This window comes from Sciurus vulgaris, assembly GCF_902686455.1.
Source record: "Sciurus vulgaris genome assembly, chromosome: 1".
NCBI classification, from domain to species: domain Eukaryota; kingdom Metazoa; phylum Chordata; class Mammalia; order Rodentia; family Sciuridae; genus Sciurus; species Sciurus vulgaris.
This window is the reverse complement of record NC_136461.1, coordinates 111,028,690-111,150,585: the sequence shown is the minus strand read 5'-3', so window position 1 is coordinate 111,150,585 and position 121,896 is coordinate 111,028,690. Positions and strand designations below refer to the sequence as shown.

General features: G+C 39.7%; 2 protein-coding genes and 1 long non-coding RNA gene across 10 annotated transcripts; 1 reads left to right on the top strand and 2 right to left on the bottom strand.

Moving 5' to 3' along the window:
* Positions 1-8,053: 8,053 nt before the first annotated feature.
* LOC306642130 (myomegalin-like) lies at positions 8,054-34,472 on the top strand. 5 transcript variants are annotated; one of them, XM_079107605.1, is made up of 9 exons: positions 8,054-8,436; positions 9,080-9,189; positions 20,255-20,462; positions 24,904-25,136; positions 26,672-26,723; positions 27,576-27,763; positions 31,174-31,377; positions 32,732-32,863; positions 34,316-34,472. In XM_079107605.1, exons 3-9 carry the CDS (start codon positions 20,341-20,343, stop codon positions 34,399-34,401), a joined length of 1,017 nt encoding a protein of 338 aa, XP_078963731.1. In that variant the 5' UTR covers positions 8,054-8,436; positions 9,080-9,189; positions 20,255-20,340; the 3' UTR covers positions 34,402-34,472. The 5 variants fall into 5 exon arrangements, with proteins under 5 accessions (XP_078963731.1, XP_078963733.1, XP_078963730.1 ...); XM_079107607.1 differs by lacking the exon at positions 9,080-9,189 and having other exon boundaries at positions 8,054-8,230; XM_079107604.1 differs by lacking the exon at positions 9,080-9,189.
* Positions 34,473-43,459: 8,987 nt separating this feature from the next.
* LOC306642427 lies at positions 43,460-64,368 on the bottom strand. Of its 4 annotated transcripts, none has more exons than XR_013758497.1 (4): positions 62,993-64,368; positions 62,564-62,672; positions 60,945-61,059; positions 43,460-43,855 (listed from the first exon to the last, which is right to left on the bottom strand). It is a non-coding gene; the product is annotated as an uncharacterized lncRNA (long non-coding RNA). The 4 variants fall into 4 exon arrangements; XR_013758498.1 differs by having other exon boundaries at positions 62,564-62,637; XR_013758500.1 differs by lacking the exon at positions 43,460-43,855 and adding an exon at positions 43,865-44,482 and having other exon boundaries at positions 62,564-62,637.
* Positions 46,897-49,041, bottom strand: LOC306642046 (HMG box-containing protein 1-like). Its single transcript, XM_079107451.1, is given in 3 exon segments — positions 46,897-48,263; positions 48,266-48,785; positions 48,789-49,041. Coding segments are annotated over 3 exon segments (1,569 nt in total). The 5' UTR covers positions 49,029-49,041; the 3' UTR covers positions 46,897-47,454.
* Positions 64,369-121,896: the final 57,528 nt, after the last annotated feature.

Below are 121,896 nucleotides of genomic sequence, written 5' to 3'. Positions count from 1 at the left end.
TCTTTTTATTCTAAATTACAGACTTTGCAGCCACCGGATATCCTCGCTGCATAACTGGCAGTAGCCATGTGGCTGCACTCGCATTTCCTGACAACCACTGCGACCATTTATTTTTATAAGTTTATTTATCTTAGGTGTTTGTTATAGTAGTGGAAAGCTAACTAACACACTTGACTACCATATTGGTAGATGTGTTTTGGGGCTACAGGTATAGCCAGATTTGCACTGTGGAAGGGTCACTCAGGATATAATGTGGCAAATGGTTTAGAGTAGACAAGACTGGCTATAGGGAAGTCAGTTTTTTAGAAATCTATTTGTATTAATGGATATAAAAAGTGGCATGGAAGAATGTAATTATGAAGAGGCAATGAGAGCAAAATGAATTTAAATACTAATAATTATACTGGAAATAAACTTGTATTGAGAAGTTGAAAGCATTCATCTAAAGAAGATAGCAAGATCTGATTTGGACAACAGGATGGATGGATAGTGGTGAGGGTAAATGTACTAGGCAGGAGTAGGAACAGATTTTAGTGAAACATTGAGGACAATGCACTGTTCTTTGGGAGATGCTGTGCTTGGGTCTGATTACAGAATGTTGAGATGGAGGGTGGTGTGATAAGCCAATAGGGAACTCACTAGCCTGTTGAGTTTTAGCATTTGTGACTCTGAGATGCATACGAGGCTTTTTTTTCTTTTTTCCGAACACTAAAAAAAAGCACTTTAATGTCCCTCATCCATAATGACTTTAAAAAAAGTTCCGGAATAGTCAGAAACTAGCATTATTCATTTGTTTTATATCTTAAATTAAACACAGTATAGTAATCCTTTAAGGGCTTGTGTTGTCTTATTGGATAACATGGAAATGAGTTTTCCATTTCAGATATTACATATACATACCATGGACATGAAATAATGATTTGATCTATAAAACAAGGATAATACATAATGTTAATTTGTTGCCAATTTCTCAAAGCTCAGAGGACCTTTGTTTACATTTTGCTTCTTCTCTTAAAAGAAACTTAAGTCATATGTCACATGGAAGTCAGGCAGAGCATTCTGGAAAACTCACATGTTAACCAACAGTTAACTCTTACTTACAACCAGGTGGTCAATTATTATTGACTAATTCCAGAAGCATCATGGCTACCAGTTATGGTGGTCCTATGAATAATACTTATTACTAGTCTAGCAAATTAGAGGTTACTTTTCCTTCAATGGGCAGGTTACTTTTCCTTCCTTCCTTTAAGGGCTTCTAATGGGCAGGACTAACATGTCATAAAGATTTTGTTAAAATTCTAAGGGTAGTTTAGGACCTAAGAGAAGCACAAAGAACATCTTGGGAAATATGCTACTTATATACTATGCAGAGAATGAATAGCCAAGGTCAAGGATAAACACAATCACTATGCCTATGTCATGATCTTTGGAATAATCAAAGCTAATTTTAAAATATTATTTTGGTAGTGGTAAATAAAAATGAAAACAACCCATGTTGTTTTTCTTGGTTTGGCCTATACCTTGTTTGGTTCCCCTGGATTATATGAAGAAAACAGGAATTTTTCGAATCTCTTCCTCTGACAAACGATTTCTCTGGATCTCATCTTCTGGGACAAATTCTATTGGCTGCGTCAGCTTCTTAGGCCCAGTCCAACACTGCTCAGGTGAAAAATCAATAACTTTTGTCACACAGAGACTGGGACCTTTACCCTGGGCTGCCTGTTTTCCCTTGTCCTGGAGTAATGATGGGTTCTCAGCTGTGTCACTATCACCCACTGATGTGGCTGAGACCAGTGAGTGGGAAGCAAAGAGTTCACCTCTCATAAGTTGGAACTCTTCAAGACGTTTTTTTCATTATAATCTCTTGGTAAAAACATTCCAGGTTGTTCACGGGATCACCTTTGTTCTTCTTTTGGGGTTCATCTTGGTAATAAAGAGCCTTATAGGAAGCATTTTGTAACTTTAGGAGTTAAGAGTAGGAAGTGCAGGTTTATAGTTTAGGGAATAAATAGAGGTCTGGTTGATGAATATGGTATTTAAAGTTGTGCTGACCAGTTGGTGTGCATCTTAGGTGCGTGTGTATCTTATCTATATACAAAGGACATATATAGACAAAGTTCTGCGAGGTCAGTGTACATGAAGAGTGATGTCTTTGTTCAACTCAAGCTGGTGACTCAGTTCGACCTAGCTTGATGTCTCCAAAAGAGAAGCATGATTACATCTTATGGTTCCTATCTTTCAAAAAGATAAGATTTCATAATGATTTCAAAGCCCTACTTATGGGGTTGTTCTCTAGGTTCTTCTCCTCAGTTTAATTTCTCCCAGGGAAAATTAGTGAAAGAATGTCTCTGCCACTTGAACTTAATTAAAATATCAATATATTAATATTTTAACCATCAATGTTTCTTGAAATAGCCTATTCCTTATGTTGATAATAAATGCAAAACATAAACTTGGGAAATTAAATTCTCCCAAGCAAACATTGATTGCAAGCATTATTAATTTTTTTATATCACATATCTCTTCCAATGCTTTATATGTGTTAAAAACACATAGTAGTATTACAGTGATTACAAGACTGGTCATTCACTCAGCAAACGTACCATAACAGCTACAAAGGACTAACTGCATGAACCAGAATTTGTTGCTTCATTATATCTATCTTGATTCTGTCCTTTTATTTCCTTTCTTCTAATTTTAATTCTGCTTCTCCTTATTTCTTTCTTGAATTAGAATTTTACCTAACCTACAAGTTTTGTGACCTTCTCAGACCAGTAAGGCAATAGTTTGAGGGTGAAACTTGAAGATTTGGAATCAGAAACAATGGACATGAGTGATATTTTTTTATAAGGATCTGTTATACAATTGGAACAAGACTTAGTTTCTGAGTTAGGTGTTTGGCTAAATTAATCAAATATTTTGATATTTATAGTTTTGTCTAGTATAGCCAACACTACAAAACAAAACCAAAACCTTTTTTTTTGGAATCTAAATCTTTCTTTCTGGATACTATCTTTCAATTGTTCTACCTACAAACTGCCAGAAGAGGGCATTGGTGGTTCAGTGGTAGAATTCTCGCCTCCCACACCGGAGACCCGGGTTCGATTTCTGGCCAATGCACTGGTGGGCTGCTTTTTCTGCCCTACCGAGCAATGTCTTCCTTAAAGACTCAGGAATCCATTTAATCCAGGACCCTGCAATTACTGGACTAAATAACCACCCAGTGTCTTTGAAAGTGTTTCTGGTGGGTTGCTTTTGAACATCGCATAAAACCATTATTGCTTTCTGCTCACGGATCCCTGGATCCATCGGGTCCCTAATTTGAGTGCTGGGTCAACTCTCACTGAGGAACGAAAGTGGAAAAGGGAGAAAGACCAAGTAGACACTCCAGGTGTCCAGGGGGCATCAGGGTCCCAAGGAAAGGGGAGGTGGGTGAGGAGGAGCAACAGAGGGCAGCCTTGAGTAGAGGTGGCAAGAGTACTCCCAGGTCTTGTACCCCAAACACACTGAACCAAATTTGTTCACAGGTCAGCCACCGTGGCCAGCTCGTGTTCCGTGGGCCCATCGGTGTCCAGGGAAGGATTCCGTATCCCTGGCGATGTGTGTCTTCAGGTGTTGGCTTAAAAATTATATTTTTAATAATAGAAAGCAAACTCCAGACTTGGGGAACTATCTGCTTTTGTTTTATATCTCTTGGCAATTAGAAAATTCCCGCCCGAGGGGTGATTAATCTTCCAAATTTTTTTCTTGTTCAAGAATAGCTTAAATGAAGATTAAATTAAAAAAAAATATTTTCAAACCAACAACACTTATTTCTCTTTTTAAAGATAAATATATTAATAAATGCATTTAAAAGTTTCCTTCTTCTAACACGGCTACCTTTTGTTTATAAATTATTGGTGATTTTTTTTTTAAGTTGTAGATGGACACAATATCCTTATTTATTTTTTTTTTTATGTGGTGATGAGAATTGAACCCAGTGTCTCACACGTGCTAGGCAAGCACTCTACCATGAGTCACAACCCCACTCCATGTGATTTGTTTTTAATAGTTCTAAACTGGAAATAATGTGTTGAAACCATCAGTTTAGTTTGATTTCTTTTCTCCTCTCCCCGACCCCCAACAGGGGATTGAATCCAGGGGTGCTCTGCCATTGAGCTACATTCCCAGTTCTTTTAATTTTTTATTTTGAGACAGGATCTCAATAATTCACCATAGTTGGCCTCAAGTGTGATCCTCTTGCTCAGAATAATCAAGATTACAGGTGTGCACCACCCCGCCTGGCATAAGAGCTGTTTTCTGTTTTGTTTTAACTTGTTTGGAAATCTCTGTTGAATAAAAATTATCATGTGTTATATAATTTTTAGTTTTTAAACTTTTTCTCTGAATAGTAACCAGATTTTAGGGAGAACAATCTAGGAGACAATTTATAAAAAAGAAAAAAAATGATAGATTTTACTTTTGTGATGGGGCATATTGAAAGGATCCATCAGGTATCAGGAAAGATTAAACCAAGAGCAGGGCCTGGTACTGCATCCCTGTAATCCCAGCAACTGGGGAGGCTGAGGTAGGAGGATCACAAGTTCCAGGCTAGCCTCAACAATTTAGCGAAGCCCTGAGTACCTTACCAAGACTCTGTCTCAAATAACAAAAACAAAAACAGGTTGTGGATGTGGCTCAATGGGTAAGCGCCCCCGAGTTCAGTCCCTGGTAAGTTCCCCCCACCCCTCCAAAAAAAATTTACCCAAGAAGATCAATATCATAGTAAAATTATTAAAAATTATAGAAAACATCCTCAGGTTCTTCTCTAAGCAACTCTGTGAAATAAGTTATATGAGTAACAATTAGATGCACACTAACATACAAGGCAAGGCAACAGTGGAGCCGCATTTTCAAGAAACTTAAGAAAGTACAAACCAAGGATATTATATCCAATCTAGCTCTGCAAAGTCCATATATAAGGTCATTGCTCTGGTTACCTTATACTTCTCCATATAAACTACATAGACAAGGTTCACCCATAGTCTGACCCAAACCTTAGCCAAAAGTCCTGCTGAACCACGGGAAGATAGGGCAATTTTGTTAGCAGTTGCCAGAAAGTTGTTTCTTACTGATCTTTTGTGGGAGCCTCCCTGGTTCTAAGAGCCATGGAAATTTCCATCTTGTCCTCATTCCCATAGGATACAACTACAGACTATAACTACTTAGCTGCAGTATTATAACGTTGGCTCCTTCATGACACGGCAACCCATTACTCGTTTTGTCTTGTCCACTTTGGTGTCATGCTATAGGATTATGGTGTGAGAGCAGATAATAGCGCTAATCTTGCTTACTCTGTGTATATAATTATAAACAACTTGGATTTTTTGGAGCTCATTATCTCATGACAAGAGGATTCTATGGAAGTGTGACAAGACCACCTGCCATTATACTGTTGCTTGGGATTACCTGACCACTTGACAAGTTCCTGCCCAAAGGGGTCACAATGCAAGACATTAGGCTTCCCAGAGTGGTACCATATGTTCTTCCCGGATTGTTGGGTGACCTCCAATTACCCTATATATTAATGACTGCTTGGAGGCTGAGCATCAACAAGGGAGGATTGAAACCAGGCATTCAAATGGTGCTTAAGTTGTTGCTAAAATTTGTTAAAACTGAGTGGATGGCCTCTTAAAACTAAAAGCAGTTGCAGAGCTATGCTGTGGTGGATTTGCTCCCTTTGCACATCCAATCCTTCTCTTCTCCTCATCCTGACTCAAGTACTTCAGGTGGAAATAAAACCCTCCCCACTGCTCCAACTGACCTCCAAAGTTGGTCATACCTCCCTATACTCCCACTACTTTCACTCAAGGAGATGACATGGTCACCTGGCAGCTACTGTTGTAACTTGCCAAGTTCATGCATTCACTCCTTGGTCTGTGTTTCTCTAAGAGAAAGTATGAATTCAACTAATGGAATTTAGGTAAAACTTGCAGTAAAGGGGGAAAAAATCTTGAGTAAGGATTCTGAGCCAATTCAATGTATAGAGAAATGTATAATTGAAATGGATGAGTTACAGCCCTATGCTGTGAATGCTCTTAAATTGTCAGAGGAGATTCTTCAGTTCAGGGTACTGTTGCAAGTAAATAAATGTTAATGGGCAAATTCCTTTAACATTTGTCACCAATAGATGGGTCATAATTTAGCATGAGTGCTTATAGCCTCTGATGTCTGAAGTTTCAGTATATAAATAGTAATGTCAGTAATGTTCTGTGTCGGTTTGAACTCATAAAACTCGCAGGCAGGGAGGGCCTGGTAGGGCAAGGGTTGCTGCCCTCTTGGGCCCTGTCCACTAGGGTTCGAAAAAGGCCCTGAAGCAACAGAGAGGTTGAATAGACAAACAGGAAGGGCAGAAATCCCATGAGATTTTTCTGATCTCAAGGCACCCAAAAGGTGAAGTTGACCTCCTCTGAAACTAGCTACTCCTGTGGCTGTCCTGTTTGGTTGGCAAAACAAAATTTTCAATCCCAATAGCTCTAACTGCAGTGTTATCAGATCTCTGCTAGGGAGCAGAAGGCTCAACAAAATGCAGTAGCTTGCTTGCCAGGCAGTTTCTTGGAACTGTGCCAAAGAATTAACAATGCTCAATCCCTCTGCCAGCCAAAAGGAAAAGCAAAACAAACCAAAAAAAGTACTGTCTCTCACAAAGTAAAGGACTCTATATTTCTGATACAGAAGCCACCATGCATGCCAACTTATGACTCCTACCAAAGTTCGGCCCATTTATTTTGTAGTAGGTCAATGTGAATGATGTAAGATGTGACATATTATTTTTATTATAATTATTATGAAATTCATTATTATTAAATTTAAAAGAGAAAAGTTATAGAGAAGTTAATGATGCAATAAAGAAGTTTCCCTTCACTAATGTCCTTGTCAAAATAAATTGCTCATAAAAATGAAAATTAGGACTGGGGATATAGTTCAGTTGGTAGAGTGCTTGCCTCGCATGCACAAGGCCCTGGGTTCAATCCCCAGCACCACACACACACACAAAAATAATAATTAAAATAAGAAAACAATCCCCCTCTAAGAAACACAGGATGTAGAACAGTGGTAGAACACTTGCTTCATATACTGAGACCCTGGTGTAGGAGTGGGGAGACAATTTGTTTTTTAAAAATCTGTTCTGATTTCAATCAGTCTTAGTTCTTCAGATGCTGTTGCCTTTATCACTGTTGCTGATTTACTTCCATCAACACCTCCAAAGTGGAAGATGGATTTTGGGTTGGACCGTTTTGTGCACCACCTTTCAGAAGTTCCTAAAGTCTTAAGAATATCCACAAGACTAGACAAGGAACAGCACCACATCCACAAAATTTAGGAACTGAAAAAAGCCAAGCTTACATTATTATTTTTTAAAATTCTGACCAATCTTACCTGGAAGAAAGGGTAAACACCAAAACAGAAAAGATCAGAGTCTTGAATTCGAGTTTGCTGGAACACTAAGTAGTTTAAAAATCTATCTAAAAGACTGATCATTTTTAGTGTTGCTTTAAATGTGGGATAAAAAAATGCAATCTCATAAAATTTGGGGCATGTACTTGGTACTTGTACTTTGGGGCAAAATGCATACGACTCTTACATTCACTTTATATTTCACCTAGCAATTCCACTATCTGCAAATATCCTAGTTAAAAAAAAAAATATTACGGAGTAGCTTCAATTTTAGAATCCATATTATCTCCATTTCTCCAGCACAGTCCTGAAGAAATTGAGGCACAGCAGTAGGTAGAGTAGACACAGGGAGCAGAGATCCCATACTCTAACAGAAATCAAGTACCGGCTACAGCAGTGAGGGCTCAGAATTCAAATCACTAGACCACCTGAAAACCTCAGGCTGTGCACCTTCTTTAAAATCCTTTCTGTAGGGACCATCTTGCACTGACCTCCGGAAAACTCCTATCCTCCTGGTGCCTCCCTCCCCTTCAGGGAATTGTCAAGTCGGCTCCCTGCTTTATCCAAATTGCAATTCAATACACCGCGCACTGAGCGAAGCCCAACTTCCGCTCCTCCAGTGGAGCTCCCGAGAGGCAAGCCCACAAGTACCAGATCAAGTTACCTCGCCACGGTAACTTCACTTACCTGGAGATGTACTTTCGCAAGGAGGCAGCGTGGGCAGAGATTGTCAACCGATTGGAGTCGGAGGACTAATATGCCAGGAAGACGCAGGAAAGGGGAAGTGAGCAAGGTGAGAAGGGGCGGAACACCTCAGAATCAGGAATACTAAAGTAACCAAAGATATGCAGAAACCTAGATCGCCCGAATGGAAAACTTTTTCAAGAAAGACCTCAGGGCCCTGAGCGGCTGTTCTCACAACAACCTGCTGCACTAGCCTTTTCACGTGTTCATTGATGGCAACTCCCATCCTTCCACACGCTCACGCCCCAAACTCGCGTGAGTCCCTCTCTCACAGCCCACACCCGATTACTTAGAAAATTGTATTTTCTCTTTGATTAATTGCAGACTTTAGCCACACAATTTTACTCTTCTTGGTCTCTGAATTTGGGCAAACAAGAAGGCACGAAGATCGATTTAACTTGCCACCCATGGCTCGCCCAGACTTTAGGGTCTGAAATCCTTAATCTGGGGATCCGAGTTTGGGCTACTGTTGAGAGTTTTCTTTGGCCCTGCCTGTCAAAATCAATCTCTCGAGGCCGTCTTCGAGGGCCAGGGGCAGGGTTAGGTCCTATCAGCACAGCTCCTCTTGCTGGCTCTTCCCTTCCCAGTCACCTGCAGAGAATTTTCAGACGGCGTTTATTCACTTTGCCCGGAGCCTGGGAGGTTCAGGGTGGGTTGCTGGTGGCGAGTTCAAGGTTCCTCTGGGCACCCGTTGCCGCCCCCTTTCCTGGCGTTCTCACCCGCCGTCAGTAAGGTCAGTAATGTTCTGTGTCGGTTTGAACTCATAAAACTCGCAGGCAAGGGCTGCTGCCCTCTTGGACCCTGTCCACTAGGGTTCGAAAAAGGTCCTGAAGCAGCAGAGAGGTTGAATAGACAAACAGGAAGGGCAGAAATCCCATGAGATTTTTCTGATCTCAAGGCACCAAAAAGGTGAAGTTGGCCTCCTCTGAAACTTGCTACTCCTGTCGCTGTCGAAGGGACTTCCAGTCTCCCATTGGAGCCAAAGCAGACAGCCTTGGCCCATTACTGGTGAGTGTACAATGTCTCCTTCTCTCCAGCTGGATTGCATTTGAACTTGAATGGCTGGATGCTCTCTCCCCAAGTTTTCTGTGAATTCTAAGGATACAACTAACTTATTTAAAATCGTTCTCTGAAAAAAGAATACTGTAAAATCTTTTAACAAAGGAAATTATTTCTGACAGGTTTTGTACTGAGGACTATCAGGTGTGAGGGAAAATCAAGATCACTATCCATTCCAAAGAAAGCAAATCCTGCTGAGAAGTTCTCACACACGAACTACAGATTTATACCCTAATGTTGGGCCCACTTAAGTGCATTCTTGATGGAACTTAAGATGAGTCTAGGATGTTCACAATGAATACTTTAATCATTTGAAATTTAAATGCAGATTCCAAAAATTATACCAGCATTTAAAGCCCACTTTATGCTGTTTTTACAAAAATGAGAAAGATGATAAATGAAAAAACCTCATATTGGCCTCTAAATATTAGTTGTATCTACTAAAGCTTTTCTTCCTGCGAAGCACAGAATATTGCAATGGAACATTTTGTTTCATACTCATAAGTAATAGAAAAATTCCTGTGGCCAAAGAAACTGAAAAATGAGTTTCATTTTTCAAGAAAATTCTAAATTCATTGCTGAATATTGCAGACATTTTATGTCTAGTTCAGCTCTGAAGGTATTAGATTTATTTTCTCCAGAAGGTTTAATAGGGGATCTTTAGCAAAGGAGTCAGTCATAATATGTAAAATCATTTGTCTACAATGAAATGAGGAGTAAGTGGCAGCATATCTTGGTTTGAATGGTGGATACTTTGGTCTGTACTCATTTCAGATTTATTGAGTCATATGAAAAAGTCAAACCTGAAGGGTTTTAAGACTTAATATCATAAACTGTTTATTGCTATATAAACAAAACTGCATGAGAATGGTCAAAGGATACATGTATAGATAAATGAAAATGAGATGCCTATAACAGACACATGTTATGTAGTCAGTTGATTTTCATAAACAGTACTAAAGCAATTCAATGGTGAAAAGAATGTCTTTTTGACAAATAATGCTGGACTAACTGAATATCTAATAGTGAAAACCCAACTGCAATAATTTGGATATGTAATGTCCCCCAAAGGCCCTTGTGTTATAGGCTTGGTCCTCAACTTGGTGCTATTGGGAGGTGATGGAAACATTAAGAGGCGAGACCCTAGTGGGTAGGTTTTAGGTCATTGGTGGTGTGCCCTGAAAGGGGATTATAAGATTCCCAAACTCTTCCTCTTTCCCTCTATGTATTCTTATTTTAAAAGATTTTTAGTCTTAGCCATGAGCTGAACAGCTTTGCTCCATTAGTGCTACCAGCTGTGATGCACTGTCTTGCCACAGGTTCCAAAAGTAGGGCCAATGAATCATGAAGTGAAACCTTCAAAACACTGAGCCAAAATAGATCTTTTCCTCTTTTTGTATCTCAGGTATTTGTTACAGTAATGGAAAGCTGACCATCATATCCACAATCTCTACCTCACAATTTACACAAAAAGGCTAATTTGAGTCAGATCACAGACCAAACCATATAAACTACAAAGTTTTAGATGATAATGTCCTTTTGACCAAGAAATATTTCCTGAATATCAGAAAGAAATAAGTAAAAAGGAAATATTATAAATTATCAATATTAAAAATGTCTTCTCATAAAAGACACCAGTAAGAATGAAAAGGCAAGCCACAGACTAGGAGAAAATATTCATAAAATATGTCAGACCAAGAACTAGTATCCAGGAAATATAATGAATTCTTACACATTTTTTAGGATAGGCAAAGTTTAAACAGATTCTCCAAAGAGAATATATACTAATGATCAATAAGCCTATAAAAGAGTGCTCAGTATCATTAGTTGTTAGGGAAATAGACATTAAAATCACATTGAGATACTTCTTAACTCAGGAACATGACTAAAATGATAAAATATAAAAAGAACAAATCTTGGTGATGTAGAACAACCACAAATCAGAGATTTTTAGTGGAAATGTAAAATGTTATAACCATTCTGGTTTGACAGTCTCTTTCAAATTTAAACATAAACATTCCTTTGTTCCTAACAATTGTTCACCTAGATATTTTCCCCAAAGGACTGAAAAAAAAAATATATATATATTTATATATACATATATAAATATATTACTTATATATGCATATTTAAATATATAATATATATTATAAATATAATAAATATTTATATATGTACATACATAAATATATAATATATATTTATGTATATATACACACAAAGATTATAACAAGAATTTTCATAGTAGCTTTGTTCACAATAACCAGAATTACAAACAACCCAAATGTCCATTATCTGTAAAGACAGAGAACAGTTAAGTTCTGACAAGAACATGGAGAGACCCAGGTTAAGTAGTTGCTGATGTAAAACAGAGCACAACAATTCTGGAAAATTATTTGGCAAATTTCTAATAAAGTTACATTTATAACTACCCTATAACCTGGCAATTCTATTACAAAGCATATACTCAAGACAAATGAATGCACATATTTACAAAAAGAATTGTACAAGAACTACTAACAGCTTTGTTCACAACAGACAAAATTGAAATAACCCAGTAGTCCATCAACAGTGGTAAGTTTACACATAGGAATAATACCAATACACCAAAATAATACACTCAACATCATGGATGCATCTCAAAAACATGTTGCATGAATAAAAGTCCAAGACAAAAAATTATTTTCATTTATGTGAATTCCAAATCCAGTCAACACTAATCTAGAATCAGAAAACAAATGGGTTTCTTTAAATGACCAAAGGTGGATGGAGATTAACTGAAAGAGTTCTATGGACCTTTCAGAGGTCTTGAAAGTATTTCTATCAGTTGATGTAGGTTGAAAAATTTGTGAAAATTCATCAGGCCATGCACATAAGATTTGTGCACTTTATGTGAATTATACTTCAATAATGTATTTGTTGCATAAATTGGGGTAGGAAGAGATGGGATGATGGGATTAAGTTTAGTTTTTACTGCATTTATTAGGTTTGTAGTATTAGATGCTATTGTAAAAAAGCTCATCATCATTGCATCTCAAATAGCCTTGCTGTGATTTGAAACATCTCGATTAGAGAGACTATTGTGACCACACGTTTACAATAGCCCAAAACTGCAGATAAAGGATCCTCCACAGTAGGATTCCACAGTTGGGGCTTTACCTCTTTTTTTTTTTTTTTTTTTTTTTGGTTAGTAGTACATGGATACAATACCTTTATTTTGTTTATTTATTTTCATGTGGTGTATGAGGATGAACCCAGTGCTTCACATATGCAAGGCAAGCACACTACCACTGAACCATAACCTCAGGCCTCAGGCTTCACCTTTAGGTACAGTTTCCTCCTCCAGGTTCAGTGCTACTGTCCAGTGCTACGTAGAAACTCTGCTCTTAGATTAGTGCTTGGGAGTTTCTTCCTTTCCGACTTAGTCATGGAGAACCTAGTAAACCCTGCTCTCTGGCCACACATACCAGGTGCAAGCAGGTTCAGGATTTAAAAGAGACACTAAACATAACAAATCTTGGCCAAGCAAGAAACTAGAAAAAGTCTTTAACGCCACGAATACGACCAAGACGCCTGGTAAGACTACTGACAACAACGTGCTGCCCTCCAATATTTTTTACGTGAAAACTTCACAATATTTCCTGCTTTATTTTGGATATGTACAGTTTCTTGCGTTTTTAAATTTTTTTTCAATGTACTCTTCCATTTCTCCCCCATTCAATTACACAATAAAAATGCAATTCCTACTATCAGGATCTGGCCTGTGCCTCTGTATATTTCCTAGGAGGTCTTGGTTGTCCTTTTCTCCACACTTGTCTCCTCTTTCCCTCTCCTTCACAGGTCCTTTTTGGCCCGGGTCCTGCCCCCTGGACCCCAAGGACCTCTCAAGATCTCTGTCCTATTGAGTGCGTGGGACCTCCAGCAGCATAGATGGTACGCTGTAACACCTCTGCTGCCCACCTCATGGGACATTGCACTTCTGGAAGCAAACAGAGGCCGCAGTAAGTCTGTTAAAAAAAATACAAATAAATTCCTCCTTTGAAAACCCTTTCCTCTGCAGAGCATTTTTGGCTGCTCAGAATTTTTCAAAGGACTAACAGCTTCAAGATGACGATGTGTTGGAAATAAATGAGGACCGAGCACATATTCAGGGGCTAGCCACAGCAAGGGAGTCAACCAAGTCACTTCCATTTTGACAGATTCTAAAGCAGGAGAGAGAAGTGGGGAAGATTTATAAAACAAAAAAGTGTAGGTTTTAGGTTGGCCCTGGTTGGAGACTGCCTGGCATGAGGAAGATGCAGGTGAGCTAATTAGAAGTGGGTCATCCTGGTGACTGGTTAGGAGGTGTATATTTGGCTTCTCTCTGATTGGGCCTAAGTTGCTATGGTAACAAAATTAGGGAAGCGGTTTAGATACTGATCAAGTTCCGGGCATTTTGAACCAATTATTAACTGAAGTTGTTCGGCTTTCTGAATGATTACTAGAGAAACGGACTGACTGTCCTACACAGTCCGATTTGCAGCAGATCGGCTTCTCGGGTTTGTTTATTTAGATAAGGGACCTGGTTTCCCGGGTAAGTGGCTGCAGATTGTGGATCTGAGGGGTCTGTTTTTCATATACGGTCGGGGCCTATTTCCTTTTATACGGGTTAGTGTCCAAAATGTATTATGCAAATCCTAATTGAGTGCCTTGCTGGATATCTTCCAAACTTGCTCGACCCGGGTCCAGATATCTCCAGGAGCGCTGGCTTTCTGAGGTAGGCGAGGACCATTTCCGCTGCCCTCTGGTTTCTCTGGCATACCAACGGCAAAAGTACGGGTTTCAAACGAAACTGCCAGCTTCTATTCCTCACTCCAGCTTTTCAGGTTTGGAGCTTACCCAAATTGCAAAAGGAAGATAGATGGTACTGCTGACACTTAGTGAGAGCTCATCCTCTGTACAGAAGAGGCTGCGGCCTGTCCCGTCTCTGTGGCGCAATCGGTTAGCGCGTTCGGCTGTTAACCGAAAGGTTGGTGGTTCAAGCCCACCCAAGGGACGCTGCGGGTGTTTATAACATCCAACCCCCAACTATGTTATAACATTCAAGTGGGATTTGACCCCTCAAAAACAAACAATTTACTAACTCCTGTGATCCTCATGGTTTCTCATCTTCTCTTAAAATTTGTTGAGAAATATATAGTGGGAAGCCTTGGAAATTCCCTTGGAACAGGAATGGCGAATCACCTGGTGTAATTTAAAGCCTGGCTTCAGGGATGAAGTCTTGTTTTTCTTGCATGACCTTAGGTTAGTTAAAAAAAACTTGATGTACCTCAATCTTTTTTTAACTGTAATATGAAGATGGTAATACATAGCACATTACTTGAAGGATGTGCCTGATTGAGTAATTGCTCCATCCACAATGTTATCAGTAGAATCAAGATCATCATTATTCTCTGTGTTATTTTTGGTGAAGGCATTTCTTTTGTTGTTTGTACTAAGCCATTTAAAACTGTTGAAAATCAAAGGAGAAGATATAGAAGTAACCAAAGGTAAAAAAACAAAAACAAAAATGTGTTTCAAAAGATTGAGAGTGAACAAACACAATAGAAAAGGAAGACAAAGAACCATTATTAAAGAGCCATAATACAATTTCTGACCTACAAGTGATCCGCTGGAAAATGTGCTTTCAGCCAGAAGGTGAAATTAAAGTCTTTCCAGATAAACAGCAGATCTTCACTAAAGAAATGTAAAATGTAGTTTCTCCATTTAGGAGTTAAATGGTCCCAAGGGAAACATAGAAATGAAGGAAGAAATGAAGAGCCATGGATAAGTTAAATATGTGAGCTAATCAAATAAATATCACTGTCTCAACAATAAAATAGTCTATCTTACAATGTACTTTTGAAAATAAATGGATTACAATAACTCAAAAGGCAGGAAAAGGACTGGAGTTGTAGCTCAGTGGTAGAGTGCTTGCCTAGCATGTGTGAGGCACTGGGTTCAGTCCTCAGCATGGCATAAAAATAAATAAATAAATAAATAAATAAATAAATAAATAATAAATAAATAAGGGCATTGTGTCCATCTACAACTAAAAACATATATTTTTAAAAGGCAGGAAGAGGGTAAAATAGAGTTAATATTAGTAATAAAGTCCTGGCACTCTCCAGGGAATATAAAATTCTATTAGAATTTATGTTTTAATTTATGTGAAAATTCTATGATTTCACAGAACACATAAAGTAAAACATGCATCATGAAGAAATCAAAAACTAAAAACAACTACTTTTCTGTAATTTCATGTTTTTATGCTAACGGTAGTTTTATTTGGATATAATTATAAACCAGTACGCATATAAAGCATATAGTTTGGTGAATTTGACAAATGTACACACACTTATAATCATCAAGCCAAACCAAGTCTTGAGAACAATTCCATCAACACAGGAAGTTTTCCTCATGTAAGTTTTCAGTCAAAATACCTCAAAGAAGCAATCACTCTTCTGATTTCTGTGGTTATAACCTAAGTTTGCTGTCTGGAAACTTAACATAACTGGGATCATACGTGAGTAGGCAAGAAAAAAATATGTTTTAGATATCAAAAACATCCTCTTACAGAGGCAATCTCTGGGTTAAAGCATATTCACTTACAATTAAATAAATTATATCAAAAATACAAGTAGATCTTTTGTCTCAACCCTAACTTGCCATCCAGATAGAGGAAGACACAAAAAGTTTGAGGGTCACATGAGTCACAACCACAGCTACATTGGCAAGCCATAGGAAGTACCAGAAACCTGGGGTAATCATGGTGACATGCATCACCCCCATAGGATCAACTTTGACAAATGTCACCCAGGTTTGGGAAAGTTGGTATAAGGCATTACCACTTAAAGAAGAATCAGAGCTTCTGTCCAACAGTCAACCTTGATAAATTGTAGATATTGATCACACACGAGTAAGTGCTGCCAAAAGCAAGACAGGAGCCACTCCCTCATTGATATGATGTAATTGGGCTACTACAAAGTTCTGGGGAAGGGAAGCTCCCAAAGTAGGGCTGTCATCATGAAGGCCAAATTCTGAGAATACTAAATGTGTTGGGGACACCTGTTTTCCTGAAAGCTGAAGCTATAGAGGGTTGGGGGGAGGTTCATTAAATGCTAACAACTGCATTTCCTTTGTGGTCTGAGTGTAGATTCTTTAGTGGCATCTCTCCATCCCTAAGTGTATATTGAGAACCCACTTAACAGGTCCTAAGAGGACCAGAAACATGGGCTCTTCTGCTGACTCCCCTCAAATTGATGGTAGAGATAGCACCCAACATTTAGCATTGGCTAATTAACCTTTTCATTCAGAAAGTAAAAGTGATACTTGTCGATGATTGAAATACATGTTAAAAGGCCAACATATGCTGACACATAAAGGAAATAAGAACTAAAAACCTATTGCTTTTTAATTATTTCAAGACATCTTTTTGTTTTGATGGTGTTGGGGATTAGAACCCAGGGCCTTGTGCTTATGAGGCAAGCACTCTACCAACTGAGTTATATTCCCAACCCTAATCTTGTGCCATTTTACTATTATCTATGTTCTTGAAATTATTTGTGCCTAGTGTATTTTATAATTGTCATAAAATATGCATAGCATCAAATCTAACACCTTAATCATTTTTAAGTATACAATTCAATGGCATCGAATTCACATTATTGTGCTACCATTACCACCAGCCATCACAAAACTCTTTTCCTCTGGCAACACTGCAATCTATACCCATTGAACAATATGATTCATTCTCCATTTCTCCCAACCCCTGGAAAACATTCTACTTTCTGTCTCTATGAATTTGACAATATTAAGTACATTATATGAGCAGAATCATACTGTATTTGTCTTCTTTGACTGGCTTATTTCATACAGCATGTCTTTAAGCTTCTCCTTTTTTAAATATATGTCATTATACATAAACAACACCGCAATTTGTTTAACCATTCAACAATTGATGGCCACTTAAGTTACTTCTATATTTTGGCCACAGCAAATAATGCTGCTGTGAACATGGATATATAAATATTTTTGTACTGCTTTCAATTCTTTGGAATATATACCCAGTAAAATTGCTGGATCATATTTTAATTCTATTTTTAATTTTTTCATGAACTGCCATAATGTTTTCCATATTCCCATCAACAAAGCATAAAGTCTGATGGCGTACTCCTATAATCCCAACAACCCAAGAGACTACTGACAGGAGGATTGCAAGTTCAAGACCAGTCTCAGCAATTTAGCAAGGCCCTAAGCAACTTAGTAAGATCCTATTTCAAAATAACTAAAAGGGCTAGGGATGTGGCTCAATGGTAAAACACCCCTGGGTTCAATCTCCAGTACCAAAAAAAAAAAAAAAAAAAAAGAGTTCCAATTTCTACCCATCCTCATGGACACTTGTTCTTTTCTATTTATTTTTGTTTTGTTTTGTTTTGTTTGTGTTTTTTAATAGTAGTCATCCTAATGGGTGTAAGTGGTACATTTGTTGAATTTATATGGTGGAAATATTATATCATGATGTGCTACTTAGCCTCTCTTCCCAACTCTGTATTCAGTGATATTTCAGTGGCCGATTAAAATTGGCCAGTGTGAGTGTATTTACCTGATGGCAATAGGCAAATGGTACAAATCAGGACTTTCTCCTCAGGAGTGCTGTTGTTAAACACCCAGGCACCAATAAAATGGAGGCCTAGGAAGTGGAAGCAAAGTCAGAGGATGTTGGGGGCTATGCCATGTTGGCGGCGCCAGGATGGCGCCTGATCACATCGGCAGCGAGGAGGTTAATTGACATAAGCACACTCAGGTGATTTTCTCGTCCATGCACACAATGTATGCGCATGTGTTCTTGAGCATTAATTGCCTGATCGACCACTCACCTGATCTTTGTGTAAGAGGCGTGGCCCTGCTCTCCGCGTCCTGGAGGTGATATAAGCGTAGGCTGAGTGAGACATACACACAGCAGCCATTAGCAGAGAAGCAGTAGCAGAAGACACGCGGCGCAGCAGTAGCCAGAGAAGAAAAAAAAAAAAGCAGCCATTAGCAGAAAAGCAGGAGAAGAAAGAACACAGCAGCGAGTAGGGGCAGGGGCGGAAGGCAGATTGCCAAACGGAGAACTGAGACGCATCACTAGGGCACCTTAGGTCACAGGATGCAGGACTTTAAGGCATGGCAGGCCTCTCTCCTTCTAAGCTCTAAGAAAGCCTGTCTTTCTTTCAAAGTTTCTTAAGCAAAGTTTCTTTCTCTCTGAGAAGCGGGGGTCTCTCTCTCCTCTCAAAGCAAGTAAACCTCATTTCCTCTATCCTCTATAAACAAGCAAGAAAGCAGTGCACTAAAGAGAAAGATAGAAGTACCTCAGTTTCCACTCCACCACCCATAAGACCCGTGCAACTTGTTGCTGCAGGCAGTGACAAATATCCATGGAGTTTGGAACCATAAAGAGCCAGCGACAAGAGGATCGCTCCCATTCTAGTTGTATCTGAAACTCTCTTCACAGTCTCAACTGTTCTGTCACTAAAAACTATTTCTTGCTCTTGCCATCCTCTCCACCCATTCTGTGGCCTAGATTTTACTGTGATCTGTCATAAAATCATTTCATATTTTCAGCTAAGGCAACTCTGCCAATACCTGATTAAAAGAATAAAGAAATCCATTAGACTTATGAGTCAACACAATCTGAAGTACCTATTACTCACATTCAAGTAAATTAATAAAATATTTTAATGACTTTGACAAATGGGAAAGGAACTTACAAAGCCAGAATAAAATTTAAAACACAGTGTATCAAAGTGCAATGTTCATAGACATTAAAAGAGAAAAAAGCAATGCAAAAACACCTAGAAGTAACAAAGTTGGATGGAGATGAGCATTTGGAAGGTTAAAACTGACCCTGTGTTAAAAGAAACACCTACATGTTGCTATTGCAAGAGAAAGAAAGCCAATATTGCATTGGATTATACTATAAATTTATGAGATGAAAAGATAAGACATTGTTGTGCTAAACTTAGAACGTTATAGTCTAGTTTTGGTCACTTTGTCCTTGAAAAACTGTAGAGGATGAAAACCCAGAGTTCCTAGAGAGAAACAGTAAGAACCTCTAGATGTTTTTAAGAACTCGTTTACAAAAAGCTCCCAAAATTGTTTTCATTGAAACTGTCTTCAGGAAAATAAAAAGATGTGCATGCATGAATATGTCACAATGACTCCCACTAGTATGTGCAATTATTATGTACCAATAAAATATATGTTAAATATTAAAAAATGCTAAGAACATGTTGTTTTGCTGTTTTCTATGCAAAAGCAAGACCGAAAAAGAAATATGCTTAGATTTTTTTTAAAAAATGGTTGTTTTTCAATATGAGCAAAAAGGTACACAGATATTAAAACTGGCTGATAGGAGGGGTGACCTATATTGGTAAGACAGCCAGAGAAAGACAGCCTGTGTTGAGTATGGCAGATACCAGAAGGCAGGGCTTCTTTAGCTACCTCCACATTCTAATTCTGTGATTGTAATTCAAGACCTGGCACCCTGAATCTTTCCCGTAGCACTATTGTTAATGTCACAGTGATTTGGGATTTGAGTTCTGACATCTCAAATTGTGTTTCTACCTTCATGACTCTCAGAATTTCTGGGTAATAAAAATACTTCTTGATGTCCAAAGGGACATTCACTAGGAACTTTATCTCAAATATAATAATCAAAAATACCTATCCCTTAGACCAGTCGATATCCCATTTCTTTTCATTCATTTGGTTAATCATTTTCTTGCTTTTTCTTCTAACACATTTGTGGACCCTCCTTGTCCCCATCATGTCAGCATCTCTTCTTACTTGCTATATCATTCTTTAACCCAACGGGTTGCTGGGGTCCTCTTCAAAGGGGCACTTTGTGGGCTTTACTCTTTACTTTCCTTTAGGTTCTACTCCTGTGCTTCTGTGCGCCTGTGGGATCTCCTTTAGTAATCCAACATCTTTAATTTTGTTTTAATTCCTTTAGGTAGCATTGGAGAAAATCCTGGCCATCACAGAGACCTAGACACATTTCTTCTCCATCCAGGCTATAAGAGCGTTCTTCCTAAGAAAATGTTCCATCTGAAGACTAGGGTGGATCATCCCTTAGAGAAGAAGGGACCTGCTGAAAGGGGAGTGAATGAGCAGAATCCTTGGCCTGAGGAAACAGGAGTCTCTTCTGAGTCTTACGGCAGGTAAGAGACCATTGTAAGACACTTCCATGGTCAGAATTAAGTCATTGCTGCTGTCGTAATGGCTTTTAGGGTCTGAAACGCTTCGTAGATTAATTGTAGGGCTTTCTCTTAAGACCTTCCTGGATTTTCTTTAGAAAAAAGTCTGTAAAATGTTTACTACTAACTAGTTTAAATTATACCAGGCAATTTCGTTTTATTCTAACAACCACATATGTACTCAACAAATACAAAATCTCCATGGGTTCTTGAGTTGATGCCTTCATCATGTGAGTTGTATCTCTTTCCTGGATTGATGGGAATCTCCTGTTGCCTCACGTGTTTCTCAGCTGAATATTGAGCCATCCCAGTGCCCAAGAAGGTGGATTTATATAGATCCCCCATTTACGCTCTGTATATCTTGAATCATGGCAAAATTTCTTATTTCATGCTTTTAATAATAATCTTGGTTTCATATAAGCTTGGTAAAGGCATCTTAGGCAAGAATAAGGTAGCTCCTTGGTCTCACATTCAAAGTGAGTGAAGATACCATGTGAAGATACTGTGAACCATATGAAGATACTACAGTGAGTCTCAGAGTTGTTTAAACCTTGCAAACCACTAAAGATAGAGAATATAGACTCTACCTCATGCCTAGCACCACTTGTCAGGGATATTTTATTGAGATTTACTTTAGGTATACTGTATTAAGAAAATGTTAGGATTTTTTCTAAACATAAACTTATAATGTTGATTGTGTTTTTTTGAAACTATATATGAGCCCTTTTTTCCTCCTGCTCCCACACAATTTTGGCAAACCTCCATAATTTGTCCATTGACAAGCTCTATCTGAATAATATATCCCATCTGTAATTCCAAAGTGATTCCTTCCTTGATCTTACACTAGATCCTCAACTCTTTATTCCAAGACTACAGGATCCTGAGAAATCTAATCTAGAGCACAATAACATTGACTTTCACTAGGTCTGTACTTGCATGTAAATTAACAGGTTATTTATGTAAAATGCATATTCCTGGGAACTTCCTCAGAGTTTATCAATGTTCCACATGACTATGATGCGGTGATCCCTTGGTCAGTAGCTGGCCCACCCAGAAATAGGGATGGGACACTCATATTTATTGAGTAATATATTTTCATCAAACTCTTAGAAAGTAAGTCATACATGCCACAAAATTCTATCAATTTAGTACCATAAATGCCATTTTACTAATAAAGATGATGTCATAAAGAACTAAATTACCCAATATATTACATAGTTAATGGAGAGTCTAGCATTCAAATCCAGGACTGTCTTTTCCAAGGGCTGTGTCTTATTTCTTCAACACATCTCCAGGAAAGAGTTTGGTAGGAAAAATATGTTAAAATTAGTTGTTTGCAGCAAACTCAGTACATTTACTTTTCAACAAATATGTTTACATGGCAAACACGTGGGCACTATGGATATGGAGCAAACAAGGCAGGGCGAGCCACTGTTCTCATGAAGACCGCCTCCCAGCACAATTGCCAAATACTATACCAACAAATTAACTAAATATGACTTAATTTTCATTGTGACGTGTCATTTATTACTTGAAAACTGAGAATAAATAAAAGACCTATAGTATACAGAATAATAGATAGGTTCCAGGAAAGTGGAATAAGTTTTATTTATCTTAGAGATCCCTGAAAGTCAGAACAAGATGTATGGTATTGATAAAGAACATTAGGTTAGAAGGATTTTTGTTGTTGTTATTGTTTTAGGTACCAGGGATTGAACTCAGGGACACTCGACCACTGAGCCACATCCCCACCCCTATTATTTTATTTAGAGACAGAGTCTCAGTGAGTTGCTTAGTGCCTTGCCATTGCTGAGGCTGACTTGAACTTGAGATCCTCTTGCCTCAGCCTCCTAAGTCACTGGGACTACATGTATGAGCCACCTTGTCCAGCCTAGGTTGGGAGTTTTGAGCCAAAATTTTTATTTATGACTCTTCTACCTACCAATTATGGGAGATCAGGTATATTTCTTATTCTTACTGAGACTTACTGTCCTTACCTGTGAAATTAGATGAGGTCCCTTCCTGCCCTTCTGCATCTTTGATGGACTGGTATACTATTACCTTAGTATTTACATCCAGCATCAGATCTTGGCTCTTAATATGTCTGTGCATATACATTTGTATACTCCTGTGATTGCACGTGTAGGTGTGTATATATGTGTTTGTGGTTTTTCTTCAAGGAACACTATACTTATATCCTAAGATTTTAGACTGAAAGAGCAGATGGGAGAAGGAGCACATTCTGGGTTGGAAGTGATAAGGAGGCCTGAGTAGCTGAAGTGAGCATAGGTGTCAAAGTGAGGCCAGGGTCTAAAAGTGAGGGAACTAAGAAATGCTCACATCACCAGAATCTTAATAGTAGCTTGTACCAAGCAGCAAGGACTTGAACATCTACAGGATAGACACAGAGCTAGTTTATGCTACTAGGAAAAGGAATATCAAATCCAAGAGGAAGGAAATTTGAGTATAAGGTCCTGGTCCATACCCCAGGATGTTGACCTTGGGGCTGCTCTCCCAACAAAAGATCACCAAGAAGTGTGAGCTTAGATGAAAAGATGAAAGATGTTTAGAAAGGAATTAGAGATGTTAGTTCTTACCTTAAATAGTTCTATCCTAAGGGTCAGAAAGAGATATTTGTATCTGAAACCCCAGGAATAAACTTTTCTATACCTAATATTACTTATATTTTAGAAAGGCTTTTAAAAAACACAATATGGCATAAATATTTATTGAATATTTAATTTTCTAGACACTATATTAAGCACCAATAAGATGTGGTCTCTTCCATGGAAGAGCCCAAACTGAGTGGGGAAGGAAAATATATAAAAAGGTAGTCTCAACAGAACATTCTAACTGTTCTAGCCGCTTTTCAGCCCAGCTGAAGAACACAAGGTGAGCCCAACTCCTTAAGAAGTTGTCACCTGTTGGGATGAATTCCAAAGGACGTTCCCATGTTGTAGAGTGTTCCACAGGTAGGAACAGGATCCATCTTAGAGGGAAGAGTTTTGTGCTTCAATGGAGAATTCATAGGATTCCTGAGAGAACACATAGAGCAGAAATGCAATGAGGGATGAGTTGAGGTTTGCAAGCACTTCTCTTTTTCATTATGGAACATTTTTAATGAGAGTCTCTTCTGTGTTTGGTTTTGTGGATGTAAGATGAATAAAACACTCCCAGCTTATTCTAATTAGTTGCATAATGACATGAGAAACTTTGGATGGAAATGTGAATAAAGTATAATGTTTAAAAGATTCAAAAGTGATTCTGTGCTATCTGGGGTAAGAGCTGCTCTAATCCCCACTTTGAGTTTTTCCAGTACCTGGATAACCTATTCTAAACTAGCAACTCTGGGATCTCTGGCAAATTTCAGCTTTTCACAAAATAGCCAGTACCCATGGTCCCTGCTGGAACAATACAGATAACACTGACAAGTCTCCAAGAAAGAAGGTTTTGGTTTTACTCTGGCCAACCAGCTGTAGAAACACAGTAGATGTCAAGGTGGTCATATAGGTTTACCATTACCAAAGTAACGAGGGATAATTTGTCTTCTTTTAAATGCTTTACAGATTTTGCTGTACTTGTTCCAACATTAAATTCTAGTACTTATCATATTTTCAGAAAAGCAAAGTAGGTATTTTAAATTTTCTTTATAGATGGAGAAACTGAGATACAAAGTAGTAGACTGACTTCCCAAGTTTTCAGTGGAAGGATAGGGTGAATTGGGACTAAAGTCCAGCCCTGCCAATTCCTACTACTGATACTTAACTAGTTTGCCTCTCTCAAGAGCAAGAAGAACTAATATTCTCTTTTACTCTCTCTATAACAAAGTTACATTAGACAGTATATCATGATACTCTAACTCAGTTCAAATTATTTTAAACTCTTTTGAACACCTGTGAGTAAAGCACTGAACTAGTTATAGTGGAAGAAACATAAGTGATAGCATTCAGTGGTTAAATTATAGGAGCTGGAAGATGTCTTGCCAACTGGTTATCTATAGAAAAGACACAAGAGTTCATCCTAGTGAAAGAAAAATTTTGCTATCTGGAACCTGATGTGGTCTCTTCTCTCACATGACTGATTTTTTTCTCTCAACTTTCCAATAAACACCTGGTTTTGTTTGCCAAACTGAAATGTATTATAAGCTCAAGAAAGGTACTGAATGGCAGATTTGAAAGATGAAAAGAGAAGAAAATCTGGTTGCATTTTCAGAAATATGACAAAGGAGGAATGACTATTTTCGAAAGAATTTTCACCTATAGGACATTTTAATTTTCCTTCTTTCATTTCCTTTTCCATGCTCAGGTTGATAAACATTGGGCCTTTTTTGGTGATACTCTCAAGTACCTTCTGCTGAAGCACCATAACCTTTTCTACCCTTGTTGCTGCTGCTTTCCCACTTTAGGAAATATTCCTTGATCCAGGATCAGGCTCTAGAGTTAACTCGTCTGCAGCAGAAGATGAAGATTGGGAGAGCAGTCTCTTCCCTTCTCATCCAGCATGTCAGGAACACAGTAAAGACCTTTGAGGAGCTACTCAGCAACAACAGCATGGACCACTACATGGAGCAGCACTTCCGAGAGCAGCTGGCCAAAGGAAGTCAGTTGGCAGAGAGCCTTGCCAGCAAACTTAGCACTGGTAAGTTGATCGCAGAACTTGGGAAGATCTTCAATTCCTCCTGAGATCCTAGACTTTTCAGCCTGATGTGCTGCTTTGTGATTACCATATTGGGGCATGACAGAGTCAGGACAAGCAGGTAAGGAGTTCCAAGGAGAAATACATGGGGTCAAAGGTGTCATGATGATCACCGCTACCTCCATTCTGCATAGAAAGTAGCTTTCAGGGTAGGAGGTATTGTGGGGGTCTCTCAGCCATGTCCCACATGAATGAGAAAAGGGTTAACTGCTGGAGGATGATGTTGGCTATAAATCAGTCGATTACCTATATTAGCTAATCAATAAACACTCAAGAGCCAATATTCTTTTTAAATGAGAGGGGGCATGAGGGATCTGGTCACACCAGCTTTGGCCTCTTATAACAACAACCTGGAGCAGCCCAATTCTCTTTTATTTATAGACACACAGGTAAAGGAGCCAGGAATGGGAGGAGCCTCTTCTGTGATGAACAGGATAGAGTGGAGTTAGGAGAGTCATCTTCTTAGGGGGACTATCGCAGAAGCAGACAGGGAACCACTCCCACAGCGCCATACCCCGCCCCCAACACCCACCCTGGCAATCTGGGACAGACTTCCCTGTCTGCCAGTTCCTGGAAGTCAGGTCTCTGTGTCAAGAGGCTCAACCTAGTCTGCTTTTGCTAAATAAGGATGGATACCCACAGGGTATCTCTAGGGGCGAAGCGATTTATCTGAAACTAAGTGGCAGAAAGAAAGAAAGAACAGGGGCAGCTGGATGTTGTAAAGGGCCTTGACTAGGAGATCAGAGGCCCTCATTCAAGCTTGTGTGTGTCCATTACTAGTTCTGGACAGGTTAATATTTCTTTTTGTTTCCTCACCTAAAAAATTGGTCAAATGCCATCAGTCCCTGAAGACTGCTTGATTGTTCAAAGAAATAAGTAGAATTAATCAGTGCACTTCAAAAAATGGTAAATAATCCTGCTGATTTTGGCATGGGTTAGGCACTGTATGTACTAGGACTGGGTGGTGAGAACATAAGTTATTTTGGGAACCTTTTCCCTAGAGCATCTAAGGACATATATAACAGTAAGTTTGAGGCCACTGTGCTGAGACACAGAGGTAGAACAGTGATGTCATCTCCTCAGAGAAAGGAGTAAGTTCTGCATGAAAGCTGTGATGGGACACATAGGCACAGAACTGGGGGAACCAGTTGTGTGGCAGGACTTGGAGGCTCTTGGAGTGGTCCAGAGGCTGGCTGAACAAGTGTCCTGTGGTCTATGTGGAGGGGCGGGATTTTTACCCTTGTACTATGACTCAGAGCAGAGCAAGTAGAGATAAAAATCTTTGTGGTAAGCTCAGGAAACCTGTGGGAAAAGCTTTCTAAAGACTCAATCCAAGATATCCTGGGGAAAGTCAGAAAATCCTGGACTTGAATGTCAAGTCAGTCACATGTCTGATCCCAGATGGAACCCAGTGTTTGTAACCTGGGAAATGAAACCAGTTTAAATTTTGACTGGGCCTTGTTGAATTTATTTTTCAGATGACCGTACAAGTCAGAAGACTCAAGCAGGACAGGTATCTCAGACTCTCAGGTAACTCCAAATTTTCAGGATGAAAGATGTAATTTGGTGAAGAATTCTAAAGCAAGGACCAGAAGATCAAAGGAACAGGGGGCTCTCATACCAGTGAAAAAGAAATAGCTTATTATGTAGCTTTTATTTACTTGTCAAACCATTGTATATGTATGCTTACACAATGAATGAGATGGTCTCATTTGTTTTTTTAAAAAGTTATTCTTCATTTGGGTTCCTATTATATAAATTCACCAGTTTAATAACTTAGATCTGCTAGTTCTTAGGAGTTTCCTGGGCTCCTAGGCATGACCTCTGTTTTCCCCTGGCTTTTTAAAGATCAGAGTAAAATTATATTTGGTTTCTTCAAGTGTGACCCAAAGAGAGCTGACAGATGTCAAATAACTACAAATTTTCCTTGCAAACAAAAGTTTATACTTTAATCTCAATATTTAGAGAAAGAGGTTTAGAAACCACAAGATACCTGAGAGATTACATTGCCTCTGAAACCAATTTTAAATGGGCCACTGTAAATACTATTTAACAGATTCAATTCACAGAGTGAATTGAACTCTTGGGCTTTTGGGTGTCTTATCATGGAAGCATGAGTATTTTTTAAAGGGCCCAATGACCCTTTTTTCATCCTTTGGATGTTTGTGCTCAATGTTCTGGATAACAGTTGCTCTCCCTGCCCCTCGATCCCCACTCCCCCACCACCCACCCCACTCTAACCCTAGGCGGAAATGAATCATTTGGTTTTTTCTATGGAGGAATAATATTCCCACTTCTCTTGGCTTCTCCTATGAATCTCCAAATCAATACAGCTGTGGTGTTCAGATGACTTTCATTTTTCCTTCTTTCTTTCCCCTGCAGTATCTTACGGGAGATACAGAAGAAGCGTAGAATGATGGAAGTCCTAGCAACTAAGGAGGGTGTCCGTTCCCAGACTCAGTCCCAGATCCAGGCTAGAGGCCTTACCCAGCCTGCTGCCCATCATTCCCTCAGCAACATCTCCTCCCGGCTTAATGAGCAGGAAGTACATCCTGCAGTGAATGTAGCCAGTGAGTACATAAGTAGCCTCCAATTTAGGGACACACACACAAGGTCTAGGCCATGAAAAGGCATCTTTGCTCTCAGGCCCTGTAACCCAGGGCACAGCTCTGGGATTCAGTGCCAAGCACAGGCCCCAGGCAGTTTTTCTTCATTCCTAGTCTCATATGCCATCACTCACTGGACCCACTCTGGCATACACATGGTGTTGGACTTGGCGGGTAGAGGGGTACAAATTGGGAGGTTGATGGAGAGGGCAAATGACACAACCATGTCATCTTAATGGCCAGGCTAATATTATGTCTGTGATTCTGGAATTCTTAGGGTAAAGAGCCATGGTTCCTATTTTCTGTTCACCCCTAAATATTTTTTTATCATTCATTTGTGGGTTTTTATCCCATCCATCATCCTAATAATTCTGCTAATCCATCAATAATTGGACATGCTGTAAGGTTCAAGATGAGTCTCTTACCAACCCAACCATACCAGCATGCCCTTCTCCAGATTCTTCCAGGAAGACCATTGGGGTAGCCTTGGTAGGAATGGGAGGAAAATATTAACTAGTTTTAAATCAAACCTGCATTTCTTCCCAGTTTTCTCTTTAATTTCTCTAAGGGGAAAAATATTTGAATCTTCAGGCAACTCTATGAGTCAAATCATGGTGTGGTCAACATAAGAAGCCATCCTTAGTATCTGGATATATCTGATTTATTTTTCTAAGTTGACTATTTTAGGCAACAAATTAACTATAATGGTTTTAACCTGGTACTATTTCTGCTTTTTCATTTCATCTTGCAAAGCAAAGCAGTAAATATTTCCCCTGTGATTATAGCAGTCAAAGAAAGACAGGAAATTCACATTTATCAAGCATCTATTATGCTCACATTTTTTTGCCACTCTCCATAAGTCATTCATTTCATTGGCAGAGATCCCTTCAAGTAGGTGGTAGTATACCAGTCTTATAACTGAGGACACTAAGGTTCAGCAACATCGAGGAACTTACTGAAGACAACCCAGCTTAAGGTAACATTCACTTCAAGTCTGCCTGACTCTGAAGCGCAGGGTCTATCTACTGCACTCTGTAGTGTGAGCAACCAGGGACAAAATAGAGAGGGTACTCACCCTTTCTCAGCACCTCTTTTGCTAGGCTTCTGGAACCAGTGTTTTCTCTGTTCCAGTCATTCTGCTCAACACAAAGATATGGTCTCTACAAAAGGGACAAGAGTCTACATATTGTACTTCTTGCCCTTGGTATGTACCTGACCTATTCCAAGGGACCAATAGGAGTTTTATTTTCATCCTTGAACTTAGTTACCCAAAGGCACATTGTTCAAATTCAGCACTGCCCTGAGAGATGGCAGAAGGTCAAGGACACCTTTCCCTTACTTGCAATTCCTTCCACTATTTTCAGTGAGTGAGATGTCACCTCTGGAGAGATTCTCCCAAAGAGCATCAACTTTATTTTCCACCGTCTCTACCTTTCCTGAGGGATACTGAAGGTCTTTCCCTTCCATTTGAAGTTATCCTATCAGAGAAACAATTGTCACTGTTCCTTTTTTGCTTTTTTAGCCAAATTTATAGAACAGTCAATGAATAATCCTGTTGGCATGGCAGCTACACTGTAAGTTTAATTACCCTCACAAAAGTCTGGTAGCATGTGTTCCCTGAGTTGAGTAGTCAAGGGAGACTAGAACATGAAAACACTGATCACTGTTTACTGACAGACTTGGAAACTCCTATGATCTTGGTTGAGAGTCAGCTGATTTTCTGAGGTGGGAATAAAAGTTTAAAAGGGATGGGGAATCACATTTTGATTGAGTTCCTATTTTCCTTGAGGCATTATATTAAAGGTATAACAGAGTTTCCCAAACACTTTATATCACAGTGGTTCCAATTAGTATCTGAAATGTTATAAACTAGGGAATGGGATATTTATTTAAATATATAATTCCCTAAAAGAACTTGGCTTGGTTGAAGGTAAACAGGAACCTCATTCCTTTGTACTCAAGGGGGAAACCTCTCTATTCTGTGACCTTTGGTACTGACCCTTGAAAGGAAGAAGGTTCTTTTTCTCTGAATTATGGCCCTGCCACCCCAGCTGCTTTTCTTTTCCTCAGAGGGAAACAGTAGTTAAGGATCCAGATGACGTGGTCATGTTCTCAAAGCATCATTGAACTATAAGTTGTCAGTTATTTTCTGATTCTACAACCCTCCACACAAAAGTATTCTAGTCATTCTTTGGCCAGGAGCCATATTTAAGAATTATAAATTCTTAAATATGAGCTATATTTAAGAATTATTTTTACAGTGTTGTGACCATTTTGGATAGGATCCAAATCAGCACTTGCTTTACACAAAGACTCCCTCAGCTTCAATAGAGGTCCAGAGTCAGCTGAGGCAGGAGTGGTGGGAGCCATAGGACTAGAAGCAATGCTTTTCAGGTTCTCTGCACACTGGTTCTGACTGCTCCTTCATTCTCCAACTCCATTACAGAACAGTCCCATGAAGAATCAGCAGATGTGTTGCTGGTGAGGATATAGACTATTGGGTGAACAGTTACTTGTTCATGGACTAGCAAAATGCTTCATTCCTTCACTTTCTTGACTCCTAAGGTTGGCAATGAGTTGTACTGTTAGAAGAGACACTTATGAAGTACCTCCCTGGAATGGTTGCAGCATTGAGAATCATAGAGGGAGCTAAGAAAGGGGCCACTGGATATTTCCTGTGTGTGTACTTTTACCCTCAGATACTACATCCAATCTTTACTTTTTGATGTTGTAGGCTAGGAAGTGCCAATAACCTCAGGATGAAATCTATAGTCCTTGGGAAATGTGTCTTCATCTAACAGATATTTAACAGTTGGCTTGGAATCACTGATGTCTGTCTTCATCTTCATTCCCTGGATTACTCTATTAGTTTTCTAGGGCTTCCACAACAAAGTACCATAAACTGGGCATCTTAAAACAGCAGAAATTTATTCTCTTGCAGTTTTAGAAGTTAGAAGTCTGAAATCAAGATGCCAGCAGGGGTATTCTCCCTTTGAAGGCTTTAAAAAAGAATTCTTCCTTGCCTTTTCCTAACTTTTGTCAGTTTCTGTAAGTGCTACTTTGCTTGTAGTCACATTGCTCCAATCTCTGACTCTCTCTCTTATGATCTTCTTCTCTGTGTTTCTCTTTATCTCTGTCTCCTCTTCTTTTATAAGGACATAAGTCAAGTTGGATTTAAGGCCCACACTAATATAATATCATCTCATTTTAACCAATTATATCTTCAAAGACCCTATTTATAAATAAACTCACATTCTGAGGTTCCAGGTAGGCAAGAATTTTTGGAGGATGATATTCTGCTCACTTAATTACTTTTAAAACACTTCATTTATGACTTCCCTGTTTGTTTCTCACTCACTTTCCATTCTGAACAGATGTCAGCCCTGCCACTTCTGCTGGTTCAGCTGCATTGCCCAACAACCATTCAGGAGCCAGATCAGCTCAGCTGAATAAGACACCAGAACCTGGACAACATGGCAGCAGTGGCCCATGGGAAGAGATGAGGCCTCAGAAAATGAATGCATCTGGGGACCTAGCCTCCTTCTCCTCATTGTACCGACCAGGTTCCAAATCCTCTGGTAAGACCAAAGGAGTCTTTGTGGTAAAATAGAGCCCATTGACAGGGACAACATACTCCTTTTCTTGCCAGGGGAATTTTATTCTTCTGTTACAACCTGACTCACAGAAGTAAGTGGGAAGATGAAAGGGGAATATCCTAGGGATCAGCCAGAACATTAGATTCCGGATCAGGGCTGATTCTCCTATCCTTCCCATCTAAGACTCACTCTGGGACAGAAGAATAAAGGAATTCAGGGACATTTTGAGGTGCTCTTCAGGGAAGATGAGTTGCTTTAAATTCCTTCTCCATGCCTAAATTAGTCTGTTCTAGAATGCCAACCTCAGCCTTCCCTGGGGGAAGGTCTTCCTTGGATAAAGAGCACATATAGGAAGGAAAACTATTTCTACTGAATCACCCATCTGTCTCTCTCTCTCTCTCTCTCTCTCTCTCTCTCTCTCTCTCTCTCTCTCTCTCTTTCTCTCTCTTTCTCTGTCTCCATCTCATACACACATAAACTGTGCATACAATCACAAACCAATCCTACCCTCTTAAACTTTACTTTTGAATTTGGACCCAAGCTTCTTAGCACCCAGTAGCCATGAGTACAATTATGTAGTGAAGTGGATTGAAACAGCCCATTTTTGGGGTCCCATATAGTGTAACAAAAAGACATTTTGAATTTTGGAAGAGAAATCTGGCCCTAAGCAAAATGTCCCAGTGGATGAAGCCTATTTGCCTCCTCTCCTTCGTGCATATTTCCACCACTCCTTTTTTGGAAATTTCCATCTCTCCTCTTCCATTGTCAGGTCCACCTACCCAGACTCTTCCATGTTCCTCTTTGCCAAATTTGGTGAAAGGAAAGCATTCAGTATCATTCATTATTCTCATAGATTGAATTTCATATACACTTACTCTTTCTCTTTATGAATGGTTGAACATCAAAGCTAGTTCAGATGGATTATCATGTAGGAGAGGTATGAGGTAGAGAGGGAGGCTTTCTGGATTGTTACATCATACCTAGGAGGTAACAAACCTTCCCATTGTCAGGCCAGATCTATCTAAAGATCTTCAGCAGGTTTAAAAAAAAAAAAAAAGAACTGTTTTTATCTCCCTTATATATACTCATCCTCTGTCTGGGAGGAAGCCTTAGGGAGTTTCTTTATAGGGGGCTATCTTGTGATTGAAAGCCCAAGAGCTATTTAAGAGAAGTCGTCTAGTGCTTCCTAGCTGCCCAGGTGAGAAGAGGAAGTGGACAGAAGTTTAGAGGTGGGTAGAGATCTTGCATAGTAACCTTAGGCAGGTCCTATACCTGCCCAAAAGTGATCAGGCTTCTCCACCTCCTCCCTCTCACATGTCTTAATGGTATGCAACAGGGGCTGACCTGCTGGAAAAGAATCTTATTGAGATCCAGAACCTACGCCTGCGACTGGAGGAATCTGTCTATATCAATGACCGCCTGAGGGAGAGGCTGGAACATGTGCTCAGCAATACTGACCAGGGGAAAAGTAGGAAAAGCTGAAATCTGTTTCTGTCTGTATCAGAAGGGCACATAGGTTTTTGGGGCAGAGTTTCATAGTTTTAAAGCATAATAGTATACATTATTTCACATTACTTACAAATTGGGAGGCAGGGAAGGTATATTGTCCCTACTTTATATATGAAATTTCCTAGCACAGGGAGGTCTAAATCTCATTCTCAGGAACGTCTGATGTGCTACCCATTCTTGTAATTCCTTATACCATCTGGTGCTATTCTTAATTGACTGGTAAATAGTGGAACCAAGGTTTCCATGGTACCCAATTCAGTACAGGAAGGACCACATTCCACCTTCATGTCCTTCCACATGCGCTGGATACCACCTGCCACTTACCTATGTGAATGGCCTTCATTTTCATACTCTTCACTCTGGATGCTTTCATTTGAAGGCCCATTCTTCCATACACCTTCTCCCTTGTCAAGCCCAGAAAGATGACAACGAAGGCATTTACAACATTACAACCACAGCCAAATAGTTGCTTCACAACTGTAGCAATTGCATGCAAGAATGTATGAACATGTAAATGTGTGGCCAACTGTGGTGTACTAGACAAAAACTAAGTCTCAGCCATTTTACATTTTTGTCTCAAAACATGAAGCTGCCAGGTTTTCTGTTTGACTGGGACAGAAACCTTAGTGGGAGCAAGAAAGTGTATGTATGAAAATGCCTGTTACCCAAATGTTTGTCTTGTCCCTATGATACCTCTATCAACCTCTATAGTCCATGGGTAGGATAGGGTGTCCATACCTAAACTCTGTAACAAGAGGGGCCTCAGGGGAGCAAAGTAGAGTTTTCAGGCTGATAGAGGGCTAAAACCAAGCTGAGGCACTCATATTCTATATTCCCTTCTTTCCACATAACCAGTGTAGAAGCAAAGAGAAGAGGTAAAAAGTATAAAAATTGTCCAGGACCACACAATCCAAAGGTGTCATATTTATTCTCAATCTAGACCAATCTACTTCTTGTAAGATCCCATGTACACATTCCCAATTCCTGGACCCAAGAGTAAATTGTAGGTGCAAGCCTATAATCCTAGCTACTCAGGAAGCTGAGGAAGGAGGGTTGCAAGTTCAATATCAGTCTGGGCAATTTAGAGAGATCCTGTCTCAAATTTAAAAAAATATATATAAAGAAATGAGAATGTAGCTCAATGATAAAGTGCCCCTGGGTTCATTTCCCAGTATGCAAAAAAGAAAAAAATAAATTGTCTTGAAAATCCACGTCATGTCATCTTTCTAGATAATCAGTCACTGACTGTCAATTAGCTAGCATCTTAGTGTCACTCTGCCTGCCCTCCTACTTCTAGATGAGTGTAAAAGCAGGAGGGGAAAGAATATAAATTTTTGGTTTGGAGCAGTCAGTGAAGAGAATCCCTTAAGTCCCTCCAGACTCCATTGCAGCTCTGTCTTTCCCTTCCTAGGTACTGTGGTCTCAGATGGCTCCCTTCCAAACCCTGGTTCACATACTCAGACTTACTCTTCTGGCTCTGACCAGTACATCCTGTGACATGATGTCTGGAGGAACTAGAAGAATCCTCTTCAGAATTTTTCCTGCCCTATCCAACTTGGGTGTGGACTCGGAGGTATCAAACATTACCTTTTAATGAATTGATCAAATTAATAAATTATTATTTAAAATTATTGTTTGCATATATTTATTGAATACTACAAAGAGTGAAATATTTGTAGAAGAGAATAAAAGCCAGAATGACCTAAAATTCATAGAAAATTTTAAAGGAAAAATGAGTTTTCTTCTTCACTATCCCTACTTTAGAAAAAAGAAAGTCCACTGATGGGGAAAGGTAAGAAATAGTTTTAGAACTCCTTTACTCCCATTACAGGCTCAGAAAGAACAGAAAAACCATCATGTGTGGGAAAATAGCAGGATGAAATCTGACTATTTTAGGTGAGAAACCAATCAAGCATAGAGTTTCCTCAAGCCTGGAAAACAGCAACTGTCAAAATTTCAAAATGATAAAAATAATATATTTTAGGGACGGGGTTGTGGCTCAGTGGTAGAGCACTTGCCTGCATGTGTGAGGCACTGGGCCCAATTCTCAGCACCACATATAAATAAATGAATAAAAATAAAGGTCTATCAACATCTAAATTTTTTAAAATAATATATTTTAATATTTGTAGAGAGAGCAAATTTTATTTTGATATTTTTCAAACTAAGAAGAGATTTATATTAATTAGATGATATATAAATACCTAATAAGATGGGCACTGGTAACCAGAATTTCATTAAGAGCAAGTTAAGCCATGTCACACTGAATTAGAAGGTCAAAGACTGGCCAGAAAGCTAAGTCAAGGGTAAAAGTTAGGCCCATATGTTCTATACTGTTCATGGTATAACTTGGTTTTAAGAATACTTCTGGGGCTAGGGCTGTAGCTTAGTAGCAGAGCACTCACCTAGCATGTGTAAGGCATGGGGTTCAATCCTTAGCACCACATAAAAAATAAACAAAATAAAGGCATTTTGTCCATCTACAACTACAAAAAAAAAAAAAAAAGAAACTTCTGAATGCCAACTTTTTAACTAGAGTTTTCAAAAGATGATAAAGGAATATTTTATGAAAAGAAGTTACCTGAGAAAAAAGGACTATATTGTTACAGTATCTTCAAATGTTTGAACAACTATCATGTGAAATTGAAATTAGACTTTGTCTATGGAGTTGGAAGTCAGAACAAACACCAGTGGGTGAAAGTAATGTGGAGACCTAAATGGACTTGTTGAAGAGAGTAATTTCAACAAATTAGAACTGTCCAATCACAGACATACCATGACTCATTACGCAAAGAGCTCTGTTTGGAAGTGTTCAAGGCCAGAGCAGAAGATGTCTCCTCATGAGGAATGCCTTAGAGGGAGTTCATGAAAGGAGAACTTGCTGGCCCTGAGGAACAACTCAAGTGCAGGATTTCTATGATTCCTTAATCAAAATTCATGCATTGGCCTTTTAAACAAATAGATGTATTGCATAGTTTTTATATGCTTGTTTTCATTGGATTACCTTTTTGATGTTCTCAGTCCTTATACTGTTTCAACAGCTCCTAGACCTCTCTTCAACCTCCCACAAATATACTTGGTACATCCCCTGAGACCTGGTCACTAAACTCAATTTCCTGAAATTCAAACATTAGTCTTATTTCCCTGCACTCAGAGAAGTGCAGGTCATCCCAGGGGTATTACTTGGCTATGTTGACTAGCTCTGCCTCAGATACCAGTAGCGGTTCTTCCCTTTACTTTTGCCTTTGATCTTAGTGCCCGCCTGGGTATGACGGGGTTCACCTTCCAGGTGACAGACAGTTCTGCAGTATTGAGAAAGTGCCCCCCTCCTTTATCTGCCTTCACAGTCAGGACTCGTTAGAGCACTTCAAGAAGACAAAGTTCCTAGGGAAGCTCTGTAGTCTTCTCAACCCCACCTTCAAGATCTCACACTGAAAATCAAGCAAAAAAAAGATGGAGTGACAGAAGCTTTCAAAGAACTGGAAAGAGAAGCAAGAGGAAAATTTATATTTCCAGGAGAAATGTCTGTCCTTCCAGAAACACTTTGAATAAAGCACACTGCCCCAAATGAACTGAAATTGACTAGAGCAAAATAGTAGTTGCCTATAGACTCTAATATATTCAGTTATGGGATACAGACCTAGGCTTTATTGGAGGGGTTATATAGTAAAAAACTGTGTTTTATAATATTTTCCTAAAACAAATTTGAACACCTTAAAAACATCTGGACCCAAAGAGTCAAGGCAGGTACCATGTTGGCCTCTATTAAATTACTCACAGCTATTTATCCCTGCAATAGCACTAGGTAGTTGGTTTGCCACTACTCACAGTATTTTTTGCTTTGGGTTTGGGTTTTGGCAAACAATGTAGACTGTCAATTATTTAAAACAGTCTTGAATTCCTCATTGGTATAACTATAATAAAATCCACCTCATATGGTTGTTGGGAGCATTAAATTAAAAGCTTAGAGAGTGCTAAGCAATGCATATTCAATATATTTAACACCTATATCTTGTGGTTTGGGGTGCTCTAAAAATGCACAAACCATATTATTTCACCTGATAATATATAACCTTTTTGCATTTTCCAATCCTTCTGGACTTAATCATTCTTGTTTTCTCAGGAGAGCGTGCTTAGCCCTCTGCTTCCTCTCTCAGTATTCCTTTTCAATCTAATCTCTCTTGACTTCAAAAAGAATGTAGAGGGACTGGGGATGTAGCTCGGTTGGTAGAGTGCTTGCCTTGCTAGCACAAGGCCCTGGGTTTAATCCCTGACACTAGAAAAAAAAAAAAAAAAAAAAAAAGAATGTAGATACTGCCTTCAGCAACCCAATTTCCTTACATATATAAACTCTAATTTTTAAAAAATATTGTAGTGTTTGATTATGCCTTCGCTTCCCTCTATCTAGCATTCCTGGTCTCCTGAGCTTCCACAATATGAGCCAGCCTTTCTGTCTTAGTCACTGTCAGCATGCTCACCTACCATGCATCCTTGAGCAAGAAACCAAGCTTTATTTATCAGAAAAAAGGATAGTATTCAATCAAGATAGTGTTAACAAGATGGTTTCTCTCATGAGATCAGCATACAACTGTCCTTGCTTTATAGCCCAAGGAAGTAATTATATCTATAATACTTGATGCATTTATTCCTTATCACAACTTAGGGCTCACTACCATTGTTCTTTCCCTCCCCCGCCCCTATACTTGTTAATAGCTAACACTTTTGTGTAGTCTGACATCTATTCTTGGTTTGGTTACCATGATAGTCATGATAATTTGTCTTGCAGACCTTCACAAAATGACATGGAGCTTAAAGACCAAGGGCCCCAGCTGCAATGCTTTATAATCCATCTTTTTCCCCCAGTACTGGAGATTAAACTTAGGGGCATTCTATTACTGAACTACAACCTCCACTCTTTATTTTTTATTTTGAAGCAGGGTCTTACTCAGTTGCTGAGTCATGAATTTGTGATCCTCCTGCCTCAGCCTCCCAAGTCTCTGGGATTACAGATGTGCTCCATCACTCCTGGCTTTAAAATCCATCTCTAAGATCATACTTTCCATGGGCTGCTCATTGAGTGTGGTGGAGATACTAAGGTATACCTGCAACTGGAAGACATGGGACTCTTTATTGGTTGACTTTGACCTAAATGACTCCATGATGGCTCTTCTACAGCCAGCAGTCTTGGTTGCTTCCACTCAAACTTCTGTCCCTTTCTTCCTCACTCAGGGTCAGATTTGCTTTGTGGCCTGAAGGCTCTGCTATCTTTCCTAAGCATCTTCCTATATCCTTTCAGACAGGCATTTTCAGACAAGTCTTTGCCTATTTAAGCCTGCTCAGTATTGTCTTCATGGAGGATCCAAAATAATAACTGCTATCCTGTCAGTCCCTTCCATCTCTATCTGCTATACCCTTTGGACTATGGTTGGTTCCAAAATAGCTGCCTGATATTTCTCCCCTCCTCTCTCCATGCCTCACCTTGTCTCACAACCACAAAGGAATCTGTGCTGATATCATTACTAACATGCTTATTAAGCCCATAAATATACATAGTACTGTTCTGGTGATCCTTTATTAGTTTGTAGTCACCTGGCACATACCCATGATCACAGGATGTTCAGAGAGCAGAACAAAACCATTAAATCAGAAAGAAATCAATCCAGCTGGGAGGGGCTTCCAATGGAAAAATCATCTCTTCTTCAGGTGACATTTACTAGAATAGTCCTAGTGGCACTATCTGTTAAGGTCAAATAGTGAGAGACATCAAACTAGGAAGGATAAACTGTGGTATATTCCAACAGTGGATATTATATAGCAGTGATGAATGAATAATGTTTGAATCACTATGACCAAATTTAAATTTACTTTTAGATTAAATACCACTTGGTGATCAGTGTGAGAAACCCTTAAAAAGAAAGTAAGTCAGCATTGAACAAAACCTTAGGGAAGATGGAGAAAAGAAGTTCAGAGGAAGAAATGAGGAAAATCTTGAGTTACTCTGTGCTCAAGTTCTGACTACATCTGAGCTTCTCTGGGCACAGGGTTCCAGAGGAGGAATTTCAGAGAATGATCTCTCCATTGCATAATTCCAGCATTGGACAAGGTAAGAATAATAGGAATGGACTAATCTCAAAGAAGAGAATAATTTATCATTGTAAATCCAAGATCAATGCAGGGATAATTTCATCACTCAGTGGTAGGAAATAGGGGAGTCATTTATGGCTCCAGTTTATAGCTAATAAAGTTGAGGTTACATAGACAGTAGCATTAGGGATGAGAATAACTCTGATCTTCTGAACTCAAGAAATTAGATGACTCATGATCCCTCACAATCAGCTCCATGAGTACAGTGATGAGACCACCAGCTTAAAACCTGAGACTCAGTCTGCCAAATAGTAAGATCATGTCTTTCCATTTCCAGGGAAGTTCTGTTTTTCCAGTTTGTAGAATGAGGGAGCAAGGGGAAATGCAGAAAAGCAAGAGTTGGGCAGCAAATGGATTTTATGTGCAGGTGCTGCCTGAAAAGCATCTTGAAAGGAGTTATTTCACTCCTCAGCACTTACTTCCATTGCTAAGCAACTCTGAGAGGATCTGTGTGCTAACATAAAAGGATATTTCTCAGTGAATTCTTTGGTGTTAAAGGGGACTTTCTTAGGGGAATCTAACCAAATACTGACCTAAGCCCAGGATGTAACGCTTGTTAACCTGCAGGTGAAGCACTAAGAGTATGGCCTTGCCTAATCTCAGAATTTGTCAAATCTCACAAGTCAAAATGGAATATGCTTTCACTTACCACCAAAGCAGGATCCACAATTTGGTTTGTCCTTCTACCTTTGGACAAATGCCATGGCCCTGGGAGCTCAGGTGAGTACCATAGTTCTCATTGGACGACCCAGCCCAGAATGGGAACAGGGATGTCTTTACTTGCCTAGTGTTATTTAACAAATCACATAGAACTAACTTGTTGAAAAATGGGTTCTCCTGCAGAAAATAGCTCAATTCCCCCTCTTCACACAGTCATAGCTATCTTAGAAAATCATAGAGTGGATGAGGTTTCCTGTAAGTCTCTTGCTTTCTTATATAAGAACAATAGGAGACAACTAAAAAATCTAATAGAAAAAAAAATATCATCATGCTTTTTACCCAAGCTTTGGCTATTAAGTAAATAAGTAATTGACTGGAAAATAGAAAACAGAATAAGTCTTTGTCTAATCTCAGAATTTGTCAAATCTCAGAAGTCTCTAAAGTCAAATCCCACTTAACATGTGGAATTGATTAAACAGTTATTGGAGGCTCAAAAAACAAAAAGCAAACAGCAAATGAACACAGGTAAAAAGGGCAGGAAGTGATTATCACACCTATGGCTGGAAAATCAAAAGGAATATGCCAGAATTGTTAGTCTGGAAACTTGGATGAACTGAGACCGAGGGCTCTGAGGTGAGAATATTGTCTAACTATTGCTGTAAACTTAGGTTATCAGAGGGGATGCTCCAGAACTAGACTCAAACCCTAAAGTGTTTGGGGATTAGTGCCAAGTTAGTGCTTGTTTTTCAGGAATTAGGAGGTACCCTGAAAGGCTGGCACAAGGCCTCTGAGGAATGGGTAAATTTCACTTCTGCCAGTACCTCCAGAGCTAACATGGAATCTAATAGAGCTAGAATCAAGACCTCCAAGGAAGGGGCAAGGCCAAACTGATGCTCTTTCCTTAGGAGATCTGTAAGGGGCATCCTTGCTCCTGGGACTCAGCAGGAGGCACTGGGCAGTTGGTGCTGGCGTCTAGGAGAGAACATAGACTAGTTCTGGAGTGTGGGGGACAACCTAGAATCTGGGACCAACTGTAACTACTGGAAACAACTGCCAAGGTAAAGAACTGTTACCCATGTGAGGTTGAAAATCAACAGTGAGCAAATAAATAGTAAGTAGCAAATCTCTATTTTCTTACCTTCCAGTTGCTTTCTATTGCTAATTTTCATTTACCACTTAATTCCTGTTGCTTCCTGTCACTAATCTCCTATTAGCAGATCTAACAGGCAGTCAGATGTTTTTGTAGGTACCAGGAAATGTGTTTAAAGCTGAAATATAGTAGCTTAAACAACACACCCTTACATCCTCAACACAGTCTCTTTATCCACAAATCTTTTCTCTTGCTAAGAACCACCGCTGGTGCTTGCGCCTCCATTAAATCCTTGCATGAACATTTCATGAGTTTGAAAAGCTTCTTCTGAGTCTTCCTAACTGAACTTCATTGCCTTCACTGGGCTTTTTTTCTCCCTATCTAAACAGATCTCTCTGGTCTTTTTCCTCTTACTTCAGTGGTAATGGAGTGAGAGAGAAGGACCTGAAGGATGATGTCTTTTTTAAACAGTCATTTGGAGATGAGGCCTGATCACTAATGTCTATTGCTACTACTAGATATGAGTAATTCCAGTACAAATGAACAAAAGACAGAGAACCAGGTTCCGAGCATTTCAAGTCTAAATACCCGGGTAGCATGAACTCCTCCTCTCATGGGCTGTCAGTAGTAGACAAACTAGTACATCATCAAGGAAATCAACCAAGTTAATAGCCCTCCTTCATTTAATCATTTTTAATAGAGAAAATAATCAAGAATCTTAATTCAAAAGGAAGAGAAAAGAGTTCAGAAAAACTTTTTATTTTTTTGGTACCAGGGATTGAACCCAGGGCCACTTAACTTCTGAACCACATCACCAACCTTTTTTAAATATTTTATTTAGAGACAGGGTGTTGCCGAGTTACTTAGGGCCTCACCAAGTTGCTGATCTTGAATGCACGATTATAGGCAGGCACCACTGTGCCTGGTGAAAGCTAATTTTTGATGGCATGAAGGGTGTGCACAGGAAAAACAAAATGAAAGAAGAGTTTGTAAGACCAATCTGTCTGATAACTGACATATGAAAGTTCTGTTGACACAGGGGAAAATTGTGCTCAGACAAGAAAAAACAGCTTCTTAGCAGCCTCTCGAAGTGCATGGGAATCCTACACACAAAGTCAATTTATGCAGAGCATGAAAGAAACTAGAATGAATGAGTTAGGGAAGATAACCTAGAAGGAGTTGCAATTATCTAATGGGTACGCCACTACCATCACTCATTCAGAGTCCAGGAATTTAATTTTGGGGGAAAAATATAAATTTTAGGGGAAAAAATATAAATTTTATGCTTTGTGGACAAGAAGGAATAACTAATAATAGAGAGTTAGAATTTTCAATTTGCAAATGAACATCCCTGTAATTTCTATTAACATAAAATATGATACACATTTACTTTATCTTCTGTGTTTAAGTTACAAATATGATCTAAAATGAATCTCCACTTTTTAAGTAATATAGAAAGTTGACAGTATTATTTGTGATACAAGCATAAAGACAAATATTAAACTGCTGTAGATGCTTGCTGTTCATGTTATTTTTATAATTGAAGGAAGTATTTCAAATATATTAACAAAAAAAGGTTACTTAACCACTTTTTAAAAAAATTTAGTTGTAGATGGACACAACACCTTTATTTTGCTTATTTATTTATTTATTTTTACATGGTGCTGAGGATGGAACCCAGTGCCTCACACATACTAGGCAAGAGCTCTACCACTGAGTTATAGCCCCAGCCCCTATTTACCACATTTAAAAACATGTTGCACCTATAGTTTTTCATTTTAAAATGGGAGAGTTTCAGAATCTGGACTTTATGTCCTTCAAGTTTTAATATTCTTTGGGACTAAATATAAATAATTTTAAAAATCTAGTTTTACTTTAAGTTGATAGAATCCAATGGCATTTATGCAGTGTACACTAAAAATGGGCAGTAATTATTAAAAATGCTCAAGAGTGATGATCCGGATGCAGATTCCATTTCTATCCTCATAACCTGAGCAACTGAGCAAATAAATTATTTGGCCTCCCTAATCCTCAGTTTCTTTTCTGGTACACTATAAACATTCACATTTCCATTAAAGTTAATAGGCAATTTAAATGAGCTTATGGGTGTACAGTGCTTAACATAATAACTGGTGTATAATTGTTCAATAAATGGCATCTATTGTTTTGTTTACTATTATCATTGTGAACTCATCAGTGGGTAATATCATGCAAGCACTTGGTTTTAAACAGCTCTTGATAAGCTCTTCAAAATAAAGTACTTAGACTGAATATCTTTTTCTGACACAATGTCAAGTCCAGTAATTACTGCAGAAGAGAGCTCAGAAAAGTGTTTTGAGACATTTCACAAAGCAATAGTACCATGTAGTTAGATGTGGAGCAGAGAAGAGTGAAATAACAACTTTCATTTGTGCTTGTGCATACATACATGTGTGTGTGTGTGAGAGATACTAGGGATTAAACCCAGGGCAGCTCTATCACTGAGCTACATCACCAGCCCTTTTTATTTTTTATTTTAGGACAGGTCTCACTAAATTACCCAGACTGGCCGGGAACTTGTTATCTTCCTCAGCTTCCCAAGCCTCTGGGATTACAAGTGTGCACCACCACACCCAGCAGGATAACCACTTTCAAAAAAAAAAAAAAAAAAAAGTCCCCATATTTCTTCCTTCAACTTTTTATAAATGTTTGCTACATAAATGGAAGTGTCTGGGATCACACATGTGATACCACCAGTATAGCCTCACCCAGCAACCGAGTCATAGATAGAGGTATTCCAAGGATCTTCCGGGTCTTAGAATTCAGTCTAAGTTAGAATGAATGCTCAGGAGAAAGGCGTTGAATCAGATGATCACTCTCCCCTTCCATTCTTCAGCATCTCTTCACAATCTCAGTTGCAACACCACTAAATGCCACTACCCAGTCAGGTTACGGATCACCAAACACCCAAGAGCCAGTTTTTATCATAGTCTATAGAAAGATTGCATTCAAGGGCCATATTCAGTTGCTTTTTGGATACCTTCATCAAATTATTCAAGATTCCTCTCAAATTCTGTCCTGAAAAAAAAAGAATAAAGAAAATTATCAGATACACATGTTATCATAAAATGGATGTCCATTATTTATATTCAAGCATGGTAATTATAAAATGATCAAGTGCAGATGACATCTAAAATTGATAATAAGAATATTTATAGAGAGCTGGAGTTGTAGCTCAGTGGTAGAGCAATTGCCTAGCACATGTGAGGCACTGGGTTTCATCCTTGGCACCACACAAAAATAACTAAATAAATAAATAAAATAAAAGTATGTCCATCTGTGATTAAAAGTATATTTTTAAAAAAGAATATAGAAGTAAAAAAAAGCAAAAGCAAAAACAAGCTACAGGTATGTAGCTTGGTGGTAGATAAAGTACTCACAGAGCATGCCTGAAGCCATGGATGCAATCCCTGGCACTGCATAATAAAAAATTTTAAAAAATCTGTGTTAGTCAGCTTTTTATTCCTATGACCAAAATACCCAACAAGAACAACTTAGAGGAGTAAACATTTATTTTAGCTCACAGTTTCATAGGTTTCAGTCCACGGTCAGCTGTCTCTGTAGTTGGCTGCTCTGAGCCAGAGGTAAAGCCAGAAAATCATGATGGAAAGGCAAAGCAGAGGGAAACTGTCCACCTCATGGCAGCTGGGAAGCAGAGAGCGAGGAAGGGGTGGAGAGAAGACAAACCTTTCCAGGGCATGCCCCCAGGCACCTACTTCCTCCAACTAGGTCTCACTTTCCAGTAATCTATTCAGCTATCAATGTATTAATCCACCAATGAGATCAGAACCCTCATGATCAAGTTATGTCCTACAAGCCCACCTCTGAACACATGAGCCTTTGGCAGATATTTCAGATCCAAACCATAAGAGCACTCTACAAGGAGACATGGTAGTGAAGGGTGACATTAGGAGCTCAAAATTGACAGTAATTTACACGAAACTCCAAGAATATGTGGGGAAAAGGAAATCACTATAATTTATGGGTATATTAAAATTAGTGAAGTTGGTGAGGGAGGAGGATTACAAGTTCAAGACCAGCCTGGGCAATTTAGCAAGACTATTTCAAAATTTAAAAAAATAAAAATAAAAAACAACTGAAGATGTAGGTCAGTAATAAAGCACCCCTGGGTTCAATCCCCAGTAGCAAAATTTAATTGACTAATTAATTAATTGAAAAAGCTCAGTTGTAGAACACTTGGCTTTGCTTTTTGCAAGTCCCCATGTTCAATCCCCAGTACGGAAAAAAACAAACACAAAAACAAAACAAACAGAAACACTGATTTATTTCCTTAACTTCCAGATGCCAGAATCCGCTGAAGTAGGTCTCACTGGGTCAAACCAAGCTGCTCAATGCTGCATGTGCTCCTCCCAGGAACTCTGGAGCCATCCTGTTCCCCTGCCTTCCCAGCTTCAAAAGGCTGCCAGCACTGCTTGGCTTCTTCTGCCCCTTCCTCCATGTCAGCACTAGCAAAGGCACGTCCTTGACTTGTCCTTATATCACCTCCCTCTCACCTGTTTTTGTCATCACATCTTTATCTTACTCTGGCCCCTTCATCTAACTTTAGAAGCATTTGTGCTTCCACTGGGCCCACCAGGATAAAATTCTGGATGGTCTCTCTATTTTTAGATGACCTGGTTAGCAACTTACCTTCATCTTCAAACTTAACTCCCTTACCAAATGACATAACATGTTCCTAAGTTCATGAACTAGGATGTGGACATTTTAAGAGACAGTCCTGCTACCCTAGGCCTCTCCATTAACTCTCTTTAATGAGGAAAAGGCACCAGGTCCCCCCAAAATCTGGTCTTCTTTCTTTGTTAATCATTTTTTAAAAAATTTGGACTCCCTCAAGTTATATATTTTATAGTAGGAATAATTAATTTCTTTTTTGTTTTATTTATTTATTTATTTTGGTACTAGGGATTGAACCCAGGGGTACTTAACCACTGAGCCACATCACCAGCCCTTTTTTTATTTTTTATTTTAAGGCCGGGTCTTGCTTAGTCACTTAGAGATTCACTAAGTTGCTGAGGCTGGATTTGAACGTGCCATCCTCCTGCCTCAGCCTCCTGAGCCACTGGGATTACAGGCCTGTGCCACCATGCCCAGCAGAATAATAAATTTCTACTGCAAAAAAGTTTGAGGATCCTAAAAAGCTCATAAAGAATGTCAGAGTTACCCACAATTATACAGACTTGCTGTAATATTTTAGTGTATTTCTAAACCTCTGTTACCTCTTTACGCATGTATGAATTTTTGCTTCTGAAGCATTGAATCCTGCTAATTTATCACATAAATGACAGACACCACAAACCACAGACTGTGAAAGGAATCCTACACAGCCGTGGGTCACTGTATACCTGTGGGCATGTGGTGGCAGCAGGCGGGTCGGGGGGATGGCAATGATCATTGTCTTCTTGTGAAGTCACTCACACATTACACCTTATAGGATTGGAGGAATACCATGTGAAACTAATCCCATGGTAAAATATCAAAAAATACAACCTTTCAGAATTAGATTTTCTTTTTTTTTGAACTTTTTTTTCATTTTATTTGAAATAATATACAAGAATATAGTGTGCAAAATTGAGAGGCAACATCATGAAGAAGTGTAAATGAACTGAAATCAATTTTACAGTTGTGATTCCTAACCAGAAACACCACTTGGTAAGTAACATGAAAAGCCATGATTGTAGCTCAGAGCAAAAGCAGCTGTATTGCCAATGTATTTGCTCTAATTTTAGACAGTTGGAGGAAAAGTAAAGTGCAAATGTTGCACTGCAATAAGTGCAAAGTCTGCCCCCACCATAAAGATATGATGACAAAATATATTTAAGATATGTGGCTGAGGAGATATAGAACACAAAGTTAAAAAATACAATGGTATCGAACTGTTAATAGCACCATTACAGTGACTATATCCCAATGCTATTAACTAACTTTTCCTTGGCCAGGCTAGGTCTCCACTGGAATAGTGGATGAGTGCTGCCACCTGCTGCATGAACTCAGCATACCTGTGGTACTCACAGCAGGTGGCATTTTTTTGCTGGGACAGCTACACCATCCACCTTCCACATGTTACACAGTCTCTTGGCACTGGCCAGACTAAGAGCGCCTGTTTGGCACAGATACTGGGCCACATGGTGGGTGCTCACAGAAAGGCCAACCCCAGCTTCTGCTTCATTTCATCTTGTTTACAATACAGATTAATAAGCAGTAAGGAGCCAATGTATAAACAGCAGTTACATGGTTTTAAAATTCCTCTTTCATACAATTTAAAATAAAACAAGTATACACTTCTCCTCTCTTTCTACTGTACTTTAGCACCACAGGATATCAATTTTCAAGCCTATATTACCTGATAGACATATATGAAGTTTGGAAGGAAAATAAGGCAATTTGGTTTACAATGTTGATAGTTTTAGCATACTTAATGCTCTAATGGAGAAAGCAAATCCTCACTCATATTATTAAATCATTTCAAGATTCAATGCTATCAGTATCTTATGGTCACACGAATTCAGGACAAATGGTGAGACCTGGATCTTCTTAAGTCTTTCCATCAAGAGTCAATGTTTATGCAACTATAGACTTAAGAACATAAGCATCCTGGTTTAATGTTGTTGTGAGCCTGAATTGGTTCTTTTCCTTTTCCAACAGTCAGGATTTAAACGTTTTTGTTCTTCAGCCAAAGCCTTTGCTTCTAATGTATACATCCTTCTCTCTTCATTCTTCATTTTCTTCCACCTGTCACCAAGGATCACACTTATGGCTCTGTTATCTTTCCCTGGATACATCTGAGTATATTCAACTCTGTATTTTTTGGCAAAAAGCATGAAGGCATTCATTGGTCTTTTGCACTTATTAGGAGAAGTGGCACTCACAGTCCCTGAGCTGTGGTTTTTGACAGCTTTAGCATACAAAGAATTGGAAGAGAGCTGTGATGATCCAGGTGAGCCACAGTTTTTACTGAATCCAGATCCTGCAAAGTCTTGACCACCAGGTCCTCCACAAGACAAAGATGCACGACGCTGATGAGCCATACTACTTAACACATAAACTGCAGAAGAATCCATAGGTGTGAAGTCATAGCTTTTAAATGTATCAAAAACACCTGAATCATCAAAATTAATGGCATCAGGGTGTCCAGGAGGTAGACATACATCGCCAATATGAATTTCACAACATGGAATGCCATGCTGTACCACAGTCAAGCTTGGATAAAATGATGACCAACCTTTATTTTTAACATAGAAAGGGTGGTCCAGTTTACACTCTACGGTAAGTAAGCCATCTTCTACTGTACCAGGATCAAAAGTCAACTTCAGTACAGACTCACCAAATGATACACTTTCTTCATGTGATAACAATTTTAGACCATCAGAACCATAACCCTTGTGAGTGCCCATTTGGAGTTCTTCTCATTATCACAGCCTTCAGCTCTAGCAAAATCTTCAACATCTTGCCATTCCTTATTGCTTCCCTTATGAAAGCACAGTCGTGTGCCTTTCAAAAAACAGTGCCAAACAGTTGAAGGCCAGGAATTGCACCAGCCCAAATCGTCATCATCGGACAGGGAGGACATACAGAAAATGCCAGATTCTGACTCACTATTTGCCCTTTCATGTCTTACTGGTGTTTCCTCCTTCCAGTGGTGGTGAGAGAAGGCTGGCTCACTCTTTGCAGAAGAGGACACTGGTGGAGGGCGTGCATAGGAATGTAAACTTTTGCTTGTAGCTATGATGTGTACAGGAGATGATCTGTTATAAAACGAGCACTGCATAAGTGGACTTTGTGGACTCGTGGCAATATTTGCTAATTCTGTTAGCCAATCCACCTCATTTTCACGGTAAGTATTTTCTGATATGTCTGAGGTATTCTGGTTCCAAGATGGTCTTGGATATTCTTGATGAGAAACATCGGAATTTAGCTGGTATATGGCAGACTAGGTAGAATCACTTTGAACAGCCTGAAGTTCAGGAAGGTCATCAAGCTCCATGTGCTCATCACAGGAGTTATAGCCAGGTGAAGATGGCAAGTTCTCATTATACTGTAGCAACTCCAATGAGTCATTCATTCCTGAAGCTCTCTTGTCCATCACCAGCAGGAGTTTCTGTACTGCATTAGGCATCTGATTTGTCTTCACTTTCCACACCATGTTACGGTGCTCAGACAAACCTGTCGCCATTACCAAGTCTTTCAAGCTTTGTCTCCAGAATTAGATTTTCTTGTTTGTTTCACAAAACATGACAATCATCACTGAGGTCTGGTGCCCTAAATACATACACTGTATACAAGTATTAAATTCAAGATATATGGGGGTTTCAAGATGGCGGCCTAGAGGGTGGCTGCATTTCATGTTGCTCCAGGACTCAGGATTCAAAAGAGGAGATATTGGGATGCTTGGGACCAACTCAAAGCAGCCGGGTGACTCTCACCCCCTGGGGAGGCATCCCGGATGGGACAGTGGTCCCGGAACGCAGGAAACTTTGTGAAGTAGAGCTGCCGGCGAGACGCCCCTCCCCCCGCTGGAGCAGTGAACTCCGACAGCTGGGAGCGCCATAAAGGAGGCCGCTCGGCACAGCGCTGGGACTCGGAGCCACCACTGGGGCTCCGGCGGCTGTCCAGGGGAGGAGGGGCGAGGAGAGCTGTGTGGACTCAGAACACCGGGGCCTGCCCTGAGGAGGAGGAGGAGGAACGTGGCCACTTGGATTCGGAGTGACTGCACCAGAGCTGCAGGTGGTTGCCAGAGGAGAAGCTGCGCGGCGAGCTGTTTGGACTCAGAACGACGCTTCTGAACCCCGGGGCCTGCCCTGAGGACAAGGAGGAGGAAGAGGAGCGCGGCTGCTTGGATTCGGGTGACTACACCAGAGCTACAGGCGGTTGCCAGAGAAGGGGTGGCATGGCGAGCTGTTTGGACTCAGACCACTTCTGAACCCTGGGGCCTGCCCGGAGGAGGAGGAGGAGGAGGAGGAGGAGCGCGGCGGGGCGTGTGGACTCGCAGTGACTGCATTAGCGCTCCAGGCGGCTGCTCAGAGGAGAAGGCGAGTGGTGAGTTGTTTGGACTTAAAGTGACAGCTCCTGAACACAGGAGGGCTGCCTGGAGGAGAAGCGTGGTGGGACGCTTGGTCTTGAGTGGCCACACCAGAGCTCCGGGCAGTTGCCCAGAGGACCCGTGCAGCGGGTCACGTGGATTCAGAGCCACTCAGAGGGACTGCTCCTGAACACCCGGGGGGTTATCTGGAGAAGGAGGAGGAACGAGGAGGGTCACTTTGACTCGGAGTGATTGATTCCCCAGGGCTACGGGTGGTTGGTGGGAGGAGGAGGCACGAAGTGAGTTTCTTGGACTCCTAGTGACCGCACCAGAATACTGGGCGGCTGTCTGGAGGAAGAGGCCTGTGGCGGGTCTCTGGGACTCAGAGGGATTGTTCAGGGCCCCAGGTGGCGGCTCAGAGGAGGGGCCACACAGCCAGGAGATTAGGTGCAGAGCAGGGTCCCAGGATCTAGGAGGCTTCTGGGTGGAAGAGCCACACAGAGACAGGCTTAGGGCGGAGCGAAGGTTCCAGGCCTGCGGGCAAATTCTCTGAGGAGGGGCAGCCTAAGGAGATTCATCTGCGAAGGGTGAGGCTCCCAGGCCCAGGAGGTAGGGCCGGGCCCCGGGAACTTTGCAGAGGAAGGCAGCCCAGCCCAGGCGGTAGCTGTAAATTGAGGGGAACCTCTAGGAGGGAACTGACCAGCGAGACCTCCCCACCAGGTGAGTCTTCCCTGCTGGGTGAGGTTTCCCCACAAGGACGGTAAAACCAGAGACTCAGGCCCAAACAGGCCTTGCCTCAGCCGGCAGCCTAGGTCCCCTTTGGATGACCATTGGTTAACAAGTGGAGGCACCTCTGCCCACTAGCAGGGATTATACCCCACCTGAAGGCCACCACTCCTAGAGAGGCAGCTTCCTTGTGGAGCACCGCATTATCAACTTCCTCCATGACTTCAGCCTACTGAAGGCTAAGGGGGGATATATATAGAAATCTTCAGGGACATTGTAAGTCAATAGAGGAAATCTGCAATATCTCAGCGGTCCACTGATACCTGAACAATATGAGAAAACAAGGAAAGAAAATGCTGCAAACAAATCTAGATGTTACATCAATAAAACCTAATGACAGCATGGCAGAAGAAATGACAGAAAAGGAGTTCAGAATGTACATAATTAAAATGATCAGAGAAGCAAACGATGAGATGAAAGAGCAAATGCAAGCATTGAATGATCGCACCAATCGACAGTTAAAAGAGCAAATACAGGAAGCAAAAGATCATTTCAATAAAGAGTTAGAGATATTGAAAAAAACCCAAACAGAAATCCTTGACATGAAGGAAACAATAAACCAAATTAAGAACTCCATAGAAAGCATATCCAATAGGATAGAACACCTGGAAGACAGAACCTCAGACATTGAAGACAAAATATTTACCCTTGAAAACAAAGTTGAACAAACAGAGAAGATGGTAAGAAATCATGAACAGAATCTACAAGAACTATGGGATATCATGAAAAGGCCAAATTTAAGAATTATTGGGATTGAGGAAGGCCTAGAGAAACAAGCCAAAGGAATGAACAATTTATTCAATGAAATAATATCAGAAAATTTCCCAAATCTGAAGAATGAAATGGAAAATCAAGTTCAAGAGGCTTATAGGACTCCAAATACACAAAATTACAACAGACCCACACCAAGGCACATTATAATGAAAATACCGAACATACAAAATAAAGACAGAATTTTAAAGGCTGTGAGAGAAAAGAACCAAATTACATTCAGAGGGAAACCAATACACATATCAGCAGATTTTTCAATCCAGACCCTAAAAGCTAGAAGGGCCTGGAACAACATTTTTCAAGCCCTGAAAGAAAATGGATGCCAACCAAGAATCTTATACCCAGCAAAACTTACCTTCAAATTTGACGATGAAATAAAATCCTTCCATGATAAACAAAAGCTAAAAGAATTTACAAAAAGAAAGCCAGCATTACAGAACATTCTCAACAAAATATTCCATGAGGAAGAGATGAAAAACAAAGAAGCAAATCAGCAAAGGGAGGAATTATCCTAAAGGAATTGTCAAATAAAGGAGGAACCAAGTTGTGTCAAACAAATAAATAAACAAAATTTTAAAAATGAACCAAATGACTGGGAAACCAAATCATTTCTCTATAATAACCCTGAATGTTAATGGCCTGAATTCATCAATCAAAAGACATAGACTGGCAGACTGGATTAAAAAGAAAGATCCAACAATATGTTGCCTACAAGAGACTCACCTCATAGAAAAAGATACCCATAGACTAAAGGTGAAAGGATGGGAAAAAACATACCATGCACATGGACTCAGCAAAAAAGCTGGAGTATCCATCCTCATTTCCGATAATGTGGACTTCAAGCCAAAGTTAGTCAGAAGGGATAAAGAAGGTCATTTCATACTGCTTAAGGGAAGCATAAATCAGCAAGATATAACAATCATAAACATCTATGCCCCAAACAGTGGCTCATCTATGTATGTCAAACAAATCCTTCTCAATTTCAGAAACCAAATAGACCACAACACAATAATACTAGGTGATTTTAACACGCCTCTCTCACCACTGGACAGATCTTCCAGACAAAAATTGAACAAAGAAACCATAGATCTCAATAACACAATCAATAATTTAGACTTAACAGACATTTATAGAATATACCATCCAACCAAGAGTGAATACACTTTCTTCTCAGCAGCACATGGATCCTTCTCTAAAATAGACCATATATTATGCCACAAAGCTAATGTTAGCAAATACAAGAAGATAGAGACACTAGCATGTATTCTATCAGATCATAATGGATTGAAGTTAGAAATAAATGAAAGAGTAAAACACAGAAACTATTCCAACATCTGGAGATTAAACAATATGCTATTATATGATGAATGGATAACAGAAGATATTAGGAAGGAAATTAAAAAATTCTTAGAGGTAAATGAGAACAAAGAAACATCATATCAAAATCTCTGGGACACTATGAAAGCAGTACTTAGAGGGAAATTTATTTCATGGAGCGCATTTAATAAAAGAAGTAAAACTCAACAAATAAACAACCTAACACTACAGCTCAAAGCCCTAGAAAAAGAAGAACAGAACAGCACCAAAAGTAGTAGAAGACAGGAAATAGTTAAACTCAGAGCTGAAATCAATGAAATTGAAACAAAAGAAACAATACAAAAAATTGACAAAATAAATAGTTGGTTCTTCGAAAAAATAAACAAAATTGATAAACCTTTAGCCACACTAACAAAGAGAAGACGAGAGAAAACCCAAATCACTAAAATTCGGAATGAACAAGGAAATATCACAACAGACAGGATTGAAATACAAAACATAATTAGAAGCTATTTTGAAAATCTATACTCCAACAAAATAGAAAATTTCGAAGACATCAACAGGTTTCTAGGAGACATATGAATTGCCTAAACTGAACGAGGAGGACATAAACAATTTAAATAGACCAATTTCAAGTACTGAAATAGAAGTCATCAAAAGCCTACCAACAAAGAAAAGTCCGGGACCAGATGGGTTCTCAGCCGAGTTCTACAAAACCTTTAAAGAAGAGCTCATTCCAATACTTCTCAAAGTATTCCATAAAATAGAAGAGGAGGGAACCCTCCCAAACTCATTCTATGAAGCCAATATCACCCTGATACCTAAACCAGACAGAGACTCATCAAGGAAAGAAAATTTCAGACCAATATCCTTAATGAACATCGACGCAAAAATTCTCAACAAAATTTTAGCAAATCACATACAAAAACATATTAAAAAGATAGTGTACCATGATCAAGTGGGTTTCATCCCAGGGATGCAAGGTTGGTTCAACATCAGGAAATCAATAAACGTAATTCACCATATTAATAGACTTAAAGTCAAGAATCACATGATTATTTCAATAGATGCAGAAAAAGCATTTGATAAAATACAGCACCCCTTCATGCTCAAAACACTAGAAAAAATAGGGATAGTGAGAACATTCCTTAACATTGTAAAGGCCATTTATGCTAAGCCCATGGCTAATATCATTCTAAATGGTGAAAAACTGAAAGCATTCCCCCTAAAAACTGGAACAAGGCAGGGATGCCCTCTTTCACCACTTCTATTCAACATCGTTCTTGAGTCTCTGGCCAGAGCAATTAGACAAACCAAAGAAATTAAAGGGATACGAATTGGAAAAGAAGAACTCAAACTATCCCTGTTCGCTGATGACATGATTATATATTTAGAGGAACCTGGAAATTCCACCAGAAAACTCTTAGAACTCATAAGTGAATTCAGTAAAGTAGCAGGTTACAAGATCAATGCCCATAAATCCAACGCATTTTTATACATAAGTGATGAATCTTCAGAAAGAGAAATTAGGAAAACTACCCCATTCACAATAGCCTCGAAAAAAATAAAATACTTGGGAATCAATCTCACAAAAGAGGTGAAAGACCTCTACAATGAGAACTATACAACACTAAAGAAAGAAATTAAAGAACACCTTAGAAGATGGAAAGATCTTCCATGTTCTTGGATAGGAAGAATTAATATTGTCAAAATGGCCATACTACCTAAAGTGCTATACAAATTCAATGCAATTCCAATTAAAATCCCAATGACATACCTTACAGAAATAGAGCAAGCAATTATGAAATTCATCTGGAAGGATAAGAAACCCAGAATAGCTAAAGCAATCCTTAGCAGGAAGAGTGAAACAGGGGGTATTGCAATACCAGATCTTCAAGTCTACTACAAAGCAATAGTAACAAAAACGGCATGGTATTGGTACCAAAATAGAAAGGTAGATCAATGGTACAGAATAGAGGACACGGACACAAACCCAAATAAATACAATTTTCTCATACTAGACAAAGGTGCCAAAAATATGCAATGGAGAAAAGATAGCCTCTTCAACAAATGGTGCTGGGAGAATTGGAAATCCATATGCAACAGAATGAAACTAAACCCATATCTCTCACCATGCACGAAACTAAACTCAAAATGGATTAAGGACCTCGGAATCAGACCAGAGACCCTGCAGATTATAGAAGAAAAAGTAGGTCCAAATCTTCACCTTGTTGGACTAGGACCAGACTTCCTTAACAGGACTCCCATAGCACAAGAAATAAAAGCTAGAATCAACCACTGGGATAGATTCAAACTAAAAAGCTTTCTCTCAGCAAAGGAAACTATCAGCAATGCGAAGAAAGAGCCTACAGAGTGGGAGAATATCTTTGCCAATCATACTTCAGATAGAGCACTAATCTCCAGAATCTATAAAGAACTCAAAAAACTCTACTCCAAGAATTCAAATAATCCAGTCAACAAATGGGCTAAGGAAATGAATAGACACTTCACAGAAGAAGATCTACAAGCAATCAACAAACATATGGAAAAATGCTCAACATCTCTAGTAATAAGAGAAATGCAAATCAAAACCACCCTAAGATTCCATCTCACCCCAATTAGAATGGCGATTATCAAGAATACGAGCAACAACAGGTGTTGGCGAGGATGTGGGGAGAAAGGTACACTCATACACTGCTGGTGGGGCTGCAAATTAGTGCAGCCACTCTGGAAAGCAGTGTGGAGATTCCTTAGAAAACTTGGAATGGACCCTCCATTTGACCCAGCTATCCCACTCCTTGGCCTATACCCAAAGGACTTAAAATCAGCATACTACAGAGATACAGCCACATCAATGTTCATAGCTGCTCAATTCACAATAGCCAGACTGTGGAACCAACCTAGATGCCCTTCAATTGATGAGTGGATAAAGAAACTGTGGTATATATATATACAATGGAATATTACTCAGCCATAAAGAATGATAAAATTATGGCATTTGCAGGCAAATGGATGAAATTGGAGAATATCATGCTAAGTGAGATAAGCCAATCTCAAAAAGCCAAAGGACGAATGATATCGCTAATAAGTGGAGGATGACACATAATGGGGGGGAGGGAAGGGTTAGTGTTAGGGTTAGAGTTAGGGTTAGGGAGGGGGGCAAGTATGGAGGAAGGAAGTACTGTATAGAGGGTAAAGAGGGGTGGGAGGGGTGGGGGGAAGGGAAAGAATGGTGGAATGAATCAAACAACATTACTCTATGTAAATTTATGATTGCACAATTGGTATGCCTTTACGCCATGTACAAACAGAGAAACAACATGTATCCCATTTGTTTATAATAAAAAAAAATAAAAAATTAAAAAAATTAAAAAAAAAAAGATATATGAAAAACAAGATGGCAGTAATTAGAGGATTGTGGTTGTGACTCAGTGGTAGAGTGCTTGCCTAGCTCATGTGAGGCACTGGGTTCCTGCCTCAGCACCACATAAAGACTAAAAAAATAAAGGTATTGTGTCTGTCTATAAAGGAAAAAAAAAGATGGCAGTAATTAAAAATAGGTACACAAACCTCCCACATCAAAGGGAACACAGATTCAGCCTTTTGCCAGTGTTCCTAATTTGGCACCTTCTCAAATTAGAATCTCTTAGCTTCATTTCTGATGCAGAATCATTTCTCTGTCCCCAGCTTGCTTACGGAGAGGGAACATTTCCTCCCTGGGTCATAGAATCTTTTTTGCCAATGTTGCTAAATAAAAAGAATCTCCATGGTGTGTGCCTATAAACCCAGCTACTCAGGAGGCTGAGGGGAGAGGATCACAAGTTCAAGGCCAGCCTCAGCAACTTAGTGAGACCCTATCTCAAAATAAAAAGGGCTGGGGATATAGCTCAGTGGTGAAGTACTTACCTAGCACGTGTGGGACCCTGGGTTCAATCCCTGGCACCTATCCTAGAGAATGTAGGCTAGATGACTTGAATATGTTTCCTCTCATCCTTGTGGGAAGTAGTCTTTTTTTCTGTCCATAGTATATAGATAGGGCAAATCAGTATGTATTACTTGATAAATTTCCTGATTCCCCTAAACTTTTGAGGGAAATTTTACTCTATAATATACCAAAAAAGTTTTGACATTTCACCTTAATTTATTGTAGGTCACTTTTGGGTGCAAGTTTTGATCAACCAACCAAGTAAACAGTGGGAGCCTCTCCCAGCAGCTCAGAGGGACACAATGGATACAGAATCTCTAGTTAGTGCACTTAAATCAATGAATGAACTCAGATTGGTTCAACATTATGTTTCAAGCTCCTGCTTCTTCATCTTACTATTCTTTGCCATAATTGTATACCCCAGGAATTTTGTCCATATAAACTGGCCAAGTCTTAAAATGTTTCTGGTTGTATTTCACCTTCTCATCAGTCATGGCACTTCATATATTTCCCTCTGGGATTTGCTGAGATTTGATTCTAATTATTTGTCCAAAGTAATGAAACCTGATGGTAGTAAATCCTAATGAGGATAGCAGACCCCTGTGAGGCAAACTACGTAGGGGAGGCCATTGGAGGTTCTTCAGGCAAATGGAGGAAAGGCTACTTATCATGCTTAGTGGTGGGAAGGTGGGTTTCAAGATTTGAAACTTCATCAGAATCAAGCCATATGACACCATCCCTAATGTTAACATAAGAGATTCTGTGATAGTTTACAAGACTCAGGCCTACAGTTCCATTTTTTTTTTTTTTTTCCTGTTTAAGACAGTCATAGAAGTTTTCAGGTCCCTAACTTGAGCTAGAATTTCTTTTTACTCATTTTATTCTTTTTTTCCACATTTTTTATTGGTGCATCATAGTTGTGTATAATGATGGGATCTGTTATTCACATATTCGTTATATGCACACAATGTAACAATATAATTTGACCAATATCACTCCCTAGCACTTCCCCTTCCTTCCCCACCTCCACCCTCTTGGTCTCTTCCCTCTATTGATCTCCCTTTGATTTTCATGAGATCACCCCATCCCACCTTTCTTTCCCTTTTTCCTCTCTAGCTTCCACTTGAGAGAAAACATATGATCCTTGACCTTCTGAGTTTGGCTTACTTCGCTTAACATAATGGTCTCTAGTTCCATCCGTTTTCTTGCAAATGACAATTTCATTTTTTCTTTATGGATGAATAAAATCCCATTGTGGATATATACCACATTTTCTTTATTCGTTAAGCTAGAAATTTAGGGTTGTGAGTTCATTGTTTTGTTTTTCCTATTCCTCTGGTGCACTAACAAGCAATTAACCATAAGAAGTATTCTGTTACTGTAACTAATACCTGAGATAATCAACATATAAAAAGAAAATGTTTGTTATGGCTCACAGTTTTAAGAGGTATAGTTTGCATCTAAAGTATCCCACAAAGGTCCATGTGTTAAAGTCTTGATCCCAGTTTGATGCAATGGGGAGGTGGTGGAAACTTTAAGAGTCAAGGCTTGGTGATGGGTTTTAGGTCAGTTATGAGAGTACCCTGAAAGGGTATTGTGGGAACACAGCCCTTTCCTCTCTCTCTTGATTCCTGGTCATGAGATGACAGCTTTGTTCTACCTCATGCTCCCTGTAATGCATGCACTGCTTCCTTGTAGGCCAAAACCAACAGGGTCAAGTCATTAACTAATAAACCTGGGAGCCAAAAATAAAAACCTTTTCTCTTTATAAGTTGATTATCTCAATTATTTGTTCAGTAAGGGAAAGCTAAATAATACAGAAAGTCGGTATTAAGTGGGGTCATTGCTATGACTATTCCTGATTATGTGGGGAAAGCATTTGGAAGTGATTCATTGTAGGAGTTTGGAAAAGTTTGAAAAAGCAGGTTAGAGAAAGTTTAGAATACCTGAAGGGAGCTTAACAGGTGATTCTGGTGAGGGCTCAAAAAACTAGAATTCTGATATGGAGATAGTAAAGGCAATGCTGATGAGGTTTCAGATGGAAATGAGGATTCTGTTGGGAATTAGAGTAAAGGTCACCCATGTTACATGTTAGCCAAAAATTTGTCCATGCACAAAGACTTCATGGGAGGTTGAGCTTAAATATGATGGACTAGTTTATCTGGCAGAGGAAACCTCAAAGCACTCAGTCTGTGGCATGGGTATTACTGGCTACTTTTAAGCAAATTTGCAGTGAAAAAAAGAAACAAAAAGGAACAGAGCAGAGATCACTATTTGTCTACTTCACCCTCTCAGATTCTAATTTATTTTTGACCTCCTGAAGTTATGTCCCTTCTTCAAGCCTGTGACCTTCTCTCTGGGGGTGCAGGAGATAACTTGAGAATTGTGATATTGTTGGCGATGTTACTATGAATTGTTTAATGGGTAGAAATTAACTCAAATAATTACATTTATTGACCCTCCTAGAACTTAAACCTTAGAAAAATAACAATTGAATATTTAGTTTTCCTCCAAAGAGAAATTAGAAATGACAAGTTCTAATTGGTCTGCCAGTCTAGTCTTGAAATTATTTGACTAATAGGTGTTCTCATGAGCCCCAAAATTTGTTCTATCACATGACTTCCCCTATATGTCCCCAGAGTCCAAAGCCTCCCCCTGTGTCTAAATTTAGGGCACCTGTATAGTGGGTACTTACAATTTTATTTTGTCTTGGTAACCATCTTTAAATATGTTTAACTTTTTCATACCAAAAGTAGGATTCAGTCACTCTTGACACAGTTTCTAATACTATATATATCCCACTCAAGTGGATCCCAGTAGGTGGCCAGAGATAAAATTTAGAGATATCTCTCCCACGTTGCAGACTGGGCTTTCTTCTTTCCCCCTGTTTCCTTTAAATGGATCATACAGACATTTGCCCATGAATTTAAAGTGACCACCCATCAGTCACAGTATGACATCTTGAACTTGTGTCTGCTTGCTTTAAACTCACTAAAGTTCCCCAAGAGAAATGCTTGGATAATGCCCATGGAACCAATATTGGAGTTGGCACAAGAGTCCTCCCCATTCTTACTCCTTCTCCCTCTCTTCTCCATGACCTCCTCCCTATGTGTGACTTCTGGGTATGCTGACCCTTCAAAATTTCTAAGTTTTTTTTTTTTTTAACTCAAATTTTCACATGTGATTGTTGTCATAAGGCCCAATCTGGCCCCTGGTGGTGAGGTCACCCTGAGGAGATCATGCAGATGTGTCTCCTGCTGAAGTTCTTCTTTCTGGGTCTCTGATGGCAGCTGGAAACAATAGCTAGCAGCTAAATTGATGGAGAGCTCAAAGAGTTTCACTCAAAACAACATGATATGCAAAATTCAACTGTATTATACACCAGGAGTAATATCTTCAGAAAGAATTCAGACAGCATTTCAGCAATTGAGAGCTTAGCAGCCTATCGGCCCTTGTTTAGAAGCACTGCCTTCCCTTGGGAGCAAAGACCCAGTACTTTCACATTCTAGATCAAAAATACCACATCTCATTCAGGTCTCCCAACCTGAAAACAAAGCACCAATTGAAAGTTTTCAGCCCCTAGACTCTGGAACTCCTGGAAACTGCAGGAGTCAGAGCACTGGCACAGATCTGAGATATGAGATTGTTCCTGGAAAACAAAGAACAGTGGGACTCTTCCCTACCCCCCACATTTCTTTTCTCTTTCATTGTATTGCTTAATCAGGTCATTCTTCTCAAGCTTTAATTCCTCTTTGCTACCTTCCCCTCAGAAGTAGGAAATTCCTGTGGCTCCTGTCACTTTTCTTTGTTCTATTTGAGCAAATTTCAAGTCCAATGCTTTAGTTAGGTCTTCATGATTTTAGCACTTCCAATCCAGGTTTGAAGGTCTCAGGGCATTTGGCTGTTTGAAAATGGTGAACGTTCAAACCAAGTCAGTCCTTGAAAAAGAACTCGAATTGGACAGAAATCCAGCCATGAAGCTCAGTACTATATATTCATATCACAGAACCACTGGGTCAGGGCCAAAGTGCAGAAAACATAATCTGTCATGTTTACCTGACTTTTTGTTTCTATTTCCTTTATGTTAAACTTTAGATCATTCATTTTCATGGAGATAATTATATAATTACGTCTCCTACGGGTGTTTCTACCTTTCCAGTACCTGCCCCATCTAACCTTGCCATTTTATTTATTTATTGTTGATATAAAGGTCATTAAGAAATTTTACCCAGGATTAAGAAAATTATTATAAAGACAGAAAAACAGCCTACCTCAACCCAATTGTGATCCCATTTTGTTTTTTTCTCAGCTAAAAATATCCTACATGGAAAGCAGGCAGAAACAGAATTCTTTGTGACTTTCATGTACCCACTTCCTCCAAGGTTTCTGTAGAAGTGCAAGAAAAAAATCAATAGCACCTTTGGGCTCCCCATTGAGACCTGGCAATAGACGGTCTATCACTGCTGCATACTGGGGATTTTATGGTGAGACTGCAATAAATCACCGAGTCAATCTTAAAGCAGAAGATGGAACCATCTTTATTTACCAACTGGCTGTCTGGATTCAACAGCTGGTGGGATGGCTGCAAGTTTGCACCTTTTGGCCCCCTCCAGGGGTTAGAGCATACCTTTTTATACCACAAGTAAAGCATGTCAGTACATTAATCATAAGTGGCTGTTGCTATTACTTAAAACCACTAACAAAAGTCATGAGATCTAAGATCATAAGCAGAAGGGGAAGTGGGTCAAAACAACCCTAGTGAGTACAATTTAAAGAATGTTTACTAATGTCTAGATAAACATTAACATTCTATGTGGTTAGCGTACATTGCCCAAGAAAAAATGGAAATCAAAAAGAGAATAATTTTACATTGTATAAGAATTGCCATTTTGTGTTGCCAAACATGTCATCCTAAGCAACTGTTGATGGGTACAGAGGCCGAGTTTTTTTTTCCATGAGAGAAGGGTAAAATGGAGTCTGTTTGGTAATTGCCCGTACAGCCTGGCCCATAACAGGGAAAGGCCCAATTGAAGATGCATCACAAATCTGGGTGACTTTGTCTACAAGGACTCAGATTGGAGGCAAGACAAGTCTCAGAGCTAGCATCACAGGGCAGCCACATCCCCAACAATACCTATCCGGACCATCTGAAAAGCTCTTGAGAAATTTCCCCTTTCCTTTGATCCATTTTCTACATGCTCCCTCCCCCTCCCCCTGCCAACCACAGAACATTAGTGGCCAGAAAGCTTTAAGACCACTGCAGAACACACAGAGCCAGGTAGGAGCAAAGGAATAGCTGTGCTTCCCTGTTTTGGAACTCAGGCTGTCTGAAAGCCCCATAGTCCTCCCAAGAAACTAGGAGAGATCAGGAGGGCAGCTTGTGCTGGCAGGATGAAAAAGTATGCACCTGGTCTGTTCTCCCACGGAAAGCCCAGCAGACCTCTTCTACCTGAAACTTCTCTAACAGCTGATCAGAATGACTGTTCAGTTCCTAAAGGGACAAGAGGGACCTTGTGAGGACATTTCCCTGGTCTTCAAGGAAGACCCCTGAAAATTCTGGCTTTGAGATACACTGCCAAAAGGAAGGAGCAACAGCAACCCAACCAAAGGATCTTGAGATTTCTGTGAGTTACTCTCAAATGGTTTAGGAAATCCATAAACATGGAAAGAGAGTAGTAATAAAGCAATGTGGGAATTTGCGAACTGGCAAATCTACATGAAGAATATTCTTGCAACTTTTGGAATGTTTTAGGTTTTTGGAAAAGGAGTGATTGGAAGTCATGTTTCAGGTTCTTTTTGGGTAAAAACTCTAAAAAGTAGACAATAAACTCTGAGATGAAAGGAACAAGAGTGGAGGTAAGTCCCTGCCCAGCTACTCTCCACATCTCACCTGTCCCAGCCTGGGGCTGGCCCTCACTCGAGTCTTGAAAGTCGGTTATTCTGCATTTGGCAGACCCCATACCTCTGGAGATAAATAGGAAGATTCTTCAATGCAGAAACTGCGAAAGAATTCCCCTAACTGGGAATCCAACAGTCATCAAAGAGGTGAAAACGACAAATTTTAGCCACGAGACCACCAGTAATAACGAACCACACTTTCTTTTTCAATCCTTTCAACAGGAACTCCATTGCACTGTCCTCTGAAAAGCTCTGCCTTCTCTTTCTGTCGCCCGCCTTCCTCCCCAAGAATTGTTCCAGAAGACAGTCCCATCCCTGCTTTCTGCAAATTGAGAGCCTGCACAAAACGTTCTTCAGAGCCCTCCCACCCCCTGGCGCCGGCTAGGTGGACAAGTCCGGGAGGAATAGCCTCACAACTGACCTGGAAATGCGCCTTTCTGAGGCTGTGGCATGCGGAGAGATTGTAGTCCGAACCAGGGCGGTGGAAGGGGTTTCCCGGAAGAAGCGGGAGGAGAGGTCTCCGGGGAGAGAGGACCGCAGGATCCCCAACGACAAAATTTCAGGATCCCCAACATCATAAATGATTCCGAGGGATGCAGAAACCAAGACAGTCGGGATGGAAAACTCTTTCAAGCAAGGTTCGGGGCTCTGAACTGATCTCCAGCCTTCACAGTACACACACACAACGTGCTGCTTTGCCGTTGCTCAGAGCATATGCTCCTTCCATATGCTCAGTCAAAAAAACTTCTTGACATTGGTGTTTTCATCAGAACCCACAACAAATTCGTGTTTTATTCTCGGTAAACTGTGTGGACCTTGGGCTACACAATCTCTCCCCTTTCAGGATCTCTGAATCTGAGCAAACGACTCTTCTGGTAAGTCCAGAGGGATCGATTTTATGCGCGATTCTCTGCCCAGGATCCTTAGTCTCGAAGTTGGACGTCAGTGCCCTTTTTCTTTGAATCTGCCCCTTTTCTGGATCTGTTCTCTAGGGTGGGAGAAAGGACTGAGTTTCTTCTGCGTCAGTCAGTTCCTCTCTCCCAGTCAGGACCCTCCTACGCCTTTTCTTTCCGCCTGCAGGGGGTGCTTTATTGGGTTTGATGAACCTGAGCATCATGTCATGGGGCAGTACACCAAGTGAGTTTGTGCTTCCTCAGGCGCCGAACGCCTGTGTAGCTTCTGTAGTGGAAAGAACATTTGCCCCCCACTTTGCAATGTTTATTTGAGGCAAAATGCCCCCCACCCCAATGTGTGAGACCCCAGAGGATCCAAATGCGATAGAAAGGTGAATCCTCTCATCTCCCCTCTCCTACTCTCCGCTCTCCTCTCCTCTCCCCTCCTTCCCTTCCCTCCCCTCCTCTCCTCCTAGTGGGCGAAGGAAGAGAAAATATAAACAATAGGAAGGGGCGGTGGAGGAATTTCATGAAATTTCCTGATCTAGTTTCCATGAAGTTTGTCTCAAGTTCGTTTCAAGTTTTACAACTTGGCTCTCCATGGAGTTCAGTTGCGTCTTGGTCTCCTGGTTGAACAAGAGCAGAACTAGACTGAATAACCCGGCCTGGAGGTCAGTGAGCATGTGGCTGACGCCTCTCCAAAGGGTGGGAATAATTGGAATTTAGGGTTTGAAGAAAACGCGACTGGAGAAAATGAACCATTCTTCAAAGTTTAAAAACTTCATCTCTAAAGAAAAGCTGAAAGAATGGGGCGGGAGGAACACGTTGTCTTTCAGTCCAATCTCTTCTGCCTGTCGGCGGTTTGCTGTGATGTGAACGCCAAAACCCATCCGGACACAGGCTTTCTGTGAACACAAACCGCCTTTATCTTTTTGTCCTAGTTTAAAATTCATTGCCCATGACCCGTTAAACAGAAAAATAACAAAAGGCAATCAAAGACGTTTAACGTATTATAAGGGTAAAATAAATTTCTCCTTCAAGAAAGAATCTCAAAACCAAGGAAGGAGACACCAGCGTTGGTGAAATCTGCGTCTGCTGTCCCTGGGTCTTCCAAGAATCGTCTCTGCTTCCCTGGGTCTACGCGGACTCGTGACCTGGTCTTCAAATGAATGCAATACTAGCCGCATAAGCCTGGCTTGGCCTGGATTGATAGTCTATATTTTTAAATAAATACCTGCTTAAATTTGTAAGTGAGATTAAGTACTGGACCAAAATTGAGTCAAATAGAATAAGCGGCTGCGGCAGGAACCCGAAAAGTCCCCTTTTTTGGGGAGGACCGAAGGAGGCACAGGGTTGAAAGGACTTAGGAGGAAAGATCCTGTGAGTAAGGTCCCTCCGAGTAGGGAAGAGGGAGGGAAGGGAATGCCCTGCAGTTCCTGGGTGGACTGGAAGCACGGTCATTTTCAAGAGTCAAGAGCACAGTCCTCTGGGGGGCGTGGAAAAGGCCGCCTGGGCTCCGTGCACATTTGAAAGCCCAAACCCCACCAGCTCCGGCAGCTCTAGGGAGCTGGAGAATCTGCCGGGGGGAACATCGTACTCACGGATGCATCGCACACACATGGATCTGGAAGCCCTGCATGAGAAGCGGAACCCAAAGTCAGAGCCCGAACCACAAGCACTTAATTTCTCAGGTGGATACAGAACCCTAAACCAGGGCCTATGCGAGCGGCACTCCTTTGGGTGCTTCCTGGGGCTTCCTCCCAATTCTCGTTTCGAAATGCAGTGAATTTCGTGTATTGGGGAAACCGTGATAGTTGGAGATAGCAGATGAAAGAATTGTATAAATGTATCTTGAATGGCTCAGGAAGCAGTTTCCGTAGTGTAGTGGTTATCACGTTCGCCTCACACGCGAAAGGTCCCCGGTTCGAAACCGGGCGGAAACAAAGAGTCTTTTAAAGAAGCGAAGAGATGTCAGCCCTTTTATAGGGGTGGGTGAGCAACCAGACCACATCAATGTCAAGGGCAGGTATTACATCCTACATGCTTGTGTCCCTTCCAAATGCCTGTTGTTGGAAACTTTAACCCTCAATGTGACCCTTCTGGAGGAAGAGGGTGGACATTAGGTTTAGATGAGGTCATGATAGTAGGGGAGACTGGTGGGATTAGTGTCCTTTTAAGAGCAAGGAGAAACCTCAGAGTAGTCTCTCTCTGACTCCAAGTGAGGACAGTTCCATCTCTATCTGTATCTCCATCAGGTGGTTTGCAAGCCAGGAACAGAGCCCTCGCCCTGAGCCAAATGAACTGGCAAGCAGTTTGATCTTGAACTTCCTAGCCTCAGAAACTGAGAAATTAATTCTTAATTGTTTAAATCATTCTGTCTATGGTATTTTGTCATGGCAGCCTGGGCTGACTGAAACAACTGATTCCCTGGGGAATCGCTGGCATAAAACTGGAAAGTTTATTTTCTTAGTTCTTGACATATCAAGTAGTTCACTGCCCCCTGGATTTCAATACTGGCAATAAACATAAAAATGATGAGCATGGAGGGAAGCGGGATAGAGGTAATAAGGTATTAATCACTTTCCAGATGAAAATTCTACAAGAATTTAGGCTTCAGCTATGCCTAAATTTAAGATATTGGACACTCGGGATTCTGGGATTCTGTGTGGCAAATGAAACTGGATTGTAGTCAGGCAGTACTAGACAGGACTAGGAATGAGTTTTAGTGATTGAAACCTGATTCGTTGGGAGATATTGTGCTTGGTTCTGATCATGGTGCTGAAATAGAGGGTGATGTAAGATTCTGACAGGAAACTCACTGGTTGAATTTTAACATTTGTGACTCTGAGGTGCATACAAAGCATTGACTTGTGAATTAGGATTTAAGTATAGCAAGAATAGTTCTGTAGTTTTGAAAGAGACAAATAAATGAAAATAAATAAGTGGAAATAAATGTAGATCTTGCTGATTATCCCTCCCTTGATTCTTTCTTTTTCTTTCTTCTAATGCTAATTTTCATTTTGATTTCTTTACTGAATTTAGAAATTAGAATTTTACTTACCTAACCTACACATTAGGTCACATTATCAGGACCACTAAAATAACTGTTTGAAGTTGACAATTCTAGGATCAGAAAAAAAGGACCTGGATAAATTTCTAATGTTTTTCGGTAGTGGTCTCTTATGCTATTGTAAACAGCCTTCTTCAGACTTAAAAGTGTTATCAGACAAATTAGATATTATAGTTTTGTCTAATAAAAGTGTCCTGTAAAAACCTTCATTTTGTTGTTTTTATTAGTTTTTAACTAACCTTATAACAAGCCTTTTTAGGAGCAATTGGTTTGTTTTTGTTTGTTTTTAATACTCTTCCCAATTTCTCCTCCAGAATTTTTCTTCAGGGGTGTACTGGTGGTTCAGTGGTAGGATTCTTTCCTCCTGTGTGGGAGACTTGGGGTCGATTCCCTGCCAATGGGGCATTTCAAGGTTTGTTTTGTTTTGTTTATTTTTTAACACTTAAAGGTTTTTCGTTTCTGTCCTTCAAACTTATATTACCCAAGCTGATTCAGCCTTCTAGGGGCCAAGCACGCCTAACGAAGTGTAATGTATGGAGCGAAAGAAAATTGAATTCGTATAACGGGAGACCTTGAAAGTTCTTGGAAGTGAAACCTTGCAGTTCTTGAAATCAACAACCACTCAGCAAGTCTGTCTTTGAATGTCTACTGTTGCTTCTACTGTGTCTCTCCAATTTTGAATGTTGGTACCTAAAACTACTGTTATTGTCATCTAGTTTCCTGCAGATCCCTGGATACGCACTCATCAGTTTCCTGATTGATGTGCTGGACCTTGGACAGACCGCTGGGCACTTCTCGTCATGGATTTAGAATCAACAAAACAAGGTCCTGGAAGGAGAGAAGTTGTGAGAAGAGAAAACTACAAAATTTGGAAAGTTTGTCCACTTTTCTTTTATACCCCAGAATAAACTCCGAATTTGAGAGCAACAGGGATATTACTGCAACCGTCAACGGGTGAATAATTTTCCAAAATTATCTGAAGGATTTTCCCCCATTTAGCAATATCTTAAAATCTAAGACCTGTGACGTCGGAGAAATTTTTTTTCCCTTTCCATTTTAAAGATAGACTCAATTTATTCAATTTCAAAACTTTTCTTAGTCCGAGATTGTCTTTCTGCATTTTTTTTTTCTTTTGTATAGTTTGGTGGTGACACTGTTAGAACTATCTGAAATTTTTAATTTTGATTTTTTGAAACTGGGGAATCAGTTTCATGAAAAAATTCTAAACTGTGATACATAGCTTCTTGTTATTGAGCATTTATCTAAACAGCAATCAGACCTTGGGAAGAAAAATGTAGAGTCCTATGTTCAGGGGAAAAAATGGATGAATTATGAGATGAAATAAAAAAAGATGGACACTCTAGTGTCCAAAATGACTCTTATGGTTTGCTAACAAACATACTGGCTTTGTCTCCATTCCTTATCTTCTGGTTTCTGAAGAGTTTCTGCCATATTCCAATTTTTTTCTTCTTCTGCAATGAAGAAGCTGGAAGAAAGTGGAATGTGGAAGAAGGCTCACCCAAGCACAGACAGGAGAATTTATTTTATTTTATTTCATTTTAGTTTTTGAGAATTGAAGGAGAGAAAAGAAAGAAAAGTTGTGGGTTCTGAAATAAGGAATGCAAAAGAAAAAGATTTCTTTTTGTTTTGTTTTAGATCAATGCTTTTGGGAAGAATGTACTGGGGATTAAATTCAGGGGCACTCGACCACTGAGCCACATCCTCAGCCCTATTTTGTATTTTATTTAAAGACAGGGTCTCACTGAGTTGCTTAGTGCCTCGCTTTTGCTGAGGCTGGCTTTGAACTGGTGATCCTGCTGCCTCATCTTCCTGAGCTGCTAGGATTACAGAAGTGGATCACTGCCCCGGGTTCACTGCCTTTTTAATATGAAATCTTTTTAAAACTGTTAAGGGGAAATTTGTATCTGTCTACTGATGTCATGTGTTTTTGTTTGTTTGTTTGTTTTGTTTTTTGTTTTGTCAAATCCACATAACAAAATTAATCATCTTAACCATTTTTAGTTCTACAGTTTAGTGGTATTAACTACATTCATTTTGTTGTGTAACTTTCACCCCATCCATAACGCTTTTCATCTTGCAAAAATGAAACTCAGTTCACATTAAACCATAAAACTTCATCTCTCCAACCTCAGCTTCTGGCAACCACCATTCTGCTTTTCTGTCTCTGTGATTTTGACTACCCTAAGTGCCTCATATAAGAGGAGTCATACAGTATTTGTCTTTTTTTCTTATTGGTATAATTCATCAAGTATGACAGCCATGAAATGCATCCATGCTGTGGAATACATTAGAACTTCCTTCCTCTTTAAAGCTAAATAATATATCTTTGTATGTATATATCACATTTTGCTTTTCCATTCACCCATCCATAAACACTGGGATTGCTTCCACATTTTGACTATTTTGAATAATGTTGATGTGAACAAAGATGTACAACGATCGCTTTGAGACCCTGCTTTCTATTCCTTTGAGTATATACCAAGAAGTGTAATTACTGGATCATATGTAATTTTATTTTCAATTTGTTTAGGAACTATCATATTGTTTTCCATAGTGGCTGTACCATTTTAAATTCCCAAGAACAGTGCACAAGGGTTCTAATTTCTGGACATCCTTACCAACACTTAACTGTTTTCTGTTTTTATTTTCAATAATAATCATCCGCGCGCGCGTGGGTGTGTGTGTGTGTGTGTGTGTGTGTGTGTGTGTGTGAGAAAGAGAGAAAGATGGGGCGTCTTGTAGCTTTAATTCATATTTCCCTAATTATTAGTGATTTTGAGCACATTTTTATGTGTTTATTGTCCATTTGTGAGTCTTCTTTGGATAAATGTCTATTCAAGTCCTTTGTCTGCTTTTTTGAATGAGGTCATTTGTTCTTTTGTTGAGTTTTAGGAGGTCTTTATATATCCAGGATATTGAAACTAATCAGATATGCGATTTGCAAATCTTGCCTTCTATTATGTGGTTTGCATTTCCTGTTGATAGGGTCTTTGTTGGGTACAGACCAAACTTTTTCATGAACTCCAGTTTGTTTATTTTTTCTTTTGTCGTCTGTGCCTTTGATTTCATATATTAAAAAAAAAAAAAAATCATGGCCAAATCCAATGTCATTAATCTCTTATCCTCTGTTCTTTTCTAAGACTTTCAGAGTTTTAGGTCATACATTTAGATCATCAGTCACTTTGAGTTAATCTGTGTATATAATGTTAGGTCCATAAAGGTCCAACTTCATTGTTTTGCATGTGGGCATCCAGTTTCCAGGACAAGCAACATTTGCTGGGAAAGAGTCTTCTTCATTGAATGGTGTTGGTGCCCTGTTGAAAATCATTTGACCAGTTGGGTGTAGTGGTACATGCTTGCAATCCCAGGACTTAGGAGGATGAGGCAGGAGGATCACAAATTTGAGGTTGATCTCAGCAATTTAAAGAGACCCTAAACAATTTAGTTGAGATTCTGTCTCAAACACTATAGAGAACTGGGGAATGTTGCTTAAAGGTTAAGCACCCCAAGTTCAATCCCCAGGACCAAAAGAAAAAGGAAAAAAAATGTCATTTGATCATGTATGTAATGGTTTATTTCTGGACTCTTCATTTTATTCCATTGGTCTCTATGTCCATCTTTATGCAGTACTACAGTCTGGATCCCTATAGTTTTGTATAAGTTTTGACATCAGAAAGCACTTCAACTTTGGTTTTTTGTTGTTGTTGTTTTTTCCAGGATTATTTTGGCTATCCAAGATCCCTTGAGATTCCATATACATTTTAGGATGAATTTTTCTAATTTACTAACAACTATCATTGACAGTTTGATAGGGAGTGCATTAAATCTGTAGTTGCTTTGGATAGTATTGACATCTTAGCAAATTTTGTCTTCCAATCAATGATCATGGGATGTCTTCATTTCAGTCTTTCACCATTGAGTATGGTGTTTACGGTGGGTTTTTCATATATGACTTTCATCATGTTGGAGTAGTTTCTATTCTTATTTTGCTGAATTTTTTAATCATGAAAATATATTGAGTCCTGTGAAATTTTCATTTTTGCATTAATTGAAATCATCATGTGTTTCCCCCTTCTTTCTGCTAATGCATCAATTTTCTGTTAGTGATAAATTTTTAGATGTTGAACCACCCATTCCAGGAATAAATGGGTTCCAGATATAAATCCCACTTGGACGTGGTGTATGATACTTTCTACATGCACCTGAATTGACTTTGCTAGCTTTCATTGAGGATTTTTGCATCAATGTTCATAATCTGCAGTTTTTGTGTCTTCATCTGGGTTTGGTATCAGAGTATTTCTGACATCATAAGACTGTGTTAGAAAGTATTTCTGCCTCTCCAAGTATTTGGGAAGAATTTCAGAAGAATTGGTGTTCATTTTTCTTTAAGTATTTGGTAGAATTTACCAGTGAAACCATTAGGGCTTTTCTTGGGGGATTTTAAATAACCAATTCAATCTCCGTACTAGCTACAGTTTATTCAGATTTTGAGGGGGATTTAACCCAGGGGTCCTTTACCACTAAATCACATCCCAGCACTTTTTATTTTGAGACAGGTTCTCACTAAGTTGCCTAGGACTTCACTGTGAAGCTGGCCTCCTGCCTCAGCCTCCTAAGTCACTAGTGTTACAGGTGTCTGCCACCATGCTTGGCAACACCAATGTTTTGTGTCGTTCTTTTTTTCCATGACATGATTGTAATTGGGACTTACGTTAATTAATATTAATGTCATTAATATTACCAATGCTTCTTCTGAAGGAACTTACTTCACAGCAAATGGATTGTTTGCAAAGGGTAAATACCAGGTACGACCATAAGGCCTGTTGCAGAAATAGCATGCAATTGAGTATTCTTCCTTATTTTGTTTTGTTTGGCACTCAAAAAAAGTGAAATATAGATAATCTTTGTGACTTGACAATAAGGGTTTAAGTTACAGAATATCAAGAAGAGTAGACCTTAAGTGGAGAACTTTGCATCCTCTGCTTGTAGGCAGGTTGTATTCATGTTAGGTAGAAGTACCGGTTTGTTGTTACCTGTTTTTTGGATTATAGGTATAGAGAGGTTGTATGGGTGTCAATGGGTGTCAAGTTGCTATGGCGAGGACTTAGTCCTTTCTGTTTGGGGCAAGACACACAGAACAGTAGGGCTATAGTTTTATGATAGACGCTAGCAGAACAACCACAAACACAGCAGTTTGCATTAAAAGTGACACATCCATTCCAGGGTGGGTGGCAGCCATTAACCTACGTGAGATGTTACCAGAAACTACAACCTCTCAATTCCATTTAAAATGGTACACGTACAACCTCGTCCCTGGGTGGGATCGAACCACCAACCTTTCGGTTAACAGCCGAACGCGCTAACCGATTGCGCTACAGAGACTTGAGTGTTGATCTTTTTTCTTTTGTCTTTCCTTTAATCTCATAAAGGAGTATGTATTTCCTGAGAGCTGAGTGTGTGGTCTGTTTTCTTCAAGACAACGGTGCAAGCTCCGAGCCTCGAAACCGGATGATACTCGGTGTTCGTCCCTTGGGAAACCTGTGAGTTGGGGGCTTCTGAAGCCAGAAAGTCCCCAGAATGGCCTTCATTGGGCCTTGACTCTTCACCGGCTTCGGAAGTCGGGGTCTCAGAGACACCCGGGGGGCGCTACTCCCCTGGCCTCAGCTGCCGGCGCCCAAGGGGAAGCTGAAAGCCGGATTCCAGCTTTCCGCCACCATCTGCGCTAATTCGGAATCCCTAGTTCTACGCGGCTGCAATGGGTGGTCTGCGAGGTCGGTGTGACTGGAATCGGAAAGATAGTCGAAAGGAGAAAATTGCAAAGGAGCGTAAGAAAGCAGAGGCATGGAGATAAGGAGACCTACCAAGAGGTCTGTGTGGAGGCACCGGCCAGATCCTCAAGATAGCTGCTTTGGTTTGGAGCAGAATGGGTAGAGAAACGCAGAAGAGCATTACAGAGAAAAAAACAGGGAAGGATCCGCCAGACGTCCAAAACAGAAACAGCAAAAAATTGTGGTTTTACGTTTAAATAAAAGGTATAGAAGTGCATCACTCGCTCTCTTGTAATGGTTAATACTTTGTTGTGGTTGCAACAACCTTGATTCCAGTGAGTCACAGTACTGTCTTCTATCTTGTGATTCAGGCAAGTTGCCACCCCCCCCCCTTTTTTTTTTTTTTTTTTTGATTTGTCTTTTATTCCAGCAGCTGGCAGAGAGGATAGTAAACTGTAGGCTGCTAATCGCGATTCAGTCAAAAGAGGACTAAACCCTGTAGAGCAAAAACCTGGGGACGCAAAGTCCAAAGGAAATCTTGGATTTGCTCTGTCTCCCAAATAAGCAGAAAATATTTCCAATGGTGAAATGCCACCTTCCAAGGATGTTATATCTATCATTAATGAAATATTGTGGTCATAAGTCGTTTTCCTGGTAGATAAATTTCAGATATAGGTGGGCCTTTGTTTGTTTGTTTTTACACTAATGAGCTTTTGATTCATTTACAAACATCCAAACTAGTTGTGACAGTCTACACCTGCTAGGCCCCATCCCCATCCCTATCCACTGATTTCAATTGGGACAGTAAATTACTAAACAATTAGTTCACACAAACTGCATAAATCTTTAGTGCAGTTGGTTTAATTTTAACAAGTGCTCAAATTATAGATCACTGACATCATCTGAGAAAGATCTATAGAGACCCTGTCCAGGCAATTCCTAACCTACCTCTGGTAATCATTGTTCTGATGTATAGTACCATAGCTTATCATTACCTATTCTTAGAATTCACAGGAATGTGATGTATTTTTTTAATCCAGCTCTCTCCTCCCTGCCCCCCACAGATTATGCTTATTATGTTCATAAGATATATCTGCCTTGCTATTTGAATCACTTCTAAATTTTGGTGTTATTGATTTGTTATTTTGATGAACATTGGTGCACTTGGTGCATACTTGGTGCACATTGAAGTACTCTAATTGCTGGGTCATGACCTAGTACAAGTTTAACATTACAAATTGCCAGTCTTCTAAACTAGTTTCACACCAGCCATGATGGTAAAATTGCTCTAAATTCTTGTCAGCATTTGGTGCAGTATTCTGTTAAATATAGCCACAATGGTGAGTGAGTACTGATATCTTGGTATGGAATTAACTTGTGTTCCCTAATGAGTAATGATGTTGAGCATATTTTCTTATAATTTTTGACAAGAAGTTGTCCTTTATGAAGAAATCCTATTAAAACATTTTGTTCAATTTTATTTCATATAGTTTTATATTGCTGGTTTATAAAAATTCAAAGTAAACATATTGAGGGGGGAAAAAACTTGTTCGCAGTATGTATTGCCAAATTGGGGTTTGAAGGCTCATCCCACCAGAAAACTAATGTCCTGGAGAAGAGTATGGGGGAGAAAGAAAGGCTTTATTCAGTGACGGTGGTTAAGCAGTTGAGGAATTACAGATATAACAGGAATAATGAGAGGGAGAGGAGCTAATAAGGGGGAGGAATAGTCATGTCTTTTCTGGGAATAGGCTGAGATCTTGGAGAAACTTGGATGCCACCTTTTATCATTCCTTTCATGGCCTGGTGTTTTTGTTTTGTTTTGTTTTTTGTCAATGGTGTCTGGTAGATGTCTTACCTTTCTAGAGGAGAAGAGGGAGACTAGGCAAGTCTAAATCAAGTTAACTCTCTATAGTTTGGGACAAAATAGACCTCAAATGATCAACATGTCTATGTGCAATCCTGAGTAGAATCTGGCCCAAGAGTTAAGGCAACAAAGGAGATAGACACATTATGAATGCATAGTGGAAGAGGCCTGTAATTCCCACCGACTTGAGAAACTGAGGCAAGAGGATTGCAGTTCAACGCCAGCCTCAACAATTTAGCAAGACCTCCAGTAACTCAGTGAGACCCTGTCTCAAAATAAAATATAAAAAGGACTGAGCATGTGGCTCAATGGTAAAGCATTCCTGGGTTCAATCCTAGTTTAAAAATAAAATGAAAAAAATTTTTTTAAAAATGAGGGGCTGAAGTTGTAGCTCAATGGTAGAGCACTTGCCTAGCACATGTGAGGCACTGGGTTCCATCCTCAGCACCACATAAAAATAAATGTAGTAAAGGTATTGTGTCCATCTAAAACTAAATATGTATATATTAAAAGAAAGAAGGCAGAGATGTCAAGTTTTTCATCCCCTTCTAGTCACCTATCAGACATCTGTAGGCCCAAATGAAGAGTTGGTGTTTTCAGCAAAAACTGCCTTCAGGTCTCTGAGAAGTAACCTAGTCAATTGTTATCATAGCCCACAGATCATTGGTGTGATCTAAATACAGCAAAGCCAGTAGGGACAATATGATAATTGTTCAAACCATATGACTTCCAAAATTAGTGATTTTTAAGTAAAAAGCAAGTGAAGCGAAAGGATTTCTTTAGGTTTTTCCTTGGTGACAGATGTGATATTTCATGAGTAGAAGCATTTAATTTTGAAAAAAAAAAATTTAGCTTTATTTTTCCTGTGTCTTCACAGCCATTTTAAAAATGTTTATGAAAAATCTTTCTGCTCAGGGTAGTAACATATTCTCCTAATTTTATCTATGACCTCTAGAGTTGTAGCTTTAATTTTTAAATCTATATCATCTAAAGTTTTATTCCTAACTAAAACATTCTTGAGAGCTACCAATGACACCTTCCAAAAATCTTCTTTAAAACAGCTGTAAAAATCTACAAGGACCTTATGCTAAAGGACACAGTGGTTTTAAATTACCTCTACTCTTAACACAATTGAGAACTTGTCTCAATAAAAACTGGCAATCTAAGTTTGCTTACACAAGTCTGTGAATATCAGCGTGCATAACCAACCCCAGATATTTTCCAACTTTGAATTTTTGTCATGTTATTCCAGATGACTTACCTCTTTCCATTTTTCCACCACCACCACACACTGCTGATTCCTGAACCCAAGCTCTTCCTCCTTCTGCGCCCTAGAACCCTACCTCACTGCACTTTTAAGTTCCTTATCTCCCCTCTCTCTTTCTATCTTCCCTAGAGGTTTCTCTCTCTCCTCTTTCTTTGCCTCCCTCCCTCTCACCAAAACACACATGGGGCCTGGTCTACTAGCTACTATTCTGTACCTTTGCTCCACTTTCCTGAACCCAGCTCCACAACCCTTACCTTCCCCCACCTGCCTGAAACCCTTTTAGGTCACAGTAGTCCACCTTGACAACCTGACCAGTTGGGATCAGACTTCCTACTTTACTTCAGAGCACCATGGTCAGGGGACATGGGTGAGGAAAATGTGTGTGTGGAGATAAGTGCTGCATAAGAGGTGAAGGAAGACACTATGGCCTCCCATCCCCCTGGGTCTCATTGGCTCAGAAACAGCTCACTCTCTTTGAGCCCTATATTAAAAAAAAATCAGGTCGGAACCCTGATCTTCCTGGCTCTCAGTTTCATGAGAAAAGTGTGCAGATAAGACCTCGCTCTTGTCCCAGAGGTGCATCTCCTCTGGGTGACACAGCTCCCAGGGTGGGCTGTGTCAAGGGAATCCTCAAGTAAAGGACTTCCCTCCTCGTGCAGGTTCTCTGTCTTATAGTTAGAAAAGGTGCATCCAAATCCCTCCTCTTATGGTGGAGAAGGAACTTTTGCAGGGGTTGTAGACTTTACTCTCCCAAGGACAGCTGGGCGAAGGAGTGGATGAGAAGGAGGTGCAAGGAATGGGATGGAGAGGAAGCTAGATGAGAGATACTCAAGCTACTGGCTACCCCTGCACAGCAGAGAGGACCAGCTGGATCCAGACAATTCAAATAAAGCCAAAGTTGGGGCACCTTTTTCCTCAAAGGGGTACCTACTTCCACACTGTCCCCAAAGGCATCACGGATAAAGAGGCCTTCAGCAAGGATTCTGATGCCCCCCAACACACCCTATTGCCTTTCTGCAGGTGCCCTGCAGCAAAGTCTGCACAGACTGCTGGAGCCCCCGCACTGCAAGACTCCACAGCTGAGTGCTAGAGAACCCATTCTTTCCCCAGGGACTTGGAGAGAGAACAAGTGATCTAGGACAATGTGCTCTTCAAGGTCAGTGAGAACTCTAATGCTCTCTGCCCACTGCTACCACTACCACCAACTCATCACTGGCAAGAGCCCAGTTTCTTCCATGAGAGTCACAGGACCATCCATCTTCTAGGTTCCTCTTTCAGGAGTCCCAATGGAGTTGGTCACTTCCTGCTCTCAGAATAATTCAGAAATTGTTCCTTGAAATGGTCAAGTGCTTTGTGAAAGTAAGCTCTTTCAGGATTCTGTACAAGGCTTCCTTATGGTTGTAGACTCTGTTTTCCACATCTGCTGAAAGCCTACTTTTGGCTTCCCTGAGATGGCATATGATAATGCCCTGGCTGGAAGCATGGCACCAACACCCACTTGATTCACTTCACATCTCACCTCTCTCCCTCTCTGCTCAGATTTCCTTCTTCTTATCCTGTCTTTCCCTCAGCAAGGGTGCTGACCCACATTCAGGCCAAACCCAGATTAAAGAGGTTGATGGTTCCAGCCTCCTGCAGAACTGTCTCCACTTGCTACTATGTCTCCATCTACCCCTCCATTGTCCATCCATCCTTACAGTGACCCCAGTTGTGGTGGAGAAGCACTCACTGGAGCTACCACAGTGCTTTATCCAGTTTAGGCCCTGACTGTGGGAGCCAGAACCTAGGGTGTTTGGAGGTAAAAATTAAGCCATAGGCAGCATACACTCCCTTCAAGGATCTATTTCCATTCCCATGATCACTACTGTAGTACAGATGAACACTTGGAGACCAACAGAGAGCAAGTGACTCCCTAAAGGTCACATAGCCCATCTGGATCTGAATTCCAAGAACTTGCCCTTTGAGGACTAGGTTTTCTTCATGTTCCCCTATCCCCAGTCCCTCTTCCTTTCTCCACCTTCCTTAGACTGTAACAATGGGAAAAGGAAAAAAGTGAGGAAACTATTATCAGCAGACAATAAAAGGAAGAGGAAGATGAGAAAGAGGAGGAAGAGAAGAAAAATCAGGAGGATGAGAAGGGAAGACAAAATATCTGGGTTTCTTCATGCAGAGACTACAGAATCCCTTCAGTAGTCTTTGGGCCCTATTCTTCATGGTGAGAACTAGCAAGCTCCAGGTTTGCACTTCCCAGATGAAGGAAAGGGGGTCTTTTTGTTGTTGAGGGACAGCAGAGGAGATTCATTGAATAACACAATATTGGTAGCCCTAAGCCTTTGCCACATCCTACCCTCAGTAGGATATATTTGTGAAGCATCCTATTTAAAGTGAATTCACTTTTCCTATGAATAATTTAAGTTTTCAACTCATTAAGGCAAATGAAAACCATGCCATCATTGGAAGATGGGTGTAAAGGACAACACCAGATTAGCAAAGGTTTAGTTGGTATTCTAGTCATAACCCACAATTTCTTCAAATGTTCTTAGAGTGAATCATTCCAATCACTGCAGGCGTTTCCCCCTTTCATTTGGATACCCCCCGCCAAAACGTGTTAAGATAAATATTATGGCTACTGTAAACCAAGAGGAGACAGAGCCAGGGAAGAAAGGTGGGCCGAACTGACCCAAGCAGCAGGTGAAGTATGCAGATGAGTCGGCGCAGGGGCTGCTGGTCGGAAGCTGTAGGTGAAAGGTAGTGTAGTTGGCTCGCGTGGCTTATCTTCCGGGTGACTCTGGGTGCGAGTCTTTTACGGAAAGTGGTTCAGAAGACTGTCGGGGGATGAGTGAAAGGGAGGTTGGTGACCGTGACTGTACAGTCAGGGGAGAGGAGGCTGTACTGTGCCTGTGCCTTACACTCTCATACTTACCTGGCAGGGGAGATACCATGATCAGGAAGGTGGTTCTCCCAGGGCGAGGCTCTACCATTGCACTTAAGGTGTGCTGACCCCTGCGGTTTCTCCACATGCGAGAAACTCGACTGCATAATTTGTGGTAGTGGGGGACTGCGTTCGCGCTTTCCCCTGATCTAAATTGGTTGGAAAAAAAAGAGTTAACTACTTTGTAGGCCTCCGTGTGATAGAAAAACGGTGTTGGTTTGAGCTCACTGGATTTCAAGCATTCAGATTAAACGTAGTTTAGTTCTTTTTTTTCGCAGTTTTTATGCGTTTCTATTCTACTATATGTAGTGTGGAAGACTTAAAGTTTTGTGCACCCATATAGTGAGCGTTGTAGGTCTCAAACGTCTTGCCTAGAGTCCCCAACGGTTGAGTTCCGAGTTCAGTACTTGCCAGCGATCTCACTTCTCTACTTTTCCCCCTGAGTCCGTGAAGCCTCGGGGGTAAAGGGTAGTAGGGCGTGCTGGGTAGGACTTCGTTGAGAGATGGCATAGTGGATAATTCTTTCAGAAAATGCGGAAAAGCTTAAGCCAGGCCCAAGTTAAAGAGGCTGATAGAGTTTCTACCTTCTCTCAAGACTGTGTCCCTTTTCTGTTTCGTCTCCCCTGTACAAGACCGACATCATCTTGTTCTGGCCAGGTAATGTTCAAGTGGCTTTATTGTTTTTTTTTTTTTTAAAGTTGTCTCCGCTCCGCCCCCTCTTTTTTCTATCTGCGTTGCCTGTGCGCTCTCTCTCTCAAGTGTGCTCGTTTCCTTTCCATTATCTCATTAATAAGTCCCACCGATATTTGCTACATCTCAACCAGAAAGATGATTAAAACCCATTTTATTTGTGGAAGCTAGAGCTCAGACTCAGCTGGCTTCTCATCTTTTGATATTTTCTGCTTAATGGTTGAGGTAGGGGAAAGGTCAGGCAGTTAGCATAGGCCAGAATGCTAAAGGTTGAAAGGGTGACGACTAACTTCTCAGAGGAAAGGGTTGCTAACGATTAACCTTCGCGCCCCTCTCCCAAGGATCCTCGCTCCGAGATCCCCTTCTCTCCGAAGTCTATCACTTTCTTAAATAAAACTGTCTTGCTTGCTTACTTCGGCATTGATGGTGCTCATTCACGGACTCCGTGAAAACGAACCTGATTCGGATCTCCATCGAACCGGTATCAAGGTGAGGCACAGCACGAGTTCTCTTTGACAGCCCCCTGGTACCTTCACCGGTGGGTTTCGCTTCTAACCTCATTGCACTGAGAAGCCAGCGGTAAAGACTGTTCTCTGGCCCCAGATAAAATTTGCGGCTTTTGCAAGGATAAAAGCAAATCATAAGACGCGGGATTTGGTTGACTCATGTGGGTCCAAGATGGAGCACCACAATACGAAGACTCGGATTTAGAACCGGGGTTGTTCTGGGCACAAGGAAGAGAGCTAATTGTTAGGGAGGACTAGACGTAGATAACGCCATTTTGAAACATATCATCCATCTTAGAGCAACAGTCACCCCACGGTAACTCTGACCCAGCCTGGCCTAAACCCCAGATAATACTCCATCATTACGTTATCAGTAGAAATCCCGATCCGGTCCGTGTTCCACTGAGTCGAAGAATGAACACCGCAAACGCCGAGATAAGCGAACAGAAATTTATTAAAGAGGAGGTTAAGGTTCAGAAGTGTAAGAAAGCTCCCAACGGAGGGTACGGGAGGGGTAAGTGTGCCACCAGGGTCTTTTGTTATCCCTTCTTTTAAAGGCACATGAGGGGAAGTTGACTGATCCCATCTTGTAACCCGTCGAGATTTTAACTGTCGCGTGTGGGTGCTCAGGCTGAACGGAGTTGTCCTTTTTACAAGAATGGAGTCTTTGTCCCTTTAGGGAAAGAGATGTTGTTTGGCACGCTAGAGCACATCAAACGGTGGAGCATATAACGTCCTCCACCGGGTCTTGACATCCGTCCTCCTTATCGACCTTCACTATTTTCCTACTCTGACTGCCTTTTTCCCCCTGCCTAAATTACATAAAGGGAATTGTTATTTGGGACTGAAGTCCCTAGAAACACTTTTTTCGACATGAAACAGTGACCATCACAGGATGAAGGTGAGGACCAAGAGGACCCTTTCCTGACAACCTCCTAGCAACGGCCTAACTCCCCAATTTCCCCCACTTCCTCACAACTTCCCTAGACTGTAAGGGTTAGCGGTTCCAGCCTTTGCTGGGACCTCCCTCTGCAGGTTTATCCGGAATAAATCTGTTACTGTTGAGCCGCTTCTCTTTATTTCCTTCTTTCGGTTCTTTCCTTACACTAATCACTATAGGATCACCACGTGCCTAAACCTACTGGCAACAATTTTGCTCCCATTATTTTGTTTTTTGTTCCTTTTTAAATGTGAAAATACATTATCAGCATCATTATTTTTACTGCTTTATTCTTGGTCAACTCCAGGTCCCCTTGTTCCTCTTGTCTTCTCTTCGTTTCCCTGTCTCCATTCTATTCTGTATCCAGCCGGTGCCTCTGAAGCACAGGCATACTGGAAGGTCACGTCCAGGTGCTCCTCCCCCACCCCGCCCACTTCTTTGCCTCTTTTCACTTTTCCTTTTTTAACCTGTCTGCCCTTTTTCCGGCTCCGGTGTTCAGCTGGACCTCCACCGACCGCAGCCGAGTTGAGCGAGGGGAGCGCAAGCCGCGCAGACGGTCGGCGGAAAGCGGAGCGAAGAAGGGAGAGAACCCTCGCGGGAGCCCACCCGGCGCTCAGCTTCCGTGTGTCCCCACGCCGTCAGGCTCGGGGAGTCGCGCGCCCGGGCGTCTCCCGGACGCCGGCTGCTGAAGCAGCCAGGGGCAGGGCGAGGCGAAGGCCATTCGGCTGCTCTTGTGACTTCGAAACCCCCCCCTGGACGGCCGGGGATTTTGGTCGTGACTAGCACAATACATGACTCCACCTCTTCGATTTTCCGAGATTTTGCAAGTTTTGTTGTGTAAAAAGTCGTTGGTAACGCTTGGAGTTGTATCTTTATTTTCCTTACATGAGACGGAACTCCCTAGCAAGTGTGTCTCTGTGGCGCAAATCGGTTAGCGCGTTCGGCTGTTAACCGAAAGGTTGGTGGTTCGAGCCCACCCAGGGACGTGGTACAGATTTTTCAGTCTTTTCTCCTTAGGATATTCTCACCTACGAAGGTAGAAAAACCACACTCCTCTCACTTCTCCCATCCTTTGTTTCCTTAGGTATCAAGGAGGATGTAAAGGAAGATTCAGATTCTCATAAGGGCGCCCCTAAAAAGTAACTAGGGGGTGTGCTTCACAATCTAGAAATGGTATGGGAAAGTCGGGACCTCAAAATTTTGCGTTTATACACCAAATTTTTCTTCCGTTTGTGCTAGTGTTTCTTTACCCCCTTCCCAAATTCTTTTGACATTAATTTAGTCCCATGCTACCCGTCATCATTCTTGTCCACAACATCTTTGGCCACTTGTTCAAGTATTTCTGTAGAGTCAACACCTGAAGAGCAATTGCCCAATCAAAATTGTTTTCATGTTTTAAAAAATACTAATTCATTGTCTCCTAAGTTGGTTTGTTAGCCATAAGGTCTTTCCTTTGTTTCATAGTGATGACTTCAGTGTTTAGAGTGTTCATTTTTTACTTATCACAGTCTACCTTCAAGTGCTATTATACCTATTTACATTTCTCCCCTGCTTTCCTTTATGCGTATTGATGTCATGTATTTTACTTATAGTGTTATAGACCCCACATCTATCATTATTGTTTTTGTTTTGAACAATCAGATGTTTTTAAAGATAGAAATAAGAAATCCTGTATTTTGGCAAAATGTTTATCAATGTAGATACTATTTCTAGCGTTTCTGGTTGTGTACAACTAGATTCCATCTGATATCAGTTTCCTTCCAGCTTGGAGGACTTAAAGCACTTTTTTTAGTTCTACATTGATTCCCACCCCACCCCCCTCAGCCCTTTAAAGAATGTTCCTCTGCTTCTTCCTTGCGTTGCTTTACCACTACCTTTTCCTCTGATTTTGAGATTCAAAAAAATTTTTTCAATGGATTTGAAAAGTTTAATTATGATGTGCCTTGGTGTGGGTTTCCTCAGGTGTCTTGTGCTTGGGGTTTGTTCAATTCTTGGATCACTGGGTTAATGATTTTCATTTTGATTGGAAAATGTTCAAGCTCTGTTCTCTTCAAAATTTCTTCTTTTTCCCCATTTTATTCAGGGACTTTCATTTACTAATATTTGGTTTCTTAAAGTTGCCTTATGAGATTCTTAATTGCTTTGTTCATTTAATAACTTTTTTGCCATGAGTTTGTTTTTCAATTGTTTATGGCTTTGTTTCCTAATACTTTTTCCTGCAATTTCTGATCTGCTCTATTAATTCCATCTGGTGAATTACTATCTCAGATGTTATTTTCAACTCTAACATTAGATTCTGGCATTTCTATATGTTGCACGTCTGTGCTTAACTCTTTGAACCTATGAAATATTCATAACAACAGTTCTAAAGTTTAAAATTGTTAATTCTAACATTGTGTCAGTCTGGTTCATCTTTGATTAATAGAATATTCTTTTTATGGGTTATGTTTTCCTGGCTTTCTGCATGCCTGGTATTCTTTAATTGTGGAAAATTACCTTCTTGAATTTTAGAATTCCTATAAATCTTTTTTTTTTTTTTTTTTCTTTTTGGGGTACTGGGGATTGAACTCAGGGGCACTTGACCACTGAGGCCACATCCCCAGCCCTATTTGTATTTTATTTAGAGAGGGTCTCACTGAGTTGCTTAGTGCCTCACTTTTGCTGAGGCTGGCTTTGAACTTGCCATCCTCCTGTCTCAGTCTCTCAAGCCACTGGGATTACAGGGTCTGCACCACTGCCATAGCTAGAATTCCTATAAATCTTGTATTTTGATCTGGGGTGCAGCTAAGTGACTCATAAACAGTTTATCCTTCTGGTTCGTGTTTTTCTGATTTTAGGAGATTCAGGAAAGTGCTGCCTCACTACCAAAACATTATGGAATATATTAACAGTTCCAGTCTGGCTGGTGTGTACAGGCACCTGCCTTGTATGAGTACCAGACCCTGACCCATGATTTTCCTCACGTATTTCTCTGGTATTAGCTAGTTTCTTCACAAATATGTACAAACTAGTGTTTTGATGAGTATAGCCCTGGGAGCAGTGTCTATATATGCCCAAAAATTCTCTCTCTGTCTGGCTTTCTTCTGGTCGTTGTCCTATTGAATTCTAGTTGTCTTGCTCTCTATCCAGACACCTCAGCTTCCTCCCAGTGCAGAAAGGTCCGCCTTAGAGTTCCTTCAATGTGCCTAGCCTGGAAACAATTCTGCACCTAACAATGTAAGGCTGGATAATCAGGGGTTACATAGGTTTGTTCCCATGTTTCAGGGTTTACTGTCCCTTGTTGCCTGATTTCCAGCAATTAAAATACAAGAGTTCTTTGAAGCCCTTAGAAAGCACTCCATTAAAGATGGTAGGTGGAGGCATGACATTAAAAATCACCAGAGAAATGTCATTTCCAATTAGGGGTATAAGAAATTGCAAGAGAATATCACTCCTACCCTAACCATAGAACAAACTAGCTCAGATAGAAATAGCAATTTTAAATCACCAAAGAGCTTAGGATGCAAAGAAACCTGAAATGAACTGAACTCCAAGAAGTGACAAAACCCTTCTATGGAAGAAGAGAGCCATGGCAGTTTTTCATATCTTGTGAACTGGTGTAAGTAGGGTCTACCATATATGTGAAAAAAGTGAAAGTTATCCAAATCTTTAACAATTTGTATGGCAACATGTTGATAATTGTAATGGGTCAGAATTCCAAGGAGCAGTCAGTACCTACCCACCCCACTCTCTTTTCATAGGTAATGGTGTCCATTTCCATCACCCCAAATTAAAATGTTGAAACTTTAATACCCCGCAGCTTAGATTGTGACTCTATTTGGAAGACAGAGCCCTTAAAAAGGTAATTACATTAAATGAGACTATTAGGGTGGGCTTTAATCTGACTATTTTTTTTTTATATAAGAAAAGGACATTACGGTTGTGGGTGAGAGAGAGAAGTGAAAAGAGAGAAAGAGACCCTACACAGAAAAAAATTCCCTGTAAAATCAATGAGAAAGTGGTCATCTACAAGCCAAAGAGAGATACCTCAGGAGAAATCAAACTTGCGAACCCCTAACCCCTTGATCTTAAACTTGTAGTCTCCAAAAGTGAGAAAATTAATTTCTGATATTTAAGCCATTCAGACTGTTTTTTTTTTTGTTTTGTTTTGTTTTGTTTTGTTTTTGAATGGCAACCCTAGCAAATAAAGGCATCAACAAATTCAGGATAGTAGTACACTGAAAGCTGAACTCAGTGCAGGAACAACTGTGTCAGAGAGAGAAGAGAGAGTATACTTGAATATTATCGCCAGGTGTCAACATGGTCAATTAAGACAACCAGCCACACTAAAGTAACAGGCAAGCCTTTATTCACTTAGTATGATAGCATTAGCAAGAGGTTAAATAAAGTGGGTACCAACTTCTTCAATATTCCTTTTTCCTCCCCTCTATTGAATGGCATCAAGCAAGGGTAAGATATATCAAATAGGAGATAACTAAGTTGTCAAATAGAACTAAGTGACCCTGAACAAAAGTCTCCTGGACCCAGGGGCAAGTGGAAGAGAAAGGAGTAAATGGTTAAGAGTCAGAGCAAAGTAATTTCAAGTTCCCCTGATAAGCTTATCTCTACAAAGGCATCTGAGTAGAGTTTTGAAGGAGACCCCTTTTCCATAAAGAGGCCTCTGAATGGAGGACTCTAGGCTAGGAATGTAAATATGCATTAGAACATGACTGGCCTCAGGGAGAAAGGCCTTAGTTCTTAATTATGCCTATCTCCAGATACTGCAGTCCACTGGCTATTCACTAAATCCTCTGGCTATTCACTAAATCTGATGTGGGAAAGGTACTCTCCCACCCCATTTGCCTGCCTGGCAAATCCTTTTAATAGTCTATGAGAGTGCCTAAAAAGTCATATATAAGATTCTGGCCTGGAGCTGCACTCAGACTGAAAAATTCTCTCCCTTGGGTGCTTGGGGACTTCCCTGAACACCAGTCAGCTATCTGACAAATTCTGGGAACTAAAAAAAAAAAAAAAAAAAGTACTAAGAGAGATCACACTGAAATCTTGACCAAATGTAAGACAGATTACTTTCCTCCAGTGCTGAGCAAAAGCCCAAAACGTTAGGACAGGGCAGATGAACTGAGAGATAACCCTTAGGTATACAGGGCTTTTGTGGAATGCATACCTATGGATTACCAAAGACAGACAGGTTGCCAAGAACAAAACCATGGGAACTTAGGAGTCTTCATTGAGTATACTTTTGTAGTCCTACAAAAGGGAGGTGGGGTAGTAAATATGAATTCTATCCTGAGGCACAACAGGACTTCATCCTATACACTGTGGTCATCCACCAGAATCTAGAAGCAGGGAAGCATATATTTTAAACTGATATGAATAGGGAATGTTGATTACATATTCTTAGCTTGAGATCCACATGCAGATTTAGATTTGTTCTCACTCAGGCAAATCAACTTGTATCACAGCTGTGAGGTAGGATGGTAGGATGCCAAGAATGACCCTCAGGAAATACATTCTGAGCTTACAGAGACATAATCATTTAGAGTCAGTTTATGGAGAAGATTCAGCTTGAGAAGCACATTGAAGATGCAAGGAAAAGAACTTCATTGGATCTCCTAGTTTAGTCTAATAATATGAAGATACTGGCATGCGTCCACAACACCTTTATCCAGGGAGCTCAATGACACTTGTGGCTTCCAGTCTCAGTAGCAGAAAGATATGAGGTCTTAGGTTTGTATGAGTACTAAAGACACTTTCGTTGAAGTTTACTTAAGAAATATGCAACAAACCTCATTTCCCTCTACTGAGATTTTGTTTCCTCTATTGAAAAGAGAATGAACTTTATTTAATGATAAAAGGACTAAGCGCTGTTTCCGCCCGGTTTCGAACCGGGGACCTTTCGCGTGTGAGGCGAACGTGATAACCACTACACTACGGAAACAAGGCCTGTCTGTCAGACTACCTATCTGAAAATTTACACTTGCACCTCCCCGCGCAACTCCAGCCCTGTCCCCAGATATTGCAGTTTCTAACGTATGCCATTCAGATGCGTTTGGAATCTACTGAAAAAACCATCCATGATCGCTCAGGCAAGGAGACCAGCTCCAGGAAAGCCCTGGCGTAGGGTTCCTTCTCACTTCCGAACTGAGGACCCTGGGATTCAACTCTGTGGCTTCGGCATCCCGCCTTTCACACAGAGCTTTTGGTTCTTAGAAGCTGCGGGAGCTCACGGTTTTGGGGCGCCCGATCCCTGGGTATCCTCGTGGCCCCCGAGTGTGGATGGCCCCTGTGAGATGCGGCAGCGCCTCGATGGCCCTTTTCAGGGCTCCGACCTCAGTGCTCTTGGGAGCTTCCAGTCTACCTAGAAACCACAGAAAACTACCCCTCCGCCCTCTCCCCCACTCCGAGAGGGTGGCCCCTTGCGCTTTCTCGCCCCTTTGAGTCAGCACCCCCTTGTGGTCTTTCGGAAAAGTGACCCCTAGGTTCCTACTGCTGTGTTTATTCTCTTCAACTCAATTTATCCAATAATGTAATGTCTTCTTGTTTTAGCCAGTACACTAGCAAAGGTTGACGTCTTAGGCATTTGGCTGCTTGAAAATATAACATCCAACCAAAGCCAAATCATGCTTCTTGGCCTATACTGATTTCATTTGAAGACCAGGCCCTGAAATTGAACATAAACAGGAAAGGTTTCAAGGCCACCTCTTGGTGGAGGACACAGGGTCAGCCTAGCAGATTTCATGATCACAGGATCTCCACCTCGGTCTTGAGATTGTTTTTGAGAGGAAGTTTTATTTTACCTTTTGTAGTACCCAAAACTTATTTTTAAAAATTTCCTGCTCAACACAGGTCTTGAACTTTAACAAACGATAAGAGCAGTTTTCAGAGCAAAGTTGTGACTGTGAGGGTTTCACGTTTGCCTTACAGCAAAATATCAACGGGCAGTTTTGTTTTGCTGAAAGATGTTAACGTTTCTTTTTTCTATGGTCTTTTTCTGGGACGTGGACTTAAAAGGTTTGCGGGGAAAATGAGTCATTTACCGTCCCGTTGTTAGCTTTTCTTACTGCAATGGTTACCGCCTTTCACATCCGAAGTTCCAGAGCTCCCACCTTGGGGAAGGCGCCGGCAACAAGTACCCTGGACACCAAGAGACCATCCTCAGCTTTATTTCGCTTTGGTTCAAACTGAAGACACCGACGCGACTGGACTACTTCACCCTCACCAGCGTCTGGGGAGAACCATTTCCAGATGGCGCTGATTTCGTGGTAGTTTTAGATTAGGAAATTTAATGCACGCCCCTCCCTCTTTCCTTCTCTTTTTGAACTATTTCTCTCCTTTGCAGATACCCAGAGGAGAGGATTCACCACCTTTCTGCCTCTTAGGACCCATTCGGGTCCTTCCTGGAGAAAAGAAAACCGAAGCAAAACGGGCTGGAGGCATCTGAGTAGGGACAAACTCACCTCCTGGATCTCACGCGCCTGTTCCTCACCGGGTCCCAGCCGAAGCCTAAACAGTGCTTCTCTGCAGGCCAAACCGAAAGGTGTGGGGTCCTGATGGTGTGAGAGGGGACGCGTGAGGACGTCTCCGACTTGTCCCTAGTCCTGAAGACAGACCTGGAGAGGCTCTAGGCAAGGGCTGAGCAAAGAAAGAAACAACCCGAAAACGTGCAAAGGCATGTAACTCTTAAGGGTTGCCAGTTAAAATTATCTCCCGTCCTTATCAGGAGAGTCGTTGGTCCTAATTCAGTAATCAAGAATGGGAATGATTGTGTAGATCAACCTCCATACTTGATTGACAGGAAAACAGGAATTCCTTGTCCGAAGTGGAGTTTGAGTAAAACATCAGCGTCAAAAATAACTTCGCGTTTTTGTTTCTTTTTAGTCTGTTTTGGGGATTTACTCTCAGCATTGGGAGGATTGTAATAAAGAATCCCAACAAGGAAACACTAAGGGTGGGAAAGGTTTTAGGAAGAACTGCCTGTGTTTTGTTATGGGACCCAAGACCTTGCTTGAAAGAGGTTGTCTGTGCTCCTGCGTGAGTCTGAGTCCTGGGGGCTCTCTTCGCCCTCGTCCACGCCCCTTATCACTCCAGGCAGCAGCGTCTTCGGCCCGGCTCCCGAGAGCATCTCTCCGAAGGCACGCTGTCTCTCGAAAAGGAGTCTCTAGCTCCGTACTGAGCCGTAGCAGGGACTCACCACCAATGGCTGGGTGAATTGTGCTCCTGGCGGCCTTCATGTGCGCCTCGCTGGTGAGACTTAAGTCCCGTTGCTTCGCCTGCAGTCTGGCTTTTTGGAAAAAACTTGAAAGATACTCTCTAGATTATCCCTAGAACCACGAATGGCACGCCGAAGGTAGACTTTTGAAGTGTGTCTTTTAAAATTAAGTCACATGCTACTAGCGGTTCCCTGGTGGTCTAGTGGCTAGGATTCGGCGCTTTCACCGCCGCGGCCCGGGTTCGATTCCCGGTCAGGGAAGGTTTGTGTAAGTTTTTGTAACCAACCTTCAGAAATCTTACCTGGTAACTCCCCAGAGTTTGTAGTGCTCTGCCAAAAGTCTCTACAGTATGGAATCAAACGGATTCCATTCAGGCCATGAAAATCAATAGTACCTTGGGAATTTGTGGGGTGATAGCAAAGCTTCTGATATACATGTCTTTAGACTTAAAGAAGTTTAAGAAAGAGACTAGGGAACGTATTTCTTATTACCAGATTTGCTGAGAAATATTTTATTTACCATTCAAAGACATAGCCTTCAAAAGCATGTCCCGTTTCAGGAGAGGGTACGACCTGCAGACAACTGCAGGGCTTCATCTAAGTAAGGAACAGACGTCGAGGATCTCTGCCCTTCCCAGCATCACAGGGATCGCCTTCAGTCGCCTCTTCCAACGCCCAAGAAACCGCTTATAAGCAAAGGAAACTTAACTTGCCCAGTAGACCCGCCTTTTCCAGGGGACTGCAAAAGTTGTAACTCTGGTATTCAAAGCTCTGGCTTTGGCGTGAGGCCATGGCGAGTTTGAATGTAAAGCCACTCCAGTCCGTGAGTGAAATGTGGATGTGACAAGAACTGGCGCACTGAGGGGAGAACAGAAAGCGCGAGCTTGGGTGAAAGAGTCGCACTAGAAGGCCGCCATGCGTGGAGATTCATGCTCTAAAAATCTCAGTAGGGGAAACTCTGGCCCCCGGCTACTAGGCCATCAAGGAGCTGCGGATTGACTGATTTTCCCGCGTGGTCAGACAGCAACTTCTTTGCATCAGAGCACCCGGAATCCCCAACCTGCCTACATCTGTGGCCCACAAGGCCATTGGCTCCCTGCTGTCTCCAAGAGACAATCCTCAGCGCGACGCAGCAAGCGCCTCCCTATCTCCGCCAGTGGCATCCCGCCGAGTCCGCCAGGTCCACAAGTCCAGGAGGGTACCTTGTCCTGGACGCACCTCACGACTGGCCTGGAGGTGCACCTTTGCGAGGCTGAGCTTGCGGAGAGACGGTCACCTGAGCCAGGGCTGTGGCTTCAGGATTGCCTTGAAGGATGCGGTAGGAAAGGTACTTCGGTGGAGGAAGGACCGAACTCTGAAATCTCAGGATCCCCAATATCGTAAAGAACTCCGAGGGATGCAGGAACGGAGAGAGTCTCGATGGGAAACCCTTTCAAGCAAGCCTTTCGGGACGCTTAACAGAATGTTACCCCTAAAACCTGTGGTAATTGAGGTATTTCCATTTTGTTTGAAGGCAACTCCATCTTTACCTGTGCTCAAGTCAAGAAACTTAGCGTTCTTGATAACAGTGTTTACCTCACACCCTGTATCCAGTAAGTCAGTGGCTAATGTTTTCTTGCAGGTCAAGTGTTGGACATTGTCTTAAACTCGACACTAGTGATTGTGTGATTCTTTTTATGGCAGACTCTTCATTTCATTGTAGGCTATTAAACAGTACCGCTGACCTCTGCGAACCAGAACCAGTAGAATCCAAGTGGTGACAATCAAATATGTTTCTCACCATTGGCACATGTTCCAGTGGGAAGCTGGAGGAGTATTTCCTCTTTTGAGAACCACTGATGTGCACAATCCCTCCTCTCCTGGTTTCTGATTTTGGGCTAATGATTCCTCATAAGGGCAAGGAATCCATTCAACTCGTGGCTCTGGGTTTACTGGGATGATTTGAAATTTTAGTCTTATTGTCCTGGGGTAGCACCTCCATAGCTCCCTTTCTTTATTTTGTCCTTGAAATCAGTCTCTTTCCAGCATATTCTTATGGGCCAGGCTGGAGAGTAAATTCATTCAATGACAATCTTGTCAACCTTTCTGAAACATAACACACCTCCAGTTCTGCCTGCAGAGATTTAGGGAGCACATTTTCTGCCCCTTACCCCTCCACACATGGAGAAGCATGTACCTGGTACAATGATCACATATGGGCAAAATCGGTCTCAGCTGCAAACTGTCTTCCTGACTCCTCCTGGTCCTACCAACAGGGAATTATGTCCTAGGTTATTTATGAATTCCAGAAAGGTAGGGGAAACCAGCCACCCACCTTGAACATGCTTGCCAGGGACCTCCAAGGGGCCCTGACTAGAATTGAAGGCAGCAAATCTCCTTTGGATAGATAGGAGAGGGCTCAAAGAGAAGGAGAGAATTCTTATGAAACTTCAGAATCTAAAGTGTCCATGAATTAGACCTCCTTTGAAACCACATAGACCTGTATATGATGAAGATGAATTGAGTCTCCAGTTCTCCAAAGTAGACAAAACAGTTTATGACAGGCAGTGAGCTAGGTAGCATGAGGCCTGGCTACCAGTGAGTAGGTAATCCTCAGCCTTGCCTTCATTTCCTTACCCAGGATTTTCGTGGATTCCAAAGATGCAACTGAATATCCATGCCCCACAATTGCCCTTATCTGGAGAAACAATCAGGTATGAAGGAAATATGAAAACCACTACATTAGGGAAAGTTCCTATTCTTTAAACATTCACGGCTCCCCTCTCCTGGGTTGGACCCATTTTACTCTCAATGCACATTTGTGGGACCTAAGATGAATGTAAGGTTCACAGAAGAATATTCAAAGTATAATAACCTTTTTAATTTAAGATATGCATTCCCAAAACACATAACAAGCATATCAAACTTACTTAGGATATTTATAGTTATGAAAGAATAATTATATATAACAAGTGAAAAATGCCATAACATAGCTCTTAAATAATTTTCTCTTTCCACTGCAGTTCATATTCTCCAAATATACTCATTCAAAGTCAGTTTTCTGATTTCGGCCTTGTTCTTCCGCATTCTATATTTCCACCTCTCCCCCATCTTCTTTATTTTTTTAATATATATTTTTTTAGTTGCCAATGTATATTTTGCTCAATTTTATTTATTTATACGTGGTGCTGAATATCAAACCCAGGGCCTCACACGTGCCAGTCAGGTGCTGTACCACTGAGCCACAACTCCAGCCCCTCCACCACCTTCTTTAATATGTGGAAAAATTTCAGTGTTCCTCAATCTCCAATTTGCAATATCACATCCAACAAACTGTTTAGCAAATTAGGGACCCATCATTGGATTCTATTTTCTTAAAAGAAAGAACAAATTACAAATAACACAAAACTTTGTATATACTAAAAATGAGAAAATTTTCCTAAGACCAAAGGCCAGAAAATTCCCCCAAACTTTTGTTGTTGTTGTTGTTGTTCAGGAAAAACAATCCAGACTCTATTAAGTGTTGCAGACAGATATTTTACCAGCCATGGAGATTTATTCTCTATGGAGTGTACAATAGTGGATCTTTAATCACAAGGGTCAACCAGTACATATAAGGTGGGTGTGTGTCCCCCACTGAAATGAGCAGAATGAAGTGACAATTCATCTTGATCCAGGTAATGTGATGGTTACATGGGTATTTATCAATCTCAAAATCTGTTGAACTATGTGAAGAAAAATGAAACTGGAGGGCTTCTCTTATCTGATTTAAGACTTATCTGCTATGACAAGCAGTGTGCCAATGGTATCAGGATATATTACTAGATAAATGGACAGAGCTGAGTGACCTAAAACTAACTTTCAACTTTTTGATCAATTAGCTTTCAATAAAAGCAATTCAATAGAGAAGGGAAATAGGAGGCTCAACAAATGGTTCTGGAGGTACTGGATGTCCATATTGTTGGGGTAGGAATTTTATTTCTACCTCCCCCTACATATAAACTTAATTTGAAGTTCTTCATAGACAAAAACATTAAAGTTAAAGGAGTTAAGCATTTTGAGAATATGTAACTCATTGGTAGGCAACATCTTCTTATCACCACTAAGAAAGTGAAAAGGCATGTCACAAACAGGAAGAAAAAAATCACTTATCTGAGAAATAAAATAAAACACCTGTATTTAGGATGCAAAATGAGTTCCTTCAACCTGATAATAAGAATAAGCCCAAGTTCTTAGCTAGTAAAAGATTTGAACAGATAATTTGGAAAAGAAGATAAAGACATGGCTAATGAAGCACAAAAAAGAATACTCAGTATTATTAGCTGTCAGGGATATAGTTATCAAAACCATATTAAAAAACCACTAATACTTTGGGCTGGGGTTGTGGCTCGGTGGTAGAGCACTTGCCCAGCATGTTTGAGGCACTGGATTCAATCCTCAGGAGTACATAAAAATAAATTAATAAAATAAAGGTACTGTGTCCATCTACAACTAAAACTATTTTTTTAAAGAAGATACCACTAATACCAGTAGAATGACTAAAATTATAAAACCTAAAAATATCCAATCTTGTTGAAAAGACAGAAAAACCACAATTTTCACACATTATTGATGGGAATATAAAATAGCACAATTACTGTGGAAAAAAACTTGGCTATTTTTATGAAATTGAACATATCCCTGTCTTTGGCATCAGCTATTATTCACCTACGTTTTTTCCAAGACAGGAAAATGAATGTTCTAAAAACCTCTTAGATAAATTGCAGAATATTCAAAGCAACTTTCTTCATAATAACTAAGACTGGAAAAATACAAATGCCCATTTCATGTGAATGATAAAGTGTGGAATATTCATGAAATGAAATGATATTCTGCAATAAAATAAGAATGAATATTTGTGGGGCTGGGGATATAGCTCAGTTGGTAGAGTGCTTATCTTGTATGAATAAGGCCCAGCACCACAAAAAAAAAAAAAAAAAAAAAGAATTAAAGGATGAATATTTGCCATATTATCAACTCAATAATGTTGATAAAATTTAGAGACATTATTTTGCAGAAAGAAGTTGGATACAAAAAATACATATACTGTGATTTCATTTACATGAAGTTCTAGAATATGTCAAACTAATTTAAAGTGAAAATATTGACACTGTGTGCTAACAAATAATGAAAAGTATAATGAAAATGATTTTGCTGATTCTACTGATGGTAATATTGATTGTGTAGTCACTAAATCCAGCACTTATCACAATTATAGAGTCCTCCTATTGACCCAATCTTGAAATTAAAAATATTGAAACATAAACTTTAAGATGCTTAGCCAGAGTCATACAAAGGCTGAACTAAATTTCCATTGCAGAGCCTGTGTTCTTGAATATAGATTAGATTGTGCTTTAGTTTTCTAGCTCAGATGTTCCTGAGACTCTCAGTTTGCAGAGAAGAAAGAGGGAGAGAGTGGTCAATAGGAGATGGAGGGAAGTAGAAGACCTGAAACTGTCATAGAAAGAGCAGGTAACTATTGTGAATGTTTTCACAATATAGAGAAGATGCTCTCTGGGGGCCAGATTATTGGTGGATACAAAGTACACCATGGTCAGAATATCAATTTGAGATGTCATAGGTTCAAATTCAAAACTGAGATTTTGAATTTACTAAAAGAAATTTAGTAGAACACATAATCCTGGGATAGAAAGATTTATTAGAGGGCAATAAAGGCCTTAATAATCAGGGAAAAATAAAGCTAAATTTGATTTAATCAAAATCAAAATTTGTATTAATTAAAAATCACCATTAGTAAATGAAACAGGGACAGTCACAGACTACAATAAAATATTTAAAATATGCTTATCTGAAAATTATTCAAATCTTAACTATATATAGAACTTTATATAGAAATCAAAAATATATATAGCCTAGCTAATTAAAAGTGGTCAACTACTTGAATAGGCTTTCTTCACAAATGAGGATCTCTAAAAGGTGGAATGTATAAGAAAATATGCTCAACATCATCATTTATATAAAAACAATAATTAAGACCATCATGAAATATACTGCATAGCCATCATAATGGGTGAGTTTAAGACAGTGAATGCTAAATTTTGACAAAGTGTTAATTACGGATGAGAAAACATTCTACAAAACTGGCATTTTCTAATAAAGTTAAACTTATACCTACCTCAACACTCAGTAATTTTAATACTTAGTACACAGCAAATTAATGTACTTATCCTACAATTATATCCAGGATTTAATTTTTAGAGAAATAACTGAGTGATAGATGGATAGTCCAAAGGCATTGAAAGAATAACTTATTATTTATATTTCCAGAGAGAAGGAAACATGCCACCATATTGCACCATGGAGAAACATCAGGAAGGTCGGGAGGCAGAAGGCAGGAGTGAGGGACAAATCTGAGCTAAGATCTTTATTGGAATTTCCTCTGAAAAGACAAGGCAGGACAGGGTATATATTTTAGAATTGACTAGTTTAAACAAATCCACTGGAATTTTGGACTACAGTGGCAATCTCTTTTTGCTTGGTATCTGATTGTTTTAGTTTGGATCTGGAATATCCTCCAAAGGCTCACGTGTTGAAAGCTTGGCCTCCAGTGCTGCAATGCATAGAGGTGGGGCTCTTTAGAAGTGATTGGGTCAAGATGACTCTGATCTCAACTATGAATTAATCCACTGATTGGTTCATAATTGACAGGACTATTGGGATGTATTGGAAACTGTAGAAGGTAGGGCGTAGTTGAAAGGAGTGGGTCCATGGGGATTATTCTTATCCCAACCCCTTTCTACCTTTCTCTTTCTGGTTGTTATGAGATGAACAGCTTCCTTCCATCGTACCCTTCCACCTCCATGTTTCTGCCTTACCACAGCTCTAAAAACAGTGGAGTCAGTTGACCATGGACTGAAATTTCTGAAACTGTGAACCAAAATAAGCTTTTTATCTTTTAAATTGTTATTCTCAGGTATTTTGTCATGGCAATGGAAAACTGACTAACCCATTGATCCTGAGACTATTTAGGGCAGAGGAAATATTGGCTTCATGTGTGAGAGTTAGAGAAGAAGCTGGTGGGTGGGAGATAGCTCTAGATCTGCTCATGAAATGTTTTACCCAATCTAGTAGTCTATCACTCCCAGGAATTAGTTAGCCATGGAAGAGGCAGTCTCTTCCCAGACCCATAAGGCCTCCAAATGACAGAAGATAGAAGATAAGGCTGAGATGGGAAGATCTGAGGGAGGCTGAGATGGGAACATCTCTGGAGTTTAAGATCAGTGTGGGCAACATAGAGAGACCTTGTATCAAAAAAAAATATACAAAAATGGAGAAAATACAGTTAATATAATTGGTCCTGTGGTGAATGAATGCCAAATAGACAAATATAGACTCTAAGAACACACAACACCTGTCCATAAATAGACTTGTGCAAGAATATTCATACACAGCAGTCATCTTCACAATAACCCAAACTTGAAATAACCTAACTGTACATCGACTGTGCTATTTCATTGTATTAGAATAATACTCATCAATAACACCCAAACTGGTGTGCCTGATGGCTCAAGCCTGTTATCACAGCAACTAGAGAAGCTGAGTCAGGAGAATCAGAAGTTGTAGGCCAGCCTCAGCAACTTAGCAAGACTCTGTTTCAAAATAAAAAGTAAAAAGGTCTGGGGATGTAGCTCAGTGGTATTGGGCCCCTGGGATCAATCCCCAGTATATATATCCACCCATATTAATTAGACACATAGAGCAATATGGATATAGTTCCAATATATGAAGAAAACCCCATGCAAAATAGTTCATTTATTTATGCAAAATTTCAAGAATAGACAATACTCATCTATGGTGATAGACATCAGGGTAGCCATTAAGTAAGTAGAGGAGATTGGGAATTTCCTGGAAAGGTATTCTATGAACTTTGTTTGAATGGGGGAATTTTTCTAACTTAGTCTGGGTGATTATTTTATTTGCCCAAATTCAATAATCTGTTTGGTTAATATTTTTTGGACCACATAAATTACATTTCCATAACTTACTCTTAGCATAAACATGGGAGATGTGGAGGCAGAAGATGAACTAAGTCAACATAAACCACAGCAAGGAGTTTGGATTTTATTTTATACTCACTAAAAGCTCATGTTCTTTTTGTTTTAAAAAATGTCCATTAGGGCTGGGAATGTAGCTCATTACACATTATAAGCAAGCATATAATTGCATCAGGTCAGAACAAAATGGTGTTACTTTGGTTATTTTCCATTTCAACTTGCTCTCTGGTAACAACTAAGGGTCACGACCAGTGTAGGAGACAGTCAAAACCAACTATAACTACACTATTGTATTAGTGAAAGCTACTTACATGGTGGATTGAGAGGTGGCATTTTACCTTTGGGAATATTTTCTGCTCAGTGGTGAGACATATACTGGGTTTCCCAAAGAGAAGGCCCTAGGCTTGTGCACTGTGTAGTCTTCTGTTCTGGAATCATGCTGCTCTCCAGTTGTAGGTAGAAAGCACTGCCAGCGCAGGATTAAAAGCAAACTAGGGGCTGGAGGTGTAGCTCAGTGGTGAAACACCTGGTTAGCATGTGTGAGACCCTATGATCAATCCCCAGCATTAAAAAAATAATAAGAAAGAAATCTAAAACAAAAAGGAAAACTGCATCAGTTCCTGCCAAAATGAATGCCTGACAGTGCCCTTTGTGATTAGAACTGAGATTATTGCATTTACAACTCAGAGTACTAATCACTATGTGACAGAAGTACACCATAAACTCACTTTGCAGATGCTGTATTTTCATATATATATATATATATATGGTATATATATTTATATAAGTATGTATACATACATACATATTTTAGTTGTAGATGAACACAATACCTTTATTTATTTTTTATGTGGAGCTGAGGATTGAACCCAATACCTTACACATGCCATAATCCCAGCCCCTTCTTTTATATATTTTTTTCTTTTTTTAAACCTAAGGCATTTATTTTTAGTGATTATATCCACCTGGCAGAACACAAACCTTGGTGAAAGAAATAAATCCTGCTGCTGCTACAACCAGTTATCTATGACACCTGCCAAAGGTCACAGCAGCATGAAGAAGGATTTCTTTATTTCTCACTTTATTACAAAGGAATGTGGGTCTCCCTTCCCCCAAAACTGCTACTTTAAAGATTAAGAAACAGTATCTGTTAATATAATTCCTGGGAACATATTTAGAAAAATCTCTCTGTTTATGGAGACACACACAATTAAACACACACAATTAAAGTGTAAATTCAATGACATTTCCCTTTAATGTGACAAATCTATGTCACATGCATTACCAGAGGGAAACATTCCAAATCTATGAATAGCATAATAATTTTCACTTTCTTTTTCTCTTAGAATCTATGTGTAAACAAAAAAGGAGTTGAATGGTAATCCCTATGAAAATAGGACTATTTATAAACTTACAATTCAAGAATTATAAAATAGGATAGGTAGAGGGATGGGAAATTTTTAACACAAACCCCAAAGAAAATATTTTAACATACTCCGGGAAACCACAAAACTGTTCCATCATACTCGGTGACACTGATGATAATGCTCAAAACAGTCGTCTGTAGAATTATGGTTCTAGCAATGTAATAAAGCCAGCATTCGAACAATGAGTGAGTGTTAGTGCGAGGAACAGTTATGCATGGAGTTCTTATCACAATCTCTGTATCCTCTCTAATACTCACAAGACTTTGCAATCATTTTACAGTAAGGTCTCCTCAGCATCATGAAGTTAGTGTCACAGCAGATACAGCAATGTGTCATGGCAGAAAGAGAAAACAATTAGTATTTCAAGCATAGAAAGACATGGTAGAGAGAATAAAACTGCTCACAACATTGTTGGAAGAGTAGAAAAAAATGCAAGCCTAGGGCCTCCAAGGGCAGTAGGTGTCCAGATAACAGTTGTGGTTGTGATCCAGAGATGTGACTGGTGCTTCCACTGCTGCCTCTGGTCTAGCCACACACTTGTAGGCACTGGAACATTGTTGTTACCCGTTACAACCCCAGTAAGACTATTTCCATCTCGTTTCCACCTTCTCAACCTGTGGGAGTAAATCTCACTGGCAAAACAAAGCTAAATCCTTGAGTCCAGCTGCAAGAAACAGTACTTCCACCTATTGGCCCTTGCGATACAGAGGGGAATGCAGATGAGAATGTGAATGGATGTGCTCTTACTGCAGGAAATAGCCCTCATGCCTGCTCAGCATTCATGACTGTGCTTCCGTCCACTGAGTCTCCAATGACCACAGTGACAAGAGTGAAAACAAACAAACCTTCTTAACTGAGATAGTACAAATCTCCCATGTAACTTACGTTATCCCTAATAGCAAAATTCCCTGTATCTATCTTGAAGTCAAGCTTATTATTTTTTAAAAATAGTGACTTTGTAAATGGGATTATTTTTCTATTTTCTTTTCAGACAGTTCATTTTTATATGGAACCACAAGTGAATTTTGTATGCTGATTTTTTTATTAACAAAATGTGTTACTTATTTTGTAATTTTACTGAATTCATTTATTAATTCTAAGAGTTCTTTTATGGACTATACTCACAGTATTTTGTTGCCTTGTTCTTGAACAGCTTGTATCCTGACAAGATATGGTAGAAAACACAAATATCTGTGTCCTGTACTTCTCAAAGTGTTAATAGAATGTAGAGCATTGACCAAGATAGCTAGCCTGTCCTCTTCAAAAATTTAACAACAAAAACAAAGAAGCGGAGACAGTTCTAGGTAACTAAGATGCACTTTAAAAACCTTAACTGGAATTCATGGAAGCAACATCAGTATCAACTATCATACCTCACTACTCAGTTTCTTTCACCCTCTCATTTTATCTTCTCTTCTCTATACATTCACTCACACAATATCAGCATAAATATGTATGCACATATATGACAGGTATACATACAGATATGTATACATCCATATGTATGCATATAGATATGACATTTCTAAGCAATTGGAAATTTTTTCATACCATATGTTAAATAATATCGTTGAATTGAATATTAATATCAAGTTTAATAATTGAACTGCAGTATGGCTATACAGGATAATGTACTAAATCTTTTTTCATTTGTTCTCATTAGTTATACATGACAGTAGAATGCATTTTGGCATATTATACACAAATGGAGCACAACTTCTCCTTCCTCTGACTGAACACATTGTAGAGTCACACCAGTAGTGTATAAGTACTTAATCTTAAAAATATATGCTGAAATATTTAGGAATGCAGTTTTTGTTTTGTTCATTGGTAGGTTTTTGTCTGCATTTAGTAAAGAAATAGGAATATGTGTGTGTGGGTGTATATAAATAGGAAAAAAACAAAAGGCTAATTTTTAAACTTAATATAGAAGTGCTCATTATATTGTTCTTTCATTTTTCTGTAGATTTTAAATTTTTCAAAGTAAATAATTTTATCTGGGAGCAGTTGCACACTCCTGCAACTCCAGCAACTCAGAATTTCAAATTCTAGGCCTGTCTGGGCAACTTGACAAGATCCTGTCTCAAAATAAATAGTATAAGGGGATAGGGGTAAAAATTGGCTCTGCATGGATCTCTCTCTTGAAGGACAAGTTGACAATCCTCAGTATCATTCATTACTACAAGAAAATGCAGGTCACTTGTCTGTTGCACAAACACATCTAAAGGATCCCTGGTAAGTATCTCCTTCTTATATGAATCAGTCTTCTAACTCAGAAGTCTGATAAGTTTAAGGTTTATCAGATTTTGTATGTTTCAAAGCTTCTGGACAAAATGTCCTATTTTTTATTTGCTTGCAAAACACAAGTCAATGGATATGAAGAAGTTATCCTTAGATAAAGAATCTAAATGATGATGTTATTTGAAACATACTAGTCCCATCTAGGTATTATGTCTCTACCTGTGAGTCCTACAAAAAACCCTCTAGAATGGAAATTTGGCCTGCATGGAAACATTTTTCCACATTGTGAATAAAGAGCAAACTCTTAAGATCCTTTGGCAGAGATCCTATCACTCTTTCCTTGGGTTGGTGAAGAGTGAATATGTATAGACTGCTGCCTTGCTTAGGGATTTGCTTCCCTGCAAGAGCAGAATTCTTTGTCTGAGTTATCTCAGCTCCCAAAGTGTGGGACACAACATAGTTTTTCTTTGTAATACCAGATGCCTACTAACATAATTTTGGAAAAAAGTTGTGCACCCAGACTGATTGCTATCATTCTGTGGAATTCATGGGGTGAATACGTTAATGATTTGCGTTTCATGACTTTACCTGGAGAGTTATAATTTTGATTTTCACACACAAACTCACACACACACACACACACACACACACACACACACACACACACACACAAACCCAATAGGTCTCAGAATGTGTATAAAATAAACTTTATTCTCAGAGGTTTCTAAACTTTCATCCTTCAAGGAAAATGGACATGTGCTTCATGGGCTGATGAGTAATCTGATAAATAATCTGCCGACATTATTCTGACTTTTTTCTTGATCCCAAGTCCTTGCCATTTTCCTCCAGTGTTGCTGACTCCAATCACTCTTAGGATGGGGTGGGGAAGGGAAGGGGATAGGGATTTTCAAGATTATCTGTGAGACTAGGCATTGGTGTCCTTTAGACGCTCATCATGTCTGCATGCTGGAGGGCTGTGATTTCTGCAAACTATCCACTTGGAGTGAAAATCAGGAGTGGCTGTGAAATTTGGTTTTCAGAGATGGAGCCCTTTTGCTTTCAGATTTGGGTTTTCATTTTTGTTGTTGCTGTTGTTTTAGTTTTTCTCATCAATTGAGGAACTGTTTTGTCTATTCTTTGTTGAAATTAGACAATAATTTTTCATAGTTCTGAATATTAGTTGTTACCTTAAGCAGGGAAAAAGAAAAAACAAAACTAAATAAGAATCTTCTGTCAGTTCTTGCTGATACCTAACTGGGACTGGTGAAGGACCTAGGTGACAATAGATGCCAGGTGCACAAGGAGTGCAGTTGAGAGGATAAGCTATGGGGATGAACTGCCATCTTGGAGGAGGAGTGATTAGGAGTAGATGCCTGTGGTACAGGACACAGAGTCCTGCCACCTCACGCTAATAGCCCTGCTCAAAGGCTATTAGCAGAAACAGCTTGTTATAAGAAAAAGAGAATAATTTGCAGGGAAACCAACCCCCACTTCCAAATCCAATAGGAGGGTGGGGCCAAGGGAATGTGAAAGCCAGCAGGGTCCTTAGACACCATGCAAGTAAGTTCCATCTTTAGCCATGAGAAGACAGTGGTATGTTAAAGCCACATGACCTGTAGGTAGAAAATCTGGTATTAAAATCCAGGCTTCAATCCTTTTCCATTACATCAGAGTTGAAAGGTTACCATCTGAAGGAAGCCAGCAGGCTTAGAGGCTGTTGAGTGACCTCGGTTGGTATAATAGTGCTTTACAGAAACGCTCATGTAAATGTTCTTTTAAAGAGATAAGGTGGGATACAGAGAAGGACTCATCACAAAGAATAAAGGGAAAACTAGCAAATAAAGAGCAACTTTAAGTTAATCCAGTAGAGACCAACACTCCACAAACTTAATTCCATACCTGGGTGCTCCTTAGAAGCATTTCTAAAAATATTTTCAGTATAACAAAGTTCTCATATGAAAAGTGAGAAAGTACTTATTTCTCGTTCCTAGGTGTTCTTCATCATTTAATCTTTTCCAAATTTGTGGCCAAAAAAGTTTGAGTGACTCTGCTATGTGTTAGCTAGATCATAGGTTTAATTCATCATCTCTTTTTCTCTCTCAATTTTTTTTGCATGCTACAAAAACAAAACCATTGAAAAAGAGGCAAATTCTATTAATGGATTTTTTTGAAGTTAGCTGCACATTTAGGAGACTTCCATGCTGGCAACCTGAAATTTAGTAGATCTATGATCTTCCTCATCTCTAGCCACATGTTATATACACATGGGAGCTTTCCATCTGAAACCATTTAAATTCTCTAGGTATAGAGTCCAGGCATTTGGTAAGTTGAAAACTCACCAGGTTATTATGATAACATTACCTAAAGATATTAAGTAGACATTAAAATAAAATGGAGACTAATACAGTACAGGAAGGAGATCCAGGAGGAGATAGAAGAGGAGGGAATGGGGACATACTAGGAAATAAATTCTATTAAATTATGCTATGTCCATGTATAAATATACCACAATGAATCTCGATTTTTATATAATTATAATGTAGTAATAATAATAATAATAGAAAGGAAATCAGTACAGTAGAGCAGGGGCAGGGATGAAGGGAGGAAAAGGGGAATGAGATTAATCAAATTATGTGCATATACAAATAATGACATAATGAATCCCACTATTATGGATAATTATAATACACCAATAAAAAAGATACTGAGTAGATCTTCCCTATTTCTTGTCATTCTCTTTGTTTTTCTCTCTCTTCCATCAGGGCTTCTTTCCCATTAGCCCTAAAGATTTTAGTCATTCTACTCACAGTCTCAAGCATCTCACTTTCTTTCTCAATGTGTCTACCAAGGTAAGGATTTCCTTCTGTTTAGCTAAGGTCTTTACAAAGTTGGCCTCCAAATTCTCTTTCCCAAAGTTCATTCACCATAAAGACCTACCTCAAGTCAAGTAACTGGGCATTCATGCACCTGCACCTGTCAAATATGGGTAAATATTCTGCAGGCATGGTTGCTGGGTGCTTTGGGATTGACAGAGCTTCCCAAAATTTCCAGTTCTCTGAGCCATCAGGTAAAGTGATTCCAGTAGTCTGAGTCCTATTCAGAAGGGTCTTGGGAGCAAAAGCAAACTATAGACCTGAGAGGGTAGGAGGAATACCAGGTGATCTTGGCTGATTCTTACTGAATGTTGGGCAGGGATAGATATTGAGGTGGGCTTACCCACAAAAAGAGTTCAGTAAATACCATGGCTGGGGATAATAAATAAGCTGAAGACATTTTGCATTTTTGTAAATATTTTTGCTAATCTTAAGATTTTTGTTTGTTTAGATTTTGTTTTGTTTTTCCTCAACAGTAAGAGTTGGGCACAATAAAGTGACTAGAATATTATAATTTTAATACAATAAATTTACATTTTGCCAAGGATCAACATGAACTAGATTTATTTCAATGTTTAGTTCTTTATTCCCATCAGTCTGAAAACTGGAACTTTTGCTTCTATTTATTTTGGGTACTAGGGATTGAACCCAGGGCCACTAAACCAATGAGGCATATCCCCAGCTCCCCATTTTTCACATTTATTTAGAGACAAGGTCTCACTAAGTTACTTAGGGCCTCACTAAATTGTTAAGGCTGGCTTTGAACTCACAATCCTCCTCCTCAGCCTCCTGAGCCACTGGGATTACAAGCATGCGCCACCATGCCCCTTTTGCTCCTTTTTAGTATTATGGCACCTTTATGGTCATACTTCCTCAGAAACAACTGACTGAGAATTTAAATTATGTTTACTTATTCTTTTAGTACTCTAGGGGAGAATTTAATCTTGGCAAATTTTCCTCAATTAAAATAATTAATTGTTTCCTTAAATTTTATAGGTCTGTTCTTCTCAGGCTTGTTATAGTGGGTGTGATTTATAGTAGGGTGCAATTTGTACTTAAATGGTGAATTTCTCAGAGCTACTGAGAGTTACTGGTGCCTGGCAGCCTGAAGAGGGGGCACCTGGAAAGTATTCTTCTCTAAATTAAGAATAAAAATGTCAATTATGGGTCACAAGGCTTCTGGCAGCTCTGGTCTCCCCTCTCTATTTTGGGTGTGGCAAGAGAAAGGAACATTCTAAGAGTGACCTTACATTGGTGAGCTTTGACCACCTACCTCTGAAAATAGAATGCAGGCTAGCAGGGAGTCTCTGGTATTCCTTTTTGAGGACTTTGTTTTCACCCAGCTGGGCAGTGGAATCCAGGCTCTTCCTGTAGAGGTTGGAAGTGCATCCTATCCCAGGAAATAATTATCATTTAGGCAAGTTACACACATCTGATTAAGAGAATGCTTTCTGGAAATTTCATGTCCTTCCATTCCATCTCAGCCCAGGAAGAAAACCATGGAGACTCAAGGGCTATGACTTCACTAGGATGGGGCAGAAGTTTAATTTTCTCAGGCTCTTCAATGAATGTAGTCACATATTATCATACCCAATGGCTGCAATATGAAGGAGATTTTTCCCACCTGATGAATGCTGCTCTGATGTAAGAAGGCACTTGGTCCCTATTCTTCTGGCCTAGTACAATGTTGTAGAATGATAGCCTCTAGGTGATAATACTCTAACAGGAGGGTATGGGAAGAACAATTTTGGAGATGATGATGAATAACCAAGATATAAGGAAGTGAATGACAGTGGCAGCAGATGAGACCCTCATCCTGATGAAGAGCTCAGGTTCTACTGAATCACAACCAGCAAACAGCACACAGTATAGAGAAACAGATGGTATATAACACAGGAGTCACGAGAATGGGTGGTCAGAGACTCTAAGAGGCATAGTTTGGATTTGGGACAAGTCTCTATCTAAACATCTTTATTTACTTATAAAATGGGACTGATAGTATCTGACCTCCTTCCCTACCTAGGTCATTTGGGAAAATAAGTGAAGTAAGGTATATCAAAGTGCTTAAAATCTGTGAAGCTCTTCCCCAGTGACATGCCCTTAGCCAGAAGCTTGCCAACTTGTGCTTCCCTTACCATTTCCACAATCAAAGATGCTGAGATGATATTCCAGGTTTTCTTGCAGGCAGTCATTAATGAAAAGCGTTTCCTTCAGGTGCTGCTGCAACTTCCAAATCTCATCTTCAGTAGCCATTCCACCAAGACATGAAATGAGGTAAAGATTCTTCATCACTTCACTTAGCATGACAGTCTCCAGGCCCATTTATTTGCAAATGTCATAAAGTCATTCTTATTTATGACTAAGTAATAATTTATTGTGTATATAGATCACAATTTCTTTATCCATTCATCTTTTGAAAGGTACCTGGGTTGGTTCCATACCTTAGCTATTGTGTATTGAGCTGCTATAAACATTGATTTGGCTGCAGTGTAGTATGCTGATTTTAAATCTTTTGGATAGAAACCAAGGAGTAGGATAATTGGGTCAAATGGTGGTTCCAATCCTAGTTTTTGAGGATTCTCCAATAATGGGGGGGAGAGAATAGATACTCAGTAGATTAGACAAAGGGCAAGGAAAGGAAGGGAAGGAGGATAAGAAAAGGAATGAATCCAAAATAATTTTCCTGTATGTCTACATGAATACAAGATAGTGAATCCCACCATTATGTACATCCATATGAATGGAGCCCTAATTAGAATAAGACATATCCATGCTTGTACAATTATATCAAAATGAATTCTACTGTCATGTATAACTAAAAAGAACCAATTAAGAAAATTTAGAAAAAAAGAATCTTTGTCATTAATGGAGTAGCCAGGGTTCTCTCCTCAAGATTCCTTCCTTTCATCATTCTGTGAACTTCATCCTTTCATCCAGGAACACCAAGTTCAAGAGCCCTTAGGGTTTCAAACAAAGTATGGCCAAGTGCTAAGCAGATTCCACAGGGCTGCCTCCCACACAAGAATTTGGGAAGTGTAAGGAAGTTTGACAGGTGGGAAAACACTAAAAGCCTCCCAGTGGGGCCCATCCAGCACTGGGAAAGGTATGGCCACCTTCTTAGTATAACTAACTCTAGGTATTGATGGAGGACAGGTGAGGTTGGACACCCAAGAAAGTTTCAGGAAGCAAGTTTATTTAAGCTGCAATGGTCTACAGGGGCCAATGCCTAAAAATCTCTGGACCCTGAGTCTGGAAATTCTTTTAGATTTATACTCAGTGGGGTGGTTACATGACAGTGGAGTAGGTGGGAACTTAACAGTTACTCTTTGTCCCATATTCTCAGGCTAGACAGAATTTTCACATGTTTTGTCTGCTAACCTGGCATTTATAAGAAAAAGGAAGCTTCAAACCACACTGAGCTTTCTGAAGAACTCCTGTGAAATCCTGTGACACTCTTTGTAAAAATCTTTCTAACAAGAGAAGCTTTTATGGCCAGGATATTTTGGGGTGGGTGGTACCTGAACTGCTTCAGTACTGGGGAATATCTTTCTCTCTACTATATCCCACATCTAATGAGACACAGCATAAAGAGGCCTTTGAAGGAAGATGATTTGAATAATAAAAAGCACATACTTATATCCACCACTAACAAAAAGAGGTAGAAAGACAGACCTGATATTGCTGATATTGTTTTACTTCACTATAAAAAGCTCAGTTCATAGTGAACAAATCAATATGGTCTACTTTCTGGCCTAGAAGAATATATAAGGCATATAGTCTCCTAGCAATCCAAACTTTTATCCCCAAAGAAAAATCAAACAAGTGAGGAAGATGAGATAAAGATTGAGGTTTTAATCCATACACACATCAATGAAGCTGCAACCTCAAGAACCTCTTATCTGGAGGAGCTTAAGGTTATTGGAAAGGAGACATGTTGGTGTCATTGCTGTTAAGTTCAGCCTTTTCTCCAGCAGATATGGACTGTATTATAGTATTGAGACTAATTCCACAAAGATTTTAAAAAACAAAAAACAAACCTTGGTTCTATACAAAGATGGGAACTTTGTCCACTTTTCCAAAGGGTTGCCCAAATCAGTCTTGACTTTAGGGAAATCACCTGATATTCTGATACTCAGACAGAAACTTATGGGAGAAAAAAGCACCCAAGGAAAGAAGGAAAGTGAGAAGCCACGGAACCATATTTTTGCAATATAGGAAATGTTTTCGACATTCTTGACCACTTAGAAAAACTTAGGACATTGTTCAGAAACCATATTATCAAGACCATTTCAGGAAATATAAGCTGTCCCATTTTAAAGAAGGAGGTCTTAGATCCTGTACATGTGGTGCGGTAGTGGCAGAGTTTACATATGACATTGGGGCCCAAAGTAACTGAGAAAAGGCATGGACCAGAAACAAAGCAAATTATCTGACCTGCCAAGGATCTTCAACCCAATCACCTTTTCAAGGTGAATCTTTTTTTTTTTCTCTTAAAGAGATAGGATCCTGCTATGTTGCCCAGGATGTCCCTGAATTCCTGGGCTTAAGCAATCCTCCTGTCTAGTTTTCCAAGTAGCTGAGACTACAGGCACATAACTCTACCCAGGAAAATCTTTAGGACTCGCCTGCAGAGATGACCTCTCTCAGTCTTCATGGTGAGCATGAAGAATATAGAAGCTACTGAAAGTTTGTTGGACTCTTATTTTCTTTTTAAGAGGAGTACTCACTGGCTATACCAATAGCAGAGGTGGTTTCTTGTGTATTAGACAAGAAAGCATTGCTGCTGGAAGGCTGTTGACAGTCACAGTGGCTAGAATGAGTCAAATACCGTTCATCTAGTGAGTCTTCCACGATTTCACTCACTTCTTCTTTTGGGACCTCCCTGCTGAAACTGGTAGGGTAGGCAGGACAAGAGATTAAATCAAGGTAGTCTAGAACCATAGCTTAATAACTAGTCCTAATCCAAAGTTGATGGAAGAGGTTTTGAAAACCAAAGAGGCCATCCCATTAAAGAGGAAGTATAAAAAATCCATTTGTGCTTGGGATATAGTATATTATGGATGACGAAGTAGACCCAGCAATTACGCTAAATGACACTTAGGCCACAGAGAGAGCTATAATATTGGATTCACAAAGCTGTGTACCAGTTTTACTTAACATTATATGAAGTGGTTCATTGAATATTGAATTCTGAGACAACAAAACCTCCCAGGATTCTTGTGGTTTTTAGATCTTTCTTTCTAGATACCTGCTATTTCAAGTATTATTGAATTTATTTTTCAAGGTAAATTTCTGCCTATGAAACTTCTGCCAACATACTTCCTGATAATTGTGCAGAAACCAAATAGATATCTTATTTTGTCTTAGTTTTGCTGTTGTTATTGCTTATTTCTTTTTTTCTTTGGTGGCTAATGTTGTGTTCAAACACGGGACCCTGCACATGTGAGGTAAGTGCTCTACCACAGAGCTACATTCCCAATCCCTCACTTTGGTTTATAACCACACAGGCTTTTAAACCACAGGAACTAGGAATTCCTGCTCAATTTACCTTTGGTTAGATTGACTAGTTACCTGAACTTGAGGAATTGCTAAGAAATGGGAAGTAATTCAAGAGCTAGAAACAAAACAGACCACCATGTTTGTTTGTTTGTTTTCTCTGGTACCAGGAATTGAATCCAGGAGTGCTTAATTACTGAGCTACCTCCCAGTAATTATTATTTTTCATTTTAAGACAGGATCTCACTAAGTTGCTTAGGGACTCCGTACATTGCTGAGACTGGCTTTGAATTTGCAATCCTCCTTACAGCTTCCAGATTTGCTGGGATTACATGTGTGCACCATTGTGTCTGACAGATGACCATGTTTAAAAGGATACGTAATTATAAAATGATTAAATGAAACAGGTATAATAAGTAGTTTCTGTTTTTTCCTAAATTTGAGACATTTGACCTCTTGATCCCTTGCTTCTGGAATCCTCTCTAGGTTGAATTTCATCATCAGCTCCCTCCTCATTCAGTTACCTGAGAGCCAGTAGTCTTTGTAGGTCTTCATCCTTATTATTATTATTTTCTGCAAACCAAAAACAGAAAGAGCTAGTCAGAAGTTAAATAGGTCACTTTTTGCACATTGAAAACATGAGGCCTATGTGATCAGAGACATTACACTCTACGTATTTGTTCAGAGCACTCAGAGAATTATTCCAGGAAGCCTCAGGTTGTATCTTTTGAGAAGTGGCCTGGCAGACTTCCCTGAGCCCCAAGGACAGGAATGTTCCTGACATGATGAATCATCATTATGACATTCACTACCTGAGTCAGGACAAAAAGTTTAAAATGTCTTTTTTTCCCCAGCTTACAGGATACTTGCCCAGCTTCTGAACTTCTCCAGCTATAACCTTTATTTTCTGCATAAGGCTGGTTGCTAGACCATGGTTGTGAGTACCATTACTGTCATCATAAAAAACCTAGCCCACTCTCAGAGGAGAGGACAAATGACCCTGTTCTATTCCACTCCAAAAACCAGGGGACTTTCCAGGTATAAACCTGTCTCTGCTTTACTTCCTGTAATGCTTTCATGGGTGATTCTTTCTATGAAAAGTGTATCGGGGGCTGGGGCTGTAGCTCAGTGGCAGAACACTTGCCTAACATGTGTGAGTCACTGGGTTCTATCCTTAACACCACATAAAAATAAACAAATAAAATAAAAGCATTTGTCTATCTACAACTACAATTTTAAAAAAAGAAGAGTGTATCAGTATATATCATCTTTCTGAAGTCCATTTTCTATTCAGTGCCTAAGCTAACCACAAAAGAAAAATACACTCATGAATCTTACCTTCAATTGATCTCTATAGCAGTCAGAGAATGTATGATTTGACCCACTTTACAGATGAGAAAACAGAATTCAAGAAGGGATCAATCAATTTCACAAAGGTAGTAAATACAGTGCTAAGACTAGAGCCCATGGAATTCTGATTTTTAGTCCAGAGCTCTTTCCATTATAACAAACTACCTTCTGTCATATTCTTCTTTCTGTCCTCTAAGATGGAATGGATGGAAACTTCTTATTCTGGCCTACATGGAGTAATAGGGAGCTGATTCGTCCTCCTACCTTAAGCAGCCAAAAAAGTGTAGTGGGAGGGAGTAGCAGATCTCATACAGTACAGTAAGTGATCCCTGAGAGAGAAAAACAAAGATAAACTCTGCCTGAGATTTCTAGACTGCCAAGTGGTGGGTGGGAAATTAGGGGGAGGAACTGGACAAAGTCAGTGGTAAGGTAAATGTGGATAGAATACTAGAGAGGAGACTGCTGTGCAGGGAGAATACCTTAGATGTATGTCCCCTTCCTTAGTTAACTACTGATTAGGATGTGTGTGAGAAAATTATGTGAAGAGGAAAAAACTTCCCCAAAGGAATTATCTCTGGAACTTATAATAGTTGATGTTTCCACCAGAGTAAAACACATAAAACAAAACAAAAACCTTGTAGTAAAGGGGGCGTTGGTTAGAAGATTCAAAATAGTACTGCCCCCAATGTTAAATAAGAACATGTCAATTCAAATTAATCAGTTGTAACAAACGTACCGTTCTGATGTGAGATGTTGGTAGTGGAGAAGGCCATATATGTGTGGAGGTAGGGCGCACATGGGAACTCTCTATACTTCCTATTTAATTTTGTTAGAAATCTAAAACTGCTCTGAAGAATAAGATTTTTTTTAAAGAGTATTGACTCAGTAGTGAGAAAAAATTAGTCACAGACTAATAGTTGTTCTTGTCCTGCCTAATAAAATCTATCACCTTGAAAAAAACAAATTGTTTTTAAATAAAGAAGGTAGAAGAAAACATGATAAAAGGATATATGGAAGACCTTTTAAAAGACCTAATATAAATTTAAATGAGTAAAAAAAATAATGAGATGAAAAATACACTTGATGAGATTAACAGAAAATTCTATAGTGCCAAATAAAGATGAATGAATTAAAGACTTAGAAATAGAAACTTTATCTAAAATGAAACCCAGAAAGAGAGAAGAGAGAAAAAAAAAGCTTGAACAAAAATTGATGGAGATTCAACTGTGGGAAAATTTCAAACCACCCTAATATAATTGGAATCTCTCGGAGACGAAGATAGAGCAGAAGAAAAAAAACATATATATTATATATATATATATATATATATGTTTATATATGTATATGTTTATCTATATGGTTGGGGGGTTGTTTTCAAATTTGAGAGAACTACAAACTTGGCAGGTGCCAAAATAATACATAAAATAAACACGAAAACTATACAAAGTCTCATCATAATCAATGCTTAAAAAACAGTGATAAGCTGGGTACCTTAATCCCAGCACCTTGTGATGGCTGAGACATGAGGATTTTTAGTTCAAAGCCCAACTTCAGCAAATCGCAAGGCCCTAAACAACTCAGCAAGACCCTGTCTCTAAATAAAATATAAAGAGCTGGGGATATGGCTCAGTGGTTAAGTGCCCCTGGGTTTGCTCCCTGGTACTCCCCCTGGCTACATAAATAAATAAATAAATAAATAAATAAATAAATCAGTAATGAATAGAAAATCATAGAAGCAGCAGAGGAAAAAAAGGACTTTATGTACAAAGGAACAAATGTAAGAATATGAACCAATTTCTTGTTCAAAACAATGTAAGTCAGAAGACACTGAATAACATCTTTAAAATAATGTGAATAAAACAAAAATGTCAACCAAGAAATCCTATATTTAATAAATATCTTCAGAAATAAATATGAATTCTTGTCACACTCATCAAGATGAAGTAAACCACCTCTTACTGATTAAAAACTAAGGACTCAAGAAAGAATATTACAAGTATTCACCCTTAGTTTTCTAAAAAGGAGATAATAGCATGCAGGTTAAAGATCATACTCCAAAACTAAAGTTATCTACTTTGTGAATAACTTTGTATTTCCCCCCACTCCTCTGGGAGTCTTGGAGAGAATCTTCAGAGCCTTTAGCCAATTTACCGTGGTGAGCTTGTGGGCAAGGTTCTCTGCCAGCTTGCTTCCTTGGGTCAGTTTGCTCACAGAGTCTTTGTCCATGATAGCCCAGTGATGCCAGTGCTCCTGAGAACGCTCTCAAAGGATTTGACAGCGTTCTTCACGTGCTGACTGAAAAGATAACAGACGCCTTCTCCCTTCCTGTATTTTCTGCCGTGTAAGTAGGTCAGTTCTTGGGCCTGAGCCTGAAATATGGTTTTCAAATTTCCTAAGGTGGAAAAGAAAAGTAAATTGTAGGAGTAAACATCGTGAATGGAGGTTACGGAAGCAGAGATATCTAAAATGCCCCCAAGGAACTTGCCAAATTGAATCCCTGCCCAAGTTGTATAATTTTGCCTGGAACAAAGGGAACAAAGAAACAGCCTTGGGTTTGTGGAGTTTTTACTAACTTGGCTTTTTTGGAATGCCCCTTTAGTTCCTCACTTCAACCCAATCCATTCCTTATAATATACACCCAAGCATTATGCAGTAGTGGACCAAATAAGCCCAGGGATGGAAGTGTTGGACAAGATATCTGGTGTTAATTGAAAGATGAAAAATCAGTGTAAAGATCAGAAGGACAGCTTTCTTTTGAATGACCTGAAGATAGACTATCATCAGGAGTAAATGAAGTTCCCAATCTATGTGAGATTTTGTTGTTTTATAATTATTATATAAATATTTCTTATGGGTTCCAATGTAAAATGTGAACCTCTGTGAGGCTTGAGACAGTAAAACATCTATCCAACTTTATAGCACCCAGTAAGTAGCATTTACACATATAAGTAGTTATTCAGTTAATGCTTAGACTCATGTAATCCTAAGCCTGATTAACATTTACAGTCATCTAGCCAATCTGATGCCTGAATCTCCTTCCACACTTTCCTACTAAGTACAGATTGTTGTCCAAATTATCCCAGAGTTCTTATGAAGTGTTAGGGGAAGTGAAGGCATAAATTCAGGAGAAGCAGGAGTCAGATGCCTTACTTCAATCAAAGAACTCTGCTGTTAGTGGGTTTTACATATCTAATCTTCAGGATTTCCAGTTCAACAAAGGGTTTAACAGACATTTTTGAATGTCCCAATCTATCCTAGCCTGAAACTTTCCAAGGAGGGGCAGTGCTGGTCCTGAGCAAATTAATAATTCATTTTCCAGTTAACAACTACTTCAGTTGTCTATCTGATAGTCCTAACAGTCAATACTCCACATTATTATTTTTAATAATATTTAAAAATAAAGTTGGAGAAACACTTTTATCATGGAAAGTCATTTGGAAAGCTTGAAAATATCTCTATAAAAAAAGCCCAATGGCCAGGCAGAGTGGCGCATGCCTATAATCTCAGTTGTTCTGGAGGCCTAAGGCAGGGAGATTGCAAGTTCAAAGCCAAGCTTCAGCAATTAATTGATGGCCCTCAAACAATTTCGTGAGACCCTGTTTCAAAATGAACAAATAAAAAAGGCTGGGGATGTGACTCAGGGGTTGAGCACCCCTGGGTTCAGTCCCTGGTACCAAAAAGGGAAAAAGAAAAAAAGCCCACTAATTACAAATCCACACCTATATAAAATAAGACAAAATATAATGATTATTGCAAATAGTGTGAGTTTCATGTGTCAGAGATGGTTCTTTCACTTGTAATTATGTATTAATCTTCATAAACCCTCTGAGTTAGATACTGTCAGCATTTTCACTTTGCAGATGAGATCGCTAAGGTAAACAAACCTACAGAAATTGGGTAAATTTGCCCCAAGGACACAAAGCTAGAAGCCCACATACCTATTATTCCAACCTTGGCATCTGTTTCCATTTTACTCATTTGTTATTTAAGGAGAAACCCCAGAGACCTAACTGGCAACAACCCCATTGTCTTTGTGTAGTTTTGTGCCTGTTCTGTGTAATTACTGCCCTTCTCCTTGCACACATTCACTTTTTATTCTAGTGGCCTGGGAAGCCCCACTTCAAATAGTATTCATTATTTTCATACAGGTACCTCCTTACCCAAGTCTTGCATCTCGTTCTGTCTCCTCTAACAGATCCCCCTCCTCAATTGCAGCTCCTCTTCCAGCACAGATTTAATGAGTTCTTTGTTCTCCTCACACTCTGAGAAAGATAGATATGCTTGTCTCAGTGGAAAGCAGAACATACTGCTGTGGTCTCTACCTTCAGGGGAGAAGGCAAGGTCCGTTGTAGGGACAAAAGTAACTCCTGTACCCACTCTGTACAGAGATTTCCACATCTTTACTTCTCAATCTCCAAACTACTCCTATTTTAGAGGTAAGGAAAAAGAAGTTTGTGAGCAGATAAAATGACCTGGCAAGGTGATTCAATTGGTATTTAGCAGTCAGAATTCACATTTCCTGAGATCTGACTATAATTACCAAATCTTTCAGCCTCTTAAACACTAAGCTAGAGCATGAAATAGTGATTTCCTGTGTGTTTGGAAAGACACCAAGAACTGGAAACATAATGGATCTCCTGTGTTGAGTTTCCAGTAATCCCCAAGTATTTCAAAGACTGAAAAATGTATCTGAATACAACTATGTAAAAATGTATATGGGAGCCACGCATGATGGTACACGCATATATCCCAATGGCTCAGGAGCTGAGGTAGGAGGATCTCAAGTTTAAATCCAGCCTCAGCAAAAGCAAGGCACTAAGCAACTCAGTGAGACCCTTTCTTTAAATAAAATACAAAATAGGGCTGGGATGTGGCTAAGTGGTTGAGTGCCCTTGAGTTCAATCCCCAGTACCCCACCCCCAAATATGTATATGGGGGGTGGAGGGAAGACCTAAAAGATGTATGTTCAAATTTTAACATGTGTTGCCTTAGGTCAGAGAGAACCAATACTCGTGTTTGCCATGGCACTATTCTAGTTGGTTTTCAAAAATTATCATCATATAATTATCACCACTATCTGCAGAGATACTTTTGCCAGTACAGGTAAGAAAACTGAGGTCCACAGAAGATAAACAAGTTAGATTTTTTTTAACACTCCACCTTTCTTTAGCTCCATAATAGACTTTGAATTTTTAAAACAGTTTAGTCTCACAAAACTTAACAGATAGTACAGAGAGTTTCCATATATCCCCCTCTTCCTCTAACATGTTTCCCCTATTATTAATGTGTCACATTAGCCATGTACATTTGTCATAATGAATTAACCATAATAGTTGATACATTATTATTAATAAAAGTCTATACTTAAATTAGGGTATGTTCTTGGTATTATAAAACAAGTGAGATTTGAAACCAGGAAGCATTGCCCAAGAGTACATGCCCTTGTTTTTGCTGAAACAGGGTCCCAGTATGTTACCCAGGCTGGTCTCAAACTCCTAGACTCAAGTGATCTTCCCACTTGAATTTCCCAAGTAGCTGCACTACAGGTGTCAGGCACACACCACCACTAGACACTTGCTTTTAAACCACTGCTCTATGTTAATTTTATGCTAAAGTCCTAGGTAACATCTTTCTTCTTCATCTTCAAAAATGTTTGTCTGGAAGTTGTGTTTATGGTACATAAATGATGTTTTTTTTAAAAGAACTCTTAATATTTCCACAATCCCCAAGCTCGACCTTTAACTTCTTTAACAAGTTGGCTTTAAGTTTTACTTGTGTGACTATGACAATAAGTTGGATAGCTTTTTTTTTTTTTTTTTTTTTGGTACTGGGGATTGAAACCCAGGCATGCTTAACCACTGAGCAACATCCTCAGCCCTTTTTTATTTTTAGTTTCAGACAGGGTCTCTCTAAGTTGCCTAGGGCCTTTCCTAAATTGCTGAGGCTGACCTTGAACTTGCGATCTTCCTGCCTCAGGCTTCCAGAGTCACTGGAATTATAGACATGTACCACCGTGCCTGGCTAGATAGCAAATTTTACCCCTCCCCATTGATTCATTGAAAAATTACAGAAATTTGAAAGCAAACTCAACTTCAATGTTAGGAATCCTCTTCTGATATCTCTATTCTACTCATGCCCATTTCCCATGTGGTTCTCTGTCACTACAGTATCTCTTCTTTCTCCTCATTATCAATAGATTTGGGGTTTTCCAGTGGATTTCCAAATATGAGAACTGACTGTGACTTTATACTGGACTGAACTTTACTGAGATTGGTGGTCTCCACTTGTTCTTATTCTCATTTTATTCAAATGTCTCATACATAACCCAGAACCTGGAAGTTGCCCTGGACTTTTTTGTCGACAAAATTCATATTCATTCAAGAAGAGATAGAAAGGGTGTTACAGAGTCTCTGGTTTTCCTGGAAATACCCTCAATCTAACCAGAATGTGAGGAATGTCTTCTTTGAGCTTGAGTGGGAACAGAAGCTTCTCAAGGCATCAAGACTTCCCTATTTGTCTGCTACTGATGTTCTCATTGTAAATATCTGTGAGTCAGTCGGGAACAGATAGCTTTAAGCTTCGTTAAGGCAGGTAGGATGCACTCTTACTTCTTTCTCTCTTAGCATAGTGCTTTACAAATAGGTATTCAGGAATAGTTAAATTGAATCCTGAGATTTCAGTCAAAAGTGGTGACACAAGTTCCTGAGAGAAAAAAGACAATTTAGCACCTTCATCAAGATTTTAGTCTCTATTTCTCCCTACTTCCTTCCTGAAAAATGTATTCCTTTATGCTTCAGTTCTTTCATCCCCTTCAAAATTGAGGGCAAAAAACCCACTTCTGGCTTTCTAGGAGTACAACTGGGATGCAATTTATTTTGATGAAGAATAGGGAAGAAGAAAGTTTGAAAAGTATTTAGCTTCTGATAGACAATCATTTATCACTTTGGTGACCATGACCCCATAGGACTTACGGTATTTCTGTAGGTAATTGGCCAGGGAGAAAGCAGTAGCTTTGGAAGTGAGGTATTCTCTCTGAGGTCTCGCAAGTTCTGTTTACTTTCTTCCAACTGAAAGCGTAAGTACTGATTGGATTCCAGGATGCTCATTTCTGTCCTTGGACCAGAAACATTACTGAGAGATATTGCCATGCTGAAGATTGTGATGGAAGTAGAACCAGAACCTGGGAAGAAGAGAGCCAAATGAATAATAAATTAAAAATAATTGATCATGGTGATGGTTGTACTATTTGGTAAACTAATAAAAATCATTGAGCTATACAAATATAATGGATGAAGTCTATTTATAAATTATAAAAAAGGGAGTTTTTATTGTGATAAAAACTCAGTTTCCTTACACAAAAAAAAAAATGAATCAAAACAAGAATAAAGAACACAGACTTGAAACTAGGCACAGTGGCACACACTTGTAATACCAGTGACTCAGGAGGATTACAAGTTCAAGGCCAACCTGGGAAACTTAGTGAGACCTTGTCTCAAAATAAAAAATAAAAAGGACTGGGAGTGTATCTCAGTGGTAAAGCATACCTGAGTTCAAATCCCCAGTCACACGCACACACACACACACACACACACACACACACACACGTAGATTCAATTCATAACTTACTTTTGGAATAAACTTTGTCAGCATCCCACAACTCTTCAAATCCTTAGCCATAAAAATAAGGCACAAGATGCCCAAACCCAGAGTCTAAGTCTCTGCCTGTGGCTCAGGCTCCAATAGGAGGAAGTGCTCATATGCCAGGTAACAGCCTGGAGTTGCAATAACAGAATTAGAAGGTGGAGGATGTCGTGGAATCTCAGGATTCCACCTTCTGGTTGCCTTCTGGTTGCCTAGTCCACACTGATATACAAGGCCACCCTTAGGAGCTATGCCCTCCGCAGCCCTTCTCACTATCTGTGTACCTGTGTGAAATACCAAAGACAGAGATAGCTCTGTCTAAAATTTAAACATATTTTCATTGTTTATTTTTGCAAGTGCATAGAAAACACAAAGGAATCAATATTTTCCCAAATTCTTGTATTATCTTGAGAACTGTCATGACATCATTTTTCCCACATAAAACATTTAAAAATTTTAGATAGTATGGTATTCTTTGATTCTTCTCAAGATTTTCCCATATCATTTAATATTATAAGAAAAATCCTAAGTATAATATTCCTCTCTACATGTGAATGATTTATAAGAATTTTGGTTCTGTGTCTTAACATGCTTCTTGCTATGTCCAATGTTAGATTGCATTGTTTCCTCCACTAGGGAATCATGTTGGCCCTTCATTAACTTGAAGACAGGCTTAATGTCTCTACCTCCTTATTCCATCCTTCTCTTGTGTTTTTTGTTTGTTTTAATCTTTATATGCATAATTTGGGCTTGTCACTTTCATTCTAATTCACCAGAATCTCTTCCTATTTGTCACACTGATTTCACAGAATCTTTTTTTCTAAATGAGATCATTTAAGTAGTTTATGTATATCTCCAAATACATGTAATGACCATCTTATTTGGAATGCTGTCAATTAAAACCATTCTTTGTCTGGAGCAGTTTTTATGGAACAATGATTGGTAGTTTGTGTTAAGCCAATGCTGTTGACCTGAAGATATAGTCTCAGAGCATGGTAGAAATCAAGATTGTGGGTCTGTGGTGGTAGGTGGTCATCCACGAATTCCTGTACAATGGAGTTTAGTGACATAGAAGTTGAAGTTACAAAGAGAGACACGGGAGAAAGTGATCCTTGACATACCTCATTTCCTGCACGTTCATTCCTCCCTGGTTTTGTGGCATGAGGGACACTCCTCTAGAATATGTGTCTCTTCACTTCAGCTGCCTGGCTTTCTAGGCTAGTAGCCTATACATGTGGGACCCTGGATACCTCCAGGTGTACCACTGAATAGTCATGACAAAGTGAAGGAAACTGCCCGACCCTCATGCCAACCTGCAAATACACCAGGTTTGTGAGGGATCTCAAAAGCTTTAGATGGTGTCAGTACTTTTTAATGTTGAGGTTTATTTTAAGGGGTAGCATGTAGTCTGTCTTACAGAATGTTTCATGTATATTTGAGAGGAAGTATACTCTACTCTTTTTGGATGGGATGTTCTATTGATGTCCATTAGACCATGTTGTCTAAACCTTTTATTGTCTTGTTGATCTTCTGCCTAGTTTTTCTACACCTTATTAGAAATATGGTATTAAAATCTATAACTATTACTATTGAATTTTCTACTCCCTTCAGTTGTATCAGATTTTCTTCCTGTATTTTGGGGGCTTTGTTAGATGCATAGATGCATATGTGTTTATAATTGTTATATCTTTCTGGTAGATTAACTCTTTTATAATTATGAAATATCCTTCTTTGTCTCTGGTACCACTTTTTATTTAAGGTCTCTTGTTTTGTCTTGAAGTAGTATAATCACTTCAGCTTTCTTATGGTTGCTTATTGTATAATTATGTAGGGTTACATGGCAAAAGGAATTCTACAGATGTGGTTAAATGGCCTTAAAATGGGGAGATTATCCAGATAAACTTAATTCATTATGTGGCTTTTAAATCTGGGTCTAGAGGTCATAGAACTAGAATACCAGAAAGATTCAAAGCATGTCAGTTATGGCAGGGACTGTTTCTGCCATGCTGCTTGACAAGGTCTGAGCATGAGAAAGGGCTTGGCAAGACCACCATTCCAGGAAATTGCCACTGTCATCTCTCCTAGGAATTGGGTGTTTTCTTGTAGTTATCATACCTATAACTATACAACTGCAAATCATATTCTCTGGATCATTGTGATAAGAATTTAACCTCAATGAGTTTGTGGAGCTTGGGGGAGGATTAGGAATGCTATAAAAAATGTACCGATATTACACATAAGTTTGAAAGTACAGAGTTGAGGAGTTCTTCAGAAAACTTCAGTTACAGAAATTGCTTGCTCCTATGCTGACACACCTGCCCAAATAGCCTAACAAATGAAACAGGAGACTTATTGTCCCCACTGTACTAGGACCATCCTACTTAGCTTACAAGATTGGGGAACATTTGTGGTATCCACCTAGAGGGAAACAAGCAAATAAGTATGAGGAGCCATCTCCCACAGATCCACCTCTTCCCTATACAAGAGTGTACAGTGGAAATGGTAAATGAATAATTAATGTTAATGGTAAATGGACAAATGTCCAATAATTGTCCTTCCTTCAAAGGTTTGGATGTAAGGGCCACCCTGGAAATGTAGGACTAAAGAACAAAGAAACAAGCATACTCAAACAGCTAGAAAAATACCTTAAGATCAAATGCCCTCATTGCATGTTAATTGGTTATGAGTAGTTTATGCTGCTTAGGTCTCAATATGTATTATAATAGGTAGAGGATAAATCAATGACATAAAGAATAATAGGGTAAAATTAAGTACTCACACTGATTGTTTGGCAGTAAATAACCTAACTTAATTTTTTTTTTTTTTTTTTTTTGGGGTGCTGGGGATTGAACCCAGGGCCTTGTGCTTGCCTAACTTAATCTTAACTGGGCTTGTTTAGGTAATAGAGTAGACCTTTAAGACTAAATCAAAAACATAATAATATGAGCTAAAGATTCATTCACGTTTTGCTTGGCAGTTCAGTAAAATTAGCTTAAAACAAAAGAGTCATTATGCTGACAATAGGTCTGACACCAAAGGGTAAACAAAGGCCAGTAGGATGAAAAGAGGAAAATATCTTTCACTGTAATATGCTTATGTGAGTAATTTTAAGCAAATATAGAAAGTTGACCTTAATGTACCCACTAAGTGTTAAACACCTGCTGGAAAGTGGTTAATGACAGGTCTTGTGGTAATTTCTCTATAACTTGTATCTTGTTTAATCCTGCTTTATTTAATACTATAAAAGAAAAGCTAAAATAAATCTAAGCAGCACTTGCTTCAAGTTGCTCCAGGCACCGACTCCACCCATCCTTCAGGAACTCATGAGTTCCTGTGGCTGGCTCCCAGCACAGCCATCCAAGGAGAAAGAAGCTCTTAACTGCTTACTTTGAAGGTAGCGAGAGCCAAAGTCAAAGAAATAAAGTCTTTCATAATTAGTGCTACCTGAAAGTATGTCTTCTTTTTTTTAAAAAGGTATTTGGATTGAACCCAAGGGCACTCTATCATTGAGCTACATCCCAGCCCATTTTAATTTTTGAGACAGGGTTTTTGCTAAATTGCCAAGACTGGCCTCAAATTCGTAATCCTGCTGCCTTGGCCTCCAGAGACACTGGGATTATAGGTATGTGTCACCATGCCTAGCGAGTTAAAATAATAAAATATTTCTACAGTGGTGTGTGGGGAGTCATTCATATTTAGCAGAATCAGGCTTGACTGAGCCATGGGATACAGAGGTCTGACTCCCAGGAACTGGCAGTCACGGGAGACTGTTTCAGACAGCAGAGGAGTAAGTGACCCTGTACAGAATGGCTCACCCCTGAGGATATGCTAATTTTCTAAACAAATGGCTTCCCTAGCTCCACCCATCCTGTTCCTCACAGAAGAAACCCCTCCCGGTCAGGGCTTTACCTATGAGACTATAAATAAAGGTGAAGGTGGGGTCCTCCATTTTGTTGGAAGCCAGAACTGGTATGGCCTGATCCATCACACCCTCTTTCATTGGAAAAGAGTATTGACTCTTGTGTTTATTGATTAGATAAGTTTCTTAGTAATTGGTTGATCAGCACCACCATCCTCCTCCGACAAACTCTTCCCCTAATC

Bases quoted from the DNA above. Each gene is read 5' to 3' on its own strand.
- LOC306642130 (XM_079107604.1), top strand. From the start codon at position 8,394: ATGGCAACTCCCATCCTTCCACACGCTCACGCCCCAAACTCGC. The intron at 8,437-20,254 runs GTGAGTCCCTCT...TAATTCCTTTAG, and splicing joins CGCTCACGCCCCAAACTCGC to GTAGCATTGGAGAAAATCCT. The intron at 26,724-27,575 runs GTAACTCCAAAT...TTTCCCCTGCAG, and splicing joins CAGGTATCTCAGACTCTCAG to TATCTTACGGGAGATACAGA.